We start from the raw sequence: 144,179 nt of genomic DNA, 5'->3' as shown, positions 1-144,179 counted from the left end.
CTGTCAAAAAGTTCTTCCCAATGTTTAGTTGGAATCTCCTTTCTTGTAACTTGAAGCCAGTGGTTTAGGTCCTACCCTTCAGAACAGGAGAAAACCAGCTTGCTCTGTCTTCCATGTGACAGTCCTTTAGATACCTGAAGGTGTTTCACTTTCAGGAGAATGGTGTGCACGTTCTGTCACATTCATTGAAACTTCAGGGGGAAGCACAACTTAAGTCATTCCAGAATAAGATATTGGAGCACTCCAAATCATTTGCCCATAGTAGATCATTGCAATGCATCCCTAATTACTATTGCTGTATAATTATAAGTTTATTATATTGTACAATCTTAGAAAGTTTTATAACCTTAGAAGGTGTGTGGTTGTGAGGTGGCATGGCTGTGACAATCATGATGGGATGTACTTCTGAACTGGTCTCTACATTACATCATCCACTTGTTTTGTTTTCTGTTTCACCATGACTATCTTGTATTACAGGACCTGGCAAGATTACAGGCAACAGCTTGACATGACAGGGTCAAAGAATGACAGTGTGATTCTTTCATGTTTACTCACTAGTTGCATTGTGTTCAATGGGGCTTACTCACAGTTAAATGTACATAGGATTTCTGCCTGAGTACAGCACTACGCATTTAAAAGCATTTGGTCGGAAGAGATGAGGGATTGTATATTTTTAATAGCAAATTAAACAATTCCCCTCTCCAGGGTAGTCTGAGTAGTACTATACTTTCTTAACTTCTCTCCCAGTTACTCATAGCACAATAATTTTATCTTTTCTTTCCCTCTATCTAAAACAAGTGTGGGGAAAGCGAACACTGCATGATGCAGTCATGTAAGGATGACTTACAAAACTATCGTGTGACTCAGGCAGATGGTTAGATCACTAAGAAGGGTCTCAGGTGATCTAGCCATGAGATCAGCTAATCTATAAAATGTTGTGTGGATAGCCTTTGGGTGAAGTCAGAGATTGCAGCTGAATAAGAGATTTATGAGTGAGCCACTTTGAAAGCTATCTTAAAGTAGGGTTAGGAGAGTGATGCCAGTATGGTAATTGGTATTCCATTTGGGGGCCCCATGCTACACTTCTGCCAAGCAAGGAGATGGGGCTTTTATGCAACATGAGCTCCTGACAAAGCATCCCATGTAGATATAAAAGACAGTATGCCTGTGTTAAGAACTGCAGCAAACATAGGATCAGAATGAACCCCTAAGGAGGGAAGGGGGGAAACAGGTCACATCCAGCAGCTAGTGAAAAACATTATGTCCAAAGAAGCCACATGCTGTGTAATTCTCTTGAGTCTAATAAGCAGTGGATGAAATGCTGATTCATTGAAACGAGTTGCACTGCATAAACAGGAAACTGGAGTTGCGGCCACACAGAACCATCAGAGCCTCTGAGATGAATGAAGGGATGAGATTGAAATTCTTTCCGAGGGTAGAAAATCGCAAGCTCTACACTGGATGGCATTTCTTGCATTTAGCAGTCGAATGCGTATTATTGATCTTATTTCCCCACCCTTTCTTCCTCTCAACATGCTGACCTGTTTCTACCATCTGCTGAAAGTATCATAGACAGCACTTAGAGGCCTGGGCATTGATCTCGGGAGACACCCTGCAGCTTTTAAGGTTGGTTCTTTCAGTGTCTGCTGCTTAGTCTTCAACTACTGAGATTGATCTCTGTGACAAAAAAAACCCCTTCGGCTGTGCGGAATTGCAACTTGCCTCCCAGTGCTGTATTAAATATTTCTAAAATACATCCCCAGAAGCTTTTCAGATCACAACCTGTAATGACTCAGGGGTGTTAGCTATTCTGTAAGTTGGGAACTCTTATGCATGTAAAGGTTAAAAGTAAAAATATACCAGATATTTGGAACGTTTAACAATATGATTCCATTAGCATAAGATAATGAGCTGGCTCCTACAGGAGGCAGTGATGGCCACCAACTTGGAAGGCTTTAAAGGAGGATTGGACAAATCAATGAGAATAAAACTGTCAATGGCTACTGGCCATGACAACAATGCTCTTCCTCCATGGTTGGGGGCAGTAATGCTTCTGAATACCAGTTCCTGGGAACCACAGGGAGGGTGAGTGCTGTTGTGCTCAGATATCAGGGACTGTGCTGAGGAGGGCTGAACAGATGAGGAATGGTGGGAACCTCCCCCCCCCTTTCCTGATCAGGATCCTGAATATTCCCAGAAAGAGTGGGACAGTATAGATTTGGAACAGTGGTTTGCAGAGGGGCATAGTTCAGAAGACAAAAGCTGGGAAGAACTGGGTGGTAAACAGCTGGGAGAAGAAGAACCGGGAGAGATAGAGTTAACAGACTCTGGTTTGCTGGAAAGTGTCCAGCTGCTCAGTCCAAGGTCAAGGAGATTAGATAAGGTAGCTGCACAGAAGGCACAGTGGTTGCGAGATCAGGTTGGAAGACAAGGAAGTGATGAAGGTGACTTGGGGGAAGTGGGTGTCAACCTTAATTGGGAGTACCTTTACTCCAAGAATTGACTCTTTGTTCTTTTGCTGTGATCATTAAAATCTCTTTAAATGGTAAGAGACTATTTTTGCTTTGTTCTGCTTATCCATGACCGAAGGGAAAGAGGAAGCTGCTTTCCCAAAGCCTGATAGCATGTCCTGCTTGCAGGCTTCCCATATAGTCACCTGAGTGGCCACTGTGACAACAGAATGCTGGATTAGATGGGCCATTTGCTTGATCCAGGAAGTTGTTCTTATGTTATTTAACCAATTGTTTGACTCTTCCCTGGTAAAGTAGTCTTTCAGTGATGCTACTGCTGCTGTGCAGGTAGGATTTGAAAGTAGTTTGTGGCCTGTGAAATATGCAGAATTTGTTCTTGAGACTTTGATTAGGATCTGGCCAGGTTTCTTAGAGGAACATTAAACAACACCCCCCAAAAAAAACCCCTCAATGTTTCTGCAAAATCTGATTTCTTACTTTGGCTGGCCCATTTTCACCAGTCAGTAGGGCAGAGCCTTCGTTTACTCCAGCCGCAGCCATGATCATGCTGGTTGGGCTAATGGAAGTTGTAGTCCAAAACATCAGGGATGTACCAGGCAGCCAGTAGCTGTTGTGTTAGATGCATAATAATTAGATGAAAAGGTTATTTCGTTTACATTGACTTGAGAAATGGGTTTTCTGAAACAGTCTTCTGCTGCAATGGCCCTGGGCTTCAACTAAGGTAATGGGTGAATTATTCATTGTGAATAATTTATCCAATCAATATAGACATTTTTTCATCAAATGAATGATTCATTCCTTGTTAACATGTTCATTATTCACCCAGTGCCTGCCTTTAGCCAAACTGCAGATTGAGTCCTGCGGTTCTGTGTGAAATGGAAGGTTGATGGGTTTCTCTGAATTTTCTTTTGCCTGGATTTATTTTTCCTCCTTGTTCTGTTTGTTATGGTTTTAGAACTGGCAGAATCAAAAATAACTTAAGAGCGTATATCATGGACATTTCCTCCCCTGACACTAGGTCACAAATGTTCACACTGTTTCATATATAAACAGATAACACAGAGAGAAGAAATCCATTTCCTTCCACAGTTGCTTTTTTGTGCAATGTTTAGCAAAAAAATGTGAACTAAATCTTCCTGTTTTTCTCTGCATTATTCTCTCCTCTTGATTTTTTTTCTAGTATACTTTTCACTCTCTGCCCATTAACAAACAAACAAACAAAAATAAGCCTACTTTAAATTGGCACTGAGGCAAGGTTGTTATCTGAGCTACTTAGGTTTTTCCTGTTTCTTAATTGCCTTAAGCGATGCTCTGTAAAATAAGAGTTTTGAGAACAAAAGGTTGGCCATTGAGGTTGGCAAGGTGGGCATTTGCCAGGGCCACATGCTCAGTGGAGGGCCACAAGCTGGAATGTGTGCAAAGGAGAGCAACCAAATTGGCAAAGGGTCTGAAAATCAAGCCTTATTAGGAATGGTTGGGGGAAGACTGTCTTCAAATATCTGAAGGGCTGTCACATGGAAGGTGCAGCAAGCAGATGGTAGGACCCAAACCAATAGATTCAACTTACTAAACAGGAAAATCCAACTAAACATTAGGAAGAACTTTCTAATATGGTTTAAGTCCATCTTTCTTCACAGGAAACTCTGGGAATTGTAGCTCCTTGAGGGCAATAGGGCTCCCCTAACAACTCTCAGAGGGACGCAGGTGGCGCTGTGGGTTAAACCACAGAGCCTAGGACTTGCCGATCAGAAGGTTGGTGGTTCGAATCCCTGAGACGGGGTGAGCTCCTGTTGCTCAGTCCCTGCTCCTGCCAATCTAGCAGTTCGAAAGCACATCAAAGTGCAAGTAGATAAATAGGTACCGATCCAGCAGGAAGGTAAACAGCATTTCCATGTGCTGCTCTGGTTCGCCAGAAGCGGCTTAGTCATGCTGGCCACATGGCCCGGAAGCTGTACGCCGGCTCCCTCAGCCAATAAAGCGAGATGAGCGCCGCAACCCCAGAGTCAGCCACGACTTAACTTTACCAACTCTCAGCACCCTTAACAAACTATAGCCCCCCCCCAAAGAATTAGGGGGGCTGTAGTTTGTGAAGCGTGCTGAGAGTTGTTAGGGGAGCAATGACTATTGAAAGTGGCATCACGGTGATTTAAACGTATGGTGGGAATGTGTCCTAAGTCTTACTCAGAGTAGGCCCATTAAAATTAATGGAAAGAAGTCAGTCATAGTGATTAATTTCAATGGGTCTGTGCTGAGTAGGACAAGCATTGGATGCAACCCTAAATGATACAGCTGGGAAGAGAAAAACCTGTCACAGGAGCTGCTCAACGGTGGCAGGTACCCATTGGGACTGATAAGACAGAAGGCAGGGAGACCAACAGTAGGCAGAATTAAAAGCAATGTCAGGCAGAGACAACCCCTGGCTGGTAGTAAGAAAGACAGCAGGCATGTGGGAGCTGGCTAAGGGCAGACTGAGGTTGGTAGGGCAGTGCCCACTGCAACCTAATGCACCAGACTCCCCTGGTGCTGCTGCCCATGTAAACATAAAATATTGACACAGAGTTCTAGAAACCCTTATTTTCATGGTATGTGAAAGGTTAAGATTCATATTAACTGGAACATTTAATGAACTGAGCCAATCCATTTCAGACATTTTGCCCTTTTAAAAGCAAAAAGCAAAACAGTGAGTTGTAATTCAGTTTTTACTCAGACTTAAACCTATTAAAAAAGAATTGCTTTTCAACTGTTTTTAAATTTTTACACTTTTATTGTATAGGTTTTTTAATCTTTTGAATGTTGCAAGCTGCTTTGATATATTTTTATGATTCAGTGGCATATACATATATTTTCATAAATTAATAAATTAAATGAGTGTGCCTGATATGCCCATTACTTTCAACGGGTGTTCTCTGAGGTGGACTAATACTGGCAACAACATTGTGCTGTAATATTTAGGCAAGACAGGAAAGAAAACCCAGCTGGTAATTAACAGAACAAGAGTAGAGTTTGTGGCTGTGATTATGATTCAGGGTGGCATTCATGCATAATGTGACCCTGGGGGGAAAGTATTTAACCTCCCTGTGCCCCATAACAATGCACCTGTCTGTGTGGGTGTGAGCAAGGGGGGATGTGACATTGCTGCATGTGACATAGATATGCACGACGCATGGTGAGACATAGGCAGGGCAGTGTTAGGCCACTGTGCATGAAAAGACACACAGTGCCTGGTGCTCTCCCGAGGCCATTTCCATTAAGCTCCCTTATGCTGATTAATCCATTATCTGCACTCAGCTTTAATCAAGATTGTGAGGTACACCCAGTTCTAAGCATTAAACAAATTGGCAAGGTAATTATTATGGTGCCACTGAGATGCAAATAGCTCTTTCAGCTGCATTGGTGACTAACGTTTGTTGGGCTTCTCCTTCTAACGTTCAGGGATGACATTCTGTGCCCACTGAATCTCTAAGTGCTTCTTGTAATCAAAATATTGTTAAAGTCTCCAATTGCCACAGATGCTCTAAAAACACACCAGCGTTTTTAATTTTGTAAGTATCCATAAGTTGGGATTTGGATCTTTCAGAATCCCCTCTTATTAAAATATCCTCAACAGCTAAAATCTGCAGTGGCTGTCTTGCAAAGTTCACGCAAAAAGTAGGAATGGGTCTTTCTATGACACTTTAAAAAAATTTTTAGCAAGATTTCAAAAGGTAAAGGTAAAGGGACCCCTGACCATTAGGTCCAGTCGTGACCGACTCTGGGGTTGCGGCGCTCATCTTGCTTTATTGGCAGAGGGAGCCGGCGTACAGCTTCCGGGTCATGTGGCCAGCATGACTAAGCCGCTTCTGGCGAACCAGAGCAGCACACGGAAATGCCGTTTACCTTCCCGCCGGATTTATCTACTTGCACTTTGATGTGCTTTCAAACTGCTAGGTTGGCAGGAGCAGGGACCGAGCAACGGGAGCTCACCCCGTTGCGGAGATTCGAACCGCCAACCTTCTGATCGGCAAGTCCTATGCCACTTAATTAAAAAATAAACTATTTCAATAAAATGGAAAAGGCCTTTCCCTTTGTGCTGCAGTCCTGGTGAAAATCAGCTCCACTTTGAAGCTGACATTGATCCCTTGTTGACCTCCCTTGGCTCAGGGAGGAAGCTCCTAGAAGCCATGGTCATTTTTGAGGCTTGCCAAATGTATTCCTCTTTCCACCATTTCCACATGGTTCTCCACAAGCCAAAGGCTAGTATAAGTCAAAAGTTTTGGAATGAAGGGGAGCATGGAATAATACAATAAAAGTTAAACCCTTAATTAATTTTGCCTGCATGCATGTGTAGAAATGCTTTGAGAACGTTTTCGTCTTCTTCTGGCATTTAATCTCATTGGTGCTGTAACTCCACAGCTCCACAGTAGGGTTGTGCTGAAGAGTGGATGATTTTCTTTTTCCGCAGGAAGACCCGTAATTGTATACTAGATAAAAGGGAGAATTACATACATAGCAAGGAATTAAGAGATCCTCCCAGACATTAGCCCTGAAGCTTTAGGGTATTGTGGAACTTTGTAATCTGAAGCCTTTGAAGCTGCTGAATTTCTTGCGACGAAACCTCTGAAAGTGTTGCATGCTTGGTTTTACTCTGAGTATACGGGGACATAAGACGAGCCCCACAAGATTGGATCAAGGATTCAGCTACTTCCTTCAGAATGCTGTTTCCAACATTAGCCAGCCAGATACTTCTGGGTCCAAAAGCTAGGGTAGGAAGACAAAAACCCTTCTGATTTGCTGGGACCTGAATTGTGTGCAGAGGTTTGCTGCCTCTGAACAGGAAGGTCCTATTTTACTATTATGGCTAACAGCTATTGATAGATTTGTAGACACTGTCAATAAATAACAGGAGTGAGAAATCTCAAGCCCAGGGACCAAATGTGCCCCCAGGCCCTTCTGTTTGACCCAAAGGACTCTACCTAGGCAACTTATCATAAGACCACGAATCACATTTGAAATAATATTTAGAATCTATTGGACTCCATTGTGTTTGCATATAAAAGGACTGTCTAACACAGCTTGTCATTGAAGATGTAATAAAGGATAATGCCTATTTGAAACATATATTCTTACAGTGTCCTATTCTCACTATGTTTTGGGAGAAAGTGTTGAGCTGTATACATTTGACTGTACAGGGGCACCTTCTTTATGTTCACCAGCAAAACGTCATGTTCTGGCCTGGCGTTGCCTCTCTCCTACTGTAGATGGTAGTGTGTATATTCTTTCATAGTGTGATAAGCCAGCCCTGCTTGAAGACCTCTGACTCATTTCACCAAGTGGGCTCTGGGCTTCTTCCCTGGTGGCACCACTGCAGAAACGGAAGCTCAAAGCAGATACTTTTTATGTTGTCGCCTGGGACTCAGCATTTCAAAGGGAGCCTGAGAATGAACCTTGGTGAGCCCTCACTCAAATTAAGCCCCGGACTTTAGGATAAAAGCCATGGAATCTTACTGGCACTCTGCTCACAGCAATAATAGTTTCCAGAAGAAAAGCAATGTTTTCCATTGGGAAGAAACCCATGGTTACAAGAGTTATTTCCTAGCTTACCGAATGGGGAAGACTGAGCAAACCATTGGCAAATGCTACAAGCTACTATAATTAGACCATGGCAGATTTGCTATTTTATACGTTTGACAAATGCAGGCCTATAAGAAAAGGGTTTTTAAGGGAAGCATGACAACATTTCCCAACTTACCACATCTAAACCAAAATGAGTAGCTACTGTATGTAGCTGGTGGCCAAAGAGGCAACACTCTGTGGTAGGGGAACTATGAAGGAAGTATTTAGTAAAACTAATGGTCATGGACTGGATGAGGGCCAATCATAGACAGAAGTACAATTTATAAGTGGTTTCTCTGCCCAGTTAGGTGGTGTTCGACTTGCTTTGAAAGAGGTTTTATTCCCCCTTAAAGGAGTAGGCTTGAAATATAGGGGTGCTTCTAGGCCCAGCATTGGTGACTGAGCTCCAGGTGGCCTCAAGAGCACCTTTTACCAGTGTCAGCTACGTAGGCACATAGGACTATAGGAAGCTGTCTTATACTGAGTCACACCATTTGGATGTGACAGGTGCCAACAGAAATCTTCTGTGCATGTATTATACCCCACAAATTAACTTTTGCTTTCATTATCTCCCTAACCTATTTTTTTATTATTTGAATTTTTTGTTTAAAAAAAGAGTTTGCAAGTTGGTTGCTATGGGCATGAGGGATTTTGGAGGGGTGTGGGGAAGAGCTGTTGATAGTGTTTTGCTTCTCCTTATATATATATATATATATAGAGAGAGAGAGAGAGAGAGAGATTCAGAAAACAAAAAATATACGGAATATCACCATACAGTATTCAGAGAACTCAAAAACCTCAGTCCCCCTTACCCCCAGCATCCACTGACCCTCTCTCTAGAGAAGAAGAGGAAGAGTCTGGATTTGATATCCCGCTTTATCACTACCCTAAGGAGTCTCAAAGCGGCTAACATTCTCCTTTCCTTTTCTCCCCCACAACAGACACTCTGTGAGGTGGGTGGGGCTGAGAGACTTCAGAGAAGTGTGACTGGCCCAAGGTCACCCAGCAGCTACATGTGGAGGAGCGGGGAATCAAACCCGGTTCACCAGATTACGAGTCTACCGCGCCTAACCACTACACCACACTGGCTTAATGTCATCAGCATATTCACAGTACAGCAAGAAGAGACAGATGACATTACAGTATAGAAAGGGAGTAGAATGCATACACCTATCAGTCCTAAAAGTTGTTGTTGTTGCCAATAGTCCTAAGAAGTTTTCCTAAAAGACTAATCTATAAAATAATAGAAGTTTTCCTAAAAGACTGATCAATAGAATAATGGAAAAATTAAAATATAAGCTTTGTTCACACTGAATTTCAAAAGTCAGGGTGCTGGGAGAGAAAGTCTGCTTCCTTATATCCTCTCCCTATAAATATCTGGATTCCCATACCTTTTAATTATAAATGTTTCTATCTTGTGCCATCACCATCTTCCAGCAAGGGAAGGGTATTATTCCTGGCACCATTTTAAAAGAAAAAAGTAGTTCCCTTGAGAAATCTATAATATTGTCTGACATCTGTCACCTATTGACCACTTGAAAGACACTGTCTGTATTGCTCGCAGCTATGCCATCTGGATTTTTGAGGAACATCTATATCCTATTTCTGTACTCAGTCTGAAAAAGGATGTGTGATGACTGAATCAGGAAGATTTTCCCAGAATGCAGCAGCCAAATTACTGGCAAGGGTTCCGTTTAGAACTCACAAAATCCTGTTTTGAAACAGCTGCATTGGTTGCCTGTTTGTTTGGGGGCCCAATTCATGGTTTTTGCATATGACTTGGGCCCTAATTATCTGGAAAAAGTCTCATTCCCTTCAGACACTCTTGTGTTTAGATTGGCGGGGGGGGGGTGTTCCTTGGTAGTTCCATTGTCCGCATTCATTTGAAGGGAAAGGGAATTATCTGTAGCAGCCCCTCAGTTGTAGAATTCCTTCTCTACAGGGGTGCACCCGGCACTGTCCTGGCACACCTGCTTGGACTCAGAATTTGAACCATTACCACAACTGGAGGATTTCAAAGTTTTATTGATGAAGTCGGTAAGCATCCCAGCATGTGTAAAGGTAATGGTAAAGGGACCCCTGACCATTAGGTCCAGTCGTGACCGACTCTGGGGTTGCGCGCTCATCTTGTTCTATAGGCCGAGGGAGCTGGTGTTTGTCCGCAGACAGTTTCCGGGTCATGTGGCCAGCATGACTAAGCCGCTTCTGGCGAACCAGAGCAGCACATGGAAATGCCTTTTACCTTCCCGCTGGAGCGGTACCTATTCATCTACTTGCACTTTGACGTGCTTTCGAACTGCTAGATTGGCAGGAGCTGGAACTGAGCAACGGGAGCTCGAACTGCCGACCTTCTGATCGGCAAGTCCTAGGCTCTGTGGTTTAACCCACAGCGCCACCTGCGTCTGGCTAGGCATAGCTAAGATGTTGATTCAACACTTGAAAGGCCCCCTGCACTCTCCCTTCGAAGAGTGGAACAAGCACAGCTTTTTGGCATGATTGACTCATGAGCCTCAAGACTAGTCAAGCAAATGGGGACTCCTCCATAGTGGTTGGGCATGCATGGTCTACTCACACAGGCACTGTCATCTCTACATCCTTTCAGATGGAGGCAGAGATGACTCGGCCAGCTCATAGCCAGACCTATCCCCAGGTGCCTCGATGAAGAGGGAGGCTCTTCATTGACAGGGGAAGGTGCCAGAGCCACTTCCACAGTTGTTCATCATACATACATACATCATATATCATACATACATCATACATACATCATACCATACAAGTGGGCCTGTCCTCTGGCAAGCCAGTAAGCACTTCCTGAGCTCTATCTCCCAATCCTCCATGACTCTCCCCAAGTCACATACCCTCCAACATGTTGAGTCCCCAAACCAGGACGCATGTCTTCTTGTCTGTCTTCCTGCCTAAGTCGCGTGACCCGTATGAGATCATGAAGGCCAAAAGACATGCTTTTTCGGGGTCGTGCTCTCCCAGTTCCCAAAACTGCATGTAGTCCTAAATAAAGCACTCGAGGGGGGGCTGTGCTCTCATGGTGCCTGAAAACTCATGTTTTGGGGTACCATTGGAGACCACAGTCCTCCAAATTTCCTTTTCCAGGGCAAGATCTCTGCATAAAATTGCTCAAGAACACAGCACCCAAAATGCCTGCTGCGCTCTCAGGGGGGAAAAGGGATGTTCTGGTTTTCTGGGACACCTGCATGGTCTGAGGTCAGACTCCTCTTGGAGTCCCAAGTTCTCTCCCTGGGCCAGTCTCTTCCAATTCTTCAAACTCTTCCCATTCCTCCTTATCATATCACCAACCTCTCCATGACAGATCCATAGGACTTATGACAGGCACCTTCATTGAGTAGCTTTTATTATATGCTGAGGATGCACCTTTATATCCCGGCCTTTGACACCTGGGTCTATATTTTAGAACCCACCTTATTGTCTTGATTGTTTTAACTATTTTTATATTGGATTTTAAAATTGTTGTAACCTGCCTTGGGCCCTGGTAAAGGGTGGGAAACAAACATACATACACACATACATACAAGGGAAATTATTATGTTCTTAGTTGTCTGACAGATTCCACACCCTGAAAGCCACCATGTTGTATCAGGACCACCAATTACCTGAGGAACAAATCTAAAATTAAAAGTTTAGCTGAGAAAGGCTCTGTCCTGTGCACACCCAGCTAAGGAAGGCAAATGGCTGATAGTTAGTTCTTTATTGATGAAAGTACACATTAACAGCAGCACCTAGGGATACAAACACACACACTTCTGGCATCTACATAGCTGGCATTAACTTTTCCAGGTTTGTGCCTGGCAAGGCAGTTGGGTGCAGCCTCCCCACACACCCTGGGCTCCCCCCCCCCCGTCCAATGAAGTGTGCATACACAACCTGAGACTTCCTGCATCGAAGTTGCTGTTGCGCTTCTCTCTTGAAGCCCCTCCTGGTTCTAGGAGACAGTGGGCTGGGTATGGCGGGGATTCGACCTGTCCACCCCTTGCCTGAATAGACTTTTCGTCTGCTTCTGACACATTCTGTGTCCCCACCTTTGTCTCTGATTGCTCAGACCCTTCCCTTTCCCCCTGGCTCCTGCCTCTCAAGTGGCACTAAAACCCATAAATCACTGGCCCCTCTCCTGGGTCAGCCTCCAGCCCCCTAACCTGTCACACACTTGTCAGAGCCCTGCCAGTCCTTGACATCCTGCAGTCCTGTGCATACTTTTTTCTTTTTCTTTTTGAATAAGCTGCATTTAATTTACTGCTGAGTAAACAGGATTCAAATGAGTAAAACTTGCAACCCTAATGACTGTACAAGTGAGGGAAACAGTCAGCATGGGAAGCAAGTGGTAATTAAATCTCCTAAAATCAGTTTTAGGAAGAGATTTTAGGGTGTGGCTTCTTCCCAGAACAAAGCTTGGCCTGAGATGCAGGTCCATGGCAACCAGCCTCAGATTATATGCATGGAAGGAAAAATTGGAGACGGCTGTAGCTACAAGAACTGTAAAGAGAATTGTGTGCCAAGGAAAAGGAAAAGTGTAATAAGCTGCAGCTGAGCATTCACATATTAACTAGTGCAAAATGTACAGAATTGTATTGATGGAGAATGAAAGTGGATTGTTTTCATTTTAGGAAAGGACATGGGTGAGAACAGGAGATAAACGCCCCTTTAACAATTACCGAGGAATAAACAGATAGCAACAAACAAATTCTCACATGCCTCAAAACAGTATCTGTGAGAATTTTCTGGAATATGCTTAGCCCAGAACAGTTCTGCTAGGGACCCTCCCACAATGGATGGGAGCCAGGAATATTTTAAATGTTGGCTTTAAAAGAACAGTCAATTGAAATAGATACATGAGAACTAATGTTTTATATGATTCATTTATTTTATTTACAACCTGTTATACCACCCCATCCCAAATATTTCAGCGGGCAACAATATGTCAGTCATAAAAATCACAATAACACACACTCCCTATCTCTAGAAAGTGAAAACCAGACTGAATGATGCCTTACATCATTTCCAGAAGATGTTCAAACTCAAGCTTTGGTGAGTCTTCAGGGGGAAACAAATTCCCTAATTAAAGGCAGACAGCAACAATGTCTGTCTGTACATTGTTAAGTATAATAACTATTGTGTGCATTATGTTACAAATTATATTTTAGAGAGAACTAAGGATGGGTGTAATCCTCTCCTGCTTGCTAGAGTTTTCCCTTCCTTATTAGGAGGAAGGAACAGATGTCAAGACTGTCTTAACCATTATGTAGGGCATATGCTTTAGTAATTATTATTATTATTATTACTATTATTATTATTACCCCACCCATCTGGCTGGGTTTCCCCAGCCACTCTGGGCGGCTTCCAACAAAATATTTAAAATAAAATAAAATAAAACATTAAAAACTTCCCTAAACAGGGCTGCCTTCAAAGGTCTTCTAAAAGTTAGATAGTTGTTTATTACCTTGACATCTGATGGGAGGGCGTTCCACAGGGCAGGCGCCACAACTGTAAATTCTAATCACAACTGTAAATTCCAGGCCAACTGTTTCACCCATCTTGCTCTCTGCTCTGAATGTCCTCCTCCTCCTTCAACTTCAGTTGCTCTTAACTAGGTAGCTGATGATAGATCTAAAGGCCACCTTAACTAACTACGCCGGGAGTTGCTGGTGTTGGCATTGGCCTATCCTATAGTATGACTAGGGGACAGCATTGTTGTGGTACTGAAAGTGGCCCAAGGCCCATTGGTGGGTCCTGCCCCACTGTTTGAGAAACACTTCGCTAAGGTGATGCTTGTGCTGACTCATTCTCATAAGTACAGATATAGCCCCTATATTGTTAGTTTTCCATTACTGCATTGGACATAGTTGAATGCTGACATCGTCATTTGGCTGCACTTTGAACAAGCGGTTATCATGAAAACTGTTGTCAGGGAAATGCCACTTCACATCAGTAAGGCTGATGGTTGCAGTGATTCTGAGGTCACATTTTTACACAATGTAAATAAAATGTTCCCATGATAATGTTTATAGCTACTGATCCTTGAGAATGCCAAATTAAGCAGAGTCAACCTAAGAATAATCTAGGGATGAACTGCATGGGTATTTCTTGGTCACAAATATTCATCAAGGCAGATAGGAATTCGAGCCTTACTCGTGTAAACTTGAAGTAGGTTTGTTTCAAACAAACCATAGTTATGATTAACCACAGCTTGTCAGGTTCAGACAAGGCAACAGGGTACAGTTAATCAAAAGCAGAAGTGGAAGATTCCAAAGTCCGTATGACCACATTGTAGGTAGGAAGAGTGCGGAGGATGAAAGACCTAGGCTTACCTAGGTTTATTTCCAGTATAATGAACCATGGTTTTTTCTGGAGTTCAAATGCAACTTACACTCATATATGCATAGCAGGAAGAGAAAACTGCTGCAGTTGCCAATAAGTTTTTGGAACGTGGCAACACTGAGTTTGATTGCCAACATTTAACATTCCTCCAACAGAATTTGCACAAGGGTCAAAGAATGTAACTCATACAGTGAATGGTACCATAATTACATGGGATTATCTACATGGCATAAGTATTTTTCTTTATTTCAAGCAGAGGAACAACTGTGCCAACAAAGCATTGCCGTTCATTTGGAAAGCTGGTTTTCCCAGCCCTGTCTTGGGCTGGAACACCAGGAAAAAGCTGCTTTTAGCGGCAACTTGTTGGGATCCCAAGAGTATGTCTATGTGACCCAGTCTTCTATTTTAACTAATCAGACATAGATCCAGAACATTCTTTCCAATTTCTCCTGTCCAATAATTCTAGCGTATGGTTAAACCAACAAGAGATTTTCTTTCTTTTTTTTAAGGAAGGAAAGTGGGGGTAGGAGAAAGCCCAGTCTGAAATAGCTACTTTTTATTTGTGCATTGTGCCATTTTTAAATTAGGAATAATACTGTGTGTCTGGTACATTTGTATTTATTTTACGAGTCATACTGAAATAACTCAGTTGCTTCTCAGGGCAAGGGTGGATGAATAGCTGCTGCTTTTTATGAAGCCAGCTGCCCTGACTTATGGCTTGCCATTTCTCCAAACTTTTACAGTTCTCCTTCAGTGAGTCTAAGCCTGATTATATTATCTTTTGCTACAATACACTCCCCCTTTTCCAATGAACCTTAGCTGGAACTGCTCCCAAAGGAGTCCTGAGCATGCATAATATGAGATCTGTACTTGATTAAACAGAAAAAAAATGTAAATAAACTTTTCACTGGGGCTGTAATTTCCTCCCCTGGTTGTTGCCCATCCTCAGTGACACTTCATTATGTATATTTCTTTATAGTACTTCCAATGTGTGAAATGCCTTATGATCTTATCTCTATCATTCCGCACCTGCCCTGCAAGGTAAGTGAATATTATTGCTATTTTACAGATAAGGATATGAACATGGGAGAGAGAGTGAGGCTCTTAACAGAGTAGCTATGGGCAAACTTCGCCCAGGATTGCAAGACCTCGGGCCCAGGGGCTAAGTGTGGTCCCTTGGGACTCCCCCCAGGTCACCCCCCAATAGCCTTACTTTATAATTTCCATGAGTGTGTTTGCCTAGCTAGAATGTGTCCTTTACTTGGGGCCAGCCCACCCAAGAGGCAAGGTGAAGTGACAGCCTCAGGCAGCAGGATCCACAGGGGTGGCAGACCCAATGTAGATTTTTATTCCCCATTTGTTCCTGGTGTTTCTGATTATCTACACTCACCCCTTCTTCCCTAGCAGGGAGGGAGGTGCCATTTTGTGGTTTGCCTAAGGTGCCAAAATGAATTGGACTGGCCCTGCCTTGAACTCTGATAATACTTATTGGTTGCCTGGATAGAAGACAGAGAATGGTGTGTGTGTCTGATCCAGCTGAATCCTAGAGCTGTTAAGCACTAAATGGCATAAAGGCACTGAAGCCCCAGTAGTTTTCCAAGAAGAGTGGTATGAAAATATTATAAAAAGATATTTGAAATGAAGTGATTAGATATATTAAGGGTGTGATACAATCAGTTAATTTCTTTTAAAACATTCATCTTTTATCTAATTAATTTCAGCTTTGCACAGTGAAACAGACAACTAGTGAGACGGATGATTCAGGAATATCATTGAACAGTCTGGCAGCATTCCAAAGGCATGCGAAATCAATTCTTGCTATTCTGGCCAGATCTGGGTAAAACAGGCTGGATGGTTGTCCTGCCTGCACCATATCCTGCAACTTTATTTTCCATATCAAAAGTTCAGAACGTTACATTTGTCATATGTAACATCTGTTTTCTGAATTGGAAGTAGCAGTGATTTCCAGTGTATTCCAAAAGAAAATTTCGCACAATGGAACCTGACTGATACTTGGCCTAGAATGGAACAGAAGACGTGGTTAATTGGTTGTGTTCAGTGTCAAATCATTGGCTCAGTATTATCTATGTTGGCCCTTCTCTATAGTCCTGCCTTTCAACTCAGAGCCATTTGGAAATGTTGCTTGAATTGACTTATGGACTTATTGCAGTCATCAAGAATTAACATGACATGTACTCCAGCCTTAGCAACTGTCTTAATTAAACAATTGTCTTAAATCTGATGCTTTTGCCAACATGGGGTGCTTCTAGACAAGAGCATAATATTGTAAACATGTTGTTGACTTGAGATATTACAAACGGTTCACTAGCAACAGGCTTTGCTTTTGTTTGTTTTTTAACTTACCAGTTTTTCCCTGGGCTGGCATTTTGATGAACAGCACCAATCCCACAACAAATGCCCATCTGGAACCACCCCAGTCTGCAATTTGAAAGCTTTACAGCTTTCTGCAATAAAGACTACCCAGTATCTTAGTTGAAGATAAACTACATATTGGGAGGAGATATACATTCAGGAAAAGTGCACCTCTTTATCATAACCAGACTTACGTTAATGTGAGTTTATAGATCCTTTGTTCTATGCTTTCTTATTCTGCTCTTCAGTATTCTATATTTATAAGCAGATATCAGAGTCAGTGTTACTACCAGGAATGTTAAATGCAGTACCACATTAAATCATCTAATCACAGTAATTATTAGAGAAAAATGGGAAGCAGCTGCTGTAACACAGCACTTTGGTTCCAAAACTAAAGACAGATGGGCATGATAATACAGCATTATTAATGACACACTTTGCCTATCTATTTTACATAGTATTTCCTAACACTGGCAGGTTAGTGAAATGCAAGCTCCTTTTGTGATCTCGCCCTTTGACAAAATAGATAATAGAATAAGTTGGTGTTTTATTTTCACATGCATCAAAGATATATGAGCTGAGCAATTCATTCACCGTTTTTTAGAGTTCTTTCCATGCTAGCACCCTTTTGATCACAAACGTTAAGTGAAAGAACATAAAAGAGTCCTGCTGGATCAGATCAAAGGCCCATCTAGTCCCACATGATGTTCCCACAGAGGCCAACCAGATGCCTGCAGGAGATCCGCAAGCAAAAGCACTGTCCAATTCTTGTTTTCCATCAACTGATAGTCAGAAGCATAATATTTCTGATACTGGAGATAATATATAGCCATCACGACTAGCACGAATGGAATATTGCTCTTCCACAAGGAGGTGGAAATGGAAGTTGAATTAAAACGGAAGTTGCACACTGTACCACACTGCTATACCATCTACAAAAATAATGCAACACCCATCTCCCCATTTACACGATTCAACGTACTGTCCCATGCCACTGCAATCTCTGAGCAGTGCAAGATTCCAGGGGTTTGAGGCACTTACCTAGAGTTAGGGTTTCCTTTTGAAAATGAAGCACAGTGGAGACTATGGTGTCTTTATGGTTTATTTACATGTATATACAACCTGAGCCTGTGATGGAGGGCTTCACAGCATTAACACCCCAAGAAGGCCCTGCTTCTCCCATAGCCACAGCCTTGGATTCAAGCAGAAATTAGCCTCTCGCTCACTCTCTCTGCCTTCCCAACCTCCAGCTTTTTTCCTCCAGGTCACATCACAGCAATCTCTGCCCGCACCTCCAGCTTTGCCCTTCTACCTCTATCTAAGAGCTGGAGAAGGAGCCCCACCCATTTGTTATCCAGCACAGAGCCCCCTTTCCTTTGTTTTCTTAATAGCCCATCAGCCTTCCTTTGTTCTCTCCCAATGGCCCCTCACCCAGGCAATTACCTGAACACAATATATCAGGGCAGTTCACAGAATAAAATACAAGATAAAAACACAAGTAAATAATTAAAGCAAAAACAGCAAAGCAATACCCCCCCTTCTTCCCACAGACACATTTAAAAAGCTGTAGAATATTAATCAACCAAAGGCCTGCCTGAAAAGGAACATTTTTGCCAGACGCCTAAAAATATACAATGAAGGAGCCAAGTGAGCCTTCATGGGGAGAGCATTCCACAAATGGGAGCCACTACAGAAAAGGCCCGTTCTTGTGTCGTCGCGTGCCCCCACCCACCCTGGACCTCACGGGGAGGAGGCACATGAAGAAGGGCCTCAGATAATAATCTTTTAAATGATGGTCATCGTAGTTCAACAACATCTGGGCAGCACCACATTGACTACTCTGGCATAATGTGTGGCATCAAGTCAAGCAGACTCAGAGCCAGATTACTGAGGGAGGCAGATTTCACTCTGGAGTGCACAGAGAATATATATGCAGGGGGAGGATGTGGTTACAAAGCAACTGAGAAGTCTGGCAGCAGTAGAGAAACAAATGAATTCCCTACAATGAAAATGCATTTTATAACAGCTAAAAGATTGCCAGCCTTAGATTTAGCACTGTCAAAAAGTACAGACATAAAAAGGTTTCCATGCTTCCTATAAAACTGGCATCAGCCAAAACTATAAATGCCTGTCCTGCTGCAAATGTGAAAGAATGTCAAAAAAGTGGCAAATTTAGTCATTATGTTAAAATGTGTAATATAAGAGGGAGATAAAGTCTCAAGGCAAAGAGATGTTTACACTGGACAGATGCAAACCCGCTTGGTTTCTTCATTGGCACACTGAACTTTCCAGTTCTGGTAGGTGAGTGGCATGGGCTTCTTCTCACTAATAATCACAAAATGGTGAATTTACAAACTGGCACTCTCGGCTGTTCCAGGTAGCCGATTTTAATACACTAACTGCATAGCATTGTCTTGAATGTGACTGAAACACAAGGTTGGAAGATTAAATCATATGACGAACTGAAAGATAGATTGACAGGTTGGCTGCAATATCATCAGATAAATGCACTTTGGAATGAGGATAAAAAATTGGGGATGAACGAGAAAAAATCTAGATATCAGATACAGTAGAAGTGTTAGAAGGGAAAACTAAACTCTTAGCAAAGATGTATAATCTGTTGTTAGAATGGGACACAAAAGAGGAATTGGTAAAGGAGGTAATGATAAAATAGGCTATGGACATTGGACACAACATAGAGTATGACAAGTGGAAGACGTTATGGAACAGAGGAATGAAATTTACAGTATGTGTCACGTTAAGAGAAAATTTGGGGAAAAATGATGTATCGTTGGTACATCACACCGGTAAAATTAAATAAAATGTATAAAAGTGGAAATAAAATGTGTTGGAGATATAAGCAGAAGGAAGGCGATTTTTACCATGGTGGGCGTGTGACAAAATTTAAAAATTTTGGGAGCTCATATATAATGAACTAAAAAAAATCTTTAGGTACACCTTCTTAAAAAGACCAGAGGCATTCCTCTTAGGAATAATCGGAGATGAAATTAAAAGAGAAGACCAGAATTTATTTCAGTATGCGACAACGGCAGCCAGGATACTGATAGCTCAAAATTGGAAATCAGCAGAGACTCCCACAATTATGGATTGGCAAACAAAATTATTTGAATATGCAGAATTAGCAAGAATGACAAACAAAATTAGATATCAAAAAGAAACAACGTTTATTGAAGAATGGAGTAAATTTGTGAAGTACATTGAAAGTAATTGTAACAAATTAAAAACTACAGTAGGCCTAACTTAAACCTTGCTATGCGTAAATCACAGAGTTAGAAACTGCAGGAGAAGAAAAGATGTAAGAAAACCGCAACAGGATAGGAGGGAAGTCAAGACGTGTGTTAACGTTGTGTAAATAAATGGATGATACTTATAATTGATTAATAAGAGTTTTTATTTTTTATTTTTGTTTGTTTATTTTTCCTCTGTTGTATGTCTTTTGTTTTTGTGTGGAAATTTCAATAAAAAGCAAAAAAAAAGGGGGGGAGAATGTGACTGAAACAAATATTTGGACTGAATTTGGAGCAGGTTGTTTCAGTCCACTGAGAAACAGGGGGGACAATTTCTGAAGAGCTGCCACCCTCCCCCAAAAAACTTTTTATGATGGTTCAGGGAAAACAGACATTTGCTATGGCAGAGGCAGGTTTCTTTTATTAACCCTCACCCCCCCCCCAAAATGTGATGTCAGGTACCAATCCTTTTCCCTCTCAAACAGCATTCTAGGAAACAATTATGCTGCAGCTCTGTAGCACACTATTCACTCTTTCTGAGGTAAAAAAATTGCTGCAGCCCTGAAGCACACTATTCACTCTTTCTGAGGTAAAAATAATAATAATGCACAAGAGCAAATGCTGAACTTCATACCATAGCTGTCAACTTACAGATTTGAAAATAAGGGACCAGCAGCCTTGAAAATAAGGGACCAGCAGCCAAAATAAGGGACCTGCAGCCTCACCTGTTCCAGGCACTCCAGTCTTCCTGTCCTTCTGCAGTCTGGTCAAACTCATGCTGGGTAGCTTCGAGAACATTGTCCAACCAACTTTGTAACCAGAGGTTCAACTGAATAGAATCTGAATCACATGCACCACAAGGCCTATGCAGCCTCAACTTAAGATGGCTCCCCGGCCTGGCTTTGCACTGCAAATTTTGCAGCAGCACGTGCAACAAAATGGCGTCCAGCATTCAAAAACCCCCTCAGCTTGCATTAACCAGCCACACACAAGGCATGCAAGCTCCACCCCTCAGTCGTTCTTAGACTTCTTATTGGGTGAGCAACACAGCCAAGCAACACAGTTGGAGTCTCCCTCCTCCGTGGCCGGCAGGGAGGGAGGGAGAGGAGCTGCTTCCTTTGAAATTTAAGGGACATCATTTAAGGGACATTTAAGGGACATCCATCAATAAGGGACAGCACTGGGACATGGCGCTGGAATAAGGGAATGTCCCTTCAAATAAGGGACACTTGACAGCTATGCTTCATACCTGAGAGTTGCTAGAGAATCACTCAAGGCATTTTGCTTCCAGAGGGCAAGTGAAACATGGCGCCTCCCTCCAATTCCATGTACAAAAACTGACTAGACTGGCAGATGAATCTTACTCTAACACTAGGCATAGAATAGTGTCTTCTTCTGCACCTGAGGACAGCAGGCTAGCATAGGGGGGTGCAGGGCATATGACCTACACAGCTCTCTCCTTCCAACTTCTTGTTGCTACAGCTCTCTGCTGCCTCCACAATCTGCCACCTGAAGCAAAACCTCCTCTACTGAACTCCAGCCCCAGAGTTACATGTGAATAGAGTGATGTTATAGACACTGTTTGGCCTCAAATTAAAGACTTGGCTCTCTTACATAAAACCTTTTAAACAAACAAAGGAGAAAACCAAAACTGTCTCCATGTCTTTCCAAAAAGACCTTGACCACAAAGCTGGAAGAGACTTTCTTGATTCTGAAGAGAAATGTTTTCTTTAGATGCCGAAATGCAATAGCAAGTGGGAACCAAGTGTTCCATGAGTGAGTGCAGTGGGGCGGGGGGAGCAGTTTTGGAAAACACCACCAGAAATGAGAGGCCTTGAACAGCAGCCATGTTGAGATTGGTTGCAGTCAGAATTACACAGTGTCAGATAAACTTTGCTCTACACTCCTGTCTTCTGGTCCATCATTTTATAACAGTTTGCATGTGTCCTTGGCTTGAGCCAAAGCAGAAACAAGATCCGTGAAATGTAAGGTAGTAAAATAATTTTGGGAAATGATATATGAGTTGAAAAAAAGTTGAACGTAACTTTTTCTAAAAAACCAGAAGTCTTTCTTTTAGGAATTCTAGGTGCTGAAATCCCAAGGGAGCAGAAAAGACTATTTATATATGTTACCACGGCTGCGTGGATGTTATTGGCCCAGAGATGAAAAGAAGATAAAGTCCCTACCAGAGAAGAATGGCTGATTAAATTGATGGATTATGCTGAAATGGCTAAAATGACCAGAAGTATCAGAAATCAGGAAGTCGAAAATTTAAGGAATGAGGAAAATTTATCTCAAAAACCAGTGTAAACAGCTAAAATTGTTAATAGGATTGGAATAACACTTGTAGTTTAATGGTGAATTGTGGGCATAATGGATATGTAAAAGATCTGGATTATCATAAAAGATGCAGGAGGAAATGATTAACAATAGGACCCACAAAAGGGAGGAGGGAAGTCCAGGAGATTCTTTGGAATCTTGTTTCTATGTTGGATATGTGATTGTAAACCTTTAATTTGAAAAACCAAATAAATAAATAAATTCAAGAAAGAAAGATCTATAATATACCATCTCACCTATGCAAGCTTACTTAGAAGTTAGGATCCGTTGAGCATGCTCCCAGGTTTGCACAGTATTGCAACCAATAGCAGATGACATGGTGGGATGGTAGCACTCCACTGACCTCCTGCAGGTTGAGTCACTGATGCTTACCAGAAAGGAAAGCCGGAGGACAGCACTCTTGCTGGTGTGTTTACATAGCATTGGCCTCCCTGCTGCCTCACCCCACCCACTTCTAGGGTAAACAGCTGGAAGTCCACTGCTGGGAGATCAGATGAGCACTATCACCATACTGTCTGCCACATAAGCAAGCTATGCTTGTTCCTACCATTTGGATGCTTTGCATCTCAAGGGCAGTTGAAGAGTTTCTTTCTTGTTCTGGTTTTGCCTGCTGTTTGTGTCTTTTCCACCATGTAGTCATGCAAAGACCAGATACCGCAAAGCCCTAATCTATCCCAGCCACATAACATAGCTTCAAAGTAGCTCGGCTCACTCCTTCTCTCTCTCTCCATTGGCATGCTTTTGGTTATCCATGGATGAAACACAGATAGATAAGAACTTTCCATTATCACAGGAGGAAAAGATGGCGAGATGCCATCATGGTGGGTCGAAAGTTATGGGCTAAGAAGACAAGCTCAGCTTGCACACATAAATGTTACCTTGCAGAAAGGCTTTCAACTGGATGCAGATGGCAAGGCAAAAGGAGGAAAAGATTGAAACCAGTTGTCAGGGAGCTTTTCTCTGCACCGTAAATTATAGAAGGCCATGCTCACATAGCAGAAGCATTGAGGGGGGAGTTTTTGGGTTATTGCTTTTGGTTTGATTTTATATGTTGTGGTCTTGCTGTGAACCTCCCTGAGACCTCTGGGTATAGGGTGGTGTATAAGCTGAATTAATAATAATAATAGTCAAGAAGCAATAGTTTTTGAGACAATCAAAGGTCTGAGGAATGCACTATTCTTGTCACACCAAAAGAGGCATGCAAATAGTTAGATGATGGGCTACATGAGGGGCTAGATAAAGTTGGGGGAGAAATTCAATAATGTTCACTTCCTGTAACAATATACAAACTGAAACATAGCTGTCCTTTGAAATTTGCACATTTCTTAATTTTGTGATGCAGTTGTTCAGGACAATATGGTGTGCAAAAATGTGTATATTGTGGGGAAAGAACATAAAATGTATATATTAATGAAAATAGAATTCAACAAATATTAGGCAAGAATTCATACAAAAATGTGCAGATTAGGAGGAACATAGACTAAAATCCTGACAAACTTTTTTTTCAATGGAAGGAAATCACAAACCGACACAAAAGTTAAGATTGGAAAAATGAGATACGGATAGAACCAAAATAGACAGATTCTCCCCAGATTCAGGAGCCCAATTATAACTGGATTTATCAGAATCAAAGTGACATGCTAGTCATAGGAATGGCTTTCATGCTCCTTACCACCTCCAGGCTGGTTTGGACAGCCTTTAATTGCTTTGTAAGGGAAAATTTTCTAAGAAGAAGAAGAAGAGTTTGGAATTGATATCCCGCTTTATCACTACCCTAAGGAGTCTCAAAGCGGCTAACATTCTCCTTTCCCTTCCTCCCCCACAACAAACACTCTGTGAGGTGAGTGGGGCTGAGAGACTTCAGAGAAGTGTGACTGGCCCAAGGTCACCCAGCAGCTGCATGTGGAGGAGCGGGGAAGCGAACCCGGTTCCCCAGATTACGAGACTACCGCTCTTAACCACTACACCACACTGGCTCACAAGCTAAGCCTGGCTTGTGTCTTATAAACTGTCTTGGTGACACTTCAATATTCAAATAATAAATTGATTACCATACAGTTATGTGCCTGTTGGCTCAGAAGTAACTCCCACCCTATGTATAGGATTGCCACCTCAGTTTCTCTACATGCTAACAAAGACAGCCTGTAAATAAGCCAATTTGTTTGCATTGCAGTCATGCTGTAATGAATAAAACATATTGGATTCAAATTCCTCTGCAGCTATTAGGACTAGCCTGTGGGGTGAGTCATACTGTAAGGTTACCTAAATTGCTCTGATGAAGACAACCTGTATATTATCTTTCTAGCCAGGGTTTATATACTGGGACTAGTAAGAGGGAGACAGACAGAAATTCAGTGAATAATATTGGAAATAAATATTGAAATGGCCTTTGCTCTTCAACTTATATTGGGATTTTATCAGCAACAGTTCTGGAATGTTTCTGGATGGATTGATTGATTGATTGATTTTGCATACCATATGGGACATAATATGGAAACTATTCTCCTTTAGTTCGGGGGTGGGGATCTTGTGGCCCTCCAGATGTTGGACTCCAGCTTCCATCAGCTGCAGCCAGCACAGTCAATGGTTAGGGCTGGTGGGAGTTGTATTTCAGCAACATCTAGAGAACTACAGGTTCCTGGTCTCTGCTATAGTTCTACAGTTTAATTCTGGTTCAAAAATATAACTAAAGTGGAAACCTACACCCAAATATCCATTGTTGTCCAAATGTCTAATATCTAATTCGGTGTACTAAATGCATCAGAATGTTTTGTTTTGTTTTCAGGCATTTATTAAATTTACCTCTAAGCAGCTTTGGTAAACTGTTCTAGCTCCACAGAAAATAGCAATAAATATGCTGGTTCTGTTTCACAGGGTGCTTCTACCAGAGCAGTTGAGAACTACTTTCTACTTTTGAAGCAGGTTCAAATTAAAGCTCAGAACTAATCAAATCATGTTGGCTAGTTGGGCTTGGCTCATAGGCTGCTCTGAGGTGTTCTGCCTTCTCTTGAAACCACTTTTTACCTCTGGGAAGCTGTGAAGATCAATGACTGGAAAGAAGAAAATGTGTGTCACAGTTGCCTATGAGGCTGAGGTGGCAATTTTGGTAAGTCAAACCTAATACAGTGATACCTCGGGTTACAGACGCTTCAGGTTACAGACTCCGCTAGCCCAGAAATAGTACCTCGGGTTAAGAACTTTGCTTCAGGATGAGAACAGAAATCATGTGGCGGCATGGCAGCAGCGGGAGGCCCCATTAGCTAAAGTGGTACCTCAGGTTAAGAACAGTTTCAGGTTAAGAACAGACCTCCAGAACGAATTAAGTCCTTAACCCGAGGTACCACTGTACTGGCAACCTTGAAGATTGAAATACATGTTCAGCAGAAAACATTTCTGTTAAGAGATTTGCAACTTAAGACATTTTACAAGTGGCTCGTACTCAAGCTGACAGTGGATCCTGAATCTGAAATGTCAAGCGTGCCAAAGGAGAGAAGCAGCCAAACTTGCAAGGAAGCCTTTTCACAATAGACCAAAGTAGGTCTTGTGACCTCCCTGATGTCATATAGGAGCGTACAGATCAGACTGTCTCACTGGTCTCTGTAACAAGGGTGCTCTGTTGTTGAGTTTCTGGGATACAGCAGCCCTGCATCCCCACTTGATAAGAGTTCGGTCTCATTCTCTGGAGGAACTGGGTTCCTCAGGGGTATTCAGAGGAGAAGTGCTGTTAGTTCAGTGTATTAGCAATTGGTTTGCATGCAGGAGGTCTGAGGATCATGTCCAGGTAGGGCGGGAAGAGGCCTCCATCTGAAACTCTGGAGAGCCACAGCCATTCAGTGTGGACAATACTGAGCTAGCTAGGGGGATATACTGATTCCTATGTTCCTATTCAGAAGGGCCCTTCATTCACAGGAGATTGCATTTTAGTTACTGAGCAATCTGAAATAAACATCACACCAGCTCTTCCTGTTCTTATTCTGACATTATATATATCAAAAGCCATACAATAAACAGCAGTGATACATTAGACACACATGCCACTAGCCACACATGCGAGTCATTAAATCTTGGCAAATGTATCAGCTCCTTCAAATATTTGCTGATGTGGGCTCCCACAGGATATTTTTTCAAAAGAAAGTCTGGTGTACACATACGTTTCATATGCTGAGTTTGCACTGATGTGGGCTCAGCCAAGGAAACAGGTTTCCATAAAATATTGTATGCTTTCTGGTTTTATTGAAATCCCCATACCTCACACTCACTGTAAAAGAAATCTGACAGTGAGATAAATTAAATCACTACCCTATATAATATTAAGCTGTACTTTTCTCCGAAAGGTGACACTCTTAATCCTGATATATTCTACATTCTGTCAACAACCAAATTTATGGAACTGGAAGTAATTCACAATCCCATCATTCTCCCTTATGAACTTTCAAAGAATTTAATAAAAGAAGTCTTGAGAAAGGGTTACCCAACTCTCTTGAAAAAAATAATCATGAATAAGATTTTTTGGTTGTGTTTATTACATCTTTCCTACAAGAAGTTCAAAGCAGCATTACATGGGAGTTATTTATTTTCAGGAAAACATCATGAGATTGTGAAGGTTCGGCATTCTGTTGTACCTCAACTCACCCCCTAAGACCAACAGCCTTCTCCAAGCCAATGTCCTCCAGATGTTGTTGAACTCCAACTTATGTCTTGATTACTGTAGTGCACTCTAAATGGGGCTTCTCTTTAAGACAGTCCAGAAACTGCAGCTAGTGCAGAATGCCATCACCAGAGTACTGACAGATACTTCTGCATGAAAGAATGTGACACCTATTCTGTGGGATTGGCCCCGGCTGCTTATATCTCATCAGGTCCAAGTCAATGCAGTAGTTTTGACTTACAAAGTTTTGAATGACCCAGGTACTTGTCCAGAACACCTGTTGCTATATAGAGTAGTCTAGGCTCTGAGATTGACAGGGGATGTGGTACATTACAAGGAGACATAAGACAGGGCCTTCTTTGTAGTAGTGTCCTGGCTTTGGAACTCTCCTGCTGGAGGTGCCAATGGCTACATCATTAGTAAGCTTCCAGCATCTGGTTAAAACTGGAGATACTTAAGTAATTCTAGCTTTAACTGATGCCTAAGGTCTTCGTTTTTTTGATCTGCTGTGGTCTTTCATGGTCCTAAGGCAAGAAGGGGAAATGGCATCAATTAAACAGAGTGGAAGTCGGTTTACCAACCCTTCGCAGAGCTTAAAGACATGGCCTTTTGCTGCTAATCTTTTTACTCATCAGCTGGTTTCACAAGCTGTGTTCAGACATTCACCTGAACACACAGTGTTTAATAGTGAGGGCAGGCCATGCAAACCCCACCACAATATCCTCAATATCCTGGAGAGTCACTCCCAGTCAGCGTAGACAATACTGAGGTAGATGGACTATTATAGGGCAGAGTCCTATGTGCCTATAGGATTTTGAGCTGCAGGTCTTCCAAGCACTAGATGAACAATTTAGACTCTGCTGAGCTCCTCACAAAGGACCTGTGTGTTCCTCCCAATGCTGGAGAAAGAACAGAGCAACTGCTAGCTTTTCATTTTCTTTTGTTAAAATTCCAAAAGCAGTAGGTAAACCAGCAACTAGGGATAGGGAACCTCCAGCCCACATGCTGAATGCAGACCTGCAGGCCTCTTTCTTTCTCCACCTCTCAAGACTCCATCCAGACCACACATACCCTCTTTCACCTTGCTCCACACCCTCTCTGAGCACTGGCTGAAATGTGTCTTTGAACTGTGATAGTGCTTCAAGCTTGCCTGGGTAAAGAATGGGGTGGGGTGAGGAATGTAGAAACCTCTGGCTTTTGCATGGATAGAATGCAGCCTCCATGTTTTCTTTCCCAAAAGACAATACTGGGTACACCCATGATCTACATCTCTCTGGTGTAAGTCCAAAAGGTACAACAAACCAAGTTAACAAGGCAAGAGCTAATGCAAACACATAGCCCACCTTGAGTATACGAGCTCGGTCACAAACACTAAAATAATTCAGCCACTATTCTTTTTCTATTTCGTTATACAAACCCAATCTGGAAATACAAAACCCAGAACACCTGGATATACTTTCGTTTACCACTTCTTCTTTTCAAAAGCAGTTTAAACATCTGTTGAGAATGACCTTTTTGTACTCAATACTTAAGGCTGATTTTACCTTGCTGTCTGTAGCACTCTCTTCTTCCATTCCTTCCTCACCACCCGCAAGAAACACACACATTCAAATGCATATCTTGGCAAGCTTTGGAATTTTTGGCGCTTGAGCTGTCTGCTTCCTGTCTTTGTTATGCTTGATACTTCTAAGATTTTGGCTGGCTTCCAGGAATGAACCTCTTTGATATAAAATAGTAAGTTTCTGGCCTTCTAAGAACATGGCCTAAATAAGGGAACATGGTGATGGGAAGCACCTGTTCAAGACTGACTAATCATCGTCATCATCACCATCTGAATAACTGTACAATTCCAGGGGGGAAGGGCAGTGGAGAACCATGCCTGACCAGCAATCTCTCTTCAGTAAGATGCAATGTTTTACTGTATTTCAGTATGTTAGGGCTGGGTGAAAGTGGCCCCTAAAATTCTCCCTCTCAGTTGCAGATGGCGAAATAGTGATTATGCTGATGGTCTTCGCTGAATATTCTCTGGGAAAGCAGAATTCTCCAAGCATTGGGAAGAGGCCAAAAGAGACAATTCTGAGAAAATTATCTTCTGAGAAATTTCAGCCTGAGAGCCAGTGTGGTGTAGTGGTTAAGAGTGGTAATAATAATAATAATAATAATAATAATTTATTATTTGTACCCCGCCCATCTGGCTGGGTTTCCCCAGCCACTCTGGGCGGCTTCCACAAAAACCAGAAATACACTAAAATATCACAGATTAAAAACTTCCCTGAACAGGGCTGCCTTAAGATGTCTTCTGAAAGTAAGGTAGTTATTTATCACTTTGACATCTGATTGGAGGGCGTTCCACAAGGCGGGTGCCACTACCGAGAAGGCCCTCTGCCTGGTTCCCTGTAGCTTTGCTTCTCGTAATGAGGGAACCGCCAGAAGGCCCTCGGCGCTGGACCTCAGCGTCCGGGCAGAACGATGGGGGTGGAGACGCTCCTTCAGGTATACTGGGCCGAGGCCGTTTAGGGCTTTAAAGGTCAACACCAGCACTTTGAATTGTGCTCGGAAACGTACTGGGAGCCAATGTAGGTCTTTCAAGACCGGTGTTATGTGGTCTCGGCGGCTGCCCCCAGTCACCAGTCTAGCTGCCGCATTCTGGATTAGTTGTAGTTTCCGAGTCACCTTCAAAGGTAGCCCCACGTAGAGCGCATTGCAGTAGTCCAAGCGGGAGATAACTAGAGCATGCACCACTCTGGCGAGACAGTCCGCGGGCAGGTAGGGTCTCAGCCTGCGTACCAGGTGGAGTTGGTAGACAGCTGCCCTGGATACAGAATTGACCTGCGCCTCCATGGACAGCTGTGAGTCCAAAATGACTCCCAGGCTGCGCACCTGGTCCTTCAGGGGCACAGTTACCCCATTCAGGACCAGGGAGTCCCCCACACCAGCCCGCCCCCTGTCCCCCAAAAACAGTACTTCTGTCTTGTCAGGATTCAACCTCAATCCATTAGCCGCCATCCATCCTCCAACCGCCTCCAGGCACTCACACAGGACCTTCACCGCCTTCACTGGTTCTGATTTGAAAGAGAGGTAGAGCTGGGTATCATCTGCATATTGATGGACACCCAGTCCAAACCCCCTGATGATCTCTCCCAGCGGCTTCATATAGATGTTAAAAAGCATGGGGGAGAGGACGGAACCCTGAGGCACCCCACAAGTGAGGGCCCAGGGGTCTGAACACTCATCCCCCACCACCACTTTCTGAACACGGCCCAGGAGGAAGGAGCGAAACCACTGTATAACAGTGCCCCCAGCTCCCAGCCCTCCTAGACGGTCCAGAAGGATGTTATGGTCGATTGTATCAAAGGCCGCTGAGAGATCCAGCAGAACTAGGAAACAACTCTCACCTTTGTCCCTAGCTCGCCGGAGATCATCAACCAGCGCGACCAAGGCAGTTTCAGTCCCATGATGAGGCCTGAATCCCGATTGGAAGGGATCCAAATGGTCCGCATCCTCCAGGCGTGCCTGGAGTTGTTCAGCAACCACGCGCTCAATCACCTTGCCCAAGAATGGAAGATTTGAGACTGGGCGATAGTTGGCCATACTGGCCGGGTCTAAAGATGGTTTTTTAAGAAGCGGTTTGATGACCGCCTCCTTCAGCGGATCTGGGAATGCTCCCTCACAGAGGGAAGCATTCACCACCCCGCAGAGCCCATCGCCCAGCCCTTCCCGGCTTGCTTTTATTAGCCAGGATGGGCAAGGATCCAGGAGACAGGTGGTTGGTTTCACGCGTCCAAGCAGCCTGTCCACATCCTCGGGGGTAATGGATTGAAATCGATTCCATGCAACTTGACCAGGCAGAGCTCTAGCACTCTCCCGCCCCAGCCCTGCTCCCACGGTGGTGTCTAGCTCCTTCCGAATATGAGTGATTTTATCCGCAAAAAACTTTGCAAAATCGTTGCAGGAGATCTTGGGGTCTTTACAAAGCCCCGGTGGTAAAGGTGGTTCTGTTAAATTACGAACCACCTGAAAAAGTCTCCTGCTACTATTTTCTGCAGATGCAATAGAGGCGGTGAAGAAAGTCTTCTTCGCCGTCGCTATCGCCACTTGGTAGGCTCGACGTTGAGCTCTAACCTGTGTCCGGTCAGATTCGGAGTGAGTTTTTTGCCACCGACGCTCTAGCCGTCTCAGCGATTGTTTCATCGCCCTCAGCTCCGAAGAAAACCACGGAGCTGTCCGGGCTCCATGCAATCGGAGAGGGCGCTTCGGAGCCAGACAGTCGATAGCCCTGGTTAACTCCGCATTCCAGCGGGCCACCAGGGAATCAGCTGAAAGGCCATCAACATGGGATAAGGCGTCCCCTACCACTCTCTGGAAACCATTTGGATCCATTAAGTGGCGGGGGCGGACCATCCGAATTGGTCCCACCTCCCTGCAGAGGGGAAGGGTCGCGGAGAAGTCCAGTTGCACCAGGAAGTGATCTGACCATGGCACTTCTTTTGTTTCACTTTTACTTAGTGTCAGATCACCCACGTCACTAGAGGTGAACACCAGGTCTAAGGCATGTCCATGACTATGAGTTGGGCCAAACTTATTCAGGGACAGCCCCATGGAGGCCATGCTTTCCACGAAGTCCCGAGCTGCCCCTTGTAAGGTCGTGTCGGCATGGATGTTAAAATCCCCTAGGACAACCAAACTAGGTGTCTCTAGGAGAAAATCCGCCACGACCTGAAGCAGCTCAGACAGGGAATCCTTGGTGCAGCGGGGAGGTCGGTACACCAAAAGGAATCCTGTACTGCCCCTATTGCCCAACTTCCAGAACATGCACTCAGAGAACTGGATCTTCCCAGTAGGACGCCTGGTGCAAGCTAGTGACTTCCTAAAAATCACTGCAACCCCCCCTCCCCGCCCACATGACCTGGGTTGCTGTGCGTAAGAGAAACCTGGTGGGCAAGCAGCGGCAAGGACAGGCCCATCTGCTTCCTCCAACCAGGTCTCCGTCACACATGCCAGGTCAAGTCCTCCATCCACGATCAGGTCGTGGATGGCAGTGGTTTTGTTCATCATTGACCTGGCATTACACAGCAACACCTTCAGGTCATGTGGGTTTCCCCTGTTGATTCCAGTATCCATCCGGTCAAGGCCAGACCCGGAGGCAGGGATAGTCTTCAACCAACGACTAAACCTGCCTCCTCGGTAATGACATGGTCTGGTCTTAGCGTAACTCCGCCTCCTGCCCATGATCACCGAGATCGGATGTCCTATTGCTTCCCCCCCTGTGGAACTTGTCCCAGCCATCGTGGGGCCCCACTTCCAGGCAGCCCTGATCTAGCCCCTTCAAAACACAACACAAACTATACAGAACCAATAAAACAACAACAACAACAAAAAGGAACAAAACAATTATACTAAAATTAATCCCCAACAAATATCCATCCCACCCACCCCCAGCAATGGAAAAAAAGAAATAAAACTTTAAATTGCCACCGACTGTTTGAGGACATTTTAAAGCACATTGACCCCCTGGAACAGGGAAGCAATGGCAGAACACTTCCCACCCTTCCCAAGAGTTTGTTCCAAAAGTTTATTCCTGGGCCACGCCCCCTGGGCCAGTTGGAAAAGGCCCTGGAAGGGAGCAGGCCCTGCAGTCCTCACCCAGCTGATGGTCCGAGGCTTCCCCGCAGCAGGAGTCCCTTTATAGCCAGGAGAGAGGGCCTGGGCCACGCCCCCTGGGCCAGTTGGAAAAGGCCCTGGGAGGGAGCAGGCCCTGCAGTTCTCACCCAGCTGATGGTCCGAGGCTTCCCCGCAGCAGGAGTCCCTTTATAGCCAGGAGAGAGGGCCTGGGCCACGCCCCCTGGGCCAGTTGGAAAGTCTCGTAATCTGGGGAAGCTGGTTCGCATCTCCGCTCCTCCACATGCAGCTGGTGACCTTGGGCTAGTCACACTTCTCTGAAGTCTCTCAGCCCCACTGACCTCACAGAGTGTTTGTTGTGGGAGAGGAAGGGAAAGGAGAATGTTAGCCACTTTGAGACTCCTTCGGGTAGTGATAAAGCAGGATATCAAATTCAAACTCTTCTTCCTACACGCACCACTAGGCAAGCTGCCTCCACACTTCAAGGGAAAGGATGGATACAGCATAAGGAGAATGTAGGGCTGGGGAACAGGGGAACAGGAGACAGTGGGGCATGGTAGCTGCTGTGAGCAAATACGTTCTTTGGACAGAGACCTGGTGCAAACCACACATGACAATTGCAGTTGGATGTTAATTGCCCCTGAAGGTGCTTTGCATTAGAGAAGGAATGGGAGGGGAGGACTTAATTCTTTCCCTATCATTGCTTTCTCTCTGAAACTTCCACACACCCAAGCATTTTACCCTAGTGTGGCTCTCCAGACCCCTGTTTGCAAGGTAAACATGCCTTTGAAATACACTGAGGGGGAAAGTGGCTTGTAAATAGCCACTTGCCTATGACAAGCAGGTATTACCTTTAGACAACCAATCTGTTAAGGAAGCTTTTGTAAAGTTGAAGTGATTTTCTGTTCTCTTTCCTTTTAAATGTGTTGATGGGTCACAAATGACTTAGATTGCTAAACAGTGGGTGGTATACTCGTGTTTCTTTTATTTCCATGGGCTAATAAATCATGTGAGACATACAATAGAGAATATCAATGTATTTGTTTTTAATAGGGAAATTATGCAGAGAGCAATGTTTTTTCAAAGCAAGGGGCAGCAGGAAGCAACATACAAAATTGATGCAGTAAAATATGATCCATATTGCAACACTCTGAAACTCTTTATAATAATTGTTTTATTAATGTTCCAAAGAATACAGTGTTTCTAAAGGTCATCCAAAAGCAAAGAACAAGCAAAATTCTTCTCATGTACTGTATGTTTCTTGGAATTTATATTCTCTCCTTGTAGAATCCTTTTCAAAAAAACATGAGATTATCTTTCATTTTGCAACCTTTTTTTTTTTTTGACAGTTCCCCCTAGCCGTTTAACTTAAATATCACTGAGGTGTGGTGGCAAAGACTCAAATATTTATGCTTGGTTCAGTTAGAATTGCAGAAGGCGGAGAGGCCTGCCAGTTTGACTCCAATGTGTATACAGATAAGATTCAAAGTTTTTTTTTCTTTCTAGACTTAGTTTCAGTGAGTCCTGCTGGATGTGATGAAAAGGCAACGTAATGGGAGCCACAGGCAGGTGAGTGATGCCAGGGAAAAAGGGGGCAGAGCTATGGATGTGCCTCTTTGTAGAGTAGTAGTAATAGTAATAATAATAATTTTATTATGTGTGCCCCGCTCATCTGACTTGGTTGCCCCAGCAACTCTGGGCAGCTTGCCCCCCAAATAAACCCAGCCAGATGGGCAGGGTATAAATTATTACTACTACTACTACTACACAGAAAAGCATGCATCAAACATTAAAAACTTAGTCACATAGTTTTTTATCTCCTTGACATCTTACGATACAATATGATATGATACCACTGTATACTCCCATAGAGACTACCTTACAGTGTGTTTAAAACAAAAATCACATTTGGATAGAAACTGTTTCTCAGGGAGGGTGTTTGACAGGGAGGGCACAACTACCAAGAAGGCCCTCAGTAGGCTACATTCTAGCCACAAAAAGTTAGAGGTTTACTTACACCCACACCCACCCACCCACCCATACCAGAAGAGAAGAAGAAGAAGAGTTTGTATCTGATATCCCACTTTATCACTACCCGAAGGAGTCTCAAAGCGGCTAACAATCTCCTTTCCCTTCCTCCCCCACAACAAACACTCTGTGAGGTGAGTGGGGCTGAGAGACTTCAGAGAAGTGTGACTAGCCCAAGGTCACCCAGCAGCTGCATGTGGAGGAGCGGAGACGCAAACCTGGTTCCCCAGATTACGAGACAACCTCTCTTAACCACTACACCACACTGGCTCCAGAAAGAAGAGGCATTTTCACAGTTCAAGGGACACATTCCAGCCATGGAGGACACAGAGAAGGGTGGGTGGGTCTCTAGGCCTGAGGTTTCCCACCTCTGACCCAGTCCATTATTTGAGCCCTTTTCACATTTCCCATCAGTGGCCATGACCAGCTACATACACCTAGGAAGCTTACAAGAAGGTTAGGAACACCAAAGCAGCACCTGAGAACAACAGCACTTTCCCCTTGTGTGGTTTCCAGCAACTAGCATTCAGAAACATATGGCCTCCAACCATGGAGGCTAGGACATATCTTTCAAGGTTGGGAGCTATGAAAAGCCTTATCTTCCATGAATTTGTCGAATTGTCTTTTAAACCTACCCACATTGGTTGCCATCACTGCCTCTTATGGGATAGAACTCTATACAGTGGTACTTTGAGTTACAAACGCCTCAGGTTACAAACTCTGCTAACCTAGAAGAGTTACCTTGAGTTGAGAACTTTGCCCCAGGATGAGAACAGAAATCATGTGCCGCCGGCGCAGCGCCAGCAAGAGGCCCCATTAGCGAAAGTATGCCTCTAGTTAAGAACAGTTTCAGGTTAAGAATGGACCTCCGGAACAAATTAAGTTCGTAACTAGAGGTACCACTGTACCATGTGAATTGTATACCATGCTTCCTTTTGTCTGTCCTGAATCTTCCAACATTTGCGTGGAGGAAGCGGCAATGACCCCCTTTGGCCTGCACTCCTTGGCATCACATTGAATCCCACTGGAGAGTCGCCTGCCTATTTCTGAAGCTGCTTTTAAAGGTAAGCACATGGGGTTGTAGTTGCAACACATGACCAGCACATGAGCTCCATTGGATCCTGATGTAAGTTTTAAAAACGAAAGCTTTCCAAGATTTCAAGTGTCCTAACCTGGACCACAATCCTGCATGTTGTTTGACAATACAGTCATACCTCAATTTACTTTTGCTTCATGTTATGTTTTTTCAGGTTGCGTCCCGCGGAGACCCGGAAGTACCAGAAAGGGTTACTTCTGGGTTTCACCGCTCGTGCATGCGCAGACACGCAAAGACGAGGTCACACGCATGCGCAGAAGCGGCAATCACACCCCGTGTGTGCGCAGACGCGCCGGTTCGGGTTGCGTTCTTTTCATGTTGTGAACGGGCCTCCGGAACAGATCCCGTTCACAACCAGAGGTACCACTGTATGACTTTTCTTGTAGTTGTGCTGTTTAAGGCTATTTTTAAAAAGTTGTTTTGTTAATAGTGTTTTATAGAAAGTGGTTGTTTTACTGATGATTTGATAATTGTTTTATATGATTTATGTTGCAATTGTGATGTTCTTATTTATTGTATGTAAGACGTTTTGAGACTCACGTGGGTGAAAAGCGACATAGAAATACTGTATAATAAATGAATGAATGAATGAAAATGAAGTTGGAATCCTGTTGGGATTTTCAGAATTTCAGTAATGCAATTGTGCTCAAGATTGCAACCCCATTTGACACCATGATCTCTTTCTTCCTCTCGCTTAATTCCACCTATATGACAATTGGCACAATCAAATTATTTACATTTCTTCTCAGCAGCGCTTATTACTTCTTTATTATTTTGTTTATTATTTCAGGCTTGGAAGAGCTTCCTGTCTGCTGCAGTTAACTAGCTCAGCAGTGGGGAAATGGATTTTTAACAGCACTTAATCCACAGGCACTTTACATTTTTTGGTCAGATGTTTTCCCCGTTTTCAAAGTGTTTGTGCAGTGACAGCCACAGCTATGCTGTGAGAAGGATTCCTGGAACTGAAGGGCAACTGAAGCAGAGCAAGTCTGTTTCTACAGAGAATCATCATCATCCATGAACAAATGACTGTATTCAGAAAATATTGGGATGGAAGGAAACAAAAGGATTTTTTGTGGCATTGCTACAATTCTTTATTGATAAATAAGCAGAAAACTGTGTTTTGTTTAGCATGAACAGCAGAGCTGATAAGGACTGCCTTATCCCTTTGGCCAGCAAAAAGCAAAAAAAGTTGGCCTCATAGCATTTATACAAGGCCTGTCCAATCCAGAAGCTCCCTGTTGCCTATCAGTTTCAAAGAGAGGGATGTTGAAAGCACCTATTCCTTTCTAGTCCAAGGGCTTAGCACAAACAGTTCTAGACTGCTCACTAGTAAGCCCAGTATCAGCATGTGCTATCCTTAAGAACATCTTGTTCTCATTGTGGCAAGTTAGATGCCTGTAGGAAGACATTAGCAGGGCCTGAGTGCAACAACACTCTCCCCATTTTCAATTTCCAGCAACTGGTAGTCAGAGGCCTATGGGGAGGTAGAACAGAGCCATCATGCCTAGTAGTCACTGATATTGTGGCCTGTAACCATTGATAGTATCTTTAGTAGCTGTCAGAAACTAGCAGGTCCCACAGATAACGCCTACCCTCGAATTCTTTAGCCATTTTTCTAGTGCTTCCCCCGCAATACTAGGTGGCCCCCAGTGGGGGGTCTAGGAGCTACCATTTAAATTTCCCACAACTCAGTGTCCTTCAGATGTTTTGGACTACAGTCTCCCCTCACAAATATTCAATTCCCGGCACCCTTAGCAAACTACAGTTCCCATGACTCTTTGGGGGAAGTCATGTGTTTTAAATGTGAATGTGCCCCGTGTCTTTGTGTTATTGTATCAGGGGGGAAGCCCAGAATGTGATGTGAGAGGTTACAGAATTTTCCCATTTGTACTTGATCAGAAAACTAATGCAAATATGTATGAAAAATGATGCACATCTTTAATATAGCAGGGAACACAATGTGTCTTGGTTAACACCCATACGTGAGATCCTTTTATGGTAGAAAATTTCAGCACACAATTAATGTGCTGCAATGATGTGTCTCCCTTTCCTCACAGCCACCCAGTCTTTGTGGCTGTGCAGCTATCGTCAGGCGGTTTCTAAGCTTCCATTGTTGTCTTTAGCAGAAATGACATCAGCCTGGCCACAACCCAGAACCACAGCGCTGCTTATATTTGCTCTGCAACATTCTCTGCAGAGTCAGTCAACCTCTGCACTGCAAATGTAGCCACTGGTCATTTTACAGAAAGCATTGCCAGTGCTGAATAGGTAACCCACCTTTCAGGAAGCAATTTAACCATGTTTAGTGGTGACACATGCGATGGCAGGAAGAACCTGTTCACACAGAAGACAATTAATAATTCCTTTTTCAGGGAGCCCAGTGTGTATATGTGACATATCTGATGTTGTTTTTACTGCTGATGTTTTTATTGTTGTTGTTTGATGACCACATGGCTACACATGGTTTTAAAAGGATGTCATGCAATTGTGATTGGTTCTGTTAATCTAGGCCTCCTAAACCCAAATGGAATACAGCAATGGAAAAGTCCAACTCTGTGTGAGGCTGTGGAATTTTGATGAACCAAAGTAACAGTCTGTGTGAGACCTTGGAGCTTGTGTTGATGATAAGAGTGAGAAAAACATTCCTGAGAAGAGGCTGAGAAGGCCATCAGCAGACAGCACAGCAGGTGCTGAAACCATAACATACACACCCTGCTGAGCCTGTGCCCAGTGCCCGCAAATTGAGCATCAACATCTGCAAAGAGAAGACATGTAAACACACCTAGCTAAATGTGCTCCACATGTAGCTGCATGCCCCCTTTCAGATTCCCTTGCCAGACACATGCACGTTGAGGGGGATGGGTCCAGTGGGGCACCTGTTATCAGGGTGGGGTCAGCATTTCCATCCCACTGCTGTTTCTCCAAATGATAATCTTAAAAAAGTGATTTAGAGCTTTTCATGGAACCTCAGTCCTCCTATCTGCAATGCTGTGGTCTAAACCACTAAGCCTAGGGCTTGCCGATCAGAAGGTTGGTGGTTCGAATCCCTGCGACAGGGTGAGCTCCTGTTGCTCGGTCCCTGCTCCTGCCAACCTAGCAGTTTGAAAGCACGCCAGTGCAAGTAGATAAATAGGTATGGCTCCGGCGGGAAGGTAAACGGCGTTTCCGTGCGCTGCTCTGGTTTTGCCAAAAGCAGCTTAGTCATGCTGGCCACATGACCCAGAAAAACTGTCTGTAGACAAACGTTGGCTCCCTTGGCCAGTAAAGAGAGATGAGCGCCACAACCCCAAAGTCGTTTGCGACTGGACTTAACTGTCAGGGGTCCTTTACCTTTACCTTACAGGACAGTTGCATAGGTTACAAGACAATGTATATGAAGAAAGAATATAAGAAGAGCCCGATGGCCCATCTTGTCCAGCATCCTGTTCTCACAGTGGCCAACCAGATGCTTGTGGGAAGCCTGCAAGCAGGTCCTGAGTGCAACAGTACTCTTCCCTCCTGTGGTTTCCCACAACCGGTGTCCAGGGGAACATATCCATAAGAGCTAGCTTTGAACGCTCAGAAATGCTGCATAAATGCTAAGTAATATTATGACGAGTGTGCAAAAGACATCTACAACCTTGTAACCATGGGTTACATACGCTTCAGGTTACAGACGCTTCAGGTTACAGACTCCGCTAACCCAGAAATAGTACCTCGGGTTAAGAACTTTGCTTCAGGATGAGAACAGAAATGGTGCGGCGGGATGTCCCATTAGCTAAAGTGATACCTCAGGTTAAGAACAGTTTCAGGCTAAGAATGGACCTCCAGAACGAATTAAGTTCTTAACCTGAGGTACCACTGTATTCTAATTTCTTTTTTGTTCCTTTTATGTGTGGGTCTTTGCAACCCTCCCTATTAGATCTCTAGCCTAAAATCTGAGCTGATCTGGGCATTGTACTGAAGACTGACTTCTGCTTAGCTGAATATTCATTAGAATGCTGTACAGTCATTATGTTTATTCTCTTTGACTCACTGTAGTCAAGCGTTTCAATATGGCTGGGTTTTTTTTTGTTTTTATACAGTGCCCATTATTCTGAATGACACAGACTCCTCCTGCTATATACCACCCCTTCCTAATATCCACCCAAGCCTAATTCCCATTCTTCTAAATTGATGCCATGGGGAATGATCCCAAAAGAGAACGACCTTTCGGTGCCTTGGAAGGATGCCATTCCTCCCCTTCTTTATGACTGTGTCAAAAAATGGGAAAAGGCCATCCCACCATCTCCTGATTCATGGCTAGTTTAAGTATGGGAAATGGCTTATGTGGTAAAACTGGCTATTGGAAGCAGAGAAGGCAGACAAAAAGTTAATTGAAAATGAGGTTTATTTGCATTTTATGGGAATAACATAGTACAAAAGCAAATTAATCCACATTTTACTTCACAGGCGCACCAAGCTTCCCCCAAAGAATCATGGGAACTGTAGCTTACCACTCACAGAGCTGCAATTACCACTCAGCGGAGACAATACTGAGCTACATGGACCAATGATGTAAGGCTCTCTCCCTCCCACATGTCTTCCAGCCAGTATTCTTGGCTGTGACAAGTCTTCCAGATATTGAAAAGAATTTGGATGTCATTGCCAAATGTCCAGAGAGCCTGGATTCCTGTTTAGTGCATTTTTACACCTACCTAATGCCTGAAAAATCTCAGTTTTAAACATTGGTCTGGGCCAAATTGTCAAGGCAGGTTGGCGCTAGGGTTGGCATCAAGGGTTGGCATCAAGGGTTGGCATCAAGGGTTGGCATCAAGGGTTGGCATGACTGGTCATCAGCCAGGGGCCCATGTGCCAAAAGGGGGTCCACTGACAAAAGTCTCCTGCAGCAAGGAGGGATGGGGCCCCATAATGGATGTCTTGTTCCAGGCCCTCCAGATCTCGAATGATTGGCGCTGTCTTCTCTGGCCTCTCTTGTGAGGTGGGAGACGTCAGGGAGAATATCATTACAATTCAAAGGAGAATGGGTTTATACGTTATTGCCCTGGCTGCAGAAAATCATCTAAATCAGTGGTGGCAAATATTTTGGCAGGTGTGCCACAGCATAAATCTAACGTGTGAGATAATGTCACTAGAGGATGAGATTTGACTCTATGCCAAAGGCTCCTTTACAGACATGCCATATATTGCCATTGGCTATGTTAAGTTGTGGGTGAACATATCAGACGACACAGCGGTTCTTCAAACAGCTCTTGTTTATTCACAGCACAGAAAAGAACTGAACTGAAGGGTTCAGCCAGCCTGCTTATATAGAGCTCCACTAGAATGCAACAGTAACCATTTTCTGTAACTATCCAATCGCTGAACGTCACTTTCAATCCCTTATTTGCATATGTGGACCTGAGTGAAACTATCTACAGTATCCCCCTGCTGGCCCAGGGTGAGAACTTCAGTACATAACAGCCTAGCCAGCGGTATGGCCCTTTATTTATTTATTTATTTATTTATTTATTTATTTATTCTTGTTGTGGGGCTCCAACTCCCATTAGCCTTTGCAAGCGTGGCCCATTCCAAGGTATGATGGGCCCTGCAGTTCAGAAAGTTCTGGAGGGCGACAGGACAGAGCCATTTGTGGCCTTTCTGCAGCAGGCAGGCCGCCCACTAGCATAAAAGTTTAGCAGAAGAGTTTATGCAATCTCAAAAGAGTAATTATCCCTGTTGCAATCATCCCTCACATTCACATAACCTTTCCCCAGTTTGGTCTGTCTTATTTTAAAAAAATATTCTTCCTTCCATCCTTCTCAAATGTTTCTTCTTTCCCTCCATTACGATAAGAGTGTGGAGAAAGGCGTTGCAATATGAGACCGGAAATTCTAAACTGTGTGTTTCAGCTATAAATTTCAACAATCTGTCACTTAATGCCATCAGACTGTACAGTGGAAGTCTGAATTGCACAACCAGACATATGTCTTTAAGGAAGGAAGATGCCGGGCAAATGCAACCTCGAAACGCTTGCACCATCCAGCCGCTGAGAAAGGAAGCCTGAGCCTTAGTCATTGTCTGCAGAGACTCCAGGGAAGCTAACTAAATTCAGGCTAATTTGGGGCACCTTTTATAGGCGTGAAAAAGATCTGCGCAGCACTTTCAACCATTCTTTTCTCCAGTTACAAACTGATTGTGCATGAGCCAGGAATCCAAGGAACAAAAGCTTTCAGATGTTGAATTTTATAAAGATATGTGCAACTGGCCTGTATCCATTTTTGAGGGAAGATTTGCTAAGGAAAACATGGCAATAGTTCAGTATCAAAGCTAGAACAGCTTTCAGGAATCAATGCATGCAGTCATAGCTTCCAATCCAGGCCACTACCCTGATAACTACACATGTCACGCCTCTAGCATTGCTTCTGAGTAACAGTTGCTAGGAAGAACTTTCTGACAGTAAGAGCTGTTCAATAAAGGAACAAACTCTCACGAGAGGTGGTGGACTCCCCTTCCTTGGAGGTTTTTAACCAGAGGTTGGATGGCCATCTGTCATGTATGATCTAGTTGAGATTCCTGCATTGCTCTAGTTATCGCCCGCTTGGACTACTGCAATGCGCTCTACGTGGGGCTACCTTTGAAGGGGACACGGAAACTACAACTAATCCAGAATGCAGCAGCTAGACTGGTGACTGGGAGCGGCCGCCAAGACCACATAACACCGGTCTTGAAAGACCTACATTGGCTCCCAATACGTTTCCGAGCACAATTCAAAGTGTTGGTGTTGACCTTTAAAGCCCTAAACGGCCTCGGCCCAGTATACCTGAAGGAGCGTCTCCACCCCCATCGTTCTGCCCAGACGCTGAGGTCCAGCAGCGAGGGCCTTTTGGCGGTTCCCTCATTGCGAGAAGCAAAGCTACAGGGAACCAGGCAGAGGGCCTTCTCGGTAGTGGCGCCCGCCCTGTGGTACGCTCTCCCATCACATGTCAAAGAGATAAACAACTACCTGACATTCAGAAGACATCTTAAGGCAGCCCTGTTCAGGGAAGTTTTTAATGTGTGACATCTTAGTGTATTTTTGGTCTTTGTGGAAGCTGCCCAGAGTGGCTGGGGAAACTCAGCCAGATGGGCGGGGTACAAATAATAAATTATTATTATTGCAGAGGGTTGGACTAGATGACCCTCAGGGTCCTTTCCATCTCTAAAATTCTGTGATCTCAGAACCCTGGCATTTATACATTCATCACGGGGGGCGGATACAAGATTGGTCCTAGACCGAGTGGTACTGTACCTACTTTCATTTGTGTGCATGATGCCTTGAGTGGATAGATTAGATAGCTTGTGATGGCTGCCCCACCTTCGCCCAGCATCTAGGGAGTTGCCCCCAAAATCCAGCTCAGACCTGAACCCAGCCAATTAAATCATTATTAATTATGAATGAATTAATAAATTAATGGATATGCAGCTTGATGACAAAACAGGCTTCTAATTAGTTCAGCGAAGTATGAAAAACCAATTACACACACATTAAAACATAAACCTCCATAATTAAAATACAAAAGAAAACAATCCCCTAATAGCACTGGAATATGAACATTGATGCTTTAAATAAGCGATAAATACAATCCCATTAAAGCAAACACAGCAATTAAAACAGGAGACTCAGGTTGAGAGATCAAGGGAACATTTGGGTAAACAGCTGCATCTTCAAAAGCCAGCGGAATGTTAATTCATTCCCTAGCTAGTCTACAGCACTGTTTCCCAACCTTTTTCCTACTGTGGCCCCCTTCCAACCTTGTTTCCTTCCTGTGCCCCCCATGGGAGTAGCCAGGGGGGCAACTCTCCCCCCCCCAATAAGTAAAAATCAATACAAATCTGAGGTTCTGCCCTCCCTAACAAAAGCCTGGCGAAAATCCTGACTACATCCATGCCCCTGCCCCCTATCCTGCTGGTAGAAAGGTACTGGTAGCTATTTGAATGTTTTGTATTTAAGTAGAACATGTTTTATTTATAATTTTTATAATTTATACAATATACAATTACATAAAATGACAGGGACACAATGAAATGCTAAAACATCCACGATAGATGGTCATCCAACCTCTGCTAAAAAACATCCAAGGAAGGAGAGTCCAGAACCTTCCGAGGGAGATCCATCTTCCATGTATTATAAAAAGTAAACAACACTTATTTGTCATCAGTTATTTGACACAGAGCGGGAAACCTACAGATACAGTCCCAAAGGTACTTGGGGAGTTCTGTATATATGGGAGAAATTTAAAAAGCAAGTGGTCCTCATTGACTAGGTCCAAAAACATCTTGTCATCTGGAGGAGCCCTGGCTGCCTAGATAAAACACTGTGGCCCCGCACACCCTTACCTGGGAGTAAGGTCCAATGAACTCAGTGCGGCTTTCTTTTGAGTAGGCACTTAAGTTATTTACTAGATGCAAGTCAGCAGCACCAGAAGACCCCACTTGGCTAGGTGCTGGGGTGGGTTTCACCCAACACCTTGCAGAGCTGGGCTGACGCTTACGGGCCCTGCTCCCCTCAGCAACATCCAAAGGCCCTGATCCGCTAGGCGCTGGGGTAGATCGCAGCCAGCACCTTGCAGAGTCAGGCCTTGCTTACCCAGTCTTACCTTTGCATCCTTAATGATTTTTTAACCATCTTCACTGCAAAACCCTGTGGCACCTTCTCCTCATTCTTGAGAAGTCTCTCTCCATCTGGTTTAATGTACTTTTATGTTTTAACAGGGTTGTTTTTGATGAGCCGAAGCCAAGTTTATAGCCGTATGAAAATTCCATGTTACCACAGAAAGAAGTACCCAGGGACGCGGACTTATAAAAAATATTGGGGGGGCCCGGGAAAGCTCATGAATAATAAATAAGCTCATGAATATGCAAATGAAGTGGTGCCGCCTCCTCGTGAGCGAATAGGGGAGAGCGTGCTGCGCCTATTAATCAGCTCCAAAGGAAATTGGGTGGAGCTTTTGCTCGGGAGGGAGGGCAGGAGGCATGCAGCCCGCCCCTCCCTGTGCATTTTGGGCTGGGGGAGGGGCGGCGATGGCGCTCTGCTGGAGGGGCGCCGGAGATTATTGGGGGGGGCGGAGCCCCCCCAAACGAATTTTTGAGGGGGCTCGGGCCCCCTCAAGCCCCATGGAGTCGGCGCCTATGGAAGTACCTGCCTACCCCACACATTACAATCCTTAATTCAAGTAATATTGATCTTTGTGTCATGTGACCAGACATTGTGCAAATTTATGGGCCTGCAGAAAAATAAGAAACAGGTTGGCTAAGCATAAAATTAAGAGCTGCGAATATATAGGCATAGCTGTCAACTTTCCCCTTTTTTAACAGAAAATTCCCTTATTCCGAATAGGATTTCTTGCAAGAAAAGGGAAAAGTTGACAGCTATGTATATAGGATTGTGGTGAACCCAGTCCCATCTCACCAACTACATAGCGCAGTCAGTCTAAGAGATAGCAACAGAGATTATGTGGGTTTGCCACATTCATTTATTTCCCTACCTAGCACATATTGCAACTAGCTTCATTGTATGGTAGTATATAAGGGAGAGAGCATGTCAGAAAGGAATGCTAATATCCTGTAGTCACATATCATTAGTGAGCAATTGCTGCGACTTCTTCCATGTTTGTTTAACATCTCCTTCTGAGGTCTGTTATTCTTGGCACTGCCAGCTATTGTGTTATCTAAGTAATGCGAAACGAACTATGTACCAATGTGAAGGATACTGGGCAAGATACAAACTTAACACACTTTTATATCTCATTTATTTCAATGTCAGTGTTAATGCCGGAATTTAACTGAAAACAATGGGAATTGCTGTCTTATTTTAAGGCAGTATAATCAGAAGATATGCCTTATTGGGACATACTTTGCAGTGAGTGCTTATAGCTGCAGTGTTTAAAGTGATTAACTATGACTGATTAGTGAACATTGTTTATTTCTCCTCTAGTTTCCGAGTAGAATACTCAACTGCCTTTTTTTTTAACCTTTGATACATATCCCTTTAGGGTCTTAACATTTAACTGGAAAGAGGAAGTGTGTTGATAAGAAATATCTGTTAAGGAAGGAATGGCAACTCCTACATGATTTAAATCTCTCTTTTTCTTTTTCTGTCAATTAGCAAACTTCCTAAATCACAGTTCACAGAGTTCAGGGTAGGTGGGGTAAAAGCTATGAGGATTGAGCAATTTCGAAACCAGTTTAAATTTGTAGTGCAAATGCACTCATTTCCTTCTCTTTGGCTCCACTGTCCATTGGAAACTAAAGAAATCACATATTAATATTAATGAATACATCTGCATCCCACCTTACCTTCAAGGAGTTTCCAAGCAGCATACTTGGATCTTCCCTCTTCTATTTTATCCTCACAACAACCCTGTGAAGTATGTTAGTCTGGGAGATAATGACTATCCCAAAGTCAGCCAGTAAACTCCATGGTTGAGTGAGGATAAACTGGCAATCCTTCAAGGGTGTGGAACCTCAAGCCTGGAGGACAAATGTGGCCCTCCTGGTTTCCTTGTGTGGCCCTTGGGACTTTCCCCATGTCACACACCCCACACTGGCCTTGTCTCACACCATCCCTGAATTTTTTTTTCCTGGCTGGAATATGAACCTGAACCTCTTCCAAGTCTGAATGGAGCATAGAGAGGCAAGTGTAAAGAAACTAGCCTACTGTATAAAGAGACAATCTCCATTCACTTCTCTACCCACAACTGCTTCTGGCCCCATCGACCTCTAGCATGTGGCCCTCAGAAGGCTGCCCAGAATGGATTGCTGTCCTCAGGCTGGAGAAAGGTTGCTCACCCCCAGGTCTCCTGGGTCCCAGACCAACACTCCAACCACTGCTACACCATGCTGCCACAATCTGTGGGCAGGATTCCTGCGTTGCAGCGGGTTGGACTAGATGACCCTTGGGGTCCCTTCAAACTCTATGAATCTATGATAATCTACTCTTCTGAATGCAGCCCTTTCTTCACCTTTTCTTCACTAAACATGGTGTGCTTCAAATTTCTCTGCATTGCTTTTCTCTCTCATTCTCTCTCTCTCTGTCTCTCTTTTAATGTTCTAAGTATTTTACACGGCATGTTATACACAAATCATGCTGGGATTACTCTGCAGCATACATGGGGTTTAACATCAATCATCTGCAACAAATTCCGTGCATTTCACGTAGCCCTTCAGTCACTTGTTTCCTTTCCAAGAAGTTTGAAAAACACCCAGCAAAAGCGCCATTCCAGTACTTCATCTTCCCCGTCTCCTTCCCTCCAGCCTCGCATGAGACTTACGTCTCTCATACCGCGCGAGGTCAAGGAAACATTACTCAGCTTAAACCTTTCAACTCGCAAACAAACAGCTTAATCAGCGGTTAGTGGGATTTGCACACACACACAGTGGGTATAACGTCTGCAACAAAGGAACGAGGAACAAGGAAGCAGCTCTAGAAGTGGAGAAAAGGAACACGGTGAAGACTTTGCCACAAAGTCTTTCCCCCACAAACAGTTCTATAGCCAGGGGTTCCACCGACTGCAATGAATGAAAGCTTTGTGCTGAAACTGAACTTTTATGGGGAGTTTTGGCAAGAGCTGCCTATTTCATTTCATTTCGAACCAAGTTTTTGATTAATACAGCATCCATTGTGTTTGTCGTGACAATTATTTTCAGCAAGAAGCAGCTCTGCTTGGGCTGCTCGGATTTCATACGGGTGAGGGATGTTTGGGGAGAGTGTGTGCTTTGTTCAAGGAAGAACAACACATCTTAGGATGCTAAATTATGCCCCTCTTTGATATGCAACCTGTCTTTCCTAGTTGTCAGCGTCCTGGCACAACCTCAGAAGGGAATGGATTCAGCTCAGTTGCGGCACCTTCCAGCAGATCCACATCACAGGGATCTGCGACTCATCAGATAAGATGGCTCAGAATTATGTTCGTTTGGACTAGGATTCATGTGGATAAGGATTCATGTTGCCTCAAAGGGGCACACTGCCCTATCATGGCCCCATTCTGACAGCAAATGAATTGTTGGCACCCCTAATTTGACAGTACAGTGGTACCTCGGGTTAAGTACTTAATTCGTTCCGGAGGTCCGTTCTTAAGCTGAAACTGTTCTTAACCGGAAGCACCACTTTAGCTAATGGGGCCTCCCGCTGCTGCTACGCCACCGCCACACGATTTCTGTTCTCATCCTGAAGCAAAGTTCTTAACCCGAGGTACTATTTCTGGGTTAGCGGAGTCTGTAACCTGAAGCGTATGTAACCCGAGGTACCACTGTACAGCAATAAATAAGACAGCAGAACAGATGCAAGGGGTAACTGGAGCCTCAATAATATATACATGTGTCCTCGCCCCGGGATCAATGGAAGACATGGCTATAATATGAGCCACCTCCAGTAGCATGGGTGTAATGTACTGCACATAATATATGGCAAAACCTACCAAGATTTCAGTACAGTGGTACCTCGGGTTAAGTACTTAATTCGTTCCAGAGGTCCGTACTTAACCTGAAACTGTACTTAACCTGAAGCACCACTTTAGCTAATGGGGCCTCCTGCTGCCGCCGCGCCACCAGAGCACAATTTCTGTTCTCATCCTGAAGCAAAGTTCTTAACCCAAGGTACTATTTCTGGGTTAGCGGAGTCTGTAACCTGAAGCGTATGTAAACTGAGGTACCACTGTATGTGCTACAAATTACAAAAAGACAAAGGAACTTGACATTAGATTTTATTTGCAGCGGAATAAAACCATATTGCATTTCTACATTACAGTTTCAATTTTTCATAAATTATTTTGCAACAGACATTTTCCTTGTATAAAATATACTTTCTGTATAAAAGCCAATTTATCACAATTCAGCTTTGTGATTTTGGCAGGTATTTGGAAATCAAACGCTATTCTCAAATCCCAGTGTTACAAAAAACAGCAAGGAACAATTTATCTTGCAATTCATGGGAAGATGTCTACCTGGACTGTAGGATGGGGTGGGTTTCCTCCTTTGAGGGCAAAGAGAGAAGCTTGCCTTCACATAGCGAGGCCCAACCCCATATATCCTGTTACCCATTATCAAAGAAACTTTCACAACCCTTGCCTTCCCTGAAATCACAATGCCAATGCTGATAGAAACTAACAGGGAGTATGTGTTGGGGACAGATCTGGGGAAAGCAGGAATGCCAAGGATCCCAAGTCTTCCCCAAAAAAACAATTCAGGAAGGAAACTACGCCAGCAGCGAAGCTCGTATGGCGGAATTCAGTAAATCCAATCAAAATGTAAGAGGACAGGGGAGCTGAAGAGTGCTACTCTACTTTCACTTCCCCACTGCCAGTGCAAAACCAGCAAAGTACTGGATGTGGGAGGGGATTGATTAGTCTTAATTTCTCCCTCCTCCACTTTTATGGCTGCAGTATTACAAGGTTAAAAAAATGAAATCCAGCCAGAATGCAACATTTCCCCATTTCATTCATTTCATTTGTTTTCCTTTTTCTGCTTGCAATCAGTGGAGCCTAAAAGTGTTCGACTTTTGTGGCACTGTACCAACAGCACATAGCAGACTGGTAAGATTTCTCAGTGCAACAGCAGTTCCGGTGTATGGCAAGCTGTGTCTTGCAACAATGCAGGCTGCTTTTCTTTTAAAACAAGAAAACGATAGCAGCTCAGTGCCATGTGTGGGTCTAGACACGTACATCTTGGGATGAGAATAGTTACTTTTTGAAATGAGAAATGTCATTAACTAACCAGCTGACTGTCCCAAAGCTATTTTGTCTTTTTACATATTCTGATGTATTATTAAGTACTCTCTCTCTCTCTCTCTCTCACACACACACACGTATAGTCACCTCTCATTTCTGCACCTTTTGAAACCAGCACACATTTTGTCAATATCTAAAGCAGAGGGAAAGGTTGGCCCCTTTGGTAGCTAAATCGCACTGTTGCAAGCTTTAAGTCATGATTTCTAGAAGAAATACTCTCCTTAACATTTCAAATAAAGCTTACCCGAATTTTTTTTAAAAGCGTATTTTCCTTAGAAATTATAACTGAAAGCTTGCAGCAATGCAATTTCAACCAAACAAGAATAAAATAATGCACCGACTGTGTAGCAGTCTTCTGTGGTATTTAAGCATGAATGGCATCAGGCCCCCACAACTAGGGGTGGCGGAGAAATTTGATCCACTTTGCCTTTATAGCCAAACCTAATTCTCGCTTTCCAAAACAATAAGTGAACTAAAACTCAGCCATCCTTTGAAATTCACATTTCTCTAATTTTTTTCAGTGCAGTTCACCTGTCAAGTAATGATTAAGGGGGTGGATGCACTAGGTCGCATAGAAAAGCATGCATTTGTGAAAATAACAAACGAAAATGCATTATACTGAGGGAAATTGCTTTATAAAACTAAGCATATTGGGAGAAATTCGCACTAAAGGGCTGGCGAATTTTCATGAAGACTAAAAATAAAATTCACAAGAAAATTCACAAACTGATTAGGAAATGTGGGAAACTGAAGATCAGAAAAATGAGAACCTGAAATTTTCAGAGTGGCCCACAGCGCATAACCCAACAGCAGAACACAGACCAACAGGTATATCTTGTTGGCAACCTAGGACAAGAGAAACTGGACGTCAAGTCCCTGGCAGACCGTAGTATGTGACGGGTGGCTCACGCTTGACTCTACAGACTTGTGGCAAGTGTTGCTGTTTTTTTACAGTGTATTTCTGTTTCAACTTCATATAGTAGTCTGAAGAACACATTCTGTGATACAACAAAACAGCTTCATTTCTGCTGTTCTAATACAGAGTTCTTACTGAACCTGTTTCAAGCTAAATCAGTTCTTATTTTGTGCAACTCGAGACAGAATTTTGGCCCAGGCTTGGCAATATACAAGAGGATATATTGCTCTAGACTAAGGCATAAACATAAAGATAATGCTGCAGACTGGCCGACGGCCATGCAGATTTGCTATACGGATGAGAGGTGAAGCATGTATTTTTTAACTACGTTCAGCATTTGTAACGAAAAACACACAAAGCAGTGAAGGCTCACGACAGCACATGCCCTATGCCATCCATTTCATCTGCTCAAGAGAATTGTGGCTTCCTTGCTCACAGACCTAAACAAATACCTTTCAAAATCACCATGACACTGTTTTGTCTTCCAATTGTGCCTTCTGATTGTGCCAAGGTCAGAAGGATGTGGTAGAGATTAGCACCAGGCCCATTATTTTGGTGGGGGAGGAGAATATCCACATCTTTTTGAAAGGAAGTAGACTCAGTATACGAGAGAGGGTGCAAAACTGCTGATATCAAGTTTGATTTTTTAAAATTGTTGTTGCATAGAAGCATTTGCACACATTCCCCAGCTGATTGCAAAAGTAACAAAATGGACACTTTTCTGAAAATAGAGACTCTCGAGTCAAAAATGGCATATTTTACCCATGAAACCCTAAGTCTACAAATGTGCATAGAAGGATACAAAGTATTATGTGATTGATAAGATATTTATGGTTTGGCTGTCACACCAAACCATAGCTTGGCAATACTTGAAAAAGCCCTGTGTTTGCATACGCCCTTCTCCCCCGTGTGCTCCACTTGATCCGTAACTTCCTGGCCTGGGGCAAACCTTAACATCCAAACCAGCAAACTATGGCAGGTACAAACCCTGCAAGTCACGTTAGATATCAAGGCTCCATCTTTGTTCCAACATCTGTTGACAAGGCAAAAGCCTGGCCAATCTGGAAGTTTCACAGTGCTTATCAGAATGTTGCACCAATTCCCTGCTGTGATTTAGGGTAGCTCTAAGACCCCAAAATACACCCTCCTTGCAGTTCACCAGTTAAGCTAGCCTTTCTCAACCTGTGGGTCCCCAGATGTTGTTGAACTACAACTCCCATCACCCCTAGCTAGCAAGGCCAGAGCTCAGGGGTGATGGGAGTTGTAGTCCAACAAAATCTGGGGGCCCACAGGTTGAGAACTGCTGAGTTAAGCCCTAACCTCAGCCTCTAAACTACCTTTGCCTTTAGGACACTTCTGTCCCCAGCTATTTCTACAGGGATGTGGCCCTCTGCTTAAGTCTTGGCGGCTAGCAAGAGGGAAAGGGATTGAGAGAAGGGGGGCAGAAACCAAAAGAAAAGGTGGCAGAGAGAAAGGGAGAGGTTCACTCATTTCAGGTCTGACTCTGCCCACTTCTGGCTCAAGCCCAAACTACCCCTAGCATGTGATGGTTAACCCCTGAGAGAATGCAGTACTCAACAGAATAAAGGCTCCTCACCCTGATGCAAGAGCTTTTGCATGCACTAACTCTGGAAATACCAGCTGCTCCAAGCAGAATAGCACTGAGGCATGTTGGGAAGTAGGCACATCATCTTAGATATTCCCCCAATACTGCCAAGCCACCCAAAGTGGGATGAAGTGGCCCCTGTGCTTCTTTCTGGGGGTTTTTTGCTTGTGCACTGACCAACAAGATTGGACCTTAAGTATCTAGTTCAGGGGTGGGTTACCTTTTTTTAAAAAAGCTACCTTCCCTTCTGGGCTGCATGCCAGTGGTGGCTGGGAGCCAGGAATGGACGTGGGTGAAACAAGGCATGCTAATTTTACTTCTCTAGGGCTGGATGTAGACACATCAAAGAAGCAATTCGGTTAAACGCGTTGTAAACTTCATACAGAGAAATCCCGTTGGCGAAAGACGGGACTCCACAGTGCCATCTGGCGTCACAGTGTTGTTAACACATATAAAGCGCTTTATATCTACGAACGTAGCTGAGTCCTATGTTTGTTTCTACACATCCTCACACATCCCTCTCTGCCCTCCATCCAGACAACTTTTCAGAGTTCAAGGACCCATTCTAGCCAGGCAAACAGACTCAGGGAGGAGGGTGATTGGGAAGAGTCCCAGAAGCCAGGTAAAGTTGCCTGGATAGCCACATTCAGCCCCAGGGTCTGAGGTTCTCCAACCCCACTAAAAACCCCACTGAAAGCCCACTAATATATTCACTTGACCTGCCAGGGCTTCTAATGAGGCAACAACCAGGGAGTGCATATTTTAACCTAAAATAAATACACACCATCAAAAGCAACCGTGGTCAAAATGGCAGAAGCCCACATGTCCCTCAGTTGATGCAATGGCACACTAGACCCAATACTGGTTGCGCTTCAAAGTTGGGTTGGTTTTCCGACAGTGCTGGATCATTTCCGGGTCAAGTCTAGACCAGCTGCTTTGCAGAAGACTTTCTTTGGCTGGAGCTGAGGCAACTGGCACAGGATGAAGATGCTCCCGTCTGACCGCCGTGAACGGGAAGGTGGTTGTTTTGCCTGCACCTTCTAGCAGGGGTGTCATTGTGACCACGGGGACAGTCAAACGCCTTTCCTGGCAAAAGCCTGGGCTGCTGAGAGCTGCTGGCGGCTGGCCTGCAACGAGAGGCTTGGTCTTTTTGGGATTGTGACACATTAGGAAGACGCAAACGGCCACCGCACTCGCAATGAACAGAACTGCCACAGCAGCGAGCGGTACAATGATGAGCAGTCTGTTGCTGCTAAGAGGGGGCTGAACCCAGGTGCTTCTGGAGCTTGTTTTGATGGTGGTCTCGGTCCAGGCAGATCTGCCCCTTGCAACCTCCTCATTAAACCATGCCTCTTTATTGTTTTGATGCCCCTGGTGATTTTGGTTATGCCACGGAGTGCGGCTTGGTGCTTCAGTGTGCCTGTCACCCTCTGGGAAAATCACAGGTTCGTTTTTTGTAACGGTGTAAGTCTTTAAAATGTTTGCGCTAGTGGTTAAGAGAGGCACTTCCGGTGTAAACATCTGAATGAGCGAGGGATCATGCGGCACTATGGCATAGTGAAACTGGCCCACGGCAGGCTGAACTTTGTCTGCTCTGAGTACAAATGTGAAGGAATCATTTAATACATCAACCCCTGTCATATTGGCATCTGCCTCAAGGAATATAGCACCCTTGTCGATGTCGCTCTGTGTGAATGCAGCTTCACTTTTAGAATTGCTTAATGACCTCCTTAGCACTTTCCCATAAGCTGGAGGCACCATCACTTCAAACTTGGGGTTGCTGTTTGTCAAGTTTGCCAGCTGCGAAGCATCCAGGTCTCTGGCTTTTAGCTGGTAAGCCGCCCTATTTGGAATGTTCAAGCTAAGTGCCGTTCGCACAAGAGGCTGGATCGTGATGTTCATAGCTTGTCCTGTTAGATTACTGTCCAATGTGAGCACCGTGAATCCCAGCCTATCTCCAGTTGCAGTGAGGTCCGTCATACAATACACTAGTCTACTTGCATATAAATCGGCTTGGTAAAACTTGGTGACGCGCTCGTTGCCGATCAATAAATGCCCGTATCTGGGGGGTTCTGTTACTTCAAAACTGATCTCAGTGTTTCTCCCATTTGTGGTCGCCGAAAGATGTACGTTCGTAATAGCAGCACTGCTCTGCCCTTGTGAAAGCACCACCTCTGTTAGGTTGACCAAGGTGACGGACATGGGTGTCACCTCAAGGTTAAAAAGCTTGTAGAGTGGACGGTGTTTTCCATCTGTCACGCTAAAGTAGAAGACGCCAGAGGAAGAAGTTCCATCTTGCACAAACCAAACTCTGCCACCATCGACATCAGCTTGTGTAAAATCCTTGATGGATTCGTTGAGATGCGTCTGCAATGCTAGGTAGCCGTTTGGGGGATTGCTTATGATAGTGTATTTGATCTCTTCCGGGGTGTTATCCAAGTCTTCCACTTTTAGGTTTTCTGGTCCTAGAACTGCTGTATCTCCTTGTAAAACATTCAAATGTAGCTGCTTTGTCTTTAGCTCTGGAGTGTGGTCGTTCACGGGCACAACAGTGATATTAAATGTCTCTTCTAAAACACCAGAATCGGGTTTCACTGCAGACTTGCCTTTCTGGTTTAGCCACACAGCAAAAATAAATTGGTCCATGAGTGATTCAGAGTCATCATGTATATAGGTGATTCCAAATTTGTTAAGAATGTATTGGGAGAAATTGGGTTTCTCCCTAGTAATGTTTCTTTCTCCCACCACAATTTTGCCATGCTGGGGCAATGATATCACTTGATACCATACTTCATATGCAGAACGTTGTGTCTCGGGTAATTTAAAGAGCAAATTTGAACCATCTAGGTTAGTTTTGTCAATTAAAACCTTGCCTCCTTCGTGGACAACAGCACCTATTGTTTTTTCAAAGAAAGAAAAAGTAGTTTTAATTCACAGTAGCAAGAAATCATGATTTAGAAGGCTATGATAGATTATGATAGATTATAATATTTTAATTCTCTCTGGAGTTCTTTCTATCTGAGGCAGGATCTATAATTTCCAAAACAGGAACTAGACAAAAGACTAAAGACTAAAGACAAAAGACTAAAAAAGGAGATGTAGGGGGAGAACGAGTTTAGGAAATGTTGGGAAAGAAGTAGCCGTTTACTTAGTTTGCCATTGGAATGGAAGGAAAAAAATTATACTTTTAACAATTTGCGCAGAGGAGTTGCTCTAACTAGCCAAAATAAATAGGAGACCCAGTGCGGAGTAAGATAAGTGTTCAAATTTGTCAGCAAAACTTGAGCTCTAGTCCCTGCACATACATGAAATGACCTTGAGCTACTCATTCCTCTTACTTCACTGAGTAGTTGTGAAGATAAAAAGAATCTAAGACCATAGAAAGACTCCCACTAAATCAGGCCAAAGGCCCATCTTGTCTAGCCTCCAGTTCTCACAGTGCCCAACCACATACCTGTGGGAAGCCTGCATTGAGGACCTGGGTACATGAACACTCTCCCCACTAAAGTTTCCCAGCAACCAGATATATAGACATTGGCAGTAGAGCAAGTCATTGTTTCTCATCTTCCATGAGTTTGTCTAATCCTCATTTAAAGCCATCTAGGCAGGTGGCTAAATCTTATGCAAGCAAATTCCATAGTTTAACTAAAAAAAAAAAAAGGATCCTGGGTGGTTAAGTCTAGTCAAAGGCGACTATGGGGTTATGGTGCTCATCTCGCTTTCAGGCTGAGGGAACCGGCGTTTGTCCACAGACAGCTTTCTGGGTCATGTGGCCAGCATGAATAAAGTGCTACTGGCGCACGGAGGAGGACCGTGATGGAAGCCAGAGCACACGGAAACGCTATTAATCTTCCTGCCACAGTGGACAGAACAACGGAATCTCACCCCATTGCAGGGATTCAAACCACCAACCTTCTGATCGGCAAGCCCAAGAGGACCAGTGGTTTAGACCACAGTGCCACCCGCAGCCTATAGTTTAATTATGCACTGTGTGAAGAAGTACTTTACTCACTGTCAAACTTTCAGCTTCCTTAAATGGCCCGAGATTCTAGTTTTATGAGAGAGAAAGGGGTAACTTCACGTGAGCTGTCGTGAGTTCCTCAATCATACAAATGTGATTGAAAACAATATACTGGTTTTACCTGTATTTGCAAGTAGCTGAGTGGTCCGATCATGTCCTTTAATTTCGTAAGAAATATTAATGAGAAACACCTGAGGATCCAGAGCTGCTGGTGGGGAGGAGACTGTAAAGGTAAAATAATCCTGTGCATTCCAATAAACTGCCTCCTTATTTGCATGCTCATAGATGAGCATCCCTTCATCTACCTGTCCAGAGGAGAGAGGAAAAACAAATTACTGGAACATGCAGGTAAGACAGCAGAACTGGTCCAAAACAAGTTTCCAGCTAATTCTTTGGCCTACAGAAAAGAATTACTTCACATGTGGAATTGGGCCAAACCTCAGAGTTAAAACCTATAATCCTGTGAAAGTGCTGTGGGAACTCCATGACCGCAAAACCTTAATTCTATGTGTAATACAAAAGGTTCACCCTCAAGCCGGCTAACAAATCCACTGGTTCATGGCAACGAGTGCTCAGTGGGAGACCCTGGTGCTTTCACAAGTGAAAGGAAGAAGGCCTTCAAATCCAGAATCCCTTACCTAAGAATACTGTTAGGGAAGGTGAAAACCCATAAGGGAGTGCATTTTTAATTTTTACATTGTGGTTTTATTGGGTGTCTTCATGTTTGAATACTTCATATGGTACAATATACAATGGTACCTCAGGTTACATACGCTTCAGGTTAAATACGCCTCAGGTTACAGACTCTGCTAACCCAGAAATAGTGCTTCAGGTTAAGAACTTTGCTTCCGGATGAGAACAAAAATCATGCTCCGGCGGCGCGGCGGCAGCAGGAGGCCCCATTAGCTAAAGTGGTGCTTCAGGTTAAGAACAGTTTCAGGTTAAGAACGGACCTTCGGAACGAATTAAGTACTTAACCCGAGGTACCACTGTAAACTGCAACAGCAAGAAGAACAGGCAGGCACATTAGCACACAAGCGAGCTTCCTTCCTCTCAATGGCACCACTAGGGTCAGACTAGTGACAGTCCCTGAACAGCCTTTCCCCCCCCCCCAAAAAAAAAACATTTCACAGAGCAGGCAATAAAGACGTCTAAGTGATGCTGCAGACAGTCATGCCTGACATCTTTAATTCTGCAAAGCTGGTGCACTAACCATCTCTACCTAAAGCACTGAAAACAATATTAGAAAAAGTGATCTGTTTGTCAAAACACGCCGGGGGGGGTACACGCAGCCCCCGGAATGAGACAAACCTCTCCGGGCATCTTCCTTATGAAGCGCAGCTCGGGACGTCCATAAATCTTCAGTCCCAGCACGCTTCCAGCGACACATATCAGAAAACTATGTGCACGCTCACTCAGGGGAGTTTAGCAGAAACAAAGTAGAGCGTTGGTGTGTGCATTCTAAGTATTTATTAAGCGATATATACAGCACAAACCTAGACAGACAAACCTAGACAGCATCCTAAAAAGCAGAGACATCACCTTGCCAACAAAGGTCCGTATAATTAAAGCTATGGTTTTCCCAGTAGTGATGTATGGAAGTGAGAGATGGACCATAAAGAAGGCTGATTGCCTAAGAATTGATGCTTTTGAATTATGGTGCTGGAGGAGACTCTTGAGAGTCCCATGGACTGCAAGAAGATCAAACCGACCCATTCTTAAAGAAATCAGCCCTGAGTGCTCATTGGAAGGACAGATCCTGAAGCTGAGGCTCCAATACTTTGGCCACCTCATGAGAAGAGAAGACTCCCTGGAAAAGACCCTGATGTTGGGAAAGATGGAGGGCACAAGGAGAAGGGAACGACAGAGGATGAGATGGTTGGACCGTGTTCTTGAAGCTACCAACATGAGTTTGACCAAGCTGTGGGAGGCAGTGAAAGACAGGAGTGCCTGGTCCATGGGGTCACGAAGAGTCGGACACGACTAAACGACTAAACAACAACAACAACATATACAGCAAAAAGCAATCATGGTGTCTCTCCTCTTTCTTCTCCGAGAGAGAGAGAGAGAGAGAGAGAGAGAGAGAGAGAGAGAGAGAGAGAGAAAGTACGACAGTACAATAGAGTAGAAGAGATAAGACTAGCTTCCGTTCTCACACTTTCAAAGCCTAGAAAGGAAACACAGACATGTGATGTAACAATCACACATCCAGCTACGGAGGAGTGAAATGCTAACACTGTTCACTCCCCACATGGCAGGTAAGGAGTGGTGGAAGAATATGCCCCTTTTTCTGTTTTGGGGGAAAGAAGGAAAAGCCGACCCAGTCTCCCCCCTTCCTCTTACCATCCTGGTAGCAGGAAGATAACAAGCAGCTTATTTTTCCTTTATCCCCTCCCCACTGCAAAACGAAAGGAACAAAAATCTAGCCAGTGTGTTACCTTCCCGCTACTTGGAAAGCAGGGTGGAAGGAGCAACTTGGGCAGCATGAGGGGGCTGGGGGGGGGGTAAAGGAAGTGATGCTGGCGCCCCAAACCACCTCACAACCTGGCAGCACCATGGCTTCTGCAACATGACTATGGAAATGTGCTGCTTTCAGAAAAGTAAAGGAAGGATCGACAAGAAGACAAAACTGTCTTAATTAAAACTGAAGTCAATAATTAGAATTTAGAGTCAGTAATGTTGTGCTTTAGAATATTTTAAACACATCACATTTGTTGACATGGTTTGGCTGTATATATCTCAGCTTAATAAACTGAGACAGGCTCATGCCTTGTCCCTGTGTGCTGTCCTTGCATTGCCTCTTCCCTGCTTTATTCTAAATGGGACGTGACCTAACTAACCATAGTTTCTCATTATGTCCGAACCAGGAAACTATGGTCAAATCAGATGAGAAAGGTACGTCCCAGCCAGGCCATTACTGCGATTGTAGAATTGGAAGGGACCTCAAGGTTCATCTACTAGTCCAAACTCCTCCGATGTAAGAATCTTTTGCCCGATGTGGGGTTCGGATCCACACCCCTTTACAGCAATCTTAGGGCGACAACATTTAGCTGATTAATTCATTTAAATATTTTGATTAACTCTGATCTAAGGAACCTTCAGACAATCAGCAGAATTTTACTTGTTTTAAAACTAACACAAGCACTTACGAAAACTACAGGTGGCAAGTGCTGACTTAAAATACGCATTCCCTCCTGTGTAAGACGATAGTGTGGGGAAACCCTCTTTCTTCTAAGATAGTGCCTGTTGCATCATATTACCAAGAAACAAAGTCTGTTTTATTTCTTTAGAGCAACTTTTCTCATATGCACATTTTAGCACAGGAGAGAGTAACTTGCCCGAAGTCACTTGGGATGCAATCATACTTTTAAATTAGCAGGTAGTAAAGCCCTCTTAAAAAAAAAAAAGTTATTACTTCTGAATAAATTTGTTTGAAACTGTTCTGCTAATCAGTTTACAGCAGAGGCAATATTTGAACTAGAAACTTCCTGCAGTTCAGCCTCTTAGCAACTATACACTGCACTCCCTCAAATTTATAAGGTTTCCCCAGAACTAATGCAAACTTGGTTTCTATAACGTTGAGGATATATATATTGCCATAATCTTCCACTCCCTTTTCTTACATAGGTTTAGTAAATGTTGACCCTTCACATTAAACTTAGCACACCATATAACAGTGGTTCCCAAATGCCCCCAACCCCCAAACCATTCATAAATTGTTGTGGGTCTTGGTGGAACACTTAGTAATTATTCTGGCTGCTGTAGCAACTGTGTGATATTTAATTGTATTTGTACAGGCAAGCCACACAGACCATCTGAATTCCATGGCTCACACTTTGGGAACTGCTGCTGTATAATATTGTCCCTAACAAGCTTCTGCCCATATTGATCAATTGAAAAGGGTAGGATTTTTTCTGTGAAAATATTGTCTAATTCCCCTCGAATAAGTGTGTAAACATAACGGACAGCAGAGAAGTATTTGTAACAAAGCCATATTGCCGACACCCATAGTAAAACGGACTCTTACCATGGATTGCGTAAAACTTGTAATATCCTGTGTGCTATTACCAGAGACACTGATGAGTCTTCCAAGTTTCGGGGATTTTGCAACAGTAAATAGTATAGTTCTGTTTTCCGACTCAGCTACTTCATTGGTGACAGCTTTTAGATGGTGAGATGTAATGGGTTTCTTAGAACCTGAATAATTATAAGCAGTATATTAATATTGCACTGAGCACTTTTTAGCATATAAATTGCTTAACGTGCAATTGTAATTGGCTGGCTCAAGACATTTTGCCGCCCAAGGACAAGGCAGTGGTCCCTCCCAATTTAATGTACAAAAGCCAACTGAACTCCCAGTCTGAAGTAGTATGGTCTAGGAAGAACTGTTCAACTTCTAGGGTGGTAGTCAACTAAGTTTTACTCAGAGTAAACCCACTGCAATGAATGAACATGAATAATTAATTTCAGTGGGTGTCTTCTCAGTAAAACTTAACTGAATACCACCCATAATTTAACTGAATACCACCCATAATTTCTGCATGTTGAATCAGCTCTTTGTTACTGTTCAGAACAGGTTCTCTTCATTTGTAGAAGCTCACTGCAGCGAAGTTTAAGGGGAAATTGATCAGCAGGAGAACTACTAAGTAACTTGTTACAGATAGGTAGCCGTGTTGGTCTGCCATAGTCAAAACAAAACAAAACAAAAATTTTCCTTCCAGTAGCACCTTAAAGACCAACTAAGTTAGTTCTTGGTATGAGCTTTCGTGTGCATGCACACTTCTTCAGATATCTGAAGAAGTGTGCATGCACACGAAAGCTCATACCAAGAACTAACTTAGTTGGTCTTTAAGGTGCTACTGGAAGGAAAATTTTTGTTTTACTAAGTAACTTGTTTTATTTCTACCGAGAATTATAAAGCATTAAACCGAAATCTAGAAATGCAATATTGGGATGGAGAAATCAAGGTAATTAAAACAAAACTGATACATTGCTGCAGCAAAATATTGTCTGCAATCCACAATGATGTATTTCACCAATAATAACGTCCATGCTTATGCGGTTAACGTTTTTTGTTGCTACATCATGCACTCAACAGATGACTATTATATAATGGGTCAAAGAGGCCAAGCAGGAACTCAACCAAACTTACAGAAAGGACAGTAAGAATAAAGAAACCTTTTTTAAAAACTAGTTCAGTCTTTCACAAGTATAAGAAATGAACTGCAAATCATTTAATTGTCTTGAAATTGGCAGTATCACAGAATCATGTATTTTAGAATCATAAGTACAGTGGTACCTCGGGTTAAGTACTTAATTTGTTCAGGAGGTCCATACTTAACCTGAAACTGTTCTTAACCTGAAGCACCACTTTAGCTAATGGGGCCTCCTGCTGCCGCCGCGCCACCAGAGCACAATTGCTGTTCTCATCCTGAAGCAAAGTTCTTAACCTGAAGCACTATTTCTGGGTTAGCGGAGTCTGTAACCTGAAGTGTATGTAACCTGAAGCGTATGTAACCCAAGGTACCACTGTATATGATTTTAGTGTCTTGAAACAGGCAGTGCTTTGGGACGTTGTTCAGTTAACTTTGTTTTACTCAGCCATAATAGCCACTGGAAGACCTTGGACTGGTAACCTTCTCTCAACTTAACCAAGACCACCTCCTAGGGTTATCATGAAGATAAAAGGAAGGGATACTACATATGCCAGCCTCATCTACTTAGAAAAAGGACAGGATTTTTTTAAAAAAGGACCAGCCTAACCAACACGGTCCTTGGGTGTCAGGGAACTGACATCAGAGCGAGAGACGGAGGCAGGGCTCCAGAGCGATGCCGGAGAGGGGACCAGCAGGGGGGAAGGAATTCAGCGCAACACCAGTAGAGAAGGGAGGGAGATGGAGGAATTGGAGACTGGTCTCCAAGACCCTGCATCAGAGACTAGTGGAGAGAGCGCTGGCACACCCCTGCCGTCCCCTTACTTGCGCAGACGAGTTCCGCGCAGGGAAAGTAGGAGGAGACTTGGCGTCAAACAGCTCTTATGCTGGAAAAGGTTCAAGAAACGCCCACTGACAGATTCTGCAAGTGACTGACCGGCCACGGAGTGTGGGCTGTCAGCCAAGGCATGGTGAACCAGGCAATCGGACACAACTAGCAGGCAACTTACACACAAGTAACCCCTTACAACCATTACATTGGGTTATATTGTACTGCAGGGTACAATCTTGTTCCCTACATCTGAAGCCACTGGGTGTGGTCATTAGGAGTTCTGGAGCAAAGTGTCATCAGCATACTCATGACACACAACTTCTCCATAATATCCGAGTTAGGAGAGGCTGCGTGATCTAGAGACTGTTGCTTGAGTGAAATCATGGACTGGATGAGAGCTGATAATCTGAGCTTGAACTCTGGATGGAAACACTTTGGGTGGGGTGGCTCTTGTGTCCGAGAGATTGGCCCATTGCTTGTTCTGGATGGGACTGCACTTACTCCGAAAGAACAGGTTTGGAGTCTAGGGGTGCTCCTAGATCCATCTTTATCACTGGAGGCTCAGGTAGCCCCGGTGGCTAGCTGTGCCATAGACTCAATTATTGCAATGTACTTTACTATGTGGGACTACCACTGGGTCTGCTCTAGAGCCTCCAGCTGCTGCAAAATGATTTATGCTACCAGTCAGGTTCAAGGTTCTTGCATTAACCTACAAGGCCCTTTACAACTTGGGTCCAGGACATCTCAAGGACTGCCTGATCCCTGATATTCTTGCCCAATCACTGAGGTTTTCAGGAGGTCACTGTTACTGGTTCCCTGTGGCTAAGATCCACGGCTCATGTTCACGAGGAAGCGTGTGCCCAGTAATGTGGGCCCAATTTTATGGAACTGCTCTCATTTGGGATAGCGTTCAAAAATGTGGAGTTACCACCAAAAAGGCCCTATCTTTGACTGTTCTGGAGGTGGAAGCAACATGGATTGAAGACTGAATACCAATCTAATGCCAATAAGCAGATACAGCTCCATATATAACTTGCAGGATAGATATCCAGATGAATATATAAAGTAGACTTTAAAAGTGAACCTGAATTAAGATAGAAGCACAGCACATTTTTTTGTTTCAATATTTGAGAGATTTTCATTTGTTTAATGACAATTGAGCAAAAACGGGGGGAAGGAAGACTGCAAGAAAGCCTAAGACAGCTTTTGTCAACTTTTGGACTACAACAACCAAGAGCGGGCAGGCAGGAGGTGATGGAAGTTGTACTCCAAAACATATAGAAGGCGCCATCTTGGCAGAGCCTGGTCTAAGAAATGCAGGACAACTGAGAGGTGAATCCAAGTAGCCAAAGCTGTGTTTAATTTATATGAGCACTTTTCTAACTCAAAAAGTGCTCAAGAGAAAATCTTGGCAGTTATTGCAGCCCTAGCAGAGCAGAGCTCAGTGTATGGAGAGATCCATTACTTTTCTCACATGGGGAAAGTGGAATAGTGGAACAGCTCCTTCAAAACTGCACCAGGAATAGTTTGCTTATAATTATCTTTGGCTTACCATAAAAACCCCTATAAAAGCTAATGCCTGGAGCTATCTCCGAAGACCAAAAGCAACTGCGGGGACAGGGGTTTAGATTTTAAAAGCCTTACCCATGCAGCTTAATGCGATCACTTTTATTCAGACTGAAACCCAAGTCTCATGCTTTGCTTCTTTTGTTAAATCAGCTCATTATGAGCAGCTCTGCATTTTATTTTCATGGTTGGTAGTTTTTACTGTTCAACACCCAGAGAACATTAAGTTATTGTGAATTGTGCAAATGTTGTAAATAAAATAAATATATAAATAAAAATATGCTGAACCAAAGTAAAACCCAAATGTTGTAAGCATACTGAATTAGGCAAATTAAGTAAATTTGTGTGTGTGAGAGAGAGAATTTCATATATTCCTCTGCTTCCAAGATTTAGGATTCATAATGGGAAACATACAGAATGTCTCATGTTAGCAGCATCCACCCATAGGGTCTGACAATATATAGTCTTTGAGAGAGTTCATACGTGACTTGAGTGAATGTGCATATGACTATTACCAGATATTAATTATTGTTGACCTAAAGTCAACTACAACTTGAACTACAACTCCCATTGAACTACAACTCCCATTATATCTGACCATTGCCTAAGCTGGCTGGGGTTGGTGAGAGTTGGGAGTCCAATTTCTGGAGGACACTAGGTTGGGAAAGGCAGGAATGGGAAACATGTGATACTCCAAAGGTTCTTGGGTTCCAGCTCCCAGCAGCTCCAGTCGACATGGTCAATGGTGAGGGATTATGGGAGTTGTAGTCCATCAACATCTGGAGGACCACAGGCCCTCAACCCCCAGCTTAGGGGCGGGCTACAGCTCAGTGAAGCACATGCTTTGCATATAAAGGGCCCCAGGTCCAATCCCTGACATTTCCAGGTGCAGCTGGTAAACACTCCTTTCTGAAACTCTTGTGAGCTACTGCCAATCAGAGCAAGCAATACTGAACAGGTTGGACCAATGGGCTGGTTTGATGCAAAGCAGCTTCCTGTTTTATAACATGGTGTGGGAGCTCCATGTTTGCAACACCCAAAACCCTTTTTCCTTTCTCATAAAGTAAGAGCTAAACACTGAATATTGGGTTAGACATTCCATAGCCCCAGAGTTTATTCTTATTTCCTGGATATTTAAAAATGAAAATATAAAGTCTCACCTGGAAAGACAGCCAGTCCATTGTTATTTTCTAAGCGAATAACCAGAGTTCGAGCTGTGATGCTAAAAATTTGTCGAGGTGCAAAGTTCAGACCGTCTGTCACTTGAAAATTGAAGCCTCCAGACATGGCCCCTGAGGGAAGATGGATAGACTCTTATAACAACAAAAATTATCCAGAAACTTCTGAAAGTAAAACTAAGTAACTAAGAAAAAATATATAAATCTGGAATGACTATGATGGGTTTCTATGTACAGACAACCTTTGTACCTACAAGTGGACCTTGGACAATGGAATCCTTTTTATTCTTTTTAAAAAATCTGAACTTCAGTATTTTCAGTCAGCAGATTCGTTCACATATCATGGTAAGCCATAATTGAAGGTTTACCACAACTGCTCCTTTCTGGTATGTTTGTTCCTCCCTGCTAGCATACCGATGAAACAAACCACGATCCCCAGCTAATCGTTATCTGAACCATGAATTGTGGTTTGTTTTACCATCAACAAACCATGATAAGTAGCTAAGGTTTGTTCTTGACTCGCTGGTTGTCATTTGTTGCAAGCAAACCAAACCAAAATGCCTTGTTTGGTCATAATGATAAGCCAGGGAACGCAGTTTTTGTTTTCTCCACATATTAGCAGAGGGAGACATACAGTCCAGGAAATGTATTTTTTGTGTTTTATTAACTATGGTTTACCATGACATGTGGACTGGGTCCCTATGTTCTGGTGTCCATATCGAAGTGAAAGATCTGAGTGGGTGATGGACTCTACTTACTACTCAGTGGAGTAAACAAGACAAATTATTGTGGCATTATCTACAGAAGGTGTGATTAGTTCATAATGCATCAGACGTTTTCAGAATTCAAAAGAGATCCAATGGAAAAGGGACAGACAATGGCTCAGTTTGCACGTACTGCTAAGCCAAACCATAGCTTAGCACATATGAACAAGAATGTGGGCTTCTGAAGAGATCATGGCTCATCCTGATGGACTGCAGAAAGAGAAGCCATGCTTGCCTTCGTCTGTCATCCAAACCCAGGCTTGTAGTTGGTCTCTTCCAGTCAAACTGCAAGCTGGAAACCAAAAACAAGCCCTGCCTATCGATCTTGTTTTGTATGGAGGAGACCAACCATGAGCTTGAGTTGAGGCAATAAGCTAAGCCAACTTATGGCTTAGCTCACAGCTTCACACCAGTACCAGAACTGGAAGCAGAGCAAAGAAGCAGGGATGTCCTCCCCAAAACCTTTCACACTCACACGGTCACACTATGCCATGGTTTGGCTTAGCACTTATATGCAAACTGGGATGGGTGGTGGAGGTCTGGTTTGCACGACTCGGGTGGTAGCAAGTCACGACTACACTTTTCATTCAGCACCCTTATTCTTCTGGAATTGTTAGGCTTGCAAAAGAAAAAAGAAAATTTGAGCAATCTTTGTAAGGTGATTGAGAAGTGTCATATAGTATACCATTGCTCCTCCCATATCCCACTTTCATATCAATGGAATATGGACAGAATAATTTCCATGGGGGGTTTACATGTCTTAAAATTTAGCTTCCTGATTTCTGAGTTGTTAGTATGTATTTCCATCTGACATCAATGCTGGCTTGGGCTGATGGGAGCTGTAGTTCGAAACATCTGGAGGGCACCAGATTTGCCAAGGCTGTCCTATATTATTATGTTGGGTTATACCAGCATCCTTAAATGAATTAAAATGTAGGAGATTTATCCAAAAAATAAATCACAACACTCAACAGCTGATACATGAACATGACATACCATTATGGACAAACACTAACTGTCCTTCCTCAATATGAGCTTGGGTAAAATTAAGGGTGCTTTTGTTTGGAGTAGACTTGAGTGCCAAGTGACCATTGCTTGGAGGAGAAATAGAGTACAAGAGTTCTGCGGGAGATGAATCTTTATCTTCTGCACAGAGGTCATTCACAGTTATTTCAGTGACTGATCCCACCCAGACCTTTAAAAAAAACCACACACACACACACAAGAGAAAAACAGGAAATAATTACACAAATTGATTCCGGTTACCCCAAGTGGTTAAATGTACAGCTTTGCAACTAAAGCAGGTTGGCAAGACCTAGGAAGGTCCATCATTAAAATCATTTCAAACTACAAAGACTTAAATAAGATATTGAACCAGTAGGAGAAGGAATTGTGTATAGCCTGAGAGCAGCTGAATGCTTACAAAGATAGTCTGCGTGACTCACTCTGTCTCGACACCTATCTCAATAGCAGCAGTGTTTCATTGAAGTCTAGAACTGCAGGCCAATCTATGACTGAAACAAACAGGGAAATAGATGGGCTAATGCTGATGCTCTGCACCTCACAGTCTGGGTCAAAAGAAAGGCGCCAGGAGAAAATGGCTTGGAAGAATGCCAGAAGCAATAATACCTTGGATATCCGCTTGCAATGTGCACATGGCCACAAGATAGTAAAAGGGAAAAGGGGGAAAGAAACATACACACATGCTGATGCGGCAATAAATCTGTTAGTCTTTAAGGTGCCACAACATTTTGTTGTTCTTGATGCAAGGGATTAAGAGAAGTTACCCCTCTGGGCCAGGGTTTGCCTGCTGTTCTGCAAGCTCTCTTGACCCATCCCCAAACCGCTCTTTAGCCAATCCGCTAAGCCTTGTCATAAATGCATACTCATCAGACATGACTAATTTCTGTTTTTTCCGGAGGCTGCTCTGTTCTCCAGTTTGCGGCATTTTCCCCCCTGCCACACAATGAAGCTGGCTCCATCTAGCAGCAGCTGTGTGACAATTATGGAAAAGTGTCTGCAACATCAAAGAGCAAATAACAAAGCTGGTTTAAAAGAAAGGCCACCTCATTACTGTTTGACAAGTCAGCTCGTGATGGCTCTTTGGAGATGTTACTTTTGACTGACTGAAAAAAAAATGGGGGCAGCAGATTTTAATTAACTTTTTAAACTGCATATATGTATGTCATTCCTGAAGAGGTGTTCCATTCTGTGTGAGAAAGATGGGAGAATGCTTCTTCTAAGTTGATGTCTTCTGTGTGCATCATCTAACAGCAAAGTATGGTTTTCTTCTTTAAAACTATTATTTTTCTAATGCAAAAATTTATGCAGATTTAATAAATCAAATCGCCTTTGAAGGCCAGTTCCCCCTTTTCTCATGCACAGGAAACAATACGTCCCTCACAGTAAAAATTACTTTAAAAGATAAAATACAATCTGCTGCCCTATTACAGTGGCACCTCTAGATACGAACAGGATCCGTTCCAGAGCCCCGTTCACATCTAGAAGCAAACGTAACTAGCGATGGCACATCTGCGTGCATCGCTTTTCGCCACTTCTGCGCATGACGTCATTTTGAGCGTCTGCGCATGCGCAAGTGGCGAAACCCAGAAGTAACACGCTCAACCCAAAGCGCATTCAACCCGAGGTATGACTGTATAATCAGGGCCATATTTTTAGTTCATTAAAAACGTGAGGGGAACTCCCTTTCTTATAAGAATACTCTGAGCCCACTTAGCATTTCTGCAATGCCTCAAAGAGCTAAATATCTCCCAAACTAGACCTTGGCTTCCCTATTCAGTAGGTCTGCTTTCTGGCACAATAACAGGCTTGCTATGGTCCTCAGTACTGCTTGCAACACAGATTTCCAGCCCTTCACCACCTCCCCGACCCCCAGTCTCTTCCACGTCACTGGTAAAACAGTCACAGAAACTTGCTTCATGCTAGGGGGTCTTGCTCACACCTAATTCTGGACCTCCAAGATAATCTTCTCCTGGGACAGTATCAAAGTCTCCACTTCTGCACAATCCCCTCAAGTTGTTTTTAATTAATTACTCTGATCAATTAACTAAATATTGTCGCTCTGGTTATAAATATATAAGGATAAACCCAGAAGAGACACCTGGAGATTGACTGTCCCATCAGTATGTTGTTATCACAAACTGTTTCGGAAATTCCCGTCACTGGTGGTGGCGGCCTCGGATGGAAACAGGGACTGTGATTTGAGAAGTGCAAACGGCTGCCCCTGCACTCACAGTTACTTGTACCCTGGCCAGAACATTTCAGAACAAATGCAAGCATTGCAAAAGAAAATGAATGAAGCTAACGACTGAGAAAAGGCACCCTACGTCCAATAGCACCATTCACAAGAAATGCTCCTGGGTGAATCAATGGGTGAGTGGGAGTTATATCATGCAAGCAGGCTTGCCCCACCCGACATTCACATTAGATGTACAGATATTGGGTGAGAGGTAATCTGGCATCTATGATGTCAGAGGCAGAACTAATCGATGTGGATCTGCTCACATGTTGCCACAGGATTATCACTGTTTCATGAAAAGGCTAATGTCTCCCTCTTTTGTCTTTCATCCTTTGTAGATACTTATAATTTCACATTTTATTGTAGCCCCTTCCTCATCACGAAGGAACGCGTCAGATGTTAAGCTGCTGTTGGGCAATAAGGTTTCATGTAATATTTAAAAGAACCACAGCAATCTTTGACAAAATTCATTCTCATGTTGAATTCAATAGAAACACCGCCACCACATCAAACGATACCTGATGATGCCTCTGCTAAGGGAAAACAGATACTTTAATTGTGAAATGGGATCGCCAGAATGTGTGTTTAGAGTGAGACAATAAAGTAGCCCCTGCCTCAAAAAGGGAAAGAAAAAAGAATGTAGGTTATTGCGCAGAAATGTCTAGTTGCAACCCTTCTCGACGGGAAGCGAATAGGAACCCCTTGCCATAAGAAATGACCCAGTATTGCAAAATTAAAATTAACTCTCCTGCTTCCTGCTTTCCTGTGCCCAGAGAAAATTTAAAAACCTCAATGTCTTCAAAATGATGGAATTATTTTAATATTGAATTTTTCTATTGTTGTAACGTAACTCTGGGACCACAGTGGGTGTTTACCATCTCCCCAAATCCTGGAAAGGTGTTACTACAGTATTACAGTGGTTACCAATCACACCCCCAAACTCCTCCCTCCATCTCTACTGATTTGATTTCATCAGTATTATTGTTGTATTCTGTTACATAGGTCATAGTCAATTATGTCTTACTCAGAGGAGACCCATGGAAATTAGTGGCTAAGTTAGGTGCATTAATTTCAACAGGTCTGTTCTGAGTAAATCGATGGGACATGTTTTTTATGGCTGAGTCCTGATTTCAACGGGTTTAAAGCAGGGCTGGCGTATCTGTGACCCTCCAGAGTTTGTGGGGCTGTAACTGTCCATGCCTTCTGGGAGTGGGGGAGCCCAACAACTTGTGGACTGCCATGGATTCCCAATCTTTACATTACTACCTTCCTCATGGCCCAGCCCATAAACTTCAGGGCATTCCAAAAAAGGATCATTATCTGTTTTCCTAGTTTTGTCTCAACACATTCTACAAATATAATACCAGATTCTTTTCTCTTTTATTTTTAACTTGAGTGGATCTGAGGGAGGGGGTATAAATTATGCCACTGTATAAGGGATTGTTGGAGTTCATGGATATCCAAAGCTCAAAATGTATCCACAATCATTTAATTCTGTCTATTTATTCTTTAAATTCTAAACATTACTCTAAAAAAGTCACCTGCTTTGAACTGAATCTGCTTCCATGGGGATGTTTCTAGAACAGGGTGGGGGTGTTTACGCCTCACTGCTGTACAATTAAATTAAATACTAAACTGGTATGAACCATCATCAGGGCACCTTCTCACATTACAATTCTATGATTCTGTTTTCTGATGACTGGAGAAGCTTCCACAAAAATGAAAACATGGCCCCCTTGTGGTTATACAGATATACTACTGTACTACTGATGAACTTCTGTACCTATGCTTGAAATGATGGCCACCTTAGATCCTAACTAAGTGAATGGGAAGCAGCAGATCTTCCCTCCCCTCTGCTTCCTGTGGCTTCTTGAAAATCTGTTCTGGAAGGTTGGGGAACTTTCTGGAATAGTGTGTGACATAAGAGCATAGGAAGCTCTCTTATACTGGGGCAGAAGAAGAAGAAGAGTCTGGATTTCATATCCCGCTTTATCACTACCCAAAAGAGTCTCAAAGCGGCTAACATTCTCCTTTCCCTTCCTCCCCCACAACAAACACTCTGTGAGATGAGTGGGGCTGAGAGACTTCAGAGAAGTGTGACTGGCCCAAGGTCACCCAGCAGCTGCATGTGGAGGAGCAGGGAATCGAACCCGGTTCCCCAGATTACGAGACTACCGCTCTTAACCACTACACCACACTGGCTCCCAGACAGACCATTGGTCCAACTACCTCAGTACTGTCTCCCTGAATGGCAGCAGCTCTCTAAGATTTTCAGGAAAGGAATATTCCCTGCCCTACCTGCAGATGCCAGGGATTTAACCTGGGATATTCTGCACACAAAGCAGACGATCTGAATGGGGAAGGGGGGATCAGTGAAAAATGTTGCACTACCCCTGGTTTCTCTAGCCGAGAAACAGGGTCCCAGTTTCCTCCAGAAATGGAAGGAGGCCTTGCACTCATCAAAGGCTGGTGAGGATCCAAGTTGATGCCATCTAGATAAAATTGCATTCCTGCTAACTCGAAACAGGCAGGATATAGGAGACCAATTCTGCTTAGAATATATTCAAAGGCTTAATAATCCAAAACAGAAGCCACATACCGTATATCATTCCCCAAGAGGCCAATCATGAACATGTGATTAATCTTTTGATTAAAAAGGGCTTGTGAATCATTCACTCAGATGGATTATTCCTCCAAAAAGGAAAAGGTGAAGAAAGTTTCAAATGGTAAATTGTCAAAATGACTGATCATTGCTGAACTAACCACTCCTTCAGAATATCAAACAGCACATTGCACAAGTTGGAAATAACTCAGAGGAGGGTTAGAAACGTTGTGAAGGGATAAAAGGGCAAATCTATTGAATACCAGAGGGTTGGGGTATTAAATATGGAGAAGCATTTTAAAGCATAGCATGATTTAAGACTCAATCTCTCTTTCCAGGTTAGTCTGGGAATAATAGTTCTGTGGGGTCTCTTAACAACTCTCACCCCACTTAGCAAACTGCAATTCCCATGGTTCTTTAGGGGCAGCCATGACTGTTTAAAGTGGTATGAAATGGCTTTAGATGTGTAGCGCAGATGGGGCCTAAATTAGGTTCCTTAATTTCAATGGCTCCACTCTGAATAAAACTTAACTGGATACTAGCCAGTGTTTCTCATGCATGTAAGGTAATTCTACAGAATTTAGGACGACCTTTTCAGTTCTAGCTGTGCATGCTGTCTTTTACAGAAATAAGGCACAATTAACCCAGATGAAAAACTTTGGAAATAATGCAGGTCTTACCCGAAGTATTTTGTTTCGTCTTATAACAGGGGGTTCATCATTTACTGGTGAAATAGTCACAAATACGATTTGAGGCAAGCTTTGCTTCCACAGTTCGGTGCTGTTTGCTATGATGGTGAAATTGTCAAGTAGCTGTTCGCTATCATCATGAATATAGAAGATGAATCCTTGTTCTAGCTGAAAAGGGAGAGTAACCAAATTAAGCATCTAGCCTGTTCCAAAAATGAAACTGCAAGGATTCAACCACTACATGTCCTAAGTAACTGTCATGTTACTTTTCACATCATTCTTGTCTTGTTTTATATGCAATAAACAATACAATATACAATAATGGAAGACAATATGTTTCTTTAAAATGTGGGAGGTTTCTCATTGCCAGAAGCAACATACTGTCCAGATCAATGGAATATTGACCACTCCCAGTTATACAGTTCCCAAATAATAATCTGAACTGCTTTTTAAAGAATAATTTAAAACAGAATTGTGTTTTCAGTAATCTCACCTGTTTTCTGGTAAATTGAGCCAGTGCCATTCCAGGAAAGTTAGAGTTTGCAATCCGCCCATGTTTTGGTGGCTCAATCAAACCAAATTCACATTTGAGCCCTGCAAAATGGCTATTAGGGATTTTTATAACACCTTCATCCAAGACTTTTGAACCCCCTTCGGTGACTGTGAAGTTGTGTACTTCTAATGGGATCACTTTTGGAATGATGTCCACAGCAATTTCTATTCCACTGAGTCCCCGAATTCCATTGGTCACGTCCAAGGAAAGCCAGTCTTGGAGTTGGCCGGAGACAGTCTGCACATATTGGATGTTACCATCATTGATATCTTCCTGGTTGAAGGACAGAACTGGATTTTCTTCTGCTCCGAGGTAGCCTTCCTCTGATGCAAACCTCCGAAGGTACCCATACATTGGAGATGACCTTACTTTGAACTCTATCTCTGATGGCAAACTGTTTTCATGCACGACCTTGAAAAGTACATGTACAGTGCATTAAAAGCATAGAATAACCTTCTTTATTTTAAAACAGTTTTCACATTTAATCCTTAGAAAGTACAACACAACACTCCTCCGTCTATAAGATTATTCACTGAGTCTGTCCAAGGCTTTTTATAAAAGCTGCTTGCTGGTGGAGAGTTGGTAGGGTAGAGACACAGCGTTTCTCCGCTCTCCCGGAAAGGCAGGCAGGGGGGAGCAAAGACTTTTGCCCCCCGCCGGCCTTCAGAAGAGGTCCAGGACCTCTTCCGAAGGCGGGCGGGGGGCAAAAGTCTTTGTCCCCCCTGCCTGCCTTCCCGGGGGCTTTTAAATCACCCCAGGACTGTCCCGGGGTGATTTAAAAGCCCCCGGACGGCTTTTGAAGGCAGGCGGGGGGGAGCAAAGACTTTTTCCCCCCGCCCGCCTTCAGAAGAGGTCGGGGGACAGACTGTCCCCGGACCTGGTCTGAAGGCGGTTTCCATAGGAACGCATTAATTGATTTTTAATGCATTCCTATGGGAAACTGTGCTTTGCAAGACGAAAAACTCGCAAGACGAAAAGACTTGCGGAACGAATTAATTTCGTCTTGCGAGGCACCACTGTATATTGTTAAAATGATTAGACAACATCAGCTTACCAGCAATTTCCCTTTAGTGATCTTGACTGGTTTCCCTTCCTCAACCAAAAGTCTGACGTTATTTATGATCACTGGTGGACGCTGATGACTTTCCAAGAATATGCGGATGTTCATTTCGGCATCCAACTGGGCACCTTTAGCATAAACTGTAAAGTTAAACGTGTCAACCAAATTGTTACTATCATCATGTCTATATGTCACATGCCTTACTTTGAGGTCATGCTGAGTGAAAGTGCCCACTGCTAAATCATTTACCAAGACCTGTCCATACTTTGGAGGTAAAGAGATCTCAAACGTAATTTCGTGTTCACTTCTAATATCTTGGTTCGTGGCAGCGCTCAAGTTAGCTGTGGTGATCACTCCCTCTCGTCCTTTCTGGATCAATAACCCAGTGTTGTTTGCTAGACGGACGTAAGGGTTGGAAGCACTTACTTCAAGAAGCGAGGAAGTATAGTGCTTCCCATCAGTTACAAACAGCACAAAGCGACCGTAGTCTGCCCCACGATGCATAAACAGGACTCGCCTTTGTGCCAGGTCCTCTTGCTTAAACTGATACAGCCTACGAGACGTTTCATTGACGAAAACCAAGTCTCCATTAGGAATGCCACGCCTGGTGTACAATAACTGATTATCATCAAAATCAGTATCGGGATCATGGTAGCAAAGGTCAGCCAAGGTCAGCAGTTTCCTTCCATTCTTAACAACATGAAATACCTTATCTATGACACGAAGTGGTTTCTCATCATTTTTCAGCTGGACAGAAATGTTAAATTTGATCTCTGCCGATAAAGGGGGTTCCATTTCTGAGTCTGAGCTCACCTTTTCCTCCGACTCCTTGGCAGTTGCTGTGATATGGATTTCATCATATTGCGTCTCAGAATCATCATGTACATACATTAGATATCTACCAACTATATCCAGATCTGTGAAACTGCTAATGTTATTGTTACTTTCCTGGGAATCTGAAAGATTAATAAGTATCAACTTTCCGTGATGCGGACTCTTTGTAACTTTATACTGGAAGGTCTTATTGGAGAAGGTTTGTGCAAATAATTCTGATTTCGTGATCAGTTTCCCTTCACCCTCAGTAACACTGAGGCCATTGTTTGTCAAAAGAATGTTTCGTGGGTCTGCTTTAATGCTGATTCTGAAATCATAGATATTTGATTCCACATATTTTGTAGAAATTAAGAATCGAAACGAGTCTTCCTTTTCTTCGCGGGGCCACTCGGTTAACTGATATTCTACGTTATAATCAGAAATGTCCTGCTGGCTAAATGTTGAATTTATTTGCAAAGGTGCGTTATAAAGCAGAAGGTTTCCTTTCTCAGGCAAGGACTGCAACTTGTAATAAAGTTCATTTCCTGGCACTTCTACTTTTCCTATCACAGCAAGAAGATGATCTGAGCTAAGGTACTCCCTCTTTGATCTGTCAATTACTAGTGGCACATGTCTCAATAAATTGTACCTCAACCATTTCACCATGACCGGGAACAGAAACTCTTCGCTTCTTTTGCTGCCAATGCTAACTTTGAATTTAAAGTGTTCAAGGGGATTATCTTGCAGAATTTCTTTGACGGTAGAAGCATATCTCACGCGGCCACGTTCAATGGAGCGTTGAGAAAAAGAGTTTGCCTCTTTCCATTCTCCACCAGCTTGCTGTCTCTGAATTTCTCCATAACGGGGCAGCTCTGTGATCTCGTATCGTATATCCAGCTCTTGTTGGAAGGCATTTGTTTCGATGGCCAGATTGCTGGGTCTGATCAAGGCTGCTTCGCCTTGTAGCGTATCCACCCCCGTGTTGTTGACCAATTTATACTCTAAGGGAACTGCCATGACACGCAACACAACCGTGTTGCTGACTTTTCCCCCATCGCTCGCTCGCAGAACAATCCTGGAGTTCTTGGCTCCAGTGTGGACAAAGAAAACATTACCATTTTGTAAGTCTCTGTAAGGAAAGGCAGTAATGGCCTTGCCAGGCATCTTGGAATTTTCTAGAAATCCAGCATCTGCACTCAGGACTGTAATACTGAGATCTGCAGCACTTGTATCATCATCCAAAATATTTATTGCATCTACACCCAGGCATTTCTTTGAGTGCTCAAAGAGAAGAAACAAGTTTCCATTGGGGAGTGTGAGCTCTGGAGCATCATTTATTGGCTTCACTGTAATGGTGAACATGTAGTTCTTGTTTCCTTGCAAATATGGAGGCATCTCTTTTTTACTGCTCGTAGAAACTGAGAAAGTAAAATAATCATAGCTTTCCTCAGAGCCATCGTGGACGTACAGAACTCTGCCTTGCCATAAATCTAGCATGGTGAATGTAGACTCTTCCTGCTCTGGCTCAACATCCAACCTCAAATAGCCATGAGATGGCTGGTCTTTAACTTTAAAAAGGATTTGCGACTGCCGAATCCCTAATTTCTTGAATTCGACGTTGACTTTAATGTGCTTAGATTCAAGCGCTGCTTGCCCACCCTCTGGAACAATCAAGTTGTTTACAACTACAAAGTGGTCGTGACTCTCTTTCCCATGGAGTTTGGATGCTACAGCACTGACAGCAGACATGGAAGCTGCTGTTCCAACGGGTTGTTTTTCAGGCGCTACAACTGGATTTGTACTAAAGGCGCTCTTAGTTTTGCATCCTGGTGAAATATCCTTAGTCACAAGAACATCCTTCAAGGATTTCCTTTCCGAGTTAATTTTCAAATCTCTCAAGCAGCCTCTGAATGATCCCCCTTGAGCATATCTCCCAGAAAGGGAGGTTAACCCCAGCTTCAGCACTCTGGCACGGACAATATCATTCACTCCACCTATATAAAAGGCCTCCCTGAGGACAGGAAGCTTAGTGTGCGAGGGTAATGATTTTTTCACTGTTTCCTTGCCTAGCATGAGTTCAATATATTTTGCAGAGATTTTCAGTTTGACAGAGTGCCACTGGCTATCATTGACAGGGCTAAGGGAAGAAAGCTGAAATCTGTTCTTTCCCTTTCCAAGATGAGCTTTAATTAGACCATTTTCAATTTCCATTCCAACGAAGTCTCCTGCTGGACCGGAACTGTACAGCAGCAAGCCTCTCTGAGCTGTGGTCTGCACTGCACACTCAAAGACCCTTTCAGTCTGGGTGTTCCAAAGTGGAAAAGAAACATACGACTTCGAGCTAAAGAAACTAATAGGTTCCTCTTCGCCTGCAAAAAATTCATCGCTGCAGCCCAGTGACACTTCGTGGACATTTTTAAACCTAGGAGAAGGTCTCAGGGATGACAGGATGTCATGCTGGTTAAATATCACATCTTCAATGCATCCTCGGAAATTTGTTTGTGCGCCATCTAGGTAAGGAACATCAAGGTCACCACTTCCGCCAACATAGAGGCCATGCTGAAAGTTTAGTTCAAACAGGACACCGGGCAATTTTGTGGCAGCTTGATCATTTTTGTCAGTCACCAGTATAACGTTATCTCTTTCAAAATGGACTTCTATAAGGTGCGGCGTTAAATCATTCAGCTGGGAACTTCCTTGGGAACGGAGGACTTGTTCTCCTGCTCCAAGATTGATTCTCACCTACAGAAAAAAGGATATAGTTTTAATTATTCCAGTGAGTTAGGAAATGCATTAAGGAAAAGATAACAAACAGCATCAGCACAACAATTTCTAATCAGGAGTAGGTCCTACTGGGTTCAATGGGTCTTACTCCTAGGTAGGTGCACTTAAGATTGCAGCTTAAATTAACTGCATGCATGAAACATAGATATAGATACGAGGCAACTCTTGGGATCAGTGCAGACACCTTGCCTTTAAAAGAAACAGATCTTCAAAGTTGCCTACCCCCTACACTAAGTCATAGTTTAGCATTGCATCTGAATCAGACTAGAATAAGGAAATAACTTGCCTTAAGCACTTTAAAACAAAGTAGGAAGGTGGTAAATAAATATTTCAGATCAATCGATAAGCATTTCAAGTGCATGATGCAATCTTAGCCCTGATCACTTAACTGCAATTTAAACCGTGCTTTCTGTATTATTTATGCATTTACAAATATAATGTCATCCATGTTCATGGCATTTTATCCTTGTCACATGAACTGTATGAATTAGCGCTGGTAAAGCTCAAGATGACCTTATCTTCCCATTTTCTTTTTGGGTTGCCATTTGAAAAAGAGTAGCCACAGAACTTTAGAATGCAAAGTCCTTTGGATCAGGACGTAATACGTAATGCAGCTCTGAAAACTCCGCAAAGTCAGTTGACGCCGTACAAATGAATCATAAAATGCGCCATCTACATTTTCCCCTCCAAAACCTCCTGCAGTCATTCAACTGGCACCACCTCACCCAAGCAGCCATGGCCTTATGTGAATGAGGTTAGGTCCTAACCACTTTCAAAGCATCCCTGTCTGTACCATGAAACAACGCTCTTATTCTAGAAGAACAGATGGCTTATAGTTGAAAGGTCCTAGAAACAGCATTCCGCTTCATGATGAGAAGGAAAGGTGTCAATAGTTGCTCCAGTATCTAGCGCTCGTGTGAAATGTCAAGGGAATAAGAAGTCTTTTGTGCCTTGGTCCTAATAGGTAAAGGTAAAGGGACCCCTGACCATTAGGTCCAGTCGTGGCCAACTCTGGGGTTGCGGCACTCATCTTGCTTTATTGGCCGAGGGAGCCAGCGTACAGCTTCCGGGTCATGTGGCCAGCATGACTAAGCTGCTTCTGGCAAACCAGAGCAGTGCACGGGAATGCCATTTACCTTCCCGCCGGAGTGGTACCTATCTATGTACTTGCACTTTGATGTGCTTTTGAACTGCTAGGTTGGCAGGAGCAGGGACCGAGCAACGGGAGCTCACCCCGTCACGGGGATTTGAACCACCGACCTTCTGATCGGCAAGTGCTAGGTCCCACAGCGCCACCCACGTCCCATTTGGTTCTAATATTGCGATATAAATACACCATAGAATCTGCTCCTATAGCTTTAATTACAATCAGACGGAGCCTGCATTACCTAATGCTGGAAGGCCCAGAACTCATGCTTTCTGTGCTCAAAGCCTCAGGTTCAATGCCTGGCATCGCCAGTTAAAAAGGATCTCAATGGCCTTCAGGAATGGCCAAACTGGTAAGGTGGTGCCGTGGAACTACCCCCCTGCTGCCAGCACCATTGCTGCTTACCTGAATGGTGTGCGGGCAAAGCAGAGCTATGGCAAGGTCAGGCTGCATAGCCCACTGGCAGAATCAATCCAGCACTCTTGTCCCTGGACCCTGCTGATACCTTGCCCCCTTCCCACATAGTCCAGGTAAGAAGCAGCAATGCCAGCGTTGGGAGGGTAGTTCCACAGCACTGCACCTCCAACAACAGCTCCTCCTGGTGGTCTTGCTGGAGAATGTCCCTGCCTCAGACCTTGGAGAGCCACTGCCAAAACCAAAGCAAACGAGCCACAATCAAAAGGAAATGGAAAGTTCGGGTCGTTTTTGGTTTTACCAGTGCTGGCATATGTAATTTTTGTCATGGAGGACCTTCCGTTCCTTCAAAATTGGCAGTGCTTAGTTAGACAGGCAAATTGTCTGGCTCATAAGACACCTTTGTTCGCACAGAATCTTACCTGCACATTTCCGGAATGTAGTTCCACCAAAAAATAAATGTCTTTTCCTGCAGCGAGAAAAAGTAACCCATCTGGTCTGCTTGTTTGAAAACGTAATTTCAGTGAAGTTGTTGAGGACGATTCGGCAATGTTTAAATGCACATAGCTTTCGCCGTAAAATGATACTAAAAAGCAAAGATCAGAAGAGAACGTTATTGCACGCTTGCCTATAAATAATGGAGTCCACACATTATATGCAGATGGTACACCTAGCAGTAAAAAAATGTGCAGAAATCATTCTTCCTCCCAGTTCACAAGCTTTATGGCTTGCACAATGTTTACTATGTTTGTGTTCCACATTCTACCACCATTAACAGCATAGGTTGTGATGTGGTGAGCTCCCTAATCCTGACAGGCTTGAGGAGTGTAAGTTTCTAGAGTGGCAGCTTTTGTCAAACAAGGAAGAACAGAAAGAGGGTTCAGAAGCAGGTAGGGCCAGGTAGCACAGAGAAGATTAGCATGCTGAGAAGAAACCTAGGTTAGTATTCTCCTTGCCATAATAGCTTCCCATGAACAAGGAGATGTGGTTAATCAGGACCTTTCCTCCATGCACACCACCACTGGCATTCAGAAATGGTAGAATCCTTTTCCAGAATGTGGAGCTCAGTCCTTTGATTCACTGCAAGACAACCAGGTTTGCAGAACCACAATTTCCCATTGCTTCTGAACTGTAACCATGGTTCAGTCTCTACTGGCATGTTGTGCTTAGACAAACAAAAAAGAAATCTGCTTGGCCAAATCTCACATCTGGTTACATGAGTTAAAAGGAAATAATTTTTTTCTTCTTTTAGTCAAATATATATAGGCATAATGCATCATGTTTTTAATGAATTTTATTTATCAACCAGCCACCCCAAAGACTTGAGTCAAATAACCTCAGAAAAACAAAATAAACCCCACCAGTCTCGTTTCCCCATCTGTTGCTGATTTAACTCTCCCAAAGACTGTCTGAAAGCCAAGCAGGTAGGTTTTGAAATACAACGCATCTGAAATATGGGCAGCAATTTATTTTTTATCATATACGATGCAGCCTTTATATGTGCAAAGTGCTTTACAACCATTTCTTTTCTGTGCTATTTCATTTTCTCTCACAGAAGACAGAGGAGATTACAAGTATGTGGCGAAAGGTGGTCTCCTAAATAATCATGCCTGGGTTAGTTTACTTGTTTTATAGCTCTCACAAAAGCTGTTTGTTAGGAGAATGGTTAACGATGTAGCTGCACCTTATAGCTCTGAAGGGATTTTTTTTACTGCATAACAGCAACCAGGATAATAAAACCCTCTAGTGAGTACGTTGCAAATGAATGGCATTCGCAAATCTCCAAAACACTACCATAATAACAGTAATCAGCGCTTCGAGAGAGAGAGGTTGCCTGCCACCTGCAGCTGTTTGCCTCCAGTAGAAAAATGTCAGGGGCATTGAAGGAAATAAAAATGGTGGTTGCCCAGCATCTATTACAGGCTTATATTACATTACAGCCCACAGAGGACTGGCCCAGGTTATGAGGGAACTAAGCCCAGGGCCCCTCAAGCTTGAAGCCTGCCCAGATGTGTACCTATGTGCATACAATGTGCACCTGGCTCATGTTAGTCTGTAAGGTGCCATAGGAAGCCTCTCTGCTGTTTTGGTTGCAACACAAAGAAGAGCTGAAAGTGGTCTCCATATATGAAAACAACAGCTCTGGGAGTTGTGTGTCACAAATCCAGTTCCCCTGGCTGGGCTTGAGGAGACGAAAGGCACTCTCAGCCCTACAGTGGCACATCCAACTAAGCTGTCTCAGGTCTACCTGCCTGGTTCTCCTGCACACCCAAAGTGGACTTCAAGCATCATTCTAGCATGTTTTAAAGTAACAGCAAAGCAGAAATAAGGAAGTCTAAAATACTAAAAAAAAAATGTTTACAAAGTAATCCTAGGGATGCCTATCCAAAAATAGGGTCCAGGAAAATTCAGTGGGTCTTAAACCTCAGCAAATGTTCACAGGGTTGCAAATGCCTTGTAACATACAATTAATATAGGGTGGAGAAAAACTATGCTATCTTACATCCCTACCTGTGACATTTTTGGTTCGTTTTAATGCTAAGACGTTCTAACACAAGGTATCAATTTGGCTGAAGAAAATTGGCCAGTTGCGTACTCTAGATAGGATTGTGCACACCCTGAAGGAACAGGTTCGCAGTTTGGGGGTGTTTCTGGCTCCAGGTGTGTCACCAGAGAGGCTCAGGTAGCCTCAATGGCAAGAAGTGCCTTTTACCAACTGAGCCTGGCTTGACAGCTATGGCCATTCTTGGAGCGGGAAAGCCTTGTCACAGTAGTTCATGTCTTGGTTTGCTTCCAGAAGGGATTACTGCAATGTCCTTTATGTGGGGCTTCCCTCACGCTTCATCCAGAAGCTGCAGTTAGTGCAGAATGCTGCAGCACGATAGCTAACAGGAGTGAGGTCTTGTAGCGTATAGAACACCTGTGCTCAGAGATCTGCCCATTTGCTACCAGATTGCGCTCAAGGTGTTAGGTAAGGTAAAGGGACCCCTGACCGTTAGGTCCAGTCGTGACCGTCTCTGGGGTTGTGGCGCTCATCTCGCTTTATTGGCCGAGGGAGCCGGCGTACAGTTTCTGGGTCATGTGGCCAGCATGACTAAGCCACTTCTGGCGAACCAGAGCAGCGCACAGAAACGCCGTTTACCTTCCCACTGGAGCAGTACCTATTTATCTACTTGTACTTCATGCTTTCGAACTGCTAGGTTGGCAGGAGCAATGGGAGCTCACCCCGTCACGGGGATTCGAACCACCGACCTTCTGATCGGCAAGTCCTAGGCTCTGTGGTTTAACCCACAGTGCCACCTGCATCCCCAAGATGTTACTATTAGTATATAATGCCCTTAATAACTTGGGAGCAGTTCACCTACGAGATCGCCTGACCTACATGTACCCATTTGACTGCTTTGATCAGCGGAATTGGCACTAATACAGGTGCCACATAAGCACTTGATCGTTTAGTGTGAATTAATAAAACAGTAACTTGCCAATTTACTACAGCCACTTTTCCTATCAGCAACTCTCAGAAATCCACAATGCTCTTTTTTCAATGATGTTTTAAAAGCCAATTTGAGGTATAGGGCTGGGGAGGAAGCTTCTGACTGATTGGGAAAAGCAGAAAATATATTTGATGTGCTACAGGCATGTACCTCTGAATCACGTCCAAAGGATGCAATCTAAATCCCATTACTGTCAATGAAAAAACTACTATTGATTTCAACTGTTTTGATTTGCTTCCAAAACCTTTTAATGATGTGTGATTTAAAAAAAAAAATGCAGCATAAATACTAAAGATCAAAGAGGCAATACATCTTCTGTCCTTTATGGTCAAATAGCTAAAGCCTCATCTATCATACTGTAAGGCTCAGCATGAATTAATTTAGAATCTAATTATTCAGAAATCTGATCCTGCAAGTTCTTTTCCTGGAATGGAGAACTGCAAGATGAACAGCTCAGCCTGCAAACCAGTTTGAACAGAGCACTTGCCTTAAGCCTGATGTCATCCTGTTGAAGACTACTCTGAAGTAATTCCAAAAGCCTCAGATTGCTTCAAAGTATGGCTTTTAAGATACTTACCTGGCAAGGTAAATAAGCTTGAAGTCGCACAAAGTTATCCATTAGGTAGAGTCCTGTGAAACTCAAATACTTGCTAATCTTGCTAACACAACTTGTCCAATAAAAGGGCCCTGACGGGGGGGGGGGGGCAGGTATAGTGTGATGCAGGAGAAACTCATATCAACATCTCGCCTGGTACATGGGTTTCCAAACTTGATGTAATGCATTGTGCTGGATGCTGGTACACTGCAAAAAGTTGGTAGTCACTTCATTGCATTCCGCTGCTGATGACGTTGATATCATCCTTGGTTGTCAAAAGGCAACCAAAGTACCAGAATGGGGGAGGGGGGGGAGAGTACTTGCCATCTCTATCCACTCTTTGGTTCAGCCGATTATTTCTCAGGTTCTAGCAGGATTCTACTCCAGAAATTAGTTATTATGTCAGGTCTTAGTCTTTTGAGCACGAGAAGCAATGTAATGCATCTGAACACGTGCAGAGTGCAACTTCCCACTACTAGGCTTCCTCCTAAATACCTAGGCTTGCTCCTAAATACCTGAGATTAAGGTCGCGGTTTACAAATCAAGTTTTGCTTCCGCAATGGTGTGTGTGTCTATTTATCCAATCTCCCATTTTAGTAAAAAGTTTTGCATCCAAACTACTGGCGTTAACAATACTATACAGCCGAGCTGCAGATTGGTTTGGTTGTAAAACTTGTTGAAGCTCCCAGGAGAGACATGCGTTTTCTTTTGTTTTCGATTACAAGCCTGGGCACCTGGCACCAGGCTCGCGCGCCACAACAGGCACGCATCGTGCCCCCAAACTATCATTTCGTGCGCGCCTTCCCCTCCCGCCTCCTCCCAGCAAAGTGTCCGCTGCCAGGCTACAGCGGGCACGAGCCGCAGCCCTCGAGGGCCAGCCTGCGCCATGCGCCGCATTCTTGCAAAATGCAACCGGGACTGGCCAATCGCTCGCAGAGGCCGACGGGTGGGAGCGCAGAGTGGGGAGCCAAAGGGAGGAGCCGAGCGAGCCCTCGGCAAAGGTAGCTCTGCAAGCCCGTAGAAGCCGCGCGGCCCAGATCCGCCCGCGCAGCCCCCACCTTCCCTCCTCGTCCCCGGACTTTTTTTTTGCGACGGCGGGGAAAGGGGGTGTCGCGGGCACCCCCACCCAGGCAGCGTGGTTTCTTACCCTACCTGCCAGCGCCTCTCGGCTAAGGGACAGCAGCAGCAGCAACAACAGGGCGCTCCCTGAAGCCCAGCCCGGGGCCATGCCGCCCCGTCTCCGGGGAAAGGGGAGCAGGCGACGGGAGGCCCCCGGGAGCGGCGCCCGCTTGCAGCGCCAGGGAGTGGGAGCTCCGCCCGCCGACAGCTGCCGCCTCTGCTGCTGGCGGGCTTGTTGCTCAGGTCAGGTTACACAGCAGAGGGGCGAGGAAAGGGGGAGAGCGGGCCGGGCGGGCGGTGCAGAGATGGTGCTCCTCGCCAGGTCTTTCCCAGAACAACTTGGCTACACTTCTGGACTGCGTTTGGGCCTGGGCTCAGCCCCGGAACCTTTGCTTCTTGTAAGGGCAAGCCTGGTTATAAAGGGAGCGAAGTCAAAGGACGCGGCATCCTGTTGTTGTTATTGTTATCATCATCGTCCTCTTATAATAAAACATGGCTGGACAGAGGGTTACTGGGAGAGCAACAGGTTGCAAAGTTACAGCCTCAGCTGTGGGTTGTTCACTAGATCAGTGGTTTTCAACTTGGTCAGAGGTTCCATGGGCAACACTGATGGTCAGGGGTGCTATGGACAACTCTGGGCCTCCTTCCTTCCTTCTTTCCTTCCCTCTCTCCTCTGATGCCCTCTTGCATCTCTGCCTTCCAAAGGTTTGCACAGTTGTTTGTTGCAGCAGCCCTGGCTACAAGCGCCCTGGGCGAATGGTGCCTCGGGGGCTGGCCAGGGGGCGCTGGTTGACAGGAGCTGAAGTGGCCTTGGATTAAGCAAGCAGGCGAGGGAGCCTAGCCACCAGTCCTCCAGTCTGTCCATTCCCAACAGCACGTCCAGTCCCACACCCCTGTGGGGCAGTGGAAGGAGGCACCTCTCTTTGTGGTAGCGAGGAAGCTCAGAGACCAGGGGTGGCAGCAGTAGCTGCCCAGAGGACTTCCAAGGAGAGGAGGCTGAGGGAACACTCCACAAAGAAGGGTCTTCAAAACAGGGTGAGAGGCTGCCAGCTCTGCAGGCAAGGGGTGACATAACTGGGCTCCTGAGCCCCACAGGGGTGCCGCAGAAAGAATGTACAGTGGTACCTCGGTTTACAAACTTAATCCGTTCCAGAAGTCCGTTCTTAAACCGAAACTGTCCTTAAACCGAGGTGCGCTTTCCCTAATGAGGCCTCCCGGTGCCCTTCCACCGTTCAGATTCCGTTCTTAGACCAAGGTAAAGTTGGCAAACCAGGACACTACTTCCGGTTTTGCAGAGTTCTTAAACCAAATCGTTCGTAAACAGGACTGTTCTTAAACCGAGTTACCACTGTAGTTTGTCAAGAGAGCCATGGAATCAAAACGGTTGAAAACCTCTGTACTAGATAGCTGAATGTAGTCCATTGGTAAACCACTGTTGATCATCTGCCTGTCCCTGCTCAAAAATATGTGACAGGCTGTAAGGGGCCATAATAATAATAATAATAATAATAATAATAATAATAATAATAATAATAGATCTTCGAATTCAGGTGGTTCAAAGCAGCCAGTGTCATTTATCTTTATACAATTGCATTTCTCACAATTCATGAAGAATCTCCCATTGTTATACACCTTCCACCTTTGAATTTTCATGCTAAAGCTGTCACCTGATTAAATACTTCTCAGTCCATCAGTTGCCCAGGTTTTTAACTGATTAATCATTTAACAACCTATTAAATTGACGTAAGATTTCTTGAGGATACAAAATAATTCTGAAGGAGAAGGTGAACTCTGGGACGGGGGCAGGCAGATGCCTCTTCTGTGATGCCCCATGTTTTTCATAAGTATGTGCATTAAAAATAATTCAAGTTTTAAAAATCAACATTTTTTAAAAAAAAATCAGTCTAACCAATTTGTTGCTGCATTCTGATGTATTTCTGCTCAGAAATAAACACCACATAATAGGAGCCAACTCCCAGCCCACCACCCAATAAATTATTTGAGGGGACTAGGTCCCCACAGAGTTTATAGGCATTGCCATTCAAATGGTGTGTGTGCACCACATAATGTGATCAATTATGTGAGGTGGAGCTTACCTGGGCCCCTCCAATATTTTGTTCAAATTGGCACCCTTGGTCTATAGGATTGCAGCCTACATGTTTTAGCTCAAATTAATGCTATTGTGAGACAAGCATCCCTCAAGTGTCAGGCTTAGTACTGGATTCCTTTTTTAAAGCTCATTTGCTCGTAGCTATTTGTGGGATTATACTCTGCTTTCAATTAATCTGTGACGTTTCACTGGTTCTAACTATAATCTCATAAATCGCGTTTGTTCTTTGTAGAGCAGGACAACAACTGTGAATTGGTCACTCTTTACTGAGCTATACTTGATTCAGTTCAGTCTCTCTGACATTAATATATCTTCAAGGAGCCAATATAAAATGAGCAAACACTCTTTTCTGTGGTTTAGATTTGATGACTCTCTGAGCTCATTGAACTGAAGCAAACAGTGGTTTAGTGTCTACAAACTGCAATTTCCAGAGGGGCAGCCCTGCTAGCCTGTTTTTGCAAATACAACAGTGTCTTGTGGCACTTTAAAGACTTAACAAAATTATGACATTAATTACATTACATTAACTTACATTAACTATTGTCCTGTTTGTCAGATGCATGAAGTATTAACCTTGACTTACAAGTATATGTATAAAAATGAGAAGAGATTCATTCATGTTCACTTATAGATAGATCTATCCACACACATGCAAACCCTCTATAGTTGTAGCTCAGGATGACACTTCATACATCTGATGATGGAGAGACTCTAGTCCATGAAAGCTTATGCCATAATAGACTTCTTGGTCTTTAAGGTACCACAGGGCTCTTCGTAGTTTTTATATACAAATAATGATTTGCAAATTCTGAAAAGTACCGTATTTGCATGTTATACATTATATTCACGGTTCTCAAAAGTGGAAAGTAGGCCTCCCTAAGACAACACTAGGGACGCGGGTGGTGCTGTGGTCTAAACCACTGAGCCTAGGGCTTGCCAATTAGAAGGTCGGCGGTTTGAATCCCCGCAATGGGGTGAGCTCCCATTGCTCAGTCCCTGCTCCTGCCAACCTAGCAGTTTGAAAGCACGTTTGCCAGAAGCAGTTTAGTCATGCTAACTGCATGACCCGGAAGCTGTACGCTGGCTCCCTCGGCCAATAAAGTGAGATGAGCGCGCAATCCCAGAGTCGTCCACAACTGGACCTAACTGTCAGGGGTCCCTTTACCTTTACCTTTACCTTTAAGACAACACTGGCAATTGCTGCAATATCCATGGTATACTTTCTAAGTCTTTTCTTTTTCAATGAGGAGCAGTTGCCATGGAAAGGGATTTATTTCTGCTTGGCCTCCTGTTCAGTTATGCTACACACAAACGTTCTGCAGTAGCAGATTTATATCTGAAGTTAAAACCCCATTGTTGTGATATAGGGCGCTATTACCACTGGAGGGCGATCCAAGGCTGAAAACCATGATGCAGTAGTATAAAACAATATTTTTCTTCTTTTTAAAGCAGATAGAATAGCGTGTCTGTAACAAAACAAAGCAAAAAGTGTTATGAAAAGTGTGTTCATAACAACTTACTTGTTGCACAACATTGCATTTCAGTTTTGTCCTGTTGGATAATAGTGAACTTCTAATATAGCATCCTTGAGCCCAGGCAGATATTCATCTCAATTAAATTAAATGCACTTTGCTGGGGGGTGGGTGGGCAGGGAGAAGTAAACCTTAAAATAAGCATCAAACATTACAACATTACACCAAGCAAATTTATAACTAAGAATGTTTCACGATAAATATAATAAATAACATAATTCCAAACAATGTAATAAAAAGGAAGGTGTATCCTGTGGCACAATGGGTTAGTGCACGGGTGTCAAACACAAGGGCCGCAGGCCGAATCCGGCCCGCCAGACCTCGTCATGTGGCCCCTGTAGCCACCGCCAGCCACCAGCCTTCACCTTTTATTCTCGCTTTTTTTTTTTTGACACAAGAAAGCCGCCTCTTCAGCGCATGCGCGGCAGCCTACAAGCCAGGGAACGTCTGCCCTCTAGTGGCGCCAGCCGTTCTACACAGGAAACCTCCACTTTACATGCATTCAGGAAACCTATGTTTCTGCTTTCAGAGCTAGTTATTACTTACATTATTACAAAAAACAGTAATAATTGAATACAGTGACAATAATTTATGATAATAAAGAGTGGACACATAGTCCTACAGATATAACTGGCCCTTTGAGGGTGACCAAACTGCTGATGCGGCCCCCGATGAATTTGAGTTTGACACCCCTGGGTTAGTGCATCTGGCTGTTAACCAAAAGGTTGGTGGTTCGATCCCACCCTGGGATGGCTGTGGGCAGGTTTCCTGCATTGCAGGGATTGGACTACCATTGGGGTCCCTTCCAGCTCTAATTTTGTGACCTAGTCCAGCATCCTGTTCCTGCATGCAGTGGCCCAAAAGATGCTTCTGGGAAGCCCACAAGCAAGACCTGAGCACAGCACAACAGCACTCTGCCCAGTTGCAATTCCCAACACTGGCTTTCAGAGGAATACTGTCTCCAGCGATGGAGATGAAACATGCCTTCATGGCTAGTCATTTTAAAGCACCTAAGTTGGCATCAAAGTCATAAATACCAGTTCCTTTCTTTTGAGCCCAGGTGGTGCTGTGGTCTAAACCACTGGGCCTCTCGGGCTTGCTGATCAGAAGGTCGGCAGTTTGAATCCCCATGATGGGGTGAGCTCCTGTTGCTCTGTCCCAGCTCCTGCCAACCTAGCAGTTCGAAAGCATGCCAATGCAAGTAGATAAATAGGTACTGCTGTAGTGGGAAGGTAAATGGCGTTTCCGTGTATTCTGGTTTCCATCGTGGTGTTCCACTAGAAGCAGTTTAGTCATGCTGGAAAGCTGTCTGTAGACAAACGCCAGCTCCCTCAGTCTGAAAGCAAGATGAACGCCACACCCCATAGTCGCCTTTGACTGGACTTAACTGTCCAGGGGTCCTTTACCTTTCACCTTTTTATATACCAATCCAATGCCATTTACAGTTAGCTCAATTAAAAACATAGCAATGAGGGATTCAGGTGGCGCTGTGGGTTAAACCACTGTGCATCTTGGGCTTGCCAATCGTAAGGTTGGCAGTTTGAATTCCCGCAACGGGTGAGCTCCTGTTGTTCGGTCTCAGCTCCTACCCACCTAACAGTTCGAAAGCACGCAGTGCAAGTAGATAAATAGGTACGTACCGCTCCAACGGGAAGGTAAACGGCGTTTCCGTGTGCTGCTCTGGTTTTGCCAAAAGCAGCTTAGTCATGCTGGCCACATGACCCGGAAAAACTGCCTGCAGAAGCGGACAAACGCTGGCTCCCTCGGCCTGTAAAGCAAGATGAGCGCTGCAACCCCAGAGTCATTCGCAACTGGACTTAATTACCGTACCTTTACCTTGCACTTAGGAATATTCATGTTCCATCTTCATAAGTGAAAAGTGTCCAACAGTTTTGAAAAAGAGCCATATTCCGTCTGTTTTCTCTCAAGTAGATATATTTTGTTGGTATAGAGATTTCTGCTGCTTTTGGAACTCTCCTTTAAATTCCTTTGTATTATTATTATTGTTGTTGTTGTTGTTGTTGTTATTATTATTATGCATTGAAGGTTCTGTGGTTGATAAATTCTACACTATTATATAATATATATATAATTAATTATACAATATGCCATATATCATAAAGACACCACATTCTCTGCTTGTGCCTCAGTCGCAAATGGAAACACAAACCCTGGGTAACCCCTGGAATCTCACACTGTTCAGAGATTTGTGTGGGGTGCCACAATATATGGAGCAGCAGTCAACTACGATTTACTCATATGAGCTCCATTAAATTTAATGGCCTTATTTATCCATCATCGTTAATGTCAGTGTATCTGCTCTGAGTGAATCTTTGTTGAATACAGTACCATCCCTTCATTTTTAGCACATTTGTCTTCCCATTCATTGTAATGGAGGGAGCATACTGTATATGTACTCAGTGAAACATGGATAATCTTCCTTCGCCAGAATGAATGGGAAAGCCCTCATGGGCATAGGAGGTCAGTGGATACTACGTAGTATGTTGGAGATTCTGTGTCTGAAACAAACTGCTCATAACATTCAAACAAGAACTTTAAATAAGCATTTTCTGTTGCAGTGAAATAGCACTGTGGTTTTAATGCTCAGCATGACAAATATATTCATTCTCTGGTGTTATAATTGTTATGCAGTCATATAGAAATGCCAGTGTTATTTTATTTTTTAAAAAACCCTACAGCTGCTATGTGCTCTGTGTGTTTCTTATGGACTGTGCCAATATTTTTGCTTTGTGTTGTCTCGGAGGGGAAATATTAAAGCTAATAGCTGCAGCTTCCTGAATCTAATTTGCGTGGGTTTTCATTTCATTATAACAGGCATTTAGCCTTTATTTCATTATAATAGGCATTTCTGCTTCATCCTATTAAAAGAGCTTTCAGTTGGAAGGAATAAATTGCATTTGGCAGAAAAATGGTCGTGAAAGAAAATTTAGTTCCTAGTGAGGCAGAGTGGAGGGCATGTGAATTGAATTTGTTTCATTGCTTTCCTCAGAGACTGGTGGAAGCATGTGTTTCCAGTGAAGAAATGTGATGATCCTGACTCCACTTTGGGAACCACTGTTCTAATCAATAAAATTACACTCACAACCCACCTTCCTTCCATGGAGCTGAAGGTAACATGTATTGTTCTCCCCTTTTTTAATGCTCACAAGAATCCTGTGAGGTATGTTGGCTGAGATGGTGACTAGCCTAAGGTTACCCAGTGAACTTCATGAATGTCACCCTGGAATTATTGGAGTATGATTAATCACAGTTGCCATGTATTATGGATTTTGAAGTCTTCATGACATACTGTATAAACAAACCTGAGTGTGCATGCTGCCAAATCTCGAGGACACTACAGAAATCTTTGAACATCGAAACTAGTTTTGCAGATTCAATGGACAGCTGTGACTTTTAGCAAGCCTGCTAGCTATTTCAGAACATCGTACCACAACCCTACCTACGTGTTTCTTCAGCGTGTCAGTTGATGTCAGAAGCTGCTTTCTAGTTGACTAGTGGTCTTTCTAGCCCACCGCAAGACCACCGCTGATAAGCCTGACAGGAAGTGTAGACATTTCCTCTGTCTTTTGAACAGCTCTACATTTGCTGAATCAAGTTTCTATTTCAAGTTTTTCAACTTTATACAGTGCATTTTCATACAATGCATTTTACTGTTATTTTCATCAATGTATGTATTTCTATACACGCTGCCCACTAATATATGCATTTTGGTACATATTTTTTGTTGGAGAACTACATTAAGAGAAATGTGAATTTCAAAAGTTAGCTGCGTTTCAGTTCATGTATCGTTTTGGGAAGTGACAACTGGGTAAAATATGAAATGAACCAAATTTCTCCCCTAGCTATAGCAAATCCAGATGTTCCTTCATGTCCAATTCTCACAATGCATCCATTGCAAACGGGGTGAAAAGAAATTCCAGCGGGGACACAGGAATTTTTGAAGAGCAATTGCACAGATTTCTTTGCAGGATAGTAGTAATGTTAAAATGAAGGGCTGCCTTCAGATGTGTTCGGAACGTTCTTTATTTCCTTGACATCTGATGGGAGGGTATTCCACAGGGCGGGCACCACCACTGACAAGGCCCTCTGCCTGGTTCACTGTAACTTCACTTCTCACAGTGAGGGTACCACCAGAAGGCCCTTGGAGCTGGATCTCAATGTCCAGGCTGAATGGTGGGGGTGGAGACGCTCCTTCATGTATATAATAAATCTTCAGTCAAAACCTCTTCAGTGAAAATTTGTTTTTCAGATGCTAATACTTAGCATTATTTCATAGAATGTTAACTCATTTCTGCAATAGTGACACTGGGTGGGAAATTCATTGTGGATTTTTTCCTTCAAAACCTGTGGATAAAAACCTCTCATCCTAAAACTGATGCTGACCTGAACAGACTTAAGCTTTACAATCTGACAGACCAGGCTAGGATTATTTTCTGCACAAGTTATTTTTTCCCCAGACTTCTTCACAAAGACTGCATTGTTCTAAGTGGCCTTTACATAACTGCTTGCGTGATTATCTCCAAAATATTTTGGGAAAGAAGCTGGATAAAGCAGTGATGCAAGACCCCACAGATTTTTTTTAATGCTTTTCTTTCTTCTTTTTGGTATGCAGAGTTTGTGAGAACAAAGTGACAGAGCACAATGTTTGAAAGTGCATTTAATTACTAAATTTAAGTAATACAACAATTTAACCATGTATTAAGGTTTCATCACTCACTGCTGAAGAAATGAAAGAAAGTCGTGTATGCACTACAAAGTAGACCACACGCCTTACATCTTAGCAGATCTCAGCAGCGTATTTTTGTTTAGCTGGTAAAATGCAGCTTTCTTTCTTTTCTAAAACAAATTGCTATTGATTTTTGCAACAAAATATAAACAAAAAAATAGATTTCTCCACACTTCCCCACCTACCCAGGAGCAAAAGATTGGCTTATCAGATTTTGCCATAAGTTTGTTTGCGAGTTTGGTGAGAATGTTCATTTGAATAGCTTACAAAAGAGTACCATATTTCAACAAAATTATCCACATCACTTTCACTGTTCAGGGCAAGCATGTTTTTTGTTAGTTTTTCAGATAAGGCAGTTGTCTATACATTCAGTCGTCATCGTGTGATGTGGAGATGCTCAAGTCCTTTCCAGTTCTGTGTTATTTTTCCATTTATTGTTTTTACATGCCCTGCATCTGTAAATTAAACAGCAAAAACAATCGTATTTAGTGTGCTGCAGGAAAGGGAGAGTTTAACATCCTCACCCATTTGCCCTTTTCACTGTAAAAACTAGACACACATGCACCATAGTTGTAGGCATGTGGGAAAGATTTGGGTTTAAGCCAACAAACCTGCCACTTCTTGTTTGTCCCTAAAATCATCCCCTGGAGAAGGATTTGAGGCTAGGTTCTCACAGGTCCAGTGTTCCCAGTTGCCAATCAAACCATCCTTCCTTCCAATGGCAAACTCTGGCAGAAGACTGTAGCCAAATGGGGCCACAGAAAGAAGAGGGTGGTGTCTGTTGCTCATTTAACTCTGAGGTTTTGTACAAAAAGACGCTTGAAAGCAATAAAGTTTCTTCCCCCCCCCCAAAAAAAATGCATTGAGGACCAAATATGTTCAGTAGCCCACAAAATGTAGTTTGACAATTGAAGAAGAAATGTCAGGAGAGTAAAAAGAGCTGTCTGGGACCCTGAACAGGAATACTGACAAGGACCTGTGGCGAAGACGTATCCTCAAAGCTTTGCATTTATGCAGAACCTCCCGCTCAGTCCAGACCCCTTGACCCAGAAGCTGCATAACCATTTACTCTTTGCCTCCCACCGTTTCTCCAGCAATCAAACCACAACATTCCTCCACTGCACTGGGCAAAAGTTCAAGATGGTTATTGAAAAACTAGTCCTCCAAATGCCAAACCTATATGGTAAATGCCTTTCGTGGAAGTGCTGCAATCTTGTCCGTACTATTTGTGCTTGTGTGCAATCTCAGCACTCAAAAGGAAGTCGACCCTCAACCTCCCCCACCCCACCCCACCCCACCCCCTGACCACCAACTTACTTCCCTTTTAACATTAAGACTTTCTACCACTGATATTTTTACTTGGGTCCATGTATAGCTATCTAGTTGATACCCTGATGGGTTACAATCTGTTTTCAGCAGCTGACCCAGACATAACATCATCGTTTCCTGATTAGATTGATACGGGTTTCTATTATTTGCCTTTTCTTTGCACCCTGAGAAACAATTCTTTTTTGTTGTTGTGCAGTAAACAACATTGCAAAGCCCATATTAAATCATAATTATTTACCATGCTGTTCATGCACCTTTGTCCCTGAGGAGCGTGGTGACGTGAATTTACAGGAAGATCGGGGTATTTCTCACCAACAGCTTCCTGTTATTGATATGGCTTTTGTTCAGTTCTGATCCTTTTTTAAGCCTTTTGGATTCTCAAGGGAAAAATAAACTAGCACATTCCATTAATCACAGGAATGGAGCCCATAGTTGGGTGTCTTAACAAAATAGTTTTAATTCTGGCCACCGAATTCCGCACTATATTATGTCAGGGTTTAAAAATAAATGTGCATGTTTTTATTATTGTTTTGATTGCAGTGCTCAAAATCCCATAGCCTGGAGCTCAGCCATAGAGTATCTGCTTTGCATGCAAGTAGGACGGGCAGAGACCCCCGCCTAAAATCCTGGAGATCTTCTGCCAGTCAGTGCTGACAGAACTGAGTAAGATGGACAAGTGGTATGACTTCATATATGGCAACTTTTATGTTCCTAGCTGAGAGTGCTCCAGAATAAGGTTGTGTATATGAATACACCAGAATGGTGTCTTATTGCAGGTGTATTCTTCAACATGCGCTTGGCACAATAATATTTGCCCTAGCGGCAGATTCATTCTGCTTTATTTTATTCTGTGACGCTTCCTGAATGTATTAAGTGAAAAAAGTAAGCAACTCTTTTAACAGCAGGAATGTTTATCAGGCTTGCAGCCTCAGGTCATTTTCATGTCTTAACGAACAGTACTTCTGCCGTCTTCCTCACAAGGAAAGCTATTCATAGGACCTTTGGCTCCATTCTATCTGAAGGTCACATTGTTTACACCAATTGTGGATGAAGTTGCGCTTTTCCTGAGGAGAACATACTTCGAGGGGGGTGGGGTGGGGAACAGAATAGACTTCACCCAGCACAACATTGTTGACAAATCATGTATTTTAGTCACAACAGGGGTTCAAGTCATCAGTCAATAGGGCCCCTCTAGATATCCTTTTATTGTGCATTTATGATTATTTATGCTCATTATGCAGTATAGTATACAGTGGTACCTCAGGTTAAGTACTTAATTTGTTCCGGCAGTCTGTTCTTAACCTGAAGCACCACTTTAGCTAATGGGGCCTCCTGCTGCCACTGCGCCACTGGAGCACAATTTCTGTTCTCATCCTGAAGCAAGGTTCTTAACCCGAAGTACTATTTCTAGGTTAGCGGAGTCTGTAACCTGAAGCGTAGGTAACCTGAAGCATATGTAACCCGAGGTACCACTGTAGTTAGTATAGTAGGAGTTCCAGACTAGCAGTGGGGAGAACTGGGTTTGAGTCCTATACAGCCAAGAAATTCACTAAGTGATCATTGGGCCACTCAATCTCTGAACCTAACAGGGTTGATGTAATGATGAAACAGTGTGTTTGTGCACTATCAGCACTTTAGTGGTAAACTGAGGGGGAAAGTTAATAAACAGGCCCTCCAAGTGTCCCTATTTTCCAGGGACAGTCCTGGATTTACAGAAGCCTTCCTGGTTTCTGATTTGATCCCGGAATGTCCTGCTTTTCCTTAGGACGTCCCTATTTTCAATGGAGAAATGTTGGAGGGTACGGAGTTATGCGACCTCCCGAGCCAAGGAGATAAGTAACTATACAACATTTAGAAGGCATCTGAAGGCAGCTCTGTAGAGGGAAGTTTTAAAATGTTTAGTGTTTTATTATGTTTTCATATATGTTGGAAGCCACCCAAAGTGGCTGGGGCAACCTAGTCAGATGTTTGGGGTATAAATAATAAAATGGTGGTAGTGGTGGAATAGGGCGTCCCTACTTTCATGGGAGGAGAATGTTGGCGGGTGTGAATAAATAGTGACCAGAGAGTCACCTACTTCCAGAACACATTAAGGAGCTGGAGTCCCTCTGCATGGGTTTTGAATGCGCTCAAACTCGGGACGAAAAGGAGAAACGCACTAAGAGGAAGGCATTCTTGGCAAACCCTCACCATGATCAACTCACACCCAGAAACCTATGTCCCCACCATGGAAGGATGTGTGGATCTAGAATTGTCTTCCATAGTCACGGACTCACTGTTAAAACCGTGTTTATGGAAGACAATCTTACTCAGCTATGAGTGATCACCAAAGAAGACAGGAAAGAGAAGTGTCTTGCAAGGAACATAAGAAGAACTCTGCTGGATCAAGCCAATCCAGTCCAGCAACCTGCTCTCACATCAGCCAAGCAGGACCTGAGCTTAATAGCCCTCTCCCCTCCTGCAATTCTCTACAACTGGCATTTAGTGGCAAACCACCTCCAGCAGTGGCTAATTGCCATTGATAGTCTTAACAATGATGAAAAAGAAAATGTTCTCTCTGCAAAACGGCTAAAGGATTGTAACAGCTATGAGCTAAGTGGAGTACGTAGGCCAACCTAAGAAGCGAAGTAGAATGAGGCAGATTCCTGTATAGAATAGGAGTTTCATTTCAGTATAATTTTGACAGTAGCGCTGTGAAACACTATCCCCACTTGGAAATGCCAAATGTTTTGTTGGAGGGTGGAGTTAGGAATAGATAGGGTGGAAAATTTTGTTGCATGGTGGAAATTAGGAATAGATAGGCCAACCACTTAAAGTGAAAGAAAAAAGAGGACAGAGATTTGCATAAAATTTGCACATGATAGTTTATATATATTGTTGCAAATCACTGCAGTTTGAATAGAAAGACAGCACAACTTGTCAAATTGGGGGCAACTGTGAACTGGTGGTTTTTGTGCCTGCTCAGTCTGCTGTGGATGGGTAACTTGCTGAAGGCTCTCTGTTCTGGTGGTTCATTTTCTTTAAACTGGACAGGTCTCCAGAAAAATGATTACTTCTAAATAGAGGGTAAAGTAAAGGTAAAGGGACCCCTAACCATTAGGTCCAGTCGTGGCCGACTTTGGGGTTGCGGCGCTCATCTTGCTTTATTGGCCGAGGGAGCCGGCGTGCAGCTTCCAGGTCATGTAGCATGACTAAGCCACTTCTGGCGAACCAGAGCAGCACATGGAAATGCCGTTTACCTTCCCGCCGGAGCGGTACCTATTTATCTACTTGTACTTTGCCATGCTTTCAAACTGCTAGGTGGGCAGGAGCAGGGACCGAGCAACGGGAGCTCACCCTGTCGCCGGGATTTGAACCGCCGACCTTCTGATCAGCAAGTCTTAGGCTCTGTGGTTTAACCCATAGCGCCACCCGCTTCCCAAATAGAGGGTAGTTCTCTATAAAGGAGCACACCCTCCAACATCCCAGTAAGGGAAATCGGGACATGACCTTGATGGATGGCCCCTCTCACTCAGACCCTGCCCCCCAGCTTCCTCCCATTGACAAGCCCTTATGCACCTTTGCCTGCCTGCCCTTGCCCCCGTTGCTGCCACCTTGAGTGCCACAGTGGCTCAGCTTTCCTGCCGATGTACTTCCGGAAGTCAGCACCACACCTCTGGATGCTGGCACCGCTTCCGGAAGGAGGAAGAGGAGCGGACAGTGCGTGGGAGCCAAAAAATGACATTTGGGAATGGAATAAGAAGCCATAGTGGTTTTGTAAATCTGGGGTGTCCCACTTACAATGGGACAGTTGCACAGTATGACGTAGGACACATGACCACCCTAAGCGGCATCCAGCATCCAAAATTCATCTGTTCCCCCCTGCCAAAGGGATAATATCAGAACAATGTAGAATTTCAAGCCTGGCTTATCAATGTTCTCTAGGCCTCCTTATCTCTATGAAGCCCAGAATATTAGAAAGCTGAAAAGCATAAACAGTTTTCCTAAATAGACTAAAGCAAGAATCTCACTTTGCCAAGACAAACATGTCCTCCTTAAGCTGGCAATGAGTCCCTGTGTTTCCTTTAGAGGAAAGGAAAGAATGTATGAAATGCACTCTATAAGGAAGAGCTATAAATGAGTGAGGGGAGGCAGGAGGGGAAGCCAAGTGAAATCCAAAATAAAAAATCAGGAATAGAAAACTAAAAATAACAAGGAGGAAAATGTGTCATAGCTGTAGGGACCCTCTTGCATTCCTCTTTTCCCATTGTACTTCAGTCTTCAGGAACATGCTAATATTGTTTCTGGATTTCAATAGCTTTTCAGTTTGTTTGTTTGTTTGTTTGTTTGTTTGTTTGTTTGTTTGTTTGTTTGTTTTGCTCTTCCAAAATAGCCCTTTTGCTTGCAAGAGGGCAGAATCCTTTGATACGAGTTTCAGTCCATGTGTCCATTTTAAGAGGTGCATTTCCTATGAGCTTGAAGAGCACAGAACTTACATCGTTTTGGAAATAAGAGAGGAAATTAAAGTTTATTTTTCCCAGTCATCTTACTGTGATAGTGTTACCTTCAACAGAAAGGGTCACTTATGCATTGTAAAAAAAAGGGGGGATGACAAAATACATTTGCATAAAAGTTGCAGATGCTAATGTCTATTTATAGATGAAGAATTAGATATTGTGACTACAATTTAAGTGAAAATGCAATCCATGTCAGCAGGTGAGCTGTGTGGCTGCTCAGTTTGCTGTCCTGGTGCTGTTGACCATGTTTGGCACCAGCTGGACTGCAGGAGTTGCCGGAAGGAGGCGAACAAGGCACCATTCAACTGTCTTAGGGGCTCCACTCCCAATTTGTGTAGGGTTTTCTCCTTGGACTATTCTTCTCCCGAAACTATCCTGCAAGGCAGTGGAAGTTTAGGATCAGAGTTTTCCTTCTCCTACATGGGCTACCAGTTGATAAGCCCCATCTGCCCCTCTCTTCCCTCTATAGCACATGCAGAAACTGCCTTCTTGATCATTGGACCCACTAAATTGGTCTCAGCAGCTCTGAGAACATAAGAAGAGCCCTATGGGCTAATAGCATCCTGTTCTCATAGTGGCCAACCAAATTCCCGTGGGAAGACTGAAAGCAGGACATAACTCTCCCCACTTGTGATTTCAAGAAACTGGCATTCAGAAGTACAGTGGTACTGTTATGTACTGAAGTTTTCACCCTGGGCCAGCAGGGGGATACTGTAAATAGTTTTCACTCAGGTCCACATATGCAAATAAGGGATTGAAAGTGACATTCAGTGATTGGATAGTTACAGAAAGTGGTTACTGTTGTGTTGTAGTGGAGCTCTAGATAAGCAGGCTGGCTGAACCCTTCAGTTCTGTTCTGTTCTGGCCTGTGAATAAACAAGAGCTGTTTGAAGAATCGCTGTGTCGTCTGATATTTTCACCCACAACTTAACAGGTACCTCAGGTTACAAACACTTCGGGTTACAAACACTTCGGGTTACAGACTCTGCTAACCCGGAAGTAATACCTCAGGATGAGAACAGAAAGCGTGCGGCAGCAGCAGGAGGCCCCATTAGCTAAAGTGGTACCTCAGGTTAAGAACGGTTTCAGGTTAAAAACGGACCGCCGGAATGAATTAAGTACGTAACCAGAGGTACCACTGTACACTGCCTCCAGCAGTGGAAGTACTGCAATCTGTAATACAATCTATGAAATAAGAGGTTACTTGTTATCCCTGGATTCAAAACATTTGCTTTTAGGCTATGTAAAAATAGCATATTTCTGCGCTAGAAATAGACTTGGAAGTAATAGTTAACTTAGTGACAGCAGCGGAAAATCTCCATAGCCAAAAAGTGGAAGAAAAGTAACCTTCCACCTGCAGCAGAATGTTTGATAAAATCTGTTCTGAAATAGTAATGGTTAAGAGGACATATTTTAGAAGGAGCATCTAATGAGGAAAGCAAATAAGCTTTTGGAACATTGGTTGCTTTTCATCATGTTTTGGAATGATAGATACAAGTATAAGGATAATGTGTGTTTTGTGTTACCATAAACATTTCATTTGTACATTGGTGTAAAAACAAGAAATCAATTGTGTACAAATGCAAAATAGGCAGAATTTAGGTATTCTTGCTTACTGGAGGAAGAAAGAGGTGCTGTGAGCTGAAAAGACAAGCATCATCAGCACAACAGTGACCGACTGTAAAATGCACATCTTCTATCTGTGGCTACTCAAAAGTTAATACGCACTGTATTTCCTAAGGGTAACTTTCACTTAAATGCTGAGAAGATTGCAGCCTATGTCAGTGTTCTTGTTCTGTGTATGTGATTGTTCTGTGTTGTATTGATTAGTGGTTAATTTTTAGAATATTTTCATCGTGTTTTAAAATTGTTGTTAGGCATCCTGAGCAATAGCAGGAAAAAGAGTGGAGTATAAGAAGGATTAATGAATAAATAATATTACTCCAGTGGAAAGATTTAATAACACTCCTGTGTACCAAAGACTATGCATCTTTGAGTCGGGAGACGTCGAGGACATTCAACCCTTTTTGCTACAATGCCCTTTATATACATCCCCTAGACAAAAATTCATCGATTACATCCTTTGCTCTCTCTCTCTCCAACTGACCTCCCTTTGAGCAAATCTCTATTTTCCTGGCTGGCAATAACGTACTGTATTTATAACTGCACACAGGTTGCAAAATTTGCCTTGGCTGCAAGTACGTTGAGAGCTAGGCACCAAGACAAGTATCATAAGGGTGTGTGTGAGAAGCGGAGTGCTTTAACTTATGCAGGTGTGATATTTTGCATTTCTGTGTGTTTGCTTTGCTGTTGTTGCTGTTCAGTTTTAAATTAATTATTTGTATTTTACGCATTGTGACCAATTGTGATGGCTTATAGCTTTTTGCAATAAAGATTTCATTCATTCATTCAGTACTCTGCATTATCAGTGTACTCATGTTGTATGCATGCTGATACAAAACTAACTTCTGGCATTTAGGATGGCAGTCATACAGAATGAAAAGATAAATGGGATGTATGAAAGTCTGCACGTGTGGTTTTCCTGTGTGAATCATCAAGGGGCTACCGACAAAGCATTGCACATTAAAAATATGTTTGCATGGTTGCAGATCTCTGCTTGTCAGTATTTTGAATAATCTCAAAACCTATAAAAATTAATATAGCGTTAGCACAATCATTTCATTCAATTGCGATTTTGTTCCAAGAGATCATTTATTTCAGAGGAACCCCAAAATCAGATAGTTTTGTTTTAACCTCTTGTGACAAGCAAAACACATCCATAAATACCTAACTGTAACCCTTCTAAGAGCCTGTCAATGAACCAGTTTCAACTTGGAAAATTCCTGTTTTCTCTAGACACAATAAAAACAGGAAATATTTACCAAATTCCCAGGTGTCAGGAAATACTTTCAAAACATTGTGGTGATCAAAAACAGACCATTTAAAGACATCCGATGCTGTGTGCAGGTGTTAATAATGGTATTTTCATTCAAAATATATCCTTTGGCACCCCGGAGATGGACTAATCCATGCTCTTTAGCACCCTATAAAAGTTCTATTCATGCTGATCTTCTGATGACAGTGATAAGGAAGTCAGTTTTTCATACTTTTTCATACAGTTTTTCATGCCCAAAACTTTTCATACAGTTTTTCATGCCCATGAATTTTGAGCTATTTGTGTTTCAGCCTGAACAACACTAGCTACAATTTTCTAACCTTAAATTGTCATTAGAATAGCTTTATTTATTTTTAAACTTATTAACAACAGTGTGTATGTCACTGAGTTATAAAAAGGAAGATCAATCTCTGAAGAGCTGGGGGGACACTCCAGAGCAGTGGGACTGCAGGCATGAGAAGAGGAAGTCCTATTGTCCAATTCCGCTTAGAGATGGGGGGAAAATTTTGATTCAGTCCCCCTTTAAAATGAAGCTGCTTAATTTGCATTGTCCAAAACCGTGTGCAAACATGACACAGTTGTCCTTTTAAGCAATGTGTGCAAAACTTTACATACTAGGAGAAAGTGTGCATATAAATGCATATATCAGCGAAATAGTATGCAAGAATAAATACTATTAAAGAAAATATAAATATTGGGGGAAATATGCTTTGCAAAAATGTGCATGTTAGGCAAAATTGCATACAAAAATATTTATATCGGGAGAAATTCACATTAAGATTCTGATGATTTTTTATGAGAGCTTTAAAAAAAACCTCAAAATTTGGGCAACTGATCTTAAAACAGGAAAAACGATAAACTGAAATTGACAGACTTTCCTATGGCATAGGATTTCACCTATAGAACCATGCTTGCAAATACTGTAAACTTAGAGAAGGAAGGCAGCAAGCTGATCAATTTATGGAGTCTTTTTATCCTTTATTCAGTATGACAAGATTCAGAATGCATTCCAGCCTCATTCAGCTCTCTGTTGTGGGTATGTGATCCTTAGTCACTGATTGTGTCAGAACCTTTTATAGAATGCATTTTGGATTATACCTCCAGCCACCGTTGCATAACATTGATCAGCCTTCAAGAACACTCCTTTATCCAATGACCTCTATAGAAGCCAGGATTGTATCACTAAAGAGGAAGCTGTTTGAGGTGAAAGGGGCCCAAAATAATTAGACTTCAAGTGAAATAAATCAATTTTCCAGTGTATAGAACCATAGAATTGTAGAGTTGTAAGGGACGTGGGTGACGCTGTGGGTTAAACCACAGAGCCTAGGACTTGTCGATCAGAAGGTCGGCAGTTCGAATCCTCGTGGCGGGGTGAGCTCCCATTGCTTGGTCCCAGCTCCTGCCAACCTAGCAGTTCGAAAGCACATCAAAGTGCAAGTAGATAAATAGGTACCGCTCCGGCGGGAAGGTAAACAGCGTTTCCGTGCGCTGCTCTGGTTCGCCAGAGGCGGCTTAGTCATGCTGGCCACATGACCCGGAAGCTGCACGCCGGCTCCCTCAGCCAATAAAGTGAGATGAGCGCCGCAACCCCAGAGTCAGCCACGACTGGACCTAATGGTCAGGGGTCCCTTTACCTTTACCTTTAAGGGACCACACCCCCTGTAACACAGGAATCTTTTGTCCAATGTGGCGCTTGAACCCGTAACCCTGAGACTGAGTCTCATGCTTTACCGACTGAGCTTGTTTTGCTCTGTCTTAAAAATGGAAAAAGGAATGTAACTCAAAATTAGATTACATGCAGAAGGTCCCAATTTTAATCTCTGACACTTCTAGTTGTTGTTGTTTAAAGGATCACAGTATATTGTGACATCAGGTATTGCAGGGATGGCTAACATGTGGCCTTCCAGATGTTGTCAGACTACAACTCACATCATCCCTAACTATCATGAAGAGAATGTGGAAGCAATATGTTTCTATCTGATTTATTGGGCAATAATACACATATACACTTATAAACATTGAGCTTATACATGCACATTCAAAGATCCATCATAGTCACAAATATCTGACAAAGAGCAACAATAAAAGAACTAAATTCATGAAAGTATTCACAGCACTATTTAAATAAACTCTCTCATTATGCCTGCCAAACCACATTTATTTGACTAAAAAATTTCCCAGAGGAGCCTCAAATCTGACTTGCTTCGAAATGATCCATTGACTTACACAGGAATTGTTTGCACTTTTCTGTACTGCTGATTGTGTTGGCACTTCCATTGTGAACTCCCGTCTTCAGACTGACAACTCAGCCTTACAAATTGAAGCCAGTCTAAATGTTGGTCTACTGCAGCAGGGAAAAATTGGTTCAGCACCAATAAATACATTAAGAGGCCTAAGGGGCTGCCCCTAACTTATTTTTTACACTTTGATGACCTGTAAGAGTTTGCTCTTATAAAAACTCCACATCTCCTACAGAAAGTTCATTTTAATTCCAGCTTCCTTCATTCTGTTTCCACAGATGCATTATTTACAATATTTGCTCTAGTGTTTTTACATAATCAGTAGCTCATATAATCTACTTAGCAGCTGAATCACTGTTTAAAACTGCTGTAAACCTGCCTGGGTTTGTCACACTTGAGATATGTATTATGAGCTGTGGAAAGTTAGCTGGTGGTCTTTCCTGTGTAAAAGGAAACTAACAAAACTATGAGGGTGCAATCCTGCAGACAAGCGGCCTTAATCCCATTGAATTTGATGGGATTTATATCACTAAAATATGTGGTTTTAAGCCACCATTTAACACTGAACGGGGGGCGCTTAAGGGCATGGATACATTTTCAATTGGGTAAAGGCAGCAATTCCCACTTACCAGAGAGCATAGTAGTGTGTAACTCCAAGTAAACATACACAGGATTCAACTGCCTGCAAGTTTAGCTGTGTCTTGGATTGTGGCAGGGCAGCCTGATCCTAGGCATGCTTACACAAGAATAAGTCTCACTGAATTCCATGGCTCTTACTTCCATGTCAATATGCGTAAAACTGTAGTCTTCATATTCAAAATTAATACTGATTTTAGTCCCTTTTATTACATTCATCAGTCTATCAGGATATCAGCTATAAAATTTACATTTCCTAACTTTGGTGGACTTCTGTCACCATACAATTCCTATGTTTTAAATGAATGAATATTTTGTGTAGGGCTTGCAGATTTGAGATGACTCCTAGATTCATGTGTCCTTTCAAAAAAGTTTACATTCAACAGTTCATAATGTACTTTAGTATTCTAATGACAATTAAGATGTGTTCTTTAAAACATGTCCACTGTACACAGTCTTACACTCTTTTCCTGAAGTTACAGACTGGATTCGGTTATTTGTTTATTACACATTACTATTTCCTTTGCTGGAGCAGATTGCTGAACATTCATTATAAATGTGAAGAAAGCACATCAGTTTTGAAAGTCCTGCCCATATAGGCTAATATCAGCGAGGGTTTAGCCATTTCGTTATTGGAGAGTTAATGGCTTTTTCTTTGACAAAATCCTCTTTTACAGAATTGCCATCACCGGATCCCATATCATTCTCTGAAAGTTTAAAATAGAGAGAGTTTATTATATAATTTCCCCCCATTCCTTTGTGTCTTCATCTAGAACAGGGAACCGTTGGCCCTCCAGATGTTGCTGAACTACAACTCCATCTGCCCCAGCAAGCATGGTCAATGGCGATGGATGATGGGAGTTGTAGTTCAGCAATATGGGGAGGACCACAGGTTCTGCACACCAGATCTAGAAGATATTTAAATATCAGGGCTACAGTCATGGAGACCTTGTCCCTCCATCCTCTTCTGGTCTTCAGCTTAACAATCATTCTGTGTATTATCTCCCACTACCATACATAGATCTAACGCAAACTTGGGTCTCCAGCTGTTTTTGGACTACAACTCCCATCATCCCTAGCTAGCAAGACCACTGGTCAGGGATGATGGGAGTTGTAGTCCAAAAACAGCTGGACACCAAAGTTTGGGAAGCACTGATCTAACCAATCTGCCTCGGGGGTCCCTTCCAACTCTACAATTCAATGACTCTATGATTCTATGCCCTTCAAAAAGGCTGTGCATGCAGAATAAGTTACTTGCACATGCAGTCCTGGAGAGGTGCATGTGGTTGTGTAGTCTGATGACTGGGTGTTATGGATCTCCAAAGCACACCTATGTTAATCTCTTGGGACAAAGGCAGCAAGGAGTCTTGCCGGCCAACAGATGCAGAAGACCTCCAGGTTCATCCTTTGATTTCTCCAGCAGAGGTCTTCTGTCTGAAACCCTGGAGAACTATTGCCGGTCAACGTAGATGGCCATTGATCTGACTCGGTATAAGGCAGCTTTCTATGCTCAGATGCTCCTATCAGAAAGCTCCCCTGCATAGTGCCGTGGTGCTCATGCACAGCTCCTGTTCATTCAACACACTTGCACAGGAGGGTGCTCTATTGCTTGGATGGGAACCTCCAGACATGGTTGCGCTACAACTCTCATCATTACTGGCTGTTGTCTATGCTGCCTGGAACAGACAAGAGGTGGAGTCCAACAACGCCTGAAGGAACCAGTTTCCCCATTCCTGCTTTGAGAAATTAACACGTACCTGCATGTGGAATTAGCTTTAGTCTGCTGGGGGGCTTTGAAGCAGCCAGTTGGAAAAATGAAAATTTCAGACATTTCCCAGTTACTCTGTCACATATGCCAGACTGGCAGTTGCAGGTTCTTCGGCACTCCAGTCCATAGGTCCCGTACGGACACTCTGCAAGACAGAAAAAGTATCAGCAGTGAATCTATTATGAATCACAGGGGGTTGGACAAGATGACCCTTTGGAGACTTTCCAGTTCTACAATTCTATGATTCTATGGATTCCTAATTATGGAAGACACTGATTATGTACCTTGAACTTCACTTCTCTCCCCCCCCTAACGATTCAAAGATCTTCATAATAAAACAATGTGAAAATCAATATGAAAGCAATTCAAGAAGCAAAAAAGCAACAATGCCAACATGTGTGTGTTTATATCTCTTCATATATTTTCCACAGTTGCAAGCATGTTAATAACATTGCTTTATTACTTGCAAAAGATATGTTCAGTTAAATTGTTTCCTTTGCCTTTCCTGAAGGCTAAACAAAGATTTCAATCTTCTAAAATATATATAATCAGGAGGAACAAAGGATGCTAGCTAGAGATAAACTGGTTGGAATTAAACAGTTATCTCTGCCGTGTCATGAAATAACAAATTGTTACGTTATTTATTAGATTTATTAGGTTAGCGAGCTTTGTTGTGATTGAATTGTTGCTGCCAAGGCAAAGGAAAGGTGCTTGTGGGATTTTCTGCCTAAATTGCCAAAATATTTGCCAGGTTTGGGTCCCTTGTATTTTGGCTTTTTTTGGAGGGTGTTACTCTTTGCTGCTCTACCTGAGGCGGTAAAATGCCTTTGTCCAGCAGCCCTGTCTAGGGCTTTCCCCCATCACCCCCCAGTTCAGGACTCCTGTAGCAGTATGGTTTTCTCTCTGTGTTATAATACAGAACATTGCCTACAGTCCTCTATATGATCTGCATTAGCGTTTTTATCTACTGAAGATTTTTGGGAGTTTTAGATGGTAAGTGCCACAGAACCGCACTGCCCTCTCCCATTTGCTATGCTGGACTATAGCATTTAAGCAGTGGACTAAACAAGCGAAGCTGGATGCCGTGGTTTACTGACAGAGGCTGTTTTGGTGTGAATGGAACAGGAAATGAAAAAGCAAATATTACAAGATGGCCTTTCCTTCTTACCACAAATAGTGACGGCCCCAAGTTACCCAGTGAGCTTTGTAGCTGAGTGGAGATCTGAAGCCATATCCCCACACCCCAGCCAAAGTCTCACACTAACCACTACATATTTAAAGCTTGGTAATGTGCCAGGAAGACAACTAAAAGGCCAGTCCCGTTGCAAGATGTTGGATTCTGCTTTGACGCAGCAGCAGAAAGCAATTCCACGCTCCTGAAATTAAAGCAGGCCACGAAGCGGGTTTTCATTTACATCCATTTGAAATGCAAACATAAAATCTCCATTGGCTAAAACACACATAAGAATTGTTCTCCTATAAATCTCTTCTAATTACTCTCCACTTGCAGTGACCGCACCACCAAATATATTGTGCATGGGAGACTCAGGGGGCTTCCAAGCTGTTGCTATTTTTGAGTGGGATACATTGAGTGGCAAATTCAGTGATGCAATTCAAGTTGGTTGGGAGGTCTTTCGCAACATAGCTGCCCCCTATTCCCCCCACCCCAAAACCCCCAAAACTATTTGTTATAAAAAAAAGTGATGAAGGCAGGAATGCATGGAAGTGCATGAGAAAACATGTGCTTGATGCAACGTCCCATAACCTCCCTGCAAACATATCAGAATGAATGCTCAATAAATCTCCAAAGATTGTCTAATCTCCCTGCAAACAAATTAGGAGAAATGTGCAGTGAACAGGCTGTCTGGACTCTGGAAGCAACCTCAAAAGTCATTTAAGCCTTGCCTAAGAAACCACTCAAGTACCTCCTTCCAACTAGGACTCATCACCTACAGGGACATGCTTTCGTAGATGGGTGAGGAATTCTTGCATGTGAACCTTTTCAGGATCCCACACAACCCATTCCCGGCCTGCTCTTGCGTAGCTCTTTAATAAACTGTAATCAGGCTTCTTGGGAAAGAGTGTGGGAAACTGACTGCAGCACCTCCTCTGACTCCCAGCCTCTTTCAAACAGGTGATTAGCCAGTTTGAAGCTTATTTTACAGGAAGGTTCTCGTTCCCCATTGGATCAAAACGTAAGCCTGCAAGCCTAAGCACCTAAGTAAATGCATGGGACCTTCAACATAATGTTGTCATGCCCAGTGATCCTATTCAGATTACTAGACACGCCATTCCATTCCCCCCACCCCTCAGTCAGTAGTCCAATTTTGTTGTTGTTGCAGTTCTACAAACTTTGGATTCTCCCAAGCCTCTGGTGCATAGAGACCACTCCTAGAGACCATGAGGCTTTCGGTCCCCCACAACAAAATATTTGAGGGGGCTGGGCCCCTGCAAAGTTGATGGGCATTCCCATTCAAATGGTGTTTGTGCACTGCGTAATGTGATCAGTTTTGCAGGGTTGGGCTTACCTGGGCCCCCACAATATTTTATTCAAGTTGGCACCCCTGGTCTGGCGTACTGATAGCACCAGTTATGACATAAGTTCACTATCAGTGATCATGTTTCCACTGACTTACGATCTGCAGCATACATTTAAAGCATACCGATGCACATTTAAAGCAAATGGTTCCCCGAAGAACCATTGCTGGGAATATAGTTCCACTCTCATAGAGCTACAGTTCACAGCATCCTTAACAAACTACAGTTCCCAGAACCCTTTAAGGGAGAGCCATGGGCTTTAAATGAGTGCACTTTTAGTGCAAAGAGAGTGCTGAGAACATCAAATGAGATTAACTCCCAGGGAATATGTCTAGACTTTAAGGATGCAGTCCTTGCAAACCTAAGTATACTTACCTAGGAATGACCTACCTTCCTGCACTGTCTATATTGGCTCATGTGCAAGCATGCTAACCTGCGTTTCAAATCACTTAGGCCATCAGAATCCTATAAATAATAATGTCTTTTTTGGTAGCCAGCTTTGAGGAATCCAAAACCCAGCTTCCAAAAGCTATTACCCCCTAGGCAGAAACCATAAGGACATGTACATTTTCATAGAATCATAGAATTGAAAAAGACCTATAGAGTCATCTAGTCCAAACCCCCAACACTGCAAGAATCTCAGCTGTCAATGGCCATCCAATCTCTGCCTAAAAGCCTCAAAGGAAGGAGAATCCACCATGGGAGTCTGTTCAACTTTTGAACAGCTCTTTCTATCGGAAAGTTCTTCCAGATGTTTAGTTGGAGTCTCCTTCCTTATAACTTGAAGCCATTGGTTTGGGTCGTAGCTTGTTCCATCCTCCATGTGACAGGCTTTTAGTTGTTTGAAGATGGCTATCACATCTCCCCTTTACCATGCTAAATATACCAAGTTCCTTCAACCATACATCATAGGGCTTGGTTTCCAGACCCTTGGTCATCTTGGTTGCCCTCCTCTGCACGTGTTCCAGCTTGTCAATATCCTTCATAAACTGTGGCACCAAGTCAGAACAGAGCTGTACCATGACTTCCCTTGATCAGAAGACTATACTTCTGTACATTTCCAGGCACCTAACAATCTGTATATTAGGTTACGTATTAAGCAGAGTAAAAGTGGTAGATTGGACTAGTGTATACAACTTCAGACTGCAGATGGGAGAATGCAATTTTAAAATGAGCTCCTTGTATGTTATAGTGGTTAGAGTGTCGGACTAGGGCCTGAGAGACCAGGGTTCAGATCCACATTTCTTCATGAAGCTGACTTGGGCCAGTCACTGCCTCTCTGCCTAACCTACCTCAAAGGGCTGTTGTGGGGTTTAAAAGAAGAGGGGAAGAACCATGTATGCTGTTTTGAGCTCCTTGGAAAAAAGGATGGAATATACAAACAATAAACGAGAAAGAATAGGAGGAAAAGACTCTGCCCATATATGTCAAACTAGTATCAGACTAGTTCATTAGAGAAAAAGGTTTAACATTTTAATATGAGACAGCACTCAGCATTTCTTTAAAAAAAAGTTCATGCGCACCCCATGGGCAGTCTGAAGCGGAACAATCAAAAATTGTATTACCTTTATCTCACAAAGTACGTACACTGCTTCTAACAAAGTTGGTGCCAATAAGGGCTGTATCTCTGACAGTACAAAACACCTGTTAGGTGCTGGGGAGGAGAGAGGGGGAAAGGAGGCACCTGCAGGGATATGAAGGCTCACAGGACCCATCTTGGTGCTATGGAAGCTATGCACACCTGGGATAGCTTTTTCTGGTTCACGAAAACAGATTGCACCCAATTCATTGTGATTCTGAGTAGACTCATTGGCATTAATAGACCTAAATTAGTCGTGCCCATTAATTTCAACGGGTCTGAGTATGACTAACATTGAATATCCCCCTGTATCTTCACTGCTGGGTGTGGGGTTCTCACCCCACAAATCTTTTGTATCACAACTCCTGTTGTGGAGCGGAGACTATGTTCTCTTGGTCGTCTATACTCCTGGTCGGACATCTTCACCTAGGACCACCCTCCTGAGAGTTTTTCCCTCTGTGCATCTCTCCCAGTCAATCACTAAATGTTTTTCCTGATAAAAGTGTCCTTTTCCAAATGGATAAGGCCTGGGTAGTTTCTGGAAGGTACGGGACCAGCATAAGAGTTGGTTAGGTTTAAGATCTACCTCAGCCATAGATTTTGCTGGAAGCCTCAAGCAACCCTGCCTCAGCCTCCGTTTGCAAAACATAGAAATTACGACCTACCTTACCAAACTGTGAAATGAAGGCACTAGACATAATATTGATTTAACAATAAATAACCATTTGTGTCTGTCTCCATCTCAGAGAGGCTTTTGCTATGCCAGGATAATTCAAATGTGGATGGGTGTTGCTGTTGCTTTTAAAATAAAGAGTACTAATTGTGTATTTCTGGATGAAATCACCAGCCACTACACACGGAGAGTAGTATCATCCTAATTGTCATGACTGGCAGTTTTATCCAGCAACTGTCCTTTACCTTTGCAGATACCGAACTCGTCACCAAAATCATCCTCTTCGGAAAAAAACTGGCACTTCAATCCAGGGCCGCATTTCACGCCGTCCATCCCTGCGACGGTCCGGTAGCACGTCTCTCCCAGGGCTGCAGCACAGACTCTGCAACAGCCGCAGTCATCCAGCACCTGCTTCTTACAGTGCACCAGGCTTTTGCATTCGCTGCTGTTGCAGGACTCGGGGCAGTCCACAGCATACTTGGTACTCCAGGTAGGTCCGGCATTCGTGGGTACCAAAAAGAGAGTGAAGACCAAAAAACGATTCATGTCTTTTGGTGCTAGGTGCACGGTTTCCACTGCAGAAGAGCAGGTTGAGAAATTTAGCTCTGAGGTCTTCTGCTGCTGCTGCTGCTGGGACGTAGCAGTGAAGGACCAGAAGTAGTAGCTGGGAGATCAGCTTGCCGTTTTTTGAGCCTTTATACAGCCTACTGCTCACCAGGCCTGCCGTCGTCAATTTCCTCAAGCTGTCTTCTTGCCAGCCTCCCTTGTTTTACTTTGCGAAATCCAGGATGAAGGTTGGATTAGCACGCTGCTGCCATCCAGGAATTGAAAAGCCTGAGCTGATGTAATCTGTTATGTTTAGTTGGGTTGTTTTCCAGTGAGGGCTGAAAACTCTCATATCCGTCTCAAATGCTCAAGGATGTCTGCCAGAAAAGTGCACGGGGGTGGGGTGGGGAGGAAGAGCAGTAGTAGGTTACATACCTTTCCTTCAGGACGACATTGGCTCGATCCCCTTGCAAATCACCCTTTTCACTCACAAAAGCAGCTCCCGAAGTCAAAAAGAGAGATCGTATATCTAACTACATAGCTGCCATGGTCAATTCATTTTCTAAACCCCTGCTACCAACCTTGGTAATATAAAGCGATGTCTTGTAACTTTAAAGTAGCCTTCCCTGACCTGGTGCCTTCCAGATGTTTTGGATGGTGGGTCCCATCAGTCTCGGCCAGCATGGCCAATGTTCACAGGTGATGGGAGTTGTGCTCCAACAACATTTGGAGGAACCCAGATTGGAGAAGGGCGCTTTAAAGAAAAAAAATGGTAGCACACCTGCTAAAGGAAACTCTTATTTGAAACAAAAAGAATAATCCCGTCAACATTTAGGTTAGGTAGTTAACTGAGGCACTGTATTCAAAGAGACATGACAAAGACAACATAGTAAGATAGGTGTCAAGGTCTTGTGTTTTCACCTTCAGATATCTGACAGTTATCAGTTCAGTATCTTTTGGCTGATTTGCTGTTCCCAGGAGCAGAGGACCAATTTATGGGCATGATTCTCTGCCCAGGCTCCAAGTTACCTTAAGACCACAGGGAAGGGCTGCAGCTGAGCGTTAGAGCATCTGATCTGCATGCAGGCAGTGTCAAGTGTGTGCCAGGTGAGGCTGAAACAACACAACCTCCTGTTTCTGAACTCCATTGACTCTGGTGGAGAAATTTCAGGTCGTCCATTGGAGAAAACCAAGGCTAAATGTTCACATTTCTTTCTGTTCAAACGGCATTCAGGCTTTCAGAGCCATTGCAAAGAAGAGCCAATAGAACAGCTGCTCAAACTCAGAAGGTAGGAGGTAGGACAGAGATACTCTCCTCATGAGAATCATTGCTGAAGAGAAATAAATCTTGGAAGGCGATGGACCTTTCTTACTTCTAATTAGGAATTTGAATCTTTTGACGTTTCTATTATTGCACTGAGAGCAATTTTGAACATGACAACAGTGGGGACGGAGCATGACATGTAAGTGCTGTTCACTTCTCACTGCCTCGCTCCTGCCTGTCCCAGAGACAATCTCCCCATCCTCGGCAATGGACACTCCACCAGGAGAGATGTAAAAGTTTCATTTTGTACAATGGTGGGGAATTCACAAAAGGAAGCCCAAGACCCTTGGAACAGCTGCTTCTTTTGAGTCATCATGAGCCAACCTGAGAGTCTCCTTGGATGTTCCAGAACATAAGAACCACACCCGGAATACTGGTCAAACCATACCCGGTGTACTGTGTCCAATTTTGGGCACCACAATTTAAGAAGAGTGTTGACAAGCTGGAACATGTGCAGAGGAAGGCAACCCAAATGGTCAAGTGGCTGGAAACCAAGCCTTATGAGGTACGGTTGACGGAGCTGGGTATGTTTTTCCTCTGGAAAAGAGGAAACTGAGAGGAGATATGATAGCCATATTCAGATATCTCAAGGGCTGTCACAGGGAACAAGATTGTTTTTTTCCTGCTCTGGAGGATAGGAATCGAACCAATGGTTTGAAGTTACAAGAAAGGAGATTCCGACTAAACATCAGGAAAAACTTTCTAACAGTAAGAGGTTTCCGGCAGTTGAATGGTCTCCGTTGAGAACTCGTGGGCTCTCCTTCCTTGGAGGTTTTTAAGCAGAGGTTGGGTAGCCATTTGTCATGGATGCTTTAGCTGAGATTCCTGCGTTGCAGGGGATATCTTGAATACAAGAATGACAGAGGGCTTTGGGGATGTGGAGCATTAAGAGTCACAAACATACCAGAGGTTCTTTGGGCATGGGTATTTCAAGTGATTGCAGATTTGCTATGCAAATTCAAGAACATCTAACTCATCCAGAATGTGGCATCCATGGTGTGATTTATTTTCTTTTAAAATAGAAGCTATTACCCAAATGTGGCTTCCAAGAAAATACAAAGACGTTTGAAACCAGTTTGGAATGTTGGAATGTTGGTGGTGATGACTCACAGAACCTCGTCCCCCTCCCTTTGCTCCTTTTCTCTGGCAACCCAACTGGCCCACCCAGCGCCCACACCCTTCCTCTCCCTCTGTTCTTTTCGCCTTCTCCTTGCCAACAACTTCTGAAAATATTGAACTATTGTCACGGAGCAAAGTATGCCAAACTGAGTGAATATACACAAAGCAGGTTTTATTCCTAGCCTTTATTGTGAGCCCAGAATGTGCACTTGTTCCTGGACTATCCTAAGCCATAAGAAGAGAGGCAGCTACCTTACGCTGAACCAGAAAATTGGTCAGCATAGCTTAATATTGCCTGCACTGACTGGTATTGGCTTTCCAGGATTTCAGGCAGGGGTCTCTCTCAGTCCCTTTTGACTGTGAGTCCCAGAAGACCTGCTCCCTGACTTGCAGGCCTTTTCCCACCTGCCCCAGGAGGTCAGGGCCCTGACTGACTCCGGCTATAGAAGCTGAGGCTGCTGAAGAGGCTAGAGACCCTCTTGGTTGTGAGACCTTACAGGCCTTTTTCCACCAGGCCTGGGAGGGCTGGGCCCTGACTGACTCCAGCTACAAAAGCTGAGGCTACTGAATTGACTCTCGGGCTGGAGCATTGTTTGTGAGGGGTTGTTTTTTGTATCTTTATTTTATTTTAGATCTTGTGATTTATGTGGAAATCGTTCAGTTTGGTTGTGTATTGTTTAATGCTTTATTTATTGCTTGTGACTATTTCTGTTACGTTGCCTTTATGTGTGTTGTTCACCTTATAAGCCGTCTTGAGCATGGTTTGAACTGTGGAAAGGTGGAATACAAATGAAATGATGTATGCATGTATGTCAGTCATGTTGGAAGTTGCCAGGGATAGAACCTGAGAGCTCCTATGTGCAACAACAGATGCTCTACCACTAACACCACATGGGCAGTGGCATTACAACGGGGGGGGTGCGCGCCCCAGGTGCCATGTCTGCAGGGGTGACACGAAGCCACCCCACGGGGGCTTGGGGCAGCGTGAGCAGCCATCGTGCTGCCGCAGCCACATGTGAAAGATCCTCCATTCGTGGCTACAGCCACGAGCAGAGGATCCCGGTGCCGGCGGCAAACTGCTATGTACAGCGCATGTACGGCGCATGCATCATACGTAGCGATGCCGCACATGCGCCCTATGTAGTGATGCCCGCCCCGGGTGTCACGACGCCTTCCTTCGCCCCTGCACATGGGCTCAATTTCGAGGAGAGCACCAGCATCGTTTAGGTTCAGCAAATGAAGATCTTTTGAGCATTCCATCCTCAAAGCTCTGTAACTGCCTGCTTGGAAACACTGTCATTTCATATATTTTTTCGAGCAGCTGATTCAGGTGGAAGCCAAAATGTTTTGCAACATAAATAAAAAATACTATGTTTTGTTAATCATAGTACAGTGATACCTCAGGTTAAGGACTTAATTTGTTCCGGAGGTCCGTACTTAACCTGAAAATGTTCTTAACCTGAAGCACCACTTTAGCTAATGGGGCCTCCTGCTGCCACTGCACCGCCAGAGCACGATTTCTGTTCTCATCATGAAGCAAAGTTCTTAACCTGAAGCACTATTTCTGGGTTAGCGGAGCCTGCAACCTGAAGCGTCTGTAACCTGAAGCGTCTGTAACCCGAGGTACCACTGTAATCCATATAATATTTTAGAGATTAGTTGAATGACATGCTTGCATGACATGCTTTTTGATGCTGTGTGTGTGTGTGTGTGTGTGTGTGTGTGTGTGTAAAATGTACACACACATTTCCATGCAAGAATGTCTTTCTGTTATGGACGACTGTGCTGCTCCTGGCGTCTTCTGCAAATATATTTAGGAAGTACTCATTGTGTAAAATACCAAACAATATCTGATGGGATGAAAGAGATTGCTGGCACTTTTGAGCTTCCTCGAGGAAAATATCCTAACGAGGTGATAAAAATAGAAGTGTTAACACAGATGTGGCCCAAAAAAGGAGAAACTTTTTTAAAAAAAAAAAAAACAGTCCACCAAATTCAGTCACAAACTCTTCTGGAACAGATCCAGTGGTATGTAGAATGAAAAGCTGCCCATATTACAAGCAGCAAAAGAAATATTATTATTCAACACAAATTATGTTAAAGAAAGCAGGATAAAAGAATGTAATATGTACAGTTAATTATGCTGGGTGAAATAATGGAGACACAAGTTAAGATACCTTTAGTTGAAGATAGGGATGGCTGAATCTCACAATTTCAGTTTCTTTCAGTTTCTCATTTCTTCAGTCTTAACTTCAATTCTCCACATTTCCACATCAGTTTGCAATTATCATTATTTTTACGAGTCATCGCGAAAAGTCATCAGCATTTTAGTGTGAATTTCTCCTAGTACATAAATTTATGTATGCCATTTCCCAGAATATAATGCATTTCATGTTATTTTGTCTAATACGCATTTTTACGTAAACTTTATCCTAATGTGTGCAATTTTGTACACATTACTTTTGCTGGCAAACTACATTGCAAAATTCGTAGACGTGCAAATATCAAAGGATGTCAGAAAATGGTGCAACATTTTCAACCAAGCACAGGGTCCACAGAAACTCTCCTTCATTCATGAAAGCCCTTGGTCACCTGCTAACACCCTCTCTCCATCGAGGCAAGCAAAAGGTGTTATCACAGGTACCACACATTCCAGCCATGCAAAAGCTATCAAGGAGGGTATTGGGAATGACTGGTGATGCTGGGAGCCTGGGAAAAAATGGCATGGGAATTCTGTGGGATGAATAGAAAGACGGGGGGGGGCACATCCAGTCCTTGAGCCTGAGGTTTTTCTCTCCCCCACTTGAAAAAACCGAGTAGGTTCTACTCATTTCATCAAACCTGAAAAGATAAATTATTATTTTTGATGCATACATCATTCATTTATTTATTGTTTATTATACAGTATATATTTAATATTTTCACTGTGTGTTATAATGTATAATAGCCATTTGGACATCTGAAAACTATATTAGTTGATTTCTAAACTTAGGTGCATTTGAAGAAACCATTCTTCACATTCCAGACCTCGCTGAGCCTTCCTGTCACTTCTTTTGTACAAAGCTGTAAGCATAATATACTACGTATAAGAAACAAGAGTTAGGAAACCTACTCTGTGAATTCCAGAAGAAGATTCCAGGAACAGAAGACTAAAAAACAACAACACCCAATTCCCTCCTATGGTATTATTTCTCTTGTTGTGACTTTTCAAATAGTTACTAATTGTGCTTTGTTTCATGTGACACTGCGGCTCAAGATTATTCGGTAAAAATAGATGCAAGAGGGGAAAAAAGGTTTGGGCATTTAGATGCTTTCTTGACCACAACAGTACCATTTCAAGGTTTGTTTTTTTCGTAGGGTGTGGGAGGGGATGTAGATATTTCAGAAGTCAAGAATCCCAGCAAGGTTCAAAGGCTTGAATCAGAATACAATTGTATTTTTAAAGTTACTTTTGAGCCTGCTTCCAGAGTGTTGCTGTTTTGCGGGCAGGATTCAATTATACACTGTCAAATTCAAGTTGCACAGGGAAAGTAGATTTGGGGGTCTTGCGCAACAAACCCACTTCCCAAAAAAAGAAGCAGCATAAGAGTTTTTGTGGTAAGGAAAATGATTTGAAAATGCACTGGAAAGTGTGGAATAATAATGGCTTGCTGCGGTGTTATATAACCTTCTCACACACTCTTCCTCCCAAGTATCATCTTCCATCCAGATACACATTTGGAATAGTGATGGACAAACTAGCCTCTGTTTGGTTCGAAATGAGTCACCATTGTCATGGTTTTTAGGCAACTTGAGAAAGCAAAACTCACTTTCCCTACAAATATTTAATTGTCTTTAGTTGTACTGCATGAAACTGGCTAAAAATCTGGGCACAGAATTCCTGCTCACACAGACCTAAGCCAATATTCCCAAAGGGGGAGATTTTAAGGCTCAAAGGGCAGGGGCAGGAAATAAGTTGTGCAACCCCAGAGTTCATCTACCCAAACTCTAGGGAGTTTCCAAACCAAGCTCATAACATAAAGGATTGCACTGCTATGTTTTCTTGACCTCTATAACTTACAACGAGACATTAGAAAGAGAGGAAAAGATGCATTCGAAGATGCTTCACTGCTTGGTAAAACGGTTGCAATTTTTGAAGAGCCCAAGCTTTTTTCTCATGCTGTCGGTCTCCGGCAGTCCTATAAATGTTTGTTCATATTTAAGTCCCACTGTGCTCAATGGGATTTGTTCCCAGGTTGACGTGCATCGAATTGCATAAGAAGAGCCTAGCTGGATCAGGCCAAAGGGTCATAAAGTCCAGTATTCTGCACTCACAGCAGCTGACCAAATGCCCCGAGAAGTCCACAAGCCAAATGCAACAGAACCTTCCCCACCTGCAGTTTCCAGGAACTGACATTAAGAGACATGTTGCCTCTGACCGCAGAAATAGAAGATTTATGCTATAACAGTCTTTATGCTATAACAGTCCAATTCCTGGAACTAAGCCCTATTGAATACAGCTGGGATTTGTCATAGGCCACTGCTATACATCGAAGGCTGTGTATGACGGTATCATTTGTACCCACATGAGTCAGAAGGAGGAGGTTGTGGTCAGCTTGGCAATTTCACATCATGACTCTTCACCTGGGAGACAGCACACCTCCTGGGACATCCTGTTACCACCGCACACTGCTGCCTCTGTCCCCCTCAGAAGGGAGTCGCCTATCACCACCACACGTCTCTTCCTCCTCTGGGGAGTGGCAGGAATTGTTTCGTACGCTGTACCTTCCACAGCCAACTTGGTGTATTCTGAGGTTTGCAACTGCCGTATGGCCCATAGTCAGAGCCTGGGACAGTGGCATAGCATGGGTTGTCAGCACCTGGGGCAAGGCAAGTAATTTGCGCCCCCTAACCCGTGGATTTTAGCACTCGAGTCTCTTCCAGTAGATTAGTTAAAGAAACCCTTACCCCCTAAGCACCTGTATTGTTTGTTATGAAAATACTGATGTAATTAAAGTAAAATGCATCTAAATACAAGTTTATTTTCAAACACTTTATTGTTAGCTGCGAGTGCGAGCACACCCCCCCCCAGATGTTGCACCTGGTGCGGCCGCCCCCCCTGCACCCCCCACGCTATGCCACTGGCTCGGGGTGAGGGCATGGGATCAATTTTGCAGCTTCTTTGTGGTGAGCATCAGAGCAGGCATGTCGGAGAAGCTGTGGACATGCAAGGTTCCTGGCCGCTTTGTTTCTCTTACACACAGCCCAAAATGAGCCTGGAGCTATCGCTGTGCCTGTTAGAAAGCAAACAAACGACTGGAAGATACATAGCAGTAGGAGGGCCAGAATGTTGGACTACAATCCAGCACACCAGCACTGCAATCCCCACTAAGCCCTGAAGCTCACTAAGTGACCTTGGGCCAGTCTCTCTGCTTAATCTACCTCTCAGGGTTGTTGTGGGAGGAGAGAACATGCCTTGAACTCATTGGGTGGTAAAAGGTGGTAAGCAGAATGCAATTAATACATTAAAAGGGGGGCAAAAGATAACCCAGATTTGCATGTGTCAACTTATACATACAGAGACAAATTTGCAAATCATTCATATAATTTAAACAGAAATACAGTACGGAAAACCAAGAAAATCTTTAATAAAAATTAATTTTTTAACAAAATAGAAATATAGCATGTATGTTATTGTTTAATTTCTCTGTGTTTTCTGGCCTGTTAAAATATCTTTGCAACTGCCTCTTATAAACCCCTGGGTAAATCTGAATAAAATAATCTAAAAACCCAGCAACATTTGTTCTTGCAGCTCTGCTCTGTAAACATCTCTTATTACCCTCAGATCACATCACTAAAGAGGAAGCACCCTTCGACGGCACTTTTACATGGATAAATGACCTTTGCTTGGAAGATAAACCAAAGATTTATCCCATCAGCAGTGGACAGGTTCCATTCTCAAAACACTACTCTTCCAGGAAACAACATTTGTGGCCATGTCTACATTGTCTGTTGAGAGCCAGATGTGAATTGCTGTCAACAACAACAAAGAAAGGGAAACAAATCCTGCATTGAATGAAATGGGCTTCATGCAGTGACAGAGAGAATGAGAGAGAATTTCATTACCATCCTGTTCATAAAGTGCAGGATATCGTGTGTACATTTAATGCCAGCTTGTCTCTCTGCTGATTCCCATATTTCCCTTGTAAATGGTAAAGTCATTAGAAGCTTATTTAAAAGGACTTCAGTCCTGACCACAATTAGGCTGCTGAAATCCCACTGGAATTAATGGGATTTAAGTAGCGCTCTGCAGCATTTTCAGCCAAGGCAAGGGATAAATTTCCTTTGTCACATTCATATTTATCATTATGCGAGAACATATCATACAGATAGTACTCAGCATTACAAAATAATCTGCAATGAAACAAGAAGGCAGCTAAATCATGCAAACTATCCTGGTTAATGCACATAGGTAAAGGTAAAGGGACTCCTGACCGTTAGGTCCAGTTGTGACTGACTCTGGGGTTGCGGCGCTCATCTCGCTTTATTGGCCGAGGGAGCCGGTGTACAGCTTCCGGTCAGCATGACTAAGCCGCTTCTGGCAAACCAGAGCAGCGCACGCAAACGCCGTTTACCTTCCTGCCAGAGCGGTACCTATTTATCTACTTGCACTTTGACGTGCTTTCGAACTGCAAGGTTGGCAGGAGCAGGGACCGAGCAATGGGAGCTCACCCCATCGCAGGGATTCGAACCACTGACCTTCTGATCGGCAAGTCCTAGGCACTGTGGTTTAACCCACAGCGCCACCCACATCATATCATATATCAACATTAATAAACAACTGTTTATCAATAAATTACCAACAACCAGCCCAATTTAATTTCATACAGTGGTGATGAAATGGTGCTTCTTAGGGATGCTACTAGCCCAGAGATAGAAAGAAAAAAGAGTCCCTACCAGAGAGGAATGGCAAACTAAGTGGTTAGTCTACGCTGAAATGGCAAAACTGACTGGAAAATTCAGAGACCAAGAAGACAAGAAATTCAAGAAAGAATGGGAAAAGTTTATAATTTATTTAGGAGACCACTGTAAGCAGATGAAAACATTAGCAGGATTTTAATCTCACTTGTAATGTAACAAATACTATGGACAATATGGATAGACATAGAAACAGTGTCTGGGTGAAAATCGCTGAAATGTCTGGGGGAAATCTGGACATACCACAGTCCATGTTGGAAGTCTATATTTTGGTGGATTCCCTTTAAAATACCTCAAAAAGCTGAACAACTTGGCAAAAAAAACCCCACAAACCCTTCAACAACTTTCCCCCTTTAAAAATATGGCAACCCTATTATACATTGCAATCATATAGAGAAGCCCTCCTGACTACCCCCCGCCCCCATATTGTATTTTATGTTCAGTTCCTATGCAAACCAAGGCTTTTTAGCAGGGTGAAACAAATCATTCATCCAGAGACAAATTACTAAAGGTAATATACAGTATATGTGAGTTTGAGAGCCCTCTGGTGGACCTAAAAAATATTAAGACTTCTGTGGGGGAAAAGTTCTGAGGAGCATCTTTCTCCACCATCTCAGTTGCTGCTGCCTCTTTGGCACATTGGCACATGGCGCCTATAGTGTTTCAAAGGCATTTCTTTTCATGTGGATGAATCAAATAGCACACAAATCTTTGTGTGGAGGGAGTTTATGCCCTTGTGCTGAGATCTGCACAGAGTCCCTTCTCAATCCTGCCAACTGTGCAGCTGGCAGAGAGCAGCCAGAGCTTGCCTACAAAAAAATAAACGATAAATGAAAAAGTTTTCTAGTAGGTGTCAAAAATACTAAGGTGCCTTTCTCATATCAATAGGCAGGGCGTTCCAGAGGTCAGATGCTTCCACAATAAAAGGTCAATTTCTCACAGATATGGAACTAACATTATCATCTACTCATTTATCACAGTAATATTACAGGTTATAAGCTCCTTTCCACAGAAGAAGTCTGTGGAAGTCCGTTCTCTCTCAAACCTTCTTTTGACTCAGCAGGAGGCAATTGCCTACCCAAAACATTCCACGAGGTTCAATAGTCGTCACCCAGTTTTACACAGCAACCTCAGGTATGATAGGAAATATCAGTAAAGCACTCCTGAGAACACAGGGTAAGCCTGTCTCTCATTCCCTCCCCAATTCATTGGTCATGTTGGTTCATTAAATGACACAAACTTTTCTTGCCTGGAAATGACCGACACGTTTCTGAGGTCACATTGTGGGTGTTTCAGTTTCTAAATGAACATCTATAAAGAGAAAGAAGAAGAAAACCTCAATGTGTATATATACCAGATACTTTGATGTGGGGGAACACAAAGCAGCAACGATGGGTGTTTTCTTTGACTTGTGGTTCTTCAGTGCCATTTTTCTCTTCAGGATTCCAAGAGGTAAGTGTCCCATTATATGAGAGAGAGAGAGAGAGAGAGAGAGAGAGAGAGAGAGAGAGAGAGAGAGATTGCAATGTAATGCAATCAAGTGGTTAAGCAAAGCAATCTTGTTTTTGTTCAATCATTTATTCAATAGCTTAAAATATATCATCATCAGGTCCTGGGGTGGGTTGCAACAATTTAAAAAATGCAATATTAAAACCATTTAAAGCAACTGGCAAGTGATTTACAACATGTGTGCTCCTTTCAGTATTTACAAAGTAAGGGAACCTGCACACCAGTTTGGTCCACTTGAAGTTGAAAGATGAGCCTGATACTGTACCTTTTTGGCTGAGCTATATCACAGACCTCATCTGGCAGCATTGACTGCTGGGGAAATGCTATCCTTCCCTCTGAGAGCATTGCTGCTCTGTCAAATGCCTCATGTGTGATGGCTATGTAAATGGCTTCAGCTCCCACTGTATTGTGTCTCTGATCAGAAGGGTAAACAGAAGGGCAGCACCTTCCCCATCTCCAGCAGCTAGTATTTAGAATCACAGAACTGTAGAATTGTAGAGTTAGAAGGGACCCCAGGGGTCATCTAGTCCAACCCTCCCCCCTGCAATGCAGGAATCTTTCCCCATCAGGTGGGGCTTGAACCCAAAACCCTGAGATTAAGAGCCTTCTACTCTACCAACTGATCTATCTCGGTCAGCTCGTATTACTGCCTCTGATCACACTATGATCATAAAGGCACAGTATAGTGAGTAGGTGGTCTGGCTTCGGGAGAGTCCAAAGGGCCAGATTTGGAGGGCTAAGTTTGACCCCCTGGGCCTGAGACTTGCCACCCCTGATCTAACAATTGGCACCACCCTCAGCTTCTGCTGAGCACAAAGCGAGCACCCAGTAATCTCTGCCTCTCTGTATGCACCTGTCTTCATCCTTTGCAGGAGGTCAGCACAAGGAGTGATCCATCAAGCCCACCAGCCACTTACGGCAGCTCACCAAAGGCACGCTAAGCCTGTTTTAATACTGCCTGGAATTGCAGAAACAGGAGGCAGGTTGTCAATCACCTGGTTGGGCCACCAGAATAACATGGCCAGGGAGCACTTTCCAGTTTGATGGGCCATCAGTTACACAGGCTTTCTGGAGTGAATTACATTCTTTTCCTTCATTACTCATTTTCCTCTATTATTTTTTCTTCTATTATTATTATTACGGCAGTGTATGCCACCTATTGTGATTATTAGCATGACTAACACCGCCACCCCTTTCTCAGATCAATGTGCAGATATAATTGGAGGGAAAGAATCGAAACCACACTCAAGACCTTATATGGCCTTAATCAAAGGAAGCCAGATCTGTGGAGGAACGTTGATCAAACCCAACTGGGTGTTAACAGCAGCCCATTGTCTGTAAGTTTCAAGAAATGTTTCTGTTTCTGTTTTTGGTGGTGGTGGTTCACAAACTTAATACTGCCCATGTAGGGATGCTAGCAGATTTGCAATTACCAGCTTCATATCAGAGCACAGCTATCTGTTGGGTGTTGCACATATCTCTAAATCTTGCAATACAGTTCTTGGCTCAAAAAAACAACTAGAAAATGCATATAAAAATGAATATTGAAGGTTAAAATGGGTATATAAATGCATGTTTCATAATAAAATACATTGGGGAGCAGATTGGAGTAGAGTGCATTAAATTGTTTATTTTGTGCAAAGTAAGTTCAAAAAGGTAAATTTTTGTGTGGTTTTTAATAAAAATGCAGATTGATGCAGAAAGGGAATGGATTTGTAAATGAACATATGTGAAACTGACATACGCTAATGAACTTTGGACATCCTTTAACTTATCCATATTCTTTATCTTCTTAGGGAGAAAAGTCCCACAGTTGTTCTTGGAGCTCATTCATTAGCTACACATGAGGATACCCAGCAGATATTTAGGGCTGCTAGACAAATTGCTCACCCATGCTATGATGAGACGACAAAAGAACATGACCTTATGCTTCTGCAGGTATATCTCCAAATGGCACATACTTCTAATATAGGTGCTAAGGGAAGCAACCATGTTGTGTCCAGTGTGGTGTAGTGGTTAAGAGCAGTAGACTCGTAATCTGGTGAACCGGGTTCGCATCTCCGCTCCTCCACATGCAGCTGCTGGGTGACCTTGGGCTAAGCACACTTCTCTGAAGTCTCTCAGCCTCACTCACCTCACAGAGTGTTTGTTGTGGGGGAGGAAGGGAAAGGAGAATGTTAGCCACTTTGAGACTCCTTCGGGTAGTGTTAAAGCGGGATATCAAATCCAAACTCTTCTTCTACTCTTCTTCTTCTTTTCCCTGAGGAGTTTTGGGAGTTTGCTAACAGTGACACCCACTGATAACATGATAGGTGGACTCCTCACAGCTGCTACAAGAGGCGCACACTTGGCCAAGCATGATCTCTGAACTGAGCCAGGGTTGGACTAGACGTCCTTCCAGTTCTATGAAATTCTATGATAGTGATATGCCGGTTGCCTTGACAATGGGGTAACACTGGTGGAGTGAAGTTAAAGACGAAAGGTAGAGAAAAGGAATCATAAAGATTGAGCATAACAGCGCCATTGTCTGGGTGATAGGAAATGCTCCCCTCCCAACCATAAGCCTGGATGTTCAGAGAGATGGGGAGAGGGTAAGCTGTTAGGCCTGCTGAGATCTATTTACATGCCCAGGAGGCAGAATCTAGGGAGGTTTTCTGGCTAATCTGCCACAGTGATTTTAATGGGAGTAGATCATGACTAATTTCCTCAGATCCAATTAGCAGGGGGTGGGTGTAAGGGAAGATCTGGCAGCATCCAGAGGGGGTTATGGTAGGATTCAGTAATAGGAGGCCAGGAGAGGCCATATCTCCCTCCAGTAAAGAACATTAATCCATTCTCCAATTGCACAAGGGAGTGAGGCATATACAAGGTGGTGTTGTTGGCATCTGTCTGTCACAAGAGACCATGGAGTGCACCTGGTATAGTGACTTATTATTATAGTGGGAAACCTCTAAACCTCCAGATATTGCTGAACTATAACTCCTAGAAAGCCTGGCCAAAGGCAAGGAATGATGGAAGTTGTAGCTCAGCAACATCTGGAGGACCAAGTTGTCCACACCCAGATTAGCAAGCAGTCCATTGGAATTGGGGTTGGTCCATTTTCTTACTCAAAGTGATTTTGAGGAGGGCCCCATAAAATTACCTGCTGACTAGAGAGTTAGTGGAATCAGTATTTTTAGGAGGACCCTGAAGATTTCCCCCCACTCTCCCTTACATTACCTGGTGTAAACTGAGCTACCGATAAAGGTAAAGGTAAAGGGACCCCTGACCGTTAGGTCCAGTTGTGGCCGACTCTGGGGTTGCAGTGCTCATCTCGCTTTATTGGCCGAGGGAGCCGGCGTACAGCTTCCGGGTCATGTGGCCAGCATGACTAAGCCGCTTCTGGCGAACCAGAGCAGCGCACAGAAACACCGTTTACCTTCCCGCCAGAGCGGTACCTATTTATCTACTTGCACTTTGACGGGCTTTCGAACTGCTAGGTTGGCAGGAGCAGGGACAGAGCAACGGGAGCTCACCCCGTTGCGGGGATTTGAACCGGCGACCTTCTGATCGGCAAGTCCTAGGCTCTGTGGTTTAACCCACAGCGCCACCCGTGTCCCTATATGATGCACTGAATTGTTGATAGCATCCTGAGTTTATCATGGGCTGCTTGGTTATTTCAAAAGTGAAGTCTGGTTGGTGTTCTTTGTTACTGCACAGAACATTGTGAAAACCTCATTTTTTAAAAGTGTATTTATAAATTCATTAAACCTCAACTTATTTAACCCACTGTTGCTCACAAAATACGGTAGTGTGAAATGTTTCAAAATGAAGATCAGCACATTTTTAGCAGTTTTGTTAGTGAGGTAGGTTTGCCTGACTGACCCAGCAAAGAGTTTCATGGCTGAATGGAGCTTCAAACCTGGCTCTCCTTTGTCTTAATCTGACACACTAACCACTACACCACACTGCCTGCTAATAATAAGTGTTGGTTTTCCCTACACACACCCACACCCCGCTCTCTCTTCCATCTCTTTTAAGCTTAATGGAACAGCAAAGATTAACAAAGATGTGAGAACCATTAAGCTTACCAAAAAGGGCGATGATCTCAAGGCAGGAACCAAGTGTCAAGTAGCTGGATGGGGAATTACTCAAAACAGACAGAAGAAGCCATCTGATACCCTGCGTGAAGTTGACGTCACCGTCATTGACAGAAAAAAATGCAATGATGGCTATAATCCTCCTGTTGTGACAATGTATATGGTGTGCGCTGGAGACAAGAAGGGAGGAAAGGATGCGTGTGTGGTAAGCTTGTTTATTTACCATTTCTGTCCTCAAATATGAACTCTCTTGTGACTGACACCTTGTTCAGTAGTGTGATACACATAAGGAGGAATAATTAGCTCCGTTTACCGTAGCTCTGTTTACTCAAGACTTTTAAATACAGTGTTTCCTTGGTGAAATTCCCCCAACTGGGAATTAAATGACTGTCTCGCCAGAGTGGTGCATGCTCTGGTTATCTCCCGCTTGGACTACTGCAATGCGCTCTACGTGGGGCTACCTTTGAAGGTGACCCAGAAACTGCAATTAATCCAGAATGTGGCAGCTAGACTGGTGACTGGGAGCAGCCGCCGGTCCTGAGAGATCTGCATTGGCTCCCAGTACGTTTCCAAGCACAATTCAAAGTGCTGGTGCTGACCTCTAAATCCTTAAACGGCCTTGGTCCTATATACCTGAAGGAGCGTCTCCACCCCCATCGTTCTGCCCGGACACTGAGATCCAGCGCTGAGGGCCTTCTGGCGGTTCCCTCACTGCGAGAAGCCAAGTTACAGGGAACCAGGCAGAGGGCCTTCTCGGTAGTGGCGCCCACCCTGTGGAACACACTCCCTTCAGATGTGAAGGAAATAAGCAGCTATCCTATCTTTAAAAGACATCTGAAGGCCGCCCTGTTTAGGGAAGTTTTAAATATTTAATGCTGTATTGTTCTTAACATTTGAGCTGCCCAGAGTGGCTGGGGAGACTCAGCGAGATGAGCGGGGTATAAAAAATAAATTATTATTATTATTATTATTATTATTATTATTATTATTATTATTATTATTACTATTACTATTACTATTATTATATAAATAGCCCAACGAAGATTAGGGTGGAAACAGCAGTTTAACGAGAAACAGCAATTACTTTGTAGTGCCTTTCCTGCCCTTAAAAATAACAGGCCTGGGCAAGGTCTGAGAAAAATGTTTCTGCAGAGTTTCAGCATAAACTAAAGAAAAGCCAATGCCTAGTCAGACCTTGATTTTGTTACAGCTATGATGGGCACCTCATTAGCTTACCATCACACACAAATAAACACACAAGTCTGCTTAGTAGTTGGTAAGGTGAGGGAGGAGGAAGATGCAGGAGGTTACCAGGGTTAGGGAGTGATTTATGTGCAGGAGAGTTGCAGAAAAAGAGCAGGGAGGAAGTGTGGACTTGGGGCAAAGGTGAAAACAGGGTTGCAAAGCCAGGCTGTGGAATAAAAGAAAGAAGTGGTTTCAGAAATGGGGTTGAGGAGGTGAAAAGCAAGCTGGGGTGGAAAGGGGGTTAAAATGGGGGAAGGTAGGGGACTTGGTGAACGGAGCAAGCAGGTTACAGACTCTGCTAACCCAGAAATAGTGCTTCAGGTTAAGAACTTTGCTTCAGGATAAGAACAGAAATTGTGCTCCGGCCGTGCAGCGGCAGCAGGAGGCCCCATTAGCTAAAGTGGTGCTTCAGGTTAAGAACAGTTTCAGGTTAAGAACAGACCTCCGGAACGAATTAAGTACTTAACCCGAGGTACCACTGTATAGTGGGAGAACAGTTGAAGGACTGCCCTGTAGGGAAATCATGAAATGCAGGTGTTTAATTTGTCAAAACTCTCCTTTTACTATCATTCTGAGAGTGTGAGCAAGGAAATATATGAATCAGCAACAAGGAATAGTCTTGTCAAGGGTCTCTCTTCTTTTTCCCACCAGGGTGATTCGGGTGGTCCTTTGATATGTAACGGGGAACAAAAAGCCATTGTATCCTTTGGTGGAAAATCAGCATGTGGCGATAAACATCAACCTGGCGTCTATACTCTTCTCACAAAGAAGCATATCTCCTGGATACAAAAGACAATTGGAGGCAACCTATAGATGGTTGGTTTGATTTTGTGATTCTCTCTCCAGATACTTGTTGATCTGCCTTTAATAAAATCAAATGTAAACAACAACAACAAAAAACCTTGCTAGCTGCTTTACTTCATGGGTATGTCGTTCATGTCATTCATACACCAGGTAGTATCTCTGGTGGGGGACATGTTGTGCTGCTTTTGGATAGTTTGTCCACCTTTGGTCCCCCTCCCTGCACTCAACACTCACCTGCACCTCCTAGAATCTCTCAGCATGCGACAGTGGCCAAACCCCAGGAACGGCTTCCACTGGCTGGCTAAACCAGGTGAGGGTAGCCGATGGGTCTCAAACCCTCGTTGAGCTATGACTTTCCCTGCATACAAACACAGGCTCTGGCAGATTGAACGGACAAGACCTATAGTGGTCTAGAGGTCTAGAGGGAAGTGAGGGGCAGATGGGGCTTGTCCGCCTGGGCAGGTAGCCCATCTGGGAGAAGGAAAACTCTGGTCCTAAGCCTGCACTGCCTTGCAAGATATTTTCAGGAAAAGAAAATGCTAAGGCGGAGGTTTTCAACCTTTTTGAATCCACGGCTTCCTTAACCAACTACATTCTCCTTGCAGCAGCCCTGTGGGGCTCAGGAGCCCAGTTATGTCACCCCTTGGCTGCAGAGCTGGCAGCCCCTCACCCTTTTTCGAACACCCTCCCTTGTGTAGTGTTTCCTCAGTCTCCTCTCCTCTCCCCTCTCCTTGGGAGTCCTCCGGGCAGCCGCTGCTGCCGCCCCCTGGTATCTGAGCTGCCCCCCTGCCCCAAAGGGAGGTTCCTCCTCCCAATGCCCCACAGGGGTGTGGGAGTCTGTCCATTTCCAACAGCAAGGGCTGGCGGACTGGTGGCTGGGCTCCCTTGCCCGCTTGCTTGCTTACTCCGAGGCCACCTCAGCTCCTGGCAACCAGCGGCCCCTGGCCAGTCCCAGAGGCACCATTCACCCAGGGAGCTTGTAGACAGGGCTGCTGCAACAAACAGCTATGCAAGCCTTTGGGAGGCAGAGATGTGAGAGAGTATCAAAGGAGGGAGGGAAGGAAAGAGGGACAGAGGCCAGTGTTGCTTGCGGCACCCCTGACCATCATTCAGGGCACCTCAGGGTACCCTGAGGGCATTGGTACACTGGTTGAAAACCAGTGGGCTAAGGAGTAAACCCTACACAAATCCAGCATCCCTAAGACTGTTGGATAGCACCTTATATGCCTCCTGTCAACTCCTGTAGCCAAGCTGGTCCCATTTGTATTGCTCTGGTTTCCTTTGGACCACATCAGCAAGGCCAAGAGGGCCCCTTGAAATCTGGGCAGCCCAGGACCTCCATACACACTGCCCAGACTTGAAACCTGGTCACTTAGGTGCTGCTAACACAGCAGTTCGATTTCACTCTATTCTCTCGAGACAGATGGATGCCAGCATGCCATTCAGCCTTGTCATGGCCTGTTATGTACTAGGACCATCTCTCAATTAAGAAAATTTGAAGTATATGAAATTCATATGCAGCAGAATGAGGTGGGGATGCAGCGGCAGAATTTTGAGGTACTAGACTGCAATGAAGCATTTCGGGAGGCCCCAAGAGGAGTCGGAGGAAGAGCTGCCAGCCATTGAAGCCATGCGGCCGCTGTGTTCAGCTCAGCCCCCAGCTCCTCCCAGTATTCTGACATCACACGCACGACCTTGCCCCCCCCCCCATTGCCCTTGAAAGCTGGTGCCTCTGATACGATCAATACTCTACAAGCAGAGAAGCAGGGAGCAGATTTGACAAGAATCTTTCATAATGTGCTTGTGGGTTTACTTGCAGAGGAAGAGCATTCAGAAACAGCATTTTGAAATGACACAGCCCACTTTGCCTACCACCTCAGGGTGCACCCTTGCTGAGCTGCATGTGTGAACCAGGCCACAGAGATCTAGCAGGGTTGTGGGCCAGGTGTCATACTTCACAGAGGGTCACCCTCCATTTGGATGACTGTCGTCTCCATGTCTGGTTGAAAGTGCCATAAGATTGCAGAGCGGGTGAGGCCTGGAAATGGCATGCCCACAGTGAGCCCCATTTATAGTAATAATTTCTAAAGTTTCATCTATTCTATACATAAAAATCAGCATGTGGGCAAACTGTTGCCATATGTTGTTGTATTTTGGGGGATGATACTTTTTTTTGGCAAAGCATAGCTTGCCACCCTAGAGTTCTAGTGGAGGTCTAATTGTCTCACTGAGAGAGCAGGAGCTGCACTCTCAGTTCATTGCTCCATCCAACTGATGTCTGGCCTTAGGTTCTGGCCGATCCTGCCACATATGAGACACAATCTGTATAATGATCTTTGGCAGGCGAGCAGCCTGATAAGCAACGAAGGCTCTCCGTCAGTTTTATACAAGTTTATTTAAAAGAAAGACACATCCAGAGCATGGCGTTCTGCCTGCTCTCATTAATCTTAGTTGCTCAGTCTGACTCATCATTCCTCCCCCCAACAGGAAGAATGCCACCTTTCGTCTCCTTCCCTTCCATTGCTCTCGGAGCTTCTCTAATCTCCTCCTTTTAGGATTGCAGGGCTGAGCTACCTCTTCCTCAGAAGACTCAGCCTCCGACACCGTCTTATCTGCTGGTTGCCTAGCAACGCCTTGGCTGACTTCCAACTCTTCCCCCCCCCTTGGGAGCTAACTGCTTCTTCCCTGGAGAGGAGGGGCTCTGGGCTGCTCTCTCTAAAATCAAACAGACAGTTCTCATCTACAGAGTCAACCTCTTCCTCACTCAGCTCAATTTCCGAGGCTGACTCTCCCGGTGTGCTCTGGGGGGCTAAATTCCTGACAATCTGCATTTTAATGACCATTTAAAACAACCTTTCTCAACCTGTAGGTCCCCACATGTTGGACTACAACTCCCATCACCCCTAGCTAGCAAGGCCAGAGCTCAGGGATGATGGGAGTTGTAGTCCAACAACATCTGGGGACCCACAGGTTGAGAACCACTGATTTAAAGGTTTTTATATAGCAGTGACAGCAACGTTCATGCACGTAACAGAAACTGAATCCAGAACTTCTTGTTTCTTCGTAATTTATGAATTCAACATTGAAGGGTGTGTGTTTTTTACACCTGCTTTAAATTAAAACCACAGGGGACTCTGAGGATAACCAACTTCTCTATGCTATGCTATGCTCTGGCCATGGCTGAGACCACATCACAGAGCATTAAAAAGCCCTATAACATGGAACAAAAGCAGGTTATCTCTGAACTGTGGGAAGAGGTGGTAGTGAGTCCATTCAGGGGCATACAGTTGGAGTGCCAGAGGGGCCATTGCACGGGCGCAGATTCTTGAGGGGGCGCAAAATAGGCAGCCACAGCACAATGATGCCTGGTGCTCCTCTCCTGGTGTCAGAGGAAACAGTGCTCGCAGAGAGCACACCGGGCCATGCCATTCTGGAGTTACCGGTATGGGGGCACCTGGTTTGCACCCGCTAAGTGTTGCTTCAGCTGGCTGGGCTCCCCTCTGTACAGGTGGACAGTGAAAAGCTTTGGCAGTGTTCCCCAGTCTTTCTTGCATAATTATCTGTTCTTGATACCCAACTAAGGCTATCCACAGACACAATTTAATATCCCAAAACTGTTTCGGACCACCTCACAAAGAGGTGTAAGCATTTATACTATTTCCTACAATATTCTAGAATACACCTGTCCCATTTTACAGCTGAAGGTCGCTGAGACAGATGGGTCTGTCAGAGCATGCTTGTCAGAGAATGATGCACTATTATCTCATCATACATCAGTCACTGGAGGAACTGAATGGTGATGTCATAATCATGCCAGCTAATGGTAGGTGTTTTCTTCAGTCTGGCCAGAATTGTAGTTTTCAGCCAACTTTAAAGTACTTTTTCCTGAAAACTGCAACAGCTATAGCAATGATTATTTTCTCTCTCTCTCTCTCTTTGTACCTCTTAGCTGAATAACTGTTGATATACATACTGAGATCCCCAGACTCTCTCTGATGCCTATAAATAACAGCTCTCTAGAAAGCCCAGAGGCTTCATTGTGGGTGTTTCAAATTTCCGAGCTTATAAAAGGATGCCCTTGAGACGACGAAATGAAATCTCACTTCCTTCCTATGCTCAATACATATTAGACATCTCATTGTGGGGGGCCGCAGACAATGGGGCGTGTCTTTGTTTTGTGCTTTTCCATGACCATTTCCCTCCTCAAAATTCAGAAAGGTAAGTCAGTGTTGCTATATCTGCTGTATATGTCTCCTGCACACCCCACTTCTTCTTCTCCTCCTATATATGTAGAGCATGGTGTATATAGAACAACCACATGGCCAAAAAGTAATTTGGTGCAGGTTTTTCCCTGCTAGCCTAATTGCCTTGGTGGTCGGCAGGACAGAGGAGAGAGGCTGTGGGTCAGGGCGGGGTGTATTAAAACATTCTTAGAGCTATGTGGAATTCTGAACTAAACTAGCCACCGTGCCAAAGAAACAGAATATGTTAAGTACGTCTAAAGATGGACCCATCTGTCAATTTCAGTTTCACTCAGGCTGCAGGCACACCATACAAATTTAAAGCACATTCCCCTCCTCACAGACTCCTGGGAACTGGAGGGTGAGAGTTATGCCCACACACCCATAACTCATGAACTGGCCTGCAGCACATTGCATTTACTTACTTACTTACTTACGTACTTACTTACTTACAGTGGTATCTCGGGTTACATACACTTCGGGTTACATACGCTTCAGGTTACACACTCCACTAACCCAGAAATAGTACCTCGGGTTAAGAACCTTGCTTCAGGATGAGAACAGAAATCGTGCTCTGGCAGCGCGGCGGCAGCAGGAGGCCCCATTAGCTAAAGTGGTGCTTCAGGTTAAGAACAGTTTCAGGTTAAGTACGGACCTCTGGAACGAATTAAGTACTTAACCCGAGGTACCACTGTACTTACTTATTTCATAAAATATATATACCACTTGATTGTAAGAGGGGAAAACCTCAAAGCAGTTTACAAATCCGACCTGATCAAATGACTTATGTCCCCTACAGGTCAACCTCAAGATATAGTTGAATGGATAGAAGAAGGTCAGCCTTTAGGATCATATATGGTTGCACTCATCAAAGGAAATAGCGTGTCATGTGGAGGAACTTTGATCAAAGAGAACTGGGTGTTAACAGCAGCCCATTGTTTTCCGTAAGTCTGGAGAAATACTGATGCTTTGTAGAAACCTCTCCCTGGCATCAATTCTCAAGGACCTTTTCAAGTCAGGTAGCAATATTTGCTTCATAACATCCATTGCTTACAGCAGCAGCTTGTAAATTCAAGAAGGGTAAGAGAACAAGGATATCCAACTGTGGGCTTGAAATGTGGATAACAACTGCTTAGAACATGGGTAGGCAATCTAAGGCCCAGGGGCTGGATCTGACCCAATCGGCTTCTAAATCCGGCCTGCAAACAGTCCTGGAATCAGCATGTTTTTACATGAGCAGAATGTGTGCTTTTATTTAAAATGCATCTCTGGGTTATTTGTGGGGCATAGGAATTCATTCTTCTTCTTCTTTTTCCAAAAGATAGTCTAGCCCCCCACAAGGCCTGAGGGACGATGGACAGGCCCCATGCTGCAAAAGTTTGCTGACCCCTGGCTTAGAACATATCTTTGCAGTATTAAAAAGATCTTCACTAGCATCCACTTGGCTTCTGAGTACAATTTAGGTGTTGACTGTCACCTCCAAAGTTCTACTTGGGTTGGGATCAGAATCTCTGGAAGCGCCTACCCTCATATGAACCTCCTCACACATTGGGTATCAAAAATGTATGCAGAAATGAACTGGGTAGTGACAAGTGACAGGGCGAAGGTCATTAGTTAAATTGGCTGGTGCACGTGTGGCTGCCCATGTCCAATGAGGAGAGAAGATCAGTTCCAATCTGGTTCCGTTCTCTCCAGAGATGCTTGGCTGGTACACTCTGGACAGTTGGAAGACTCCCCAGAGCAGTGTGAGTTGGTGGGGAGAAGAGAGATAATTCCACTGGGCAAGCAGAAATGGAACAATTTCCTTCGTGCTACGTTGGTTTCCAACTTTAGTATGGAATTTCCATTTTTATTCACTCATTTTTCACAGGCAACCAGACGACGCTGTTCTCCAGTCATTCTCAACATGTCTGCATCTGTACTGGAATTGTTTTAAAGATGCTTTCATTGTTTTATCGCTTCTTGTTTTCTGCCCTGTGCTCATTTGGGAGGAAGGACAAGATACAAATTAAGCAAATAAATGTATTTTCCACAAATCCAACTTTTTCCAGAAGAATGGAAGAGTAACATAGTCTCCACAGGTGTATAAGTCCTTCATGATTCTGACATGGGCAGTGACCTGTCAAACAAGTCAACCTTTTGCAGCTCAGCACACACTTGCCAGAAGCTTTCTGCCAGCCGCCATTTTATAACATTAGTTTTTTTAATCAATCTTTTAATTAGTGCTGAAACCCCTTTCTGACTATAAAAGAGCGGTCACAAATTAGAATGAGCAAGGTGATAAAATGGCAGCTGCTGCAGAGTTAATACTGAATATGTGATGAGCTTCAAATGACTGCTCACCCGTCTGAGGCAGCAAAATATATACATATGTGGATAAAGAAGAGTACGCAAACACTCAGAATGGTGAAAATCAAATATCAGTGTGGTGAATTTATCAGTGGCTCTGCTTTTTCAGGGATGAAGAAACATACATGATTTTTGGAGCTTATTCACGAACTAAAATAGAGCACGGAAAACACAAGGCTAACATTACCAAAACATTTTCTTACCCAGGATTTAATCCGAAGACATTTGAAAATGACATTATGCTTTTGCAGGTAAGTCGATGTTATGTAAGTGCTATCGCCGTTTTAAACTGCATGTGTGTGTGTTTATATATGCAATTGTTTTATGTGTTCATTTAACGAAATTTACAAGCAGCTTGTTTGTAATAAAACCTCAAAAGCATTTTACAGTTATTTTAACTTCTTTATATGTAGCTGATACATACATACATACATATATATATGTATATATATATATATATATAGTTTCAGGATGCCTCATGGAGAGCGATTCATAAAGGAATTATTATTATTATTATTATTATTATTATTATTATTATTATTATTATTATTTAATATTATGCTAGAAGGAAGACTAAGGTAGATTGCATGAAAATCTGTGGCCTCTTCTTGCCTATAGATCCCAACTATAGATCCTTTTTATGATTCCTTCAGTTTCAGTCAGGAAAAGGCCACCCTCCACCTGTAAAAACCATTCCACTTACCCACTCATATGATGACATGAAGGGTGGAACCCAGTGTGTCGTAATTGGGTGGGGGACAATTAACAGAAGAAGCGGATTTGATACCCTGCATGGAGCCAACGTCACCATCATTAGCAGAAAGGTCTGCAATGACAAGCACCACTATAATTCTCACCCTCCTCTGACAATGAATATGCTGTGTGCTGGTGAAAAGAAAGGCGGCGGGGACAGGTGTATGGTAAGAGAGTCTTTGTTTATTTCAACTAATTCTGCACTCATGCACTCATACAGCTGCTTGCCCCCCCCATGAAGAAATTTTTGCCTTTCAGCTGATCGACCGAGGAATCAGTTAAATTATTTTTTTTTACCAAATATTCAATAATAAAAAAATAATAAACCTGAGGCATTGAATGAAGTACAGCCACTTGATTCATTTTTAGAAGGAATGTTCACCTTTAACACTTCTTTTAAATAAATAAATAAATACTCTACTATAGTAAGATACCAGAAGTCGCTTAAGACAGAATGAAACAGCCTCAACGTGCAATTAAAACCAATTAATCACCACTTAGAAACTTCTGTAATCAATCAGTCTGTAAATCAGTTTAAGTAAAATGAAATGAAATGGCCCTCACTTATTAAGAATTGAGCTTCTGCCCCTGTTTATGAAGTAAAACTTTAGCTGCTTAAAGTTTTGAATACACTGAAGAAGGCATGCAGCTTTTGATGAAGATTTCAGTTCATAATCTTAACCATGCTTAGTGTTTTATCCAGTATGACCTGGGGAATCAAGCTATAGCTGTGTAGTTTTATTTATTTTATCCCGATTTGCTAGGCAAAATCCTTCCTTGGTTGAAGTCATTATTAAAATGTAGCGTGTTAACTTAGGGACTGAGGACCAATCTGGATTAATGCTGCTTGATGTTATTATTGTATTAGCATCATCATCATCATCATCAACAACAATAATAATAATTATTAGTCTGGTGTCAGTAGCAGGTAAACACTCTGGGACTCATAGGATGTGCCATCTGCCTTTGCCTGCCATAGACTGTCAGTGTTTGTAAAAAGCAAAAAAAAAAAAAGGAGGAAAAGGTTCTGACCTCCCTTTGCCTCTTCAGCCTGGTCCTCGGACCCTTGTCGGCACAAAAAGAGTCCACGAGAATATCCTTGCAGAGTTTTATTCTTAAAAGTCTTTGTGCAAAACACGACTGAATAACTCCACACACCAGCACCAACCAACCCAAACACCAGCCTCAGCAACAAACTAACATTTCTCACTTATATATACAACTTGGTGCAGACCGCTGAGTCATGCTGACCCAGCTTTATTCGCATTAAAGAAACAGCGGCCATTTTAGCCGTGACACCCCTTCTGTTTCTTTAAATGCGAAAAACCCCAACAGAAACAATACATACATACATTATATACATAAACCCAGTTTTGTCATCAGTTCATTATGGCATGTTGCTGGCAAAGGCTTGGTGAACAAATCAGCAATATTATCTTGTGACTGACAATACTCCAGTTTGATTACCCCATTCTGTACACAATCTCTAACATTCGCATGACGGATAGCAATATGTTTTGATGCGGATTTCATTATTTCCGAGCCCGCTAATGCAATGCACGATTGGCTATCTTCATACACTTGGATAGGCAAATCAACTTTACAATCTAGATCTTTTAGTATCTGTATAAACCACATGATTTCATTGCATGCTAGCGACAGGCTCCCATATTCTGCCTCACAGGATGAGGTTGCAACAAATCCTTGTTTCTTTGACCTCCACCCAATTATGGAATTGGCAAACATCATAACCATTCCACTTGTAGATTTTCTGGTAGCTACACAGCTTCCCCAGTCCGTATCAACAAATACTTCTAGTTTTTCGTCTTGTGTACTAGATATCTTCAAACATACATTTAATGTCCCCTTTAGATATCTGATAAGCCTTTTCAAAGCACACCAATCATCAGTACTGGGTTTAGATACACGTTGACTCAGAACATTTGTAGCACATGCAATGTCTGGCCTTGACCACTGGCTTAAATATAACAGTGATCCTATTTTTGAGTGATACAACTCAGGCTGATCAAATTTATCATCACACACTGTCTTTGGGAAATCTGGTGTCATGGGAGTCTGAACTGGCTTGCAGTTTTCCATGCCAAACTGCTCTATCAAACGAAGAATTTTCTCTTTCTGACTCAATAGGAAGCTTCCATCAGCTTCCTGCCTTACTTCTACTCCCAAGTAATTGCTTACAGGCCCCAAGGCTTTAAGCTTAAACCTCTTTTCCAGTTGACTTGTGAGCTTCTGGATCTCATCTGTGGAACTCCCTGCCACAAGCAAATCATCAACAAAGACTAAGAGCATTAGATATTTGTTGCCTGATCCCTTGGTGTACAGGCATGGATCAGCCACACTCCTTTTAAAACCAAGTTTTACAAGGGCTTCATTTAAACACTGGTTCCAACACCTTCCACTTTGTTTGAGACCATAAACAGCCTTTCTCAAACGCCAGACTGCACCATTCTCCTCTTCAAACCCAGGGGGTTGTCTCATTAATACTTCATGGTCTAAATTTGCATGCAGATATGCAGCATCAACATCAAAATGGTGCACTGCTAGTTGTCTTACAGCAGCAATGGAAAGCATTAAGCGAAAAGTTTCACTCTTTACAGTGGGAGAAAACACTTCATCATAACTCTCCCCTTTAATCTGAGTGAACCCTCTGGCTACTAATCTGGCTCGAAAACGTGGTTCCCCAGATGCAAGGGTTTTCCTTTTGTAAACCCACTTGCATGACACCACTCTGCCACCAGGTGGCGGCATTATGACCTCAAACACTTTGTTACGTTTAAAAGAGTCCATTTCTTCTTTCATAGCTTGTTCCCACAAAGCACGTTCCTCAGGGGGTAAGTCTAAGACTTCATTATAACTTTGTGGTTCCACACAACTCACATTGCATACTCTCACTCCTCCTAGGGTCAAACGCTGAGGAGGTACACCCTTGTTTGAACGCTGGGAGCGCCTAGGCACTATTACTTCTTCTTCCTCCCTTATCTCTGGCTCTTCTTCCTCTTCCTTGCAGTCACTGTTTTAATATTTTAATTAAAATATTTTGTTAAAATGACTAATTGCAGAACTGAATTTGTGGTTGGAATATTATGACCGTAGGGAGGTATATAGATCAGCTTCTGCTTAATGGTAACATCCAATCTCTTCTTTCCTTTCTTTTCCTCAGGGTGACTCTGGTAGTCCTTTAATATGCCATGGGGAACAAACTGGAATCCTCTCATTTGTTAGAAAATGTGAAAGTCACCGATACCCTGGCGTCTATGCTCGACTCACAGCCAACCACCTCTCCTGGATAGACACAGTCATGAACAATGGCACTAGCTGATCACATGATTTTATGATACTCATTTTTTATACATATTGATGAAGCTTTTCTTTGTTTGCTGGTGATTCAGTTTATCTTACTCATCTCTGTAGCTGAATTATAACACCCATTTAACAGATGGGAAGCAGATACCTCAGCACCCAAAGCCAACTGTGGGATCTAAATGCTGATCTGTGATCTGAACTCCCGTTTCTAAAATCTAGTTCCAATCTTCAGTCTACTGTCCGTATAATTAGGGGTTTTTCTTGCCTCTGGCCCAGAGAATTTCACCATCCACATACAACCTATTACCTTGAGCTTGGAGTCAAATTAGCAGCCTAAATCATAAGCCTGATTGCAACAACAACAACAAGCATTCAGCCGCAGTCATGAGAAGCAAACTCGGGGCCTGATTTGAATGAATGGGAGTTGTGCCTTTGATGTCATCCATCATGCTCATTGTTTGCAGAATCAAAAGGAGGGTTTGCTTATCCTCCTTCACCCACTGCACTCCTAACCTGACTACTGTAAACATATGAAATTCATAAGGGGCAAATCAGAGAAGCAAATGTTGGTACATAAGTGTGGTAAGTTTCTTCTCTGTAAGGAAGAAGGGGGTCCTGGGTGTGTTGTTACCACCCTAGCACTTCAGAGAAGTCACAATTTAAGTGACTGCTTATATTAGAGTGGTATGCCTGTAGGTGATCCATATTTATATCCCTAGTGGCGCTGTGGGTTAAACCACAGAGCCTAGGACTTGCCAATCAGAAGGTTGGCGGTTCGAATCCCCGTGACGGGGTAAGCTCCCGTTGCTCAGCCCCTGTTCCTGCCAACCTAGCAGTTCAAAAGCACATCAAAGTGCAAGTAGATAAATAGGTTTACCTCCGGCGGGAAGGTAAACAGCGTTTCCGTGCGCAGCTCTGTTCGCCCAAAGCAGCTTAGTCATGCTGGCCACATGACCCAGAAGCTGTACGCTGGCTCCCTCGGCCAATAAAGTGAGATGAGCGCCGCAACCCCAGAGTCGGTCACGACTGGACCTAATGGTCAGGGGTCCCTTTACCTTTTTAACTCTGGAAAGACCTTCAGTGAGTGTCAACTAAGGGACTGGCTCTTCAGAACTTCTTTACTGTTAAGTCAACATGCAATGGGATGGGAAAACAGGGACGAGGCACAAACACTGCCTCCCATTGCCATCATCTTTGGCCTACATGAGTTGGAGGGCAAACATCTGAAGTGGGAAGCCGCTGTACTCATGAAGTGCCCCACATATTTTAGATCCCTGGAAAATCTTTGTGGCAAACATTTAACAGAAGATAAATATGTGAGATAAAAGACTGATATTTTCTAATCCACCATGTGTAACAGGGTCTAATTTGCCAAAGGTACAATACATCTGTTGACCACCATATATTGATATGGGATTGCTATGATGATTTGTGACAGAAACATCCACTATGGTTTAGCCCTAAGGCAGGGGGAGCGACTTATGGCCAGATATGTTGGACTCCAACTCTCTTCAGACTCAGCCAGCTTGGCCAATGGCCAAGGGATTATGGGAATTGTAGTACAGCAACATCTGGAAGGTTGCAGGTTCCCCACCCTTACTGTAAGTCAATTTCTAGCCAGTGTGTTGGGCTTGACAAAAGAAGTGAATAGCTCAGGTGCTGGCATTTCCTCAATAGGAGCTAATAGGCAGGAGATACATTGATGCTTTTGAATTATGGTGCTGGAGGAGACTCTTGAGAGTCCCATGGACTGCAAGAAGATCAAACCTCTCCATTCTGAAGGAAATCAGCCCTGAGTGCTCACTGGAAGGACAGATCGTGAAGCTGAGGCTCCAGTACTTTGGCCACCTCATGAGAAGAGAAGACTCCCTGGAAAAGACCCTGATGTTGGGAAAGATGGAGGCACAAGGAGAAGGGGGCGACAGAGGACGAGATGGTTGGATAGTGTTTTCAAGGTTACCAGCATGAGTTTGACCAAATTGCGGGAGGCAGTGGAGGACAGAGGTGCCTGGCGTTCTGTGGTCCATGGGGTCACGAAGAGTCGGACACGACTAAACAACAACAACACAGAGGTCTCATTGGACTAGGCAAGAAATTAGAGCTTGGGGATAGATAGGATACCTCTCTGCCACATTTATACACAAAGAGAGCTAAAGATAATGTAAGAAGGGCACCGCAATTATGACATAGTGAATTGAGCAGGATGGAAAGTGAGATGTAGGGGGCAAATTTTGGCCTTGCATAGGGCGCCGCTGAAATTTGAAAGACCAAAATCTCCCTCCGATTTTGGTGTTCACCTATACTGAGCAAAGTTAGTGCTTTTTGCTTCAAGGGGCGTTGTGATATCCTCATGCAGCCAAAGCTGATTGATTATATGGCACCATCATAAAGCCAATTCAGAGCAAGGACATTGCCCTCACTCTGAAGTAGCCTCGTGATGTCAATTGTGCGGCCAAATCTGATTTCCTGCATGGCATATTTATATCCAGTAGCAGATGGTGTGGTGGGACTGGACCACTTATTGAACATCCTTCTGGCCTAGTTGCTTCTGCTTAGTGGGACTGAGAGGGGAAGAGGCAAGATGATGTAATGAAAACACACCTGCAGGAAACAACAGATTAACTTCACTGTAACGTTTGCACCGCATTGACTTTGCCACCGCCTCACCCCTCCATGCATGACTTGTGAAGAAACTCAACCAAATTGGGGGAAAGATAACAGATCACCGTTTTTCATTTCACATAGATCTGTAGATAACAAGTTCCCACTGCATTTGAGCTCAGCAGGAACCAAACTAGAAAACGAAACTAACATTGAGAGTCACTGTGTGAGTTAACAGTATGTGGACTCAAATAAACACAAATGGAAAAATCAAAGTCATTATTAGCAGCAAATACCATGATTAAGGCAACACTTTCCCCAGGCACCCTAATATTGGGAATTGCCACTGCACTGTGAATGCCCAGTTCACATGATACGCTTCTTGAGGTGAATGTGAAACATGAAGGGAATTTTATATGAGAACTTAACTTTCAACTTAGAAACACATATTCCTCACTGGTATGCTTTGTCAGGAATCCCTCAGCCACAGCCCTGCTTTGTCATGAAAGGCAGGCTCACCAGAAGCCGTTTGATTCTCCCTTGGACGCAGCCTTCCTGGAACCCTTCAAACAGGCAGCAGGAAGAGACTACTGGCTTCCTGTCTGCTCCCAGATCCAGCAAAAACTCCTTGGTAGCTCCGTCAGTAGAGAATGAGACACTTAATCTCAGAGTTGTGGGTTCGAGCCCCATGTGGAAATGGAGTCTCCAGGCTGACTAGAATCCTGAACAGGAGCACTCTACACTGCAACATTTTGTTGCAGATGGCATATTCCCCTTGAGAAAAACAGTACAGATTTGCTTAATGCTTGTAAATTCTGTATTATAATCCGAGAAGAAGGTGGAGAAATTGACAGGCCTTGGTTTTTAAGTCCCATTTGATTTCTGTCGAAGTTACTTTTGAGTAAAATATACAGTGGTACCTCAGGTTAAGTACTTAATTCGTTCCGGAGGTCCGTTCTTAACCTGAAACTGTTCTTAACCTGAAGACCACTTTAGCTAATGGGGCCTCCTGCTGCCGCTGCACCGCCAGAGCACAATTTCTGTTCTCATCCTGAAGCAAAGTTCTTAACCTGAAGCACTATTTCTGGGTTAGCGGAGTCTGTAACCTGAAGTGTATGTAACCTGAAGCGTATGTAACCCAAGGTACCACTGTATGTTGAACTGCAGCCCAACAGTCCTCCTCTAGATGCAAGCACCAGATGCAAGAACTATTGCAAGCATAGCTGAGGGGTACCAAAAGCTTTTCAGCCATGGATTCTAGTTTTTTAACCAGCACCATAACTTGTAGCACAGGACAAACTTTGCTGATTCGTTTTTTAAAAACTGACTGGGTATTTGTCGGGTCGTCCCCTAAAGACTGGGCGACTCACCTCTTTAAAACACTGCAACAGCAAGGGAGGGTATAATCCTGTGCCTCTCACACCGTTGTTTCAGTGGTCCCTTCATCCCATCTCCTCTCCCAGAAGTGGTGCCAGGACTTTAGGGCCCCACTCTGCAAACGGACGACAAGGGCTCACAATAATGAACATTACCATCTAACTATGGGGCCCAATCAGACCACATCTTGGCAACTGGAGACGGCAGGGTAAAACCAGAGCCTAAAATTATTTAACTGCCCTACTGTCTTCAACTACCAAGGGGGCAAAGTTGCAGCGCTGCTGGCAATAGCAGACAGAAGAGGATGGCAAGAGGAGGGTCAGTAAGGGAGGAAGGCTGGGCGGTTGCGTCCTCCCTCAGTGCCTAGGAGCTTATGAAGGGAAAGGCACCGCTTTCGGAAGAAGAAGACCCAGCAAGAACAGTGCTCAGGCAGTTTGGTGTGTATAAGAGTAGGGGCAGTGAGGTGAGGTGACAGCGGCAGCTGATCCCAATGTAGATTTTTATTCAGGGCCAGCCCACCCATAAGATTAAGTGAGTCAACCGCCTCAGGCGTCAAAATCCACAGGGGAAGCTGTTCCTAAGGTAGATCTTTCTTCCTCTCTTACTACTGATGTAGATCTTCCCTCGTCCTTTCTTCTTCAGCAGGGAAGAAGAACCATTATGGGGTCTGCCTCAGGTGCCAAAATGTCTAAGGCCAGCCCTGCCTCCAACCCTCTACATCTTTGCTCTTAGGACCCTCCGTAGGCCATGTCTGTTATGTACTGAAGTTCTCACCCTGGGCCAGCAGGGGGATACTGTAGATAGTTTTCACTCAGGTCCACATATGCAAATAAGGGATTGAAAGTGACGTTCAGTGATTCGATAGTTACAGAAAGTGGTTACTGCTGCGTTGTAGTGGAGCTCTATATAAGCAGGTTGGCTGAACCCTTCAGTTTAGTTCTGTTCTGGCCTGTGAATAAACAAGAGCTGATTGAAGAATCGCTGTGTCATCTGATATGTTCACCCACAACTTAACAGTGCCCCCTCTCCTCAGCCACACTTTTCACTGGCCCCACTCTTTGTCCTCCTCAACTCTTTTGCCTCACTGGCTGTGTCCATGAACTCAGATGAGGCCTTCTTGGATGGAGAGACAGCGCAGGTGGTGTGCAGTGACCTCTGACTTCCATATGGCTGGAATGTAGCCTACAGTAAGAGCCACATCTATTGTTCCGAACGCTTTTGCATCTGGTCCCTGGTGACTCCCGGCAGGTTGCCCACAGCAGGCTGCAGCCCCGAGGCTGAGAAAGGTTCCCCACCCCCTTTCTGTGGTGATTTCCAGCTCATACGCAAATCACAGTTCCACCCACATTTCTCAT

The 144,179-nt window shown here is 43.6% G+C and overlaps 4 protein-coding genes and 3 long non-coding RNA genes across 7 annotated transcripts; 3 read left to right on the top strand and 4 right to left on the bottom strand.

Annotated features, from left to right (window-relative positions):
• Window positions 1-13,615: 13,615 nt before the first annotated feature.
• On the top strand, window positions 13,616-16,237 carry LOC309380240. The gene is made up of 3 exons (XR_014172756.1): window positions 13,616-13,681; window positions 15,388-15,449; window positions 16,130-16,237. It is a non-coding gene; the product is annotated as an uncharacterized lncRNA (long non-coding RNA).
• An 89-nt stretch (window positions 16,238-16,326) lies between these two features.
• On the bottom strand, window positions 16,327-21,387 carry LOC309380238. The gene is made up of 3 exons (XR_014172754.1): window positions 21,279-21,387; window positions 16,976-17,033; window positions 16,327-16,426 (listed from the first exon to the last, which is right to left on the bottom strand). It is a non-coding gene; the product is annotated as an uncharacterized lncRNA (long non-coding RNA).
• A 27,064-nt stretch (window positions 21,388-48,451) lies between these two features.
• Window positions 48,452-84,549, bottom strand: LOC309379970 (chondroitin sulfate proteoglycan 4-like). The gene is made up of 10 exons (XM_081929529.1): window positions 84,086-84,549; window positions 79,267-79,430; window positions 73,681-77,241; window positions 72,567-73,037; window positions 72,065-72,241; window positions 66,520-66,718; window positions 64,742-64,873; window positions 60,058-60,227; window positions 56,152-56,335; window positions 48,452-54,903 (listed from the first exon to the last, which is right to left on the bottom strand). The coding sequence occupies exons 1-10, from the start codon at window positions 84,159-84,161 to the stop codon at window positions 52,859-52,861; spliced, it is 7,179 nt and encodes a 2,392-aa protein (XP_081785655.1). The 5' UTR covers window positions 84,162-84,549; the 3' UTR covers window positions 48,452-52,858.
• A 13,525-nt stretch (window positions 84,550-98,074) lies between these two features.
• Window positions 98,075-143,801, bottom strand: LOC309380292. The gene is made up of 2 exons (XR_014172815.1): window positions 143,750-143,801; window positions 98,075-99,109 (listed from the first exon to the last, which is right to left on the bottom strand). It is a non-coding gene; the product is annotated as an uncharacterized lncRNA (long non-coding RNA).
• On the bottom strand, window positions 103,131-111,379 carry ESM1 (endothelial cell specific molecule 1). The gene is made up of 3 exons (XM_081930061.1): window positions 110,842-111,379; window positions 105,796-105,951; window positions 103,131-104,745 (listed from the first exon to the last, which is right to left on the bottom strand). The coding sequence occupies exons 1-3, from the start codon at window positions 111,140-111,142 to the stop codon at window positions 104,645-104,647; spliced, it is 558 nt and encodes a 185-aa protein (XP_081786187.1). The 5' UTR covers window positions 111,143-111,379; the 3' UTR covers window positions 103,131-104,644.
• On the top strand, window positions 121,849-128,275 carry LOC309380150 (granzyme A-like). The gene is made up of 5 exons (XM_081930014.1): window positions 121,849-121,994; window positions 123,253-123,388; window positions 123,848-123,989; window positions 126,072-126,335; window positions 128,027-128,275. Exons 1-5 carry the CDS (start codon window positions 121,883-121,885, stop codon window positions 128,186-128,188), a joined length of 816 nt encoding a protein of 271 aa, XP_081786140.1. The 5' UTR covers window positions 121,849-121,882; the 3' UTR covers window positions 128,189-128,275.
• LOC309380157 (granzyme A-like) lies at window positions 132,001-138,910 on the top strand. The gene is made up of 5 exons (XM_081930028.1): window positions 132,001-132,397; window positions 133,220-133,364; window positions 134,879-135,020; window positions 135,423-135,689; window positions 138,704-138,910. Exons 1-5 carry the CDS (start codon window positions 132,337-132,339, stop codon window positions 138,860-138,862), a joined length of 774 nt encoding a protein of 257 aa, XP_081786154.1. The 5' UTR covers window positions 132,001-132,336; the 3' UTR covers window positions 138,863-138,910.
• Window positions 143,802-144,179: the final 378 nt, after the last annotated feature.

Source organism: Podarcis melisellensis (assembly GCF_964234715.1).
Source record: "Podarcis melisellensis genome assembly, chromosome: 11".
Taxonomy (NCBI): domain Eukaryota; kingdom Metazoa; phylum Chordata; class Lepidosauria; order Squamata; family Lacertidae; genus Podarcis; species Podarcis melisellensis.
Note: the sequence above shows the minus strand (reverse complement) of the source record. Positions and strands in the feature narration are given on the sequence as shown.

Bases quoted from the DNA above. Each gene is read 5' to 3' on its own strand.
- LOC309379970 (XM_081929529.1), bottom strand. From the start codon at position 84,161: ATGGCCCCGGGCTGGGCTTCAGGGAGCGCCCTGTTGTTGCTGCTGCTG. The intron at 64,874-66,519 runs GTATGTCATGTT...ATCTTCCCTCAG, and splicing joins GTTAGTGTTTGTCCATAATG to GGGCCATGTCTGGAGGCTTC. The intron at 60,228-64,741 runs GTGAGACTTTAT...ATAATTATTCAG, and splicing joins TGGACTGGCTGTCTTTCCAG to GTTCTAAGAAACCCATTACA.
- ESM1 (XM_081930061.1), bottom strand. From the start codon at position 111,142: ATGAATCGTTTTTTGGTCTTCACTCTCTTTTTGGTACCCACGAATGCC. The intron at 105,952-110,841 runs GTAAAGGACAGT...TCTGTCTTGCAG, and splicing joins CGAGTTCGGTATCTGCAAAG to AGTGTCCGTACGGGACCTAT. The intron at 104,746-105,795 runs GTACGTGTTAAT...TTAAACTTTCAG, and splicing joins AAAGCTAATTCCACATGCAG to AGAATGATATGGGATCCGGT.
- LOC309380150 (XM_081930014.1), top strand. From the start codon at position 121,883: ATGTGTATATATACCAGATACTTTGATGTGGGGGAACACAAAGCAGCA. The intron at 123,990-126,071 runs GTATATCTCCAA...ATCTCTTTTAAG, and splicing joins ATGACCTTATGCTTCTGCAG to CTTAATGGAACAGCAAAGAT. The intron at 126,336-128,026 runs GTAAGCTTGTTT...TTTTCCCACCAG, and splicing joins GAGGAAAGGATGCGTGTGTG to GGTGATTCGGGTGGTCCTTT.
- LOC309380157 (XM_081930028.1), top strand. From the start codon at position 132,337: ATGGGGCGTGTCTTTGTTTTGTGCTTTTCCATGACCATTTCCCTCCTC. The intron at 132,398-133,219 runs GTAAGTCAGTGT...TGTCCCCTACAG, and splicing joins CCTCCTCAAAATTCAGAAAG to GTCAACCTCAAGATATAGTT. The intron at 133,365-134,878 runs GTAAGTCTGGAG...CTGCTTTTTCAG, and splicing joins ACAGCAGCCCATTGTTTTCC to GGATGAAGAAACATACATGA.